General features: G+C 45.3%; 2 protein-coding genes and 2 non-coding genes across 23 annotated transcripts; 1 reads left to right on the top strand and 3 right to left on the bottom strand.

Moving 5' to 3' along the window:
• Positions 1–6040: 6040 nt before the first annotated feature.
• On the bottom strand, positions 6041–6150 carry LOC112441941 (U6 spliceosomal RNA). The gene has a single exon (XR_003029894.1). It is a non-coding gene; the product is annotated as a U6 spliceosomal RNA (small nuclear RNA).
• A 32916-nt stretch (positions 6151–39066) lies between these two features.
• Positions 39067–39134, bottom strand: TRNAY-GUA (transfer RNA tyrosine (anticodon GUA)). Its single transcript has one exon. It is a non-coding gene; the product is annotated as a tRNA-Tyr (tRNA).
• Positions 39135–62733: 23599 nt separating this feature from the next.
• MYOG (myogenin) lies at positions 62734–65574 on the top strand. Its single transcript, NM_001111325.1, is given in 3 exon segments — positions 62734–63222; positions 64014–64095; positions 64694–65574. Coding segments are annotated over 3 exon segments (675 nt in total). The 5' UTR covers positions 62734–62751; the 3' UTR covers positions 64816–65574.
• Positions 65575–71848: 6274 nt separating this feature from the next.
• On the bottom strand, positions 71849–124346 carry PPFIA4 (PTPRF interacting protein alpha 4). Of its 20 annotated transcripts, none has more exons than XM_010812983.4 (30): positions 124221–124309; positions 109020–109423; positions 105653–105754; positions 105105–105269; positions 104683–104757; positions 104407–104496; positions 103665–103856; positions 103224–103370; positions 102834–102968; positions 100914–100997; positions 100399–100530; positions 100014–100076; positions 99046–99137; positions 97346–97454; positions 95607–95815; positions 93918–94158; positions 93433–93468; positions 93080–93213; positions 92612–92778; positions 90735–90831; positions 90169–90250; positions 89421–89621; positions 88692–88754; positions 88081–88107; positions 86141–86316; positions 81522–81619; positions 80692–80867; positions 78485–78553; positions 74614–74791; positions 71849–73747 (listed from the first exon to the last, which is right to left on the bottom strand). In XM_010812983.4, the coding sequence occupies exons 2-30, from the start codon at positions 109251–109253 to the stop codon at positions 73539–73541; spliced, it is 3783 nt and encodes a 1260-aa protein (XP_010811285.1). In that variant the 5' UTR covers positions 109254–109423; positions 124221–124309; the 3' UTR covers positions 71849–73538. The 20 variants fall into 20 exon arrangements, 19 of the variants coding, with proteins under 19 accessions (XP_010811285.1, XP_010811284.1, XP_005216687.1 ...); XM_010812982.4 differs by having other exon boundaries at positions 109020–109633; positions 124221–124307; XM_005216630.5 differs by having other exon boundaries at positions 124207–124293.
• Positions 124347–124714: the final 368 nt, after the last annotated feature.

Here is a 124714-nt window from a genome sequence, read left to right as displayed (position 1 = left end):
ACATGACCATCGAAAAAACCATAGCTTTGACTATACAGACCTTTGCCAGCAAAGTGATATCTCTGCTTTTAATATGCTGTCCAGGTTTGCCATAGCTTTTCTTTGAAGGAGCAAGCATCTTTTAATTTCATGGCCGCAGTCACCATCTGCAGTGATTTTGGAGCCCAAGAAAATAAAGTCTGTCACTGTTTCCATTATATTCCATCAATTTCTATGAAGTGATGAGACCAGATGCCATGATCTTAGCTTTTTGAATATTGAGTTTTAAGTCAGCTTTTTCACTCTCCTCTTTCACTTTGATCAAGAGGCTTTCTAGTTCCTCTTCACTTTCTGCCATAAGGGTGGTGTCATCTGCATATCTGAGGTTATTGATATTTCTCCTGGCAATCTTGATCCCAGCTTGTGCTTCATCCAGCCTGCCATTTCACATGATATACTCTGCATATAAGTTAAATAATCAGGGTGACAATGTACAGCTTTAATGTACTACTTTCCCAATTTTGAACCCATCTGTTGTTCCATGTCTGGTTCTAACTGTTTTTTCTTGACCTGCACACAGGTTTCTCAGGAGGCAGATAAGGTGGTCTGGTATTTTCATCCCATTTATTTCTGCTCTGATCTTTATGATTTCTCTCCTGCTACTATTTTGTGTTTTATTTGTTCTTTTGTCTTTAGTTGCTTTAGGTGTAAGGATAGGTTGTTTGAGATTTTTATTGTTTCTTGAAGTAGTGTTGTATTGCTATAAAATTTCCTCTTAGAACTGCTTCTCCTTATCCAATAGGTTTTGGATTGCTGTATTTTGTTGTCATTTGTCTCTAGGTATTTTTTATTTTCTCTTTGATTTCTTCACTGATCCATTGATTAATTAGTAACATATTGTTTATCTTCCAAGTGTTTGTGTTATAAATAGATTGTATTGTGTTGAGACATATTCTCCCTATATGCACTTTAAGAGACTTTACCATGAATGGATGTTTAACTTCTTCAAGTGCTTTTTCTGCATTTATTGAGATGATCATGTGGTTTTTGTCTTCTTTTGTTGATGTGGCTTATCACATAGATTGATTTATGCATGTTGAACCATCCTTGTGAACTTGGGATGAATCCCACTTAATCATGCTGTATGATCTTTTTTATGTGTTGTTGGATTCATTTTGCTAATATTTTAGTGAGAATTTTTGCATTTATATTAATCAAGATATTGGCCTATAATTTTCTTTTTTCGATCAGATCTTTGGTTTTGGTGTCAAAATGATGATGGCTTCATAGAATGTCTTTGAAAGTGTTACCTTCTCTTCAATCTTTTGGAAGAGTTAGAGAATGATTAGTACAAGTTCTTTTCTGTATGTCTCCAATAATTCATCTGTAAAGTCATCTGGTCCTGGACTTTTGTTTATACAGAGTTTTTAAAATTACAGGTTTTAGTTCATTTCTAGTGATCAGTCTGTTCAAATTATCTACGTCTTGACTCAACTTGGATAAGTGTACGTTTCCATTGTCCATTTCTTCTAGGTAGTTGAATTTGTTAGCATATAACTGTTCATAATATTCTCATGTTTTTTTGTTTGTTTGCTTTTCTGCAGTACTGGTTGATATTTTTCACGTCTTATTTTATTTATTTGGATTCTCTCTCTTTTCTCATTGGTGATTCCATTGATGGGATTATCAATTTTGTCTACTCATTCAAAGAACCAGTTCTTGATTTTATTGATTTTTTCTATTTTTTAAAACCTATTTTACTTATCTCCACTCTGATCTTTATTATTTACATCCTTTTGCTAACTTTAGGTTTTAACTCTTTTTCTAGTATTTTCAGGTGGTTGTTTTGGTTGTTTGTTTGAAATTGTTCTTGTTTTGGAAGACAGCTTGTATTGCTATGAACGTCCCTCTAATAACTGCTTTGTTGTACCCCATAGGTTTTGTATGGTTGTGCTTTCATTGTCATTTGTCTTAGGGAATTTTTAAATCTCATTATTGATTTTCTTTGCTGTCCCATTAGTTTTTTAGTTGCATTATTAAAATGAAATAACAGCCATGTAATTTCTTCCCCACCCTTATTTCTTTTTTTGTAGTTGATTTTAAGTTTCATGCCATTGTGCTCAGAGCAAATGCTTAAAATAATTCCAAACTCTTGAATTTTTTGAATACTGAAATTATATTGATTACATTCTTTGAAGCCAAAGAGAGAGAAGCTCCATACAGTCAGCAAAAACAAGACCTGGAATTGACTGTGGCTCATATCTTATTGCAAGATGAGATTGCACTTATTGCACTACCTCCTTATTGCAAAATTCAGACTAAAATTGAAGAAAGTAAGAAAAAACCACTACGACATTCAGGTATGACCTAAATCAAATCCCTTATGATGATACAGTGGAAGTGAAAAATAGATTCAAGGGTTTAGATCTGATAGATAGAGTGCCTGAAGACCTATGGACAGAGGTTCGTAACATTGTACAGGAGGTAGTGACAAAAGCATCACAAAGAAAAAGAAATGTAAGAAGGCAAAATGATTGAAGAGGCCTTATAAATAGCTGAGAAGAGAAGTGAAAAGCAAAGGAGAAATGGAAAGATATACCCAACTGAATGCAGAGTTCCAGAGAAAAGCAAGGAGACATAATAAAGACTTCCTAAGTGAACAAAGCAAAGAAATAGAGGGAAAAAAATAGAATGGGAAAGACTAGGTATCTTTTCAATAAAATTGGAAATACCAAGGGAACATTTCATGCAAAATGGGCACAATAAAAGGCAGAAATGGCAAAAACCTAACAAAAGCAGAAGAGATTAAGAATAGTTGGCAAGAATACACAGAAGAACTGTATTAAAAAGATCTTAATGATGCAGTTAACCACAGTGGTGTGGTCACTTACCTAGAGCCAGACATCCTGGAGTGTGAAGTCAAATGGGCCTTAAGAAGCATTACTATGAACAAAGCTAGTGGAGTTGCTGGAATTCCACCTGAGCCATTTTGAAGCCTAAAAGATGCTGCTGTTAAAGTACTGCACTCAACATGCCAGCAAATTTGGAAAACTCAGCAGTGGCCACAAGGGCAGGAAAATGTCAGTTTTCATTCCAATCCCAAAGAAGGGCAAAAAGACTGTTCAAACTACTATACAATTGCTCTCATTTCACATGCCAGCAAGGTCATTTTCAAAATCCTTCAAACTTAGCTTCAACAGTATGTGAACATTTAGAAAAGGCAGAAGAACCAGAGATCAAGTTGCCAACATTTACTGGATCATACAGAAAGCAAGGGAATTCCAGAAAAACATCTACTACACTGACCACATCTACTCCATTGACTACATTAAAGGCTACATTAAAGGCTTTCCACACTCTGGAACTGTGAAATTCTTAAAGAGATGAGAATACCAGACCACCTTACCTGCCTCCTGAAAAACCTGTATGCAGGTCAAGAAGCAGCAGTTAGAATCAGACATGGAAAAATGGACTGGTTCAAAATTGGGAAAGGAATACATCAAGGTTGCATATTGTCACCCTATTAAATTCTATGCAGAACACATCATGTGAAATGCTGGGCTGGATGGATCACAAGCTGGAATCAAGATTGCTGGGAGAAATATCAGCAACCTCAGAAATGCAGATGATACCACCCTAATGGCAGCAAGTGAAGAGGAACTTCTTGAGGAACTTCTTGAGCTTCTTGATGAAAGTGAAAGAGGAGAGTGGAAAAGCTGGCTCAAAACTCAACAATCAAAGAACAAAGATCATGGCATCTGGCCCCATCACTTCATAGCAAATAGAAGAGGAAAAAGTGAAAACATAAAGAAGGCTGAGTGCTGAAGAATTGATGCTTTCAAACTGTGATGCTGGAGAAGACTCTTGATAGTCCCTTGGACAGCAAGGAGACCAAATCAGTCAATCCTAAAAGAAATCAACCCTGAATATTCATTGGAAGGACTGATGCTGAAACTGAAGCCCCAGTACTTTGGGCACATGATGAGAAAAGCCAACTCATTGGAAAAGAACCTGATGCTGGGAAAGATTGTGGGCAGGAGGAGAAGGGGTCAACAGAGAATGAGATGGTTGGATGGCATCACCAAATCAATGGACATGTGTTTGAGCAATCTCAGGGAGATAGTGATGGACAAGGAAGCCTGGCACGTTGCAGTCCACGGGGTTCCAAAGAGTTGGACAGGATTTAGCAACTGAACAACAAAATTTTTGAGATTTGTTTTGTGCCCTAGAATGTGGTTAATACTAGTAAACATTCCACGTACACCTGAAAAGTATGTGTGTTCTGTTCTTTTAATGTAAAGTGCTGCCAATATCAACTGTCTGTTTTATAGTATCATTTATGATCTCTGTTGCCTTATTTATTTTCTGCCTCAAAAATTTGTCCATTGATGTGAGTGGTATGTTAAAGTCTCCTACTATAATTGTATTTTTGTCAATTCTCCCTTTCTGTCTGTTAGTGTTTATGTATTTGGGTGCTCCTATAATAGTTGCACATATGTTGACAACTCAGCAGTGGCCACAAGGGCAGGAAAATGTCAGTTTTCATTCTTGCTGGAAAGTGTAAAATCCTCCTTTTGTATTGATCTTTTATCATTATATAGTACCTTTCTTTATGCCTTTTTAAAATTAATTATTCACCGGCCTCAGTTCTTAGTTACACCATGTGCAATCTTCATTATGTCATGCAGGAATCATTTGTTTTCACACTTAGAGTGTCTAGCTGTGGCATGCAGGCTCAGTAGTTGTGTCACATGGGCTCCAGACTGTGTGGGCTTCAGTAGTTGTGGCACACAGGCCCAGGAGTTTCACCCACAGCCTTGGTTTCTGTGTGACATGTGGGATCTGATATCTCACTTTGGTTTTATTTATTTATTTATTTATTTTTTTCAACTTTTTTTTAGTTTTTTTTTTTCTCTCTAATTTTATTTTATTTTTAAACTTTACATAATTGTATTAGTTTTGCCAAATATCAATAATTGAAGGATAATTGGTTTAGAATATTGAGTTGGTTTCCACCTGACCTGCCTCTTGAGAAACCTATATGCAGGTCAGGAAGCAACAGTTAGAACTGGACATAGAACAACAGACTGGTTCCAAATAGGAAAAGGAGTACGTCAAGGCTGTATATTGTCACCCTGCTTATTTAACTTATATGCAGAGAGAAACGCTGGGCTGGAAGAAGCTCAAGCTGGAATCAAGATTGCCGGGAGAAATATCAATAACCTCAGATATGCAGATGACACCACCCTTATGGCAGAAAGTGAAGAGGAACTAAAAAGCCTCTTGAAGTGAAAGAGGAGAGTGAAAAAGTTGGCTTAAAGCTCAACATTCAGAAAACGAAGATCATGGCATCTGGTCCCATCACTTCATGGAAAATAGATGGGGAAACAGGGAAAACAGTGTCAGACTTTACTTTTAGGGGCTCCAAAATCACTGCAGATGGTGATTGCAGCCATGAAGTTAAAAGATGCTTACTCCTTGGAAGGAAAGTTATGACCAACTTAGATAGCATATTCAAAAGCAGAGATGTTATTTTGCCAACAAAGTCTGTCTAGTCAAGGCTATGGTTTATCCAATGGTCATGTATGGATGTGAGAGTTGGACTGTGAAGAAAGTTGGGCACTGAAGAATTGATGCTTTTGAGCTGTGGTGTTGCAGAAGACTCTTGAGAGTCCCTTGGACTGCAAGGAGATCCAACCAGTCCATTCTGAAGATCAGCCCTGGGATTTCTCTGGAAGTAATGATGCTAAAGCTGAAACTCTAGTACTTTGGCCACCTCATGAGAAGAGTTGACTCATTGGAAAAGACTTTGATGCTGGGAGGGATTGAGGGCAGGAGGAGAAGGGGATGACAGAGGATGAGATGGCTGGATGACATCACCGATTTGATGGACAAGAGTTTGGGTGAACTCCGGGAGTTGGTGATGGACAGGGAGACCTGGCGTGCTGCAATTCATGGGGTCACAAAGAGTTGGACACAACTGAGCGACTGAACTGAACTGAACTTCTGCAATACATCAACATGAATCAGCTATAGGTATAGGTATAGGTCCTCTTGAACCAAAAACACAGAGCTCTTCAGAAACTCATAATTCATTGTCATCTTGTGCAGAGGCCATGCTAATTTTCGAATTCATTCCAATTTTAGTATATGTGATGCTGAAGCAAGCACCCATTTTGTTTTCAAGTTAATTTTGTCTGAATATTGTGACCTCTGCTTTTTTGTCATTTCCATTTGCATGAAATATCTTTTCCCATCCCCTCTCTTTCAATCTATGTGTTTCCTTTGCCCTAAAGTGGGTCTCTTAGAGGCAACCTATTGTAGACCCTTGTTTTTCTTTGCAATCTGCCACTCTATGTCTTTTGATTGGAGCAGTCTATTGACATGTAAGTTAAATATTGATAAATATGTATTTACTGCCATTTTAAACCTTTTTTTCCAGTTGATTCTATATTTCTCCACTCTTTCATCCTTTTGTTTTACTTTTTATGATTTGATGATGGTTTTATTGTATGCTTGTATTCTCTTCTTCTGTGTTTGTATGTGTGTGTGTGTGTGAATCTATTTTATGTTTTTGATTTCTGGTTACCCTGTTTCTCAAGTATATTAACCCCTTCATTGGAGAAGGCAATGGCAACCCACTCCAGTACTCTTGCCTGGAAAATCCCATGGGAGGAGCCTGGTAGGCTGCAGTCCATGTTATCACTTAGAGTCGGACACGACTGACCGGCTTCACTTTCACTTTTCACTTTCATGCATTGGAGAAGGAAATGGCAACCCACTCCAGTGTTCTTGCCTGGGGAATCCCAGGGACAGAGGAGCCTGGTGGGCTGCCATCTATGGGGTTGCACAGAGTCGGACATGACTAAAGCGACTTAGCAGCAGCAGCAGCCCCTTCCTATATCTGCTTGCTTTAGACTGATAGTCATGTAAGTTCAAAGGCATTCTAAAAAAAAAAAAAAAATTTACATTTTCTTACTCTCTTCCCCCACATTTTATGGTTTTGATGCCCTCTTTTACATCTTCATGTTTATCCCTTTGCTGTTCCATATGTGTATCATTGCTTTCACAAATAGTTTTTTTTTTCTTTTTTGATTTATATAATGGCTAAGTGATTTATTTTCTAATTGTGATTTCTTTTTTCCTATGTCTTCTTCTTTTCTATTTAGGGAAGTCACTGAAGTCACTCAGTCATGTCTGACTCATTGCGACCCCATGGACTGTAGCCTACCAGGTTCCATCATCCATGGGATTTTCCAGGCAAGAATACTGAAGTGGATTGCCATTTCCTTCTCCAGTTTTGGGAAGACCTTTCAATATTTCTTATAGGATAGGTTTCATATTGCTATATTCTTTTCATTTTTGCTTGTCTGATAAATCCTTTATCTCACCTTACATGCTAAATGATAATCATGCTGGGTAGAATATTCTATGTTGCAGATTACTCCCTTTCAAGACTTTGAATGTATTTTCCTCTCCCTTTTGCCCTGCAATGTTTCTGTAGAGAAATCAGCTATCACCTTATGGAGATTTCCTTTTAATTAACTCTTTATTTTCCTCTTTCTGCTTTTGAATTGTCTCTTTAACTTTTGTCATTTTATGTATAACATGTCTTGGTTTAGGTCTGTTTGTGTTCATCTTCTTTGGGAACCTTTGTGCTTCCTATATCTTTAGGTTTGGGAAGTTTCCAGACATAATTTTTTCAAATACATTTTCAATCCCCTTTTCTTTTTCTTCTTCTGGAATCACTATTATGTGTAGATTGGCATGCTTTATGTTACCCCATAGGCCTTGTATACGGCTTTCATTTTTCTTCATTTGTCTTTCTGGTTGCCATGCTGACTAGTTAATCTCCATTATTCTATCTTCCAGACTACTTCTTCATTCTTCTGCATTATTCTCTCCAGTATTCATTGCTTTTAGCTCAGCTTTAATCTTGGAAAATGAACTTTCTAAATTTTCTTGCCTCTTTATTATAGTATCTCATTATTTTAACAGTGATGTGCATTTCTGTCGATCAGATACGATCAGATCAGATCAGTCGCTCAGTTGTGTCTGACTCTTTGTGACTCCATGAATCGTAGCACACCAGGCCTCCCTGTCCATCACCAACTCCCGGAGTTCACTCAGACTAATGTATATTGAGTCAGTGATGCCATCCAGCCGTCTCATCCTCTGTCATCCCCTTCTCCTCTTGCATCCAATCCCTCCCAGCATCAGAGTCTTTTCCAATGAGTCAACACTTCGCATGAGGTGGCCAAAGTACTGGAGTTTCAGCTTTAGCATCATTCCTTCCAAAGAAATCCCAGGGTTGATCTCCTTCAGAATGGACTGGTTGGATCTCCTTGCAGTCCAAGGGACTCTCAAGAGTCTTCTCCAACACCACAGTTCAAAAGCATCAATTCTTCGGCACTCGGCCTTCTTCACAGTCCAACTCTCACATCCATACATGACCACTGGAAAAACCATAGCCTTGACTAGACAGACCTTTGTTGGCAAAGTAATGTCTCTGCTTATCAATATGCTATCTATGTTGGTCGTAACTTTTCTTCCAAGGAGTAAGCGTCTTTTAATTTCATGGCTGCAGTCACTATCTGCAGCGATTTTGGAGCCCCCCAAAATAAAAAGTTTGACACTGTTTCCACTGTTTCCCCAACCATTTCCCATGAAGTGATGGGACCAGATGCTATGATCTTCATTTTCTGAATGTTGAGCTTTAAGCCAAATTTTCACTCTCCACTTCACTTTCATCAAGAGGTTTTTTAGTTCCTCTTCACTTTCTGCCATAAGGGTGGTGTCATCTGTGTATCTGAGGTTATCCCAGAAATCTTGATTCCAGCTTGTCATTTTAGAACTAACACCCCAAAAAGATGTCCTTTTCATTATAGGGGACTGGAATCAAAAGTAGGAAGTCAAGAAACACCTGGAGTAACAGGCAAATTTGGCCTTGGAGTACAGAATGAAGCAGGGCAAAGGCTAATAGAGTTTTGCCAAGAGAACGCACTGGTCATAGCAAACACCTTCTTCCAAGAACACAATAGAAGACTCTATACATGGATATCACCAGATGGCCAACACCAAAATCAGATTGCTTGTATTCTTTGCAGCCAAAGATGGAGAAGCTCTATACAGTCAGCAAAAACATGACCAGGAGCTGTTTGTGGCTCAGATCATAAACTCCTTATTGCCAAATTCAGACTTAAATTGAAGAAAGTGGGGAAAACCACTAGACCATTCAGGTATGACCTAGATCAAATCCCTTATGATTATACAGTGGAAGTGAGAAATAGACTTAAAGGACTAGATATGATAGACAGAGTGCCTGATGAACTATGGACAGACGTTCATGACATTGTACAGGAGACCAGGATCAAGACCATAGCCAAGGAAAACAAATGCAAAAAAGCAAAGTGACTGTCTGAGGAGGCCTTACAAATAGCTATGAAAAGACGAGAAGTGAAAAGCAAAAGAGAAAAGGAAATATATAAGCATCTGAATACAGAGTTCCAAAGAATAGCAAGGAGAGATAAGAAAGCCTTCCTCGGTGATCAGTGCAAAGAAATAGAGGAAAACAATAGAATGGGAAAGACTAGAGATCTCTTCAAGAAAATTAGAGATACCAAGGGAACATTTCATACAAAGATGGGCTCGATAAAGGACAGAAATGGTATGGACCCGACAGAAGCAGAAGATATTAAGAAAGGTTGCAAGAATACACAGAACTGTACAAAAAAGATCTTGATGACCCAGTTAATCACGATGGTATGATCACTCATCTAGAGCCAGACATCCTGGAATGTGAAGTCAAGTGGGCCTTAGGAAGCATCACTATAAACAAAGCTAGTGGAGCTAACTAGCAGTTGAGCTATTTCAAATCCTAAAAGATGATGCTGTGAAAGTGTTGCAGTCAATATGCCAGCAAATTTGGAAAACTTAGCAATGGCCACAGGACTGGAAAATGTCAGCTTTCATTCCAATCCCAAAGAAAGTCAATGCCAAAGAATGTTCAAACTACTGCACAATTGCACTCATCTCACATGCTAGTAAAGTAATGCTCAAAATTCTCCAAGCCAGGCTTCAGCAATATGTGAACCGTGAACTTCCCGATGTTCAAGCTGGTTTTAGAAAAGGCAGAGGAACAAGAGATCAAATTGCCAACATCTGCTGAACCATTAAAAAAGCAAGAGAGTTCCAGAAAAACATCTATTTCTGCTTTATTGACTATGCCAAAGACTTTGACTGTGTGGATCACAATAAACTGTGGAAAATTCTGAAAGAGATGGCAATACCAGACCACCTGACCTGCCTCTTGAGAAACCTATATGCAGGTCAGGAAGCAACAGTTAGAACTGGACATGGAACAACAGATTGGTTCCAAATAGGGAAAGGAGAACATTAAGGCTGTATATTATCACCCTGCTTATTTAACTTATATGTAGTGTACATCATGAGAAACACTGGGCTGGATGAAGCACAAGCTGGAATCAAGATTGCCAGGAGAAGTATCAGTAACCTCAGATATGCAGATGACACCAGCCTTATGGCAAAAAATGAAGAACAGCTAAAGAGACTCTTGATCAAAGTGAAAGAGGAGAGTGAAAAAGTTGGCTTAAATCTCAACATTCAGAAAACTATGGTCATGGCATCCAGTCCTATCAGTTCGTGGCAAATAGATGGAAAAACAGTGGCAGGTTTTATTTGGGGGGGGGGCTCCAAAATCACTGTGGATGGTGACTGCAGCCATGAAATTAAAAGACACTTACCCCTTGGAAGGAAAGTTATAACCAACCTAGATAGCATATTGAAAAGCAGAGACATTACTTTGCCAACAAAGGTCCATCTAGTTAAGGCTACAGTTTTTCCAGTGGTCATGTAAGGATGTGAGAGTTGGACTATAAAGAAAGCTAAGCATTGAAGAATTGATGCTTTTGAACTGTGGTGTTGGAGAAGACTCTTGAGAGTCCCTTGGAGTGCAAGGAGATCCAACCAGTCCATCCTAAAGGAGATCAGTCCTGAGTGTTCATTGGAAGGACTGATGTTGAAGCTGAAACTTCAATACTTTATCCACCTGATGTGAAGAGCTGACTCATTTGAAAAGATCGTAATGCTGGGAAAGATTGAGGGTGGGAGGAGAAGGGGACGACTGAGATGAGTTGATTGGATGGCATCTCCAACTCAATGGACATGAGTTTGGGTAAACTCCGGGATTTGGTGATGGACAGGGAGGCCTGGCGTGCTGTGGTTCATGGGGTCACAAAGAGTCAGACACAACTGAGCAACTAAACTGTACTGAACACTGCCAAAGCCAGAAGAACTGCCCAAAGACATGCTGAACCCATAGACATCCCTGTGATATTCTCCTGGTTGGGGGAATTTGTGCCTTTTTTCTCATTGATAGAGCTGGATCTTGTCCATCTGAAAGGCAGTGTCTTGTCCTACTAGAGGACACTGTGTCCTACTACTGGACACTACACTGCCCTTCAGAGAAACGAGATCCAGTTCCATCAACCAGAACACAGGCACAAGTTCCCCCAACCAGGAAATTATCACAGGACACTATCCAACCCCATCGACGGGAGAAGACTCCACAACCAAGAAGAAGTATGACCTTGAGAACATTATTTTTTTCTTATAAATCACATTATTGATTCCCTCTACATATTTCTACCTTTACATTATCCTTTTGTGGTATTGTGGAGTTTTCATTTTTGTTTTTCTTGTTTAAAAAATACCCTCTTTTAAAGATTTTTTCACCTTTTTTGTTATTTTTCTAATTTTACTTTTGATATATTTCTTATATTATAGTTATTCCTGAATATATATAAATCTTTTTCACATATGTATATTTATCCTTGCTGTTCTAGTTTTTCCTTTCCTCTTTTTTCCCTTTCTTCCACCTCTTCCTTTTCCATTTTCTCTCCCTTCTCCTATTTTTTCGCTTCCTCTTTCTTCCTTCCTCCTTTTCCCCTCACTCTTTCTTTTTTCACCATGTAAGTTAAATTGTTGTGCTCTCTTTCTTATATTCCCCAATTGGCAATCTGCTGAGGCTCAGTTTTCCAGATTGAGCCTTAGTTAGCTCTGTTTTTAATTGGTCAATATTACTTTTGGTTTCCCTTGTTCACCAAGTCAATTTTCTGTACTCTATACTTTGGTTATAACTGTGTGTGTGGAAGTGTTGGTATACGTCTAATTATTTCTGTGATTATCTGCTTGATCTCCTCCCACTAGTACACAGGCACAAGTCATCCCTAACAAGAAATAAACACAAACTACTCAACCAACCTTTCCCTCTGAGGGCAAAAACAAAAGGAATAAGGACTACAACCCTAAAGTTTGGGTAAAGAGGACCTCAAGCAGAGTAAAGTAGAAAAAAAAAATTAAAAGACAGAGAATACAGCACAAATGAAAGAACAAGGTATAAACTCACAAGACCAAATAAATACGGAGAGGAAATAAACAGTCTATCTGAAACAGAATTCAGAATAATGATAAAGATATTCTGAAGACTTGAAAATAGAATGGAGATAATGCAAGAAACAATTAACACAGTTAATACAATCACCAAGGACATAGAAGATATATAGAAAAAGCAAACAGATGAATATCACAATTACTGAAATTAAAAGTACTCTAGAAGGGACAAATAGCAGCATAGCTGAGGCAGAAGAACAGATAAGTGTGCAGGAAGATAAAATGGTAGAAATAACTGCTGAAGAGCAGAATAAAGGAATAAGAATGAAAAGAATTGAGGACAGCCTCAGAGACTTTGGGGACAATATTAAATGCACCAACATTTGAGTTATAGGGATCGCAGAGGAAGAAGAAAAAAAAAAAAGAAATGCACTAAGAAAATTTTTGAAGAAATTATAGTTGAAAACTTTTCCAACAATAGTCAATTAATTTCAAGAAATGCAGAGTCCCTTACAGGATAAACCCAAGGAGAAACATGAAACAGATGTTAATCAAGCTAACAGAAAGAAAGCTAACAAACCAAGGGAAAAGCAACAAGTAACATACAAAGGAAAATCCATACAATTAAAAGAGGATCTTTCAGCAGAAACTCTGCAGGTCAGAAAGGAATGGCAGGATATATTTAAAATGCTGAAAGAAAAAAAAAAAAAATCTACAACCAAGATTAGTATACCCAGCAAAGATCTCATTCAAAATTGATGGAAAAATCAAAAACTTCACAGACAAGCAGAAGTTAAGAGAATTTAGCGCCATCAAACTGGTCTTACAAAATACTAAAAGGAATTAGATAGCCAGTAAACACAAGAGAAACGAAAGACCTAAAACACAAAGCCAAAACAATTAAGAAAACGCCAATAAGAACATTATCAATAATTACCTTAAATTTAAATGATAAAATATACCAACTAAAAGACTGATTGAATGGATACAAAAACAAAACCCACATATATGCTGCCTACAAGAGACCCAATTCAGACCTAGAGACACATAGAGATTGAAAGTAAAAGGATGGAAAACGATGTTTTGTGCAAATGGAAACCAAAAGAAAGCTGGAATGGCAATCCTATTTCAGACAAAATAGACTTTAAAATAAAGAATATTATAAGAGACAAAGAAGGACACTACATACTGATCAAAGCATGAATCCAAGAAGACATAACAATTTTAAATATTTATGCACCCAACATTGGAGCACCTCAGTACATAAGGCAAACACTAACAGGCATAAGAGGGGAAATCTACAGTATCACAATAATAGTAGGGGACTTTAACACCCCACTTACACCAGTGCACAAATCATCAAAACAGAGACTCAATCAGGAAACAGAAACCTTAAGTGAAACACGAGACCAAACAGACCTAATTGATATCTTCAGGACTTTCCATCCAAATGTAGAATACACTTCTTCTCTAGTGCACATGGTACATTCTCTAGGATAGACCTCATCTTGGGCCACATCAAGCCTCAGTAAATTTAAGAAATTGAAATTGTATTAAGTATCTTCTCCGACCACAGCACTATGAGACTTGATATCAACTAGAGGAAAGAGACTGCAAAAAACACAACCTCATGGAGATTAAACAATACATTACTAAATAATGAAAAGGTTACTGAAGAAATAAAAAAGGAAATCAAAGGATTTCTAGAAACAATTGACAGTGAAAACATGATGACCCAAAACCTATGGGATTCAGCAAAAGCAGTTCTAGGAGGGAAGTTTATAACAATGCAATCCTACATCAAGAAACAAGAAAAGCATCAAATTGACAACCTAACTCTGCATCTAAAGCAGTTGTAAAAAGAAGAACAACAACAAAAAATCAAAAGCCAACAGAAGGAAAGAAATCATAAAAATCAGAGCAGAAATGAACAAAAAAGAAATGAGGAAAACAATAGCAATGTTAATAAAATTAAAAGCTGATTCTTTGAGAAGATAAAATTAACTAACCACTAGCCAGACTCATCAAGAAAAAAAGGAAGAAAAATCAAATCAACAAAATTAGAAATGAAAAAGAAGATGTTACAGAAGACAACAAGAAACACAAAGGATCATAAGAGACTATTATGAAAAACTATGTTCTAACAAAATGGACAACCTAGGGAAATGGACAGGTTCTGAGAAAAGTTCAACCCTCCCAAGACTGAACCAGGAAGAAAAAAATCATGAACAAACCAATTACAAATACTGAAACTGAAACTGTGATAAAAAATCTCCCCCCAAAAACAAAAGTCCAGGGCCAGAAGACTTCACAGGGGAATTCTACCAAACATTTAGAGAAGAGCTAATGCCTATTTTTTGGAAACTCTTCCAAAAAGTTGCAGAGGAAGGAACATTTCCAAACTCATTCTACAAGGCCACAATCACCCTGACATGAAAATCAGGCAAAAGCAACACAAAAAAAGAAAATTATGGGCCAATATCACTGATGAACATATTCAAAAATCCTAAAGAAAATTCTAGTAAACAGAATTCAGTTTCAGTTCAGTTGCTCAGTCGTGTCTGACTCTTTGCTGCTGCTGCTAAGTCTGACTCTTTGCGACCACATGAATCGCAGCACGCCAGGCCTCCCTGTCCATCACCAACTCCCAGAGTTCACTCTGACTCATGTCCATCAAGTCAGTCATGCCATCCAGCCATCTCATCCTCTGTCGTCCCCTTCTCCTCTTGCCCTCAATCCCTCCCAGCATCAGAGTCTTTTCCAATGAGTCAACACTTTGCATGAGGTGGCCAAAGTAGTGGAGTTTCAGCTTTAGCATCAGTCCTTCCAAAGAAATCCCAGGCTGATCTCCTTCAGAATGGACTGGTTGGATCTCCTTGCAGTCCAAGGGACTCTCAAGAGTCTTCTCCAACACCACAGTTCAAAAGCATCAATTGTTCGGTGCTCAGCTTTCTTCACAGTCCAACTCTCACATCCATACATGACCACTGGAAAAACCATAGCCTTGACTAGATGGACCTTTGTTGGCAAAGTAATGTCTCTGTTTTTCAATATGCTGTCTAGGTTGGTCATAACTTTTCTTCCAAGGAGTAAGCGTCTTTTAATTTCATGACTGCAGTCACCATCTTCAGTGATTTTGGAGCCCCCCCAAAATAAAGCCTGACACTGTTTCCACTGTTTCCCCATCTATTTGCCATGAAGTGATGGGACCAGATGCCATGATCTTCGTTTTCTGAATGTTGAGCTTTAAGCCAACTTTTTCACTCTCCACTTTCACTTAATCAGCTTTATTTTCATGAACCAACAAAAATGGATGAAGAATCTAACCTTTAAAGCTTGTTGTTCAGTCAATAAGTTGTTTTCAACTCTTTGTGACCACATGAATTGCAGAATGCCAGGCTTCCCTGTCCTTCACTATCTCTCGGAGCTTGCTTAAACTTATGTCCATTGAGTCAGTGATGCCATTCAGCCATCTCATCTTCTGTAACCTCCTGCCCTCATCTTTCCCAGCATTAGGATCTTTTCCAATGAATCGGCTCTTTGCATCAGGTGGCCAAAGTATTGGAGCTTCAGCTTTAGCATCAGTCATCCCAACGAATATTCAGGGTTGATTTCCTTTAGGATTCACTAGTTTGATCTCCTTGCTGTCCAAGGGACTCTCAAGAGTCTTTTCCAATGCAATTCAAAAGCATCAATTCTCCAGCACTCATTCTTCTTTATGGTCCAACTCTCACATCCATACATGACTACTGGAAAAAACAAGCTTTGACTTTATGGACTGTTGTCAGCAAAGTGATGTCTCTGCTTTTTAATACTCTGTCTAGTCTTGTCATAGCTTTTCTTCCAAGGAGCAAATGTCTTTTAATTTTATGGCTGCAGTCATTGTCCACAGTGATTTTGGAGCCCAAGAAAATAAAGTCTGACACTGTTGCCACTCTTTCCCCATCTATTTTCCATGAAGTAAGCAAAAAGTTCCAGAAAAACATCTATTTCTGCTTTATTGACTATGCCAAAGCCTTTGACTGTGTGGATCACAGCAAACTATGGAAAATTCTTAAAGAGGTGTGAATACCAGACCACCTGACCTGCCTCTTGAGAAACCTATATGCAGATCAGGAAGCAACAGTTAGAACTGGACATAGAACAACAGACTGGTTCCAAACAGGGAAAGGAATATATTAAGGCTGTATATTGCCACCCTGCTCATTTAACTTCTATAGTGTAAATCATGAGAAACACTGGGCTGGATGAAGCACAAGGTGAAATCAAGATTGCCAGGAGAACTATCAATAACCTCAGATATGCAGGTGATACTGCCCTTATGGAAGAAAGTGAAGAAGAACTAAAGAGCTTCTTGATGAAAATGAGAGAGGAGAATGAAAAAGCTGGCTTAAAACTCAACATTCAGAAAACTAAGATCATGACATCTGGTTCCATCATTTCATGGCAAATAGATGGGGGAACAGTGGAAACGGTAGCAGACTTTATATTTTTGGGCTGCAAAATCACTGTGGATAGTGACTGCAGCCATGAAATTAAAAGATGCTTACTCTTTGGAAGAAAAGTTAGGCAGCACATTAAAAAGCAGAGACATTACTTTGCCAACAAAGGTCCATCTAGTCAAAGCTATGGTTTTTCCAGTAGTCATGTATGGATGTGAGAGTTGGACTATAAAGAAAGCAGAGTGCCGAAGAATTGATGCTTTTGAACTGTGGTGATGGAGACGACTCTTGAGAGTCCCTTGGACTGCAAGGAGATCCAACCAGTCCATCCTAAAGGAGATCAGTCTTAAATATTCATTGGAAGGACTGATGCTGAAGCTGAAACTCCAATACTTTGGCCACCTGATGCAAAGAACTGACTCACTGGAAAAGACCCTGATGCTGGGAAAGATTGAAGGCAGGAGGAGAAGGGGATAACAAGAGGATGAGATGGTTGGATGGCATCACTGACTCAGTGGACATGAGTTTGAGTAAACTCTGAGAGTTGGTGATGGACAGTGAGGCCTAGTACTGCAGTCTATGGGGTCACAAAGAGTCGGACACGATTGAGCAACTGAACTGAACTGAACTGAACTGAACTGATGGGACTGGATGCCACAATCTTAGTTCTTTGAATGTTATGTTTTAAGCCAGCTTTTTCACTCTCCTCTTTCACTCTCATCAAGAAGCTCTTTAGTTCCTTTTAAAACTAAAGCTACAGTCATTTGAAATAACATAAAAATATAAAGTAACTAGGAATAAATCTAACAAAAGATTGCAAGATTTTTATGAAGAAATATTTAAAACTTTATTATAAAACATTAAAGGAAAATTATTATTTCGTTTAACAAATACTTATGCAGAAGCCACTACTTGTTATGTAACTCTAATGTTTTACAGTTGTTAACCTGATAAATCCTCATAACCATTTCTGAGAAAGGTACTTTTATTATTAAAATAATCGCAGTCACAGTTAAGGAAACTAGAAACTATCACAAAGTTGGAAATCTACTGAGTGACAGAGCAGAGATTTGAACCAAAGCAACTTGGCTATGGAATCTCGTATTATGCTGCCTTTCTTGATGAATAAAATAAATGGAGAGAGACATTCTATTTACCATTTAGAATACACAGAATTATAAAAATGTCAGTTCTTAAAATTATAAAGGTATCAATTTCTCCCCCAAATTAAACTATAGTTGCAATGCAATTCCCATCAAAATTACAAGAGATGCCATTGTGGTTCAGCATGGATGGTGCAGCATCCAGCTGGGTTTTAAAGCTCACTAGAAATGTAGAGGACAAATCAGATAACTGCTGTGACCCATGTAGAAGCCAAGGACTGGGCCATCCATTTATTAAGCACCTACTATGTTCCAGTTGGGCTTCCCTGGTAGCTCAGATGGTAAAGAATCTACCTGCAATGCCAGAGACCTGGGTTGGGATGATCCCTGGAGGACAGCATGGCAACCCACTCCAGTATTCTTGCCTGGAGAATCCCATGGACAGAGGAGTCTGGTGGGCTATATGAGGGTTTCAAAAAGTCAGACACAAGTGAGTGACTAACACATACACACACACATATTCCAGTCACTGCTCTAGAAACTAGGGTACAGTAATGAACAAGATAGACAAGGTTCTTGCTCTCATCAAGTTTTTAATCTAAGAGGTGCTTTTATTTCTACTTCTGAAAAAAATAATTGGCATCAGATTACTCCTCACACTGAGAATTTTAAATTCTGGGTAAAAGTATTTGAAGGCACAAAGCTGGTAGCAAGGACTCAATGGGCCAAGATCCAAAGAAAAGGGAAATGTGCTCTGATAAGTGCAACATCCTAAAGCCAATTTCCAATGACGACCTTTGTTTAAATTTTGCACGTGTGAGGCAATGCTTCAAGAAAGAAAGTAGGTGACATGGAACTCTGATCAACGTTATGTGGCCCCCTGGATGGGAGGGGAATTTGGGGAAGAATGGGTACACACATATATATACGGCTGAGTCCCTTTCAGTCCCTTCACCTGAAACTATTACAACATTGTTAATCAGCCATATCCCAATACAAAATGAAAAGTTTAAAAAGTGAAAATAAAAGAAAACAAGTAGAAATTTTGGCAATGTTTATGGATTAGGAGAGACAAAATTAGAGTGGGCCCCAGTTTAGCCACCAGATATTCTAGAAATAAGGGTAACAGAAACAGGTCTTAATTGGACCAAGTTATTCTGTTCATGGGGCTTCCCTAGTGGCTCAGACGGTAAAGCATCTGTCTGCAATGCAGGAGACCCGGGTTTGATCCCTGGGTTGGAAAGATCCCCTGGAGAAGGAAGTGGCAGCCCACTCCAGTAATCTTGCCTGGAAAATCCCATGGACTGCGGAGCCTGGTAGGCTACAGTTCATTGGGTCGCAGAGAGTTGGACACGACTGAGCGACTTCACTTTCACTTTTCATTCTGTTCATAACCTATCTGCCTACCACAAGACAATTAAAGCCTTATTTGGAGGAAGTTGCCATCAAGAGCTTCTAAAATTTCTGAGAAAAAAAAATATCCAGCAAGTAATTGAAAATTAACAACAGAAGAAAGATTAAAAGCCAAGAAAAAAGGCTCCTCCCCTCAAAAGGAAACCCCAGAACCATAGGTGATTCAGATTTTTTTTTTATTTACCAGATACACACTTTAAAATAACAATGATTAATGTATTTTAAAATAATTGGAATTGAATGGAAATCCTAGGACTGAAAAATACAATAGCATAAATTAAGAATTCATTTGATGAGTTTAACAGTAGATTAGACAAAGCAAAGGAGAGTATTGGTAAATCGGAAAAAGGAAACAATAGAAAATATTCAGGCTAAAATATGTACCCCTCCTGTCCTGTGTGCTCAGTCATGTCCAACTTTGTAACCCCATGGACTGTAGCCTTCCAGGCTCCTCTGTCCATGGAATTTTCCAAGCAGGAATACTGGAGTAGGTTGCCATTTCCTTCTCCAATGAGTGTGAACTCAGTGCAGAGTATGGAATTTTGCAGGCAAGAATACTGGAGCGGGTTGCCATTTCCTACTCCAGGGGATCTTCCCAACACAGGGATTGAACCAGAGTCTCCTGCATTGGCAGGCAGATTCCTTACCACTTGCACCACCTTAGAAGCTCCCACATGCCCCCCAAAAGAGTGGAAAATGTGTGAGACATATAGTACATAGTTAAAATCCCAACGTACACGTAATTGTAGTGCCAGAGGAGAGGGAGACGAATAAGACAGATTCAGTATTTGAAGAAATACTTCACATAGAAATATTCTAAATCAGAGTATTTCAAAATGAAGCCACAGACTGAGGAATATCCACAAAACAACCCTCTTCCCCCAAATCTAAATACATCACAGTAATCTAGAGAAAATAAAGACAAAGAGAATACCTTACAAGTGAAATCATTTACCTCAGATTGGGACTTGAATCCTTGTGCTGGGACTCGAACCCAGCCAAAACCCAGTTTGGGACTCAAACCCATGTGGCTGGGACTCGAATTCAGCCAAAACCCTATTTGGTACTTGAACCCATGTAGCTGGGACTCAAACCCAGCCAAAATCTTGTGTGGGACTCGAACCCACATGGCTGGGACTCAAACTGAGCCAAAACCCATGGTACCTGGTTTAAGAACCTAATGAAGCTCAGGTTCTTGATGTCTATTCACAGAAAGAACTCAGTGAGAGACAAAGCGATAGGTGAGAAGTGGACTTACTCAGATTCAGAGAGAAGCACACTCCACAGACAGAGTGTGGGCCATCACAGATGTCAGTGTGCCACAAAATGTGGCACAGTTAGCTGTTACTGACTGGGTAATTTATATGTTAATGAGTGGGAGGATTATTCCAACTATTTTGGGGAAGGGGTGGAGATTTCCAGGATTTGGGCCACCACCCACTCCTTGGTCTTTTGACAGTGCCTTGAAACTGTCATGGCACCTCTGAGTATGTCATTTCACTTGCTGATTGAAGATCAAGATCTAGCCTTGTCTGCCACCTTGGTCTCATTTGATTCTAATTGGTTTATGTTGTGTCCAGGGCTATGTCATTCTTTGAAAAGTTGTGCCCTGCCCCTTTCCCTCCTGTTACAAAAGGAGGCAAGGTAAAAACAAACTTTGTTGCAATTAGTGAACTTTTGAACAGAAACAATGAAAGCCAGAAGACAAATGGAATAATGTTTTTAAAGTGTGGAAAACAACCACATGTAGCATTTTATAAACAGCAAAAATAGCCTTGGAGTGACATTAGCAAGATGGTAGAGTAAGAGGTAGGAGTACTTTTCTGTCAACGAACAACAGATGGCTATCTACAAACAAAAAATAGCTCTGGTATGCCCAAGAGTTTAGAACTTCAGCAACATAGTGGAAGAGAAAACAAAGAAGAACCACAGGAAGATTATTAGGGAGATTGGCTTAGCTGAGATGTCTAGAGATGGATAGGGATGAAGAAGGAGGGAAGGAGCCGTCAGTATCAATATCATCACAGTTCCCAGTGGCCCTCTCCATGGAGATCTCTGGAAGACTTTGCCACTAAGGACCTCGATAGCTTCCATGACAACTATGGGCTCCCCACAACTTTCACAGCAGAGGACCCTATAGTGTTCCTTGGCACAGACATCCACAGGTCTTCTGAGGTCTGTTCCACAGAAGACCTGGACAGCTTTCACCACTGAGGTAACCAACAGCTTCCCATTACATACAAAACTCAGTTCCAGACAAAGAGAACTAATGTAGAGATAAAACAAGAAAATTTCTGGAAGAAAATATAAAAGAGTAACTTAATGACCTTGAAGTAGGCAATATTTCTTTAATAGGAACTAAAAGCTTCAGGTCTAAAGCAAAAGAGGTGGAAAGACATCTTAAGAGAGTGAAAGGGCATACTGGAATGGGAAGAGACTCGTAATACTTATATCTGACAAAGGACTCCTATTGATAATATATGAGAAGCCTTTACAATCAATAAGAAAATGACAAACAATCCAATAGAAACATTGGCAAAATACTTTAAGAGGAACTTCAAAAATAAATCTGAATGGCCAAAAAATATCTTAAAAAATAGCCATCAGGGATATGTAAATTTGAAACACAAAAGATATCAGTTTGTTCCCTCCAGATAAACAAAGAAAAATTAAGTCTGACAAATCATCATTAATGGAAGTATAAATTGGTACAATTACCTTGGAAAACAGTTTTTATGTTATCTAGCAAGGTTTAAGATGCATATACTCTGTAACCCACCAATTCCATTTATATATATATCAGATCAGATCAGTCGCTCAGTCGTGTCCGACTCTTTGCGACCCCATAAATCGCAGCACGCCAGGCCTCCCTGTCCATCACCAACTCCCAGAGTTCACTGAGACTCACGTCCATCGAGTCAGTGATGCCATCCAGCCATCTCATCCTCTGTCGTCCCCTTCTCCTCCTGCCCCCAATCCCTCTCTATATATAGCCTAGAGCAACTCTTCAGCACATACATCAAGAGACATGAAGAAGAATATTCATTGTAGCATGGTATTCAGTACTCTCAAACTGGGAAAGAAATACTTTTCATCAGCAATAGAATTGAGAAGTAAGTTGTGATATACTCACACAATGGAATTCTGTACTACAAACAAAAGAAAATGATTTGCAATACACAGATGAAAGAAGTTAGTCACAAAATAAGATATTTACTTTGACTCCATTGATAAAATATTCAAAAACACATAAAATCAAACATTATGCCATTTAGAGATTTAAAATGTGATAAAACTGTAAAGAAAAGCCAAGGAATTGTAAGCACAAAATTAATGATGAGGATTAGCTTAGGTTGAGGAGGGAATGGATGAGATCAGGAAGGCATACAAAGGTAATGCTATCATATTCTCTTTGTTAAATTGGATGGCGGGAATACAAGTGTTTGTTAAATTGTTATTTTTATACTGCATGACTTATAAATAAATATTACTTTATAATCAATAAAATTTGGTACAATTAAAATTTTGTGTCTTTTACATAAATATATTTACATGTAAATATATGTAAAATATAAATCTTAAATAAAGATTTATGGTCATGTTGCTTATGATGGAAAAAACATGGCTGCCTCTGTACTAGGTTTCACTAAAGAGTAGACTACAGTCATTGACCTTGTCTCCAGGAATTACCCTGTTGAAATGCTCTTCCTGAGCAGAGGGAATGTCCTAACCATTCTGTTTATATAGAGTATAACAATGACTTAGGCTGCCATAAGAAAATACATTGGACTGGGTGGCTCAAATAGCAGAAATTTACTTTCTTGCAGTTGTGAAAGCTGGAAGTCCAAGATTAGGTGCCAGCATGGTCAGATTCTGGTGAAGACACTTCCTGGCTTGCAGACAGCTGCCTTTTTGCTCTGTTTATATGGCCTTTCTTTGATGCATGTAAATAAAGAGTAAGCCCTCTGATGCCTCTTCCTAGAAGGGGCACTAATCCAGTCATGAGGGCCCCACCCTCATGACCTCATCTAATGCTTATTTCCTCTCCAAATATCATCACATTATCATATTCACATATGAACTTGGGGGGTGCGAGACAAACATTCAGTCTGTAACATATAGTCACCCAGATTAGCTAATTACCACTTTGGCAGGTTGAGAGAGACTGAGGCACACAAGTCTTATACAGAATATATGGTTTTAGGGGTTGAGAATGAGTATGAAAAAAGAACCCAAGGACTTTCACTTTATTCCCTACATCAAGGTGAGGGCTTGCTTAGCTCTGGGGACTTAGCCACTGCTTCAGAACCCCTTTGCCATGGATGGTACCTATCTCACAGTCCCCTCGCATTTTCTGTGCACATTCCATCTGCCTTGCATCTGCTTGCCCAAGGGTTGAGGGGGGAGCACATTATGTCTATGCAATGTCCTTAAATGAGCACTTCCCTCTTAAGAGAACTTTTCCCCAGAGATTTCCTCAACATGTGCAATGACAGAGATTCTACACAAGGATTGGGGTTGGGGAAGAAGGCACTAAAGGGAAAAGATTTAAATTCTAAAACAGAGAAAATTAAAATCCTGCCAGAAGCAGAATAACATGGGGAAGCACAGGGAAGTTTTGTTTTTGGTCTCAGTATGGGAGTTTCAGAGAACAGATGGCTGGGGGTTATTTATAACTTATAACAGGCAGAACTGAGATCTGTGAAATGCCAGGTGGCTTGGCTGAAAATGAATAAGGCCAGGGTAAGTACTGAGACCTCCACATGGACTCCTAGAATGTGGGTATTTGCGGGGAGGGACGGTTCCGCCATAGAAAGGTTATGGAGCTGATCTCCATCCTCCAGGCTAGGTGAGAAACCCTCCAGAGAATCTCTGCTCTTAGGAATAATAACAGTTTCACTAATAATCATAGTTAACATGTTATTAGCTGACTAGATGTCGGGCACTAAGCTAATTATATATTTGTAAAATGAGAAAGCTGAGTCTTGGTGAAGGCAGGTAACCATCCTAAGACCCCATAGCTATGTGAAGCTCTCTGCATGGCACCCTGGCCTGTGTGGGAGTGGGAAGAGTGCCAAGTGTCTAGACAACTTCCCCTATCACTTCAGCCCTAAGTGACTTAAAGAAGCAAGATCACAGGGCTTGAAATATGGACCAGAAACTTTGATAGGGGTTGGGAAGGGGACAGGGAACTGGCACATTAAGGAGGAGTGCTGAAGGGCAGCTCTGAGCAGCGCATGTGTGTGTGAATATTCAGGTGATCACCCAGATAAAGGCAGTGTGATTATATGTAGAAGAGATTAGTTATTTATTAAATGCTTATTTAATAAATCTGGCTCTAGAGGACAAGGCAGGCAGGCACTGAAGTCCGATCTGGCTGATTCTACTCTGCCAAAGGGCTTATTCTACACACCTCTTAGGAAGGAAGGCAAGCCACTTCCTCTTCTCTAGTTCTCAGTCTCTCCTCTTTAAAACAAGACAGTTGTTCTAAGATTCTTCACAGCTCTGATCATCTATGCATCTATGATTTCACTGTAGTTAGCAAACGTGGAGAAGAGGATGGTTGGGGATGTCAAAAGTCAAGCTCTTGGCTATCAACTCCAAGGCCAAGAGCCAAACCTTGGCAAGAACAGTCAGCGAGGCAAAGCAAAAGGAAGAAAAGTCAGGAGGTGCCACCTGTGCCATGTGGCAGGGAGTGAGATGCTATAAGCACCACTGATCATGCCAACACCCACTCCCAGGGCTAGGTGCTGGTGCCAGCCATGCCTGCCAATGGGTGGATAGAATGCTTCCAGGAGCAAGGTTGTCTATCTCAGAATAAGTAAAGCCCTAGGCAACTTGATGCCTTCTTGAGGAATTCCCTTCTGGGAACTAGAGGACTTCCCTTGTGGCTCAGCTGATAAAGAATCCCCCTGCAATGTGGGAGACCTGGGTCCAATGCCTGGGTTGGGAAGATCCCCTGGAGAGGGGAAAGGCTACCCACTCCAGTATTCTGGCCTGGAGAATTCCATGGACTGTATAGTCTATGAGGTCACAAAGAGGCAGACACGACTGAGTGACTTTCACTTTCAGGCAACTTGATGCAGTTTATTTACTTTTCAGGCTGCAACAATCCTTTTGAAGGCCAAATGTTCGGCTTCCTACCTCTATTAGTCTACAATTCTATGTCCCTCTGAAGCACAACTTCATTTTTTCCCAGTGGGCATCATTATCGTCCAAAGATCAAGCATTGACCCCAGGTCACAAAGCATATAGGCTATGATGTTCAGGTCAACCTAGGGAAGAAATGACTCTGAACTCTTACACTCTGTGCCATAGAAGCGACTTGCATTGATGATATGGGCTCCATTGTTTAGCTCAGCTAATTAGTAAGCATTTAGTTAACAGCTATTATGTGCACTTGCTGGGTACCTACAATATACCTAATCTGAAGAGGAGCTGGTTACCAAAGTCATCCAAGGCCTGAGTCTGAGATAGTAGACTTAAATGAAGATGATTGTCCACTGACATTGAGGTTGGTCAGGCTGGGTTCTAATCTTGCATCTGTCTTCAATTAGTACCATTAGAAAATTTCTTAACCAGAACTCCCAGTCTGAAAATTGTAGTAATGATGCATACCTCCAATTATTGAGGGCAGGTAACCATCCTAAGACCTCATTGTAGAGACAAAATAGTTATTGAGACATTGTAGAGACAAAATACTGTCTGGAAGACAGGAAAGTCCTAAATGCTGATGTAGCTGTTGATGATGACATGGTGATAATTGCCCTTCCCTGAGTCAATCCTACTTTAGGCCTAGAGTACTTCCCTATCTAACACCCACTGGCTGATATTAGATAGAGAATGCAGCTGGTTATGGATTCAGAAATCCAAGAAAACATTGCCCTTCACTCCTGGACCAGGAAGCATGAGAGCCTCACTAGCAAACAAAAGAAACCGTTATTTTCAGAAATCTGGATTCAGTCAAGAAAGATGAAAAACAAGTAACTGGAGACTTGGGAAGCCAGACATAGGGTTGTGAAAGTAGCCTTATGAAGAGACCAGGGAGGAAGGAACGGGTTAGGTGAAGGGCAGGTGCCTGAGATCCTATCCTGCTCTGGCCCCCTGACCCAAGGCCTTAACTTCCCCAGACATAAATGCAGAAAAGCAAACTATAGGCCGAGGTGAACTATGGCTAGAAATTTGAAGTCAGGGCTATGTCTCCACTGTTAAGGAGCTGAAATGAGGTAAGGACATGGAACATATGATTTGGTGAATGTTTGGGTGTGTGAACTCCATGGGTGGTCTGGGAGTGTGAGGACTGGAACTCTGGGGATGGAAACAGCCTACTGAGGAGAAGTCTCTGGACCCAGGAAGCAAGTTCACTCAGTTACACATTAATCACCAGGAGACTACCTGCTTTCAGAGGCAGAAGAGCTCACACAAAGAAGGGAATGCAGAGAGGCAATATGGCTCAGGGAAAATATTCCAGGCAACAGGATCTGGAGAGTGGAATGCAGTGTTCCCACAGCTCACTACGCAGGGAACGCAGCAGATGCCCTGATTCAGGGGAACATTTGGTTTCTGTCTCACATCGACTCACTGGAGAGGATTGTGAGGAGGGCCTGGAGACAGAGAAACAAAAGAAAAGGTCAGGAAAGGGAAAGCCAGGAAGCTGTCCATAAGTTTCCTAAGATCCTTCCAGAGGCCTTGAACAGGTGGTGACAAAAGGTCAAACTGAATGAGACCTTCCACAACACAGAATCCAATTCTTTTATTTTATAGCTCAGGAACCTAAGGCCCTTGGAGAAGTTGGCATAGCACAATAGAAAGAGGCTGTGGAGTCAGGGAGACATGAAATCACCACTTAATAGCTGTGTGATTTAGTGCAAGTTTCTTAACTTCTCTGAGCCTTAGACTTCTTTGTAAAGGGATTATATCACTTTTAAGAAGTGAGTGAGGTAATTTATATAGACCACTTATTATAGTGGCCAGTAGACAGAAGAGACTCAGTAAATATTAGCTTCGATTTCTCAGGGTCACACAGGGGTTAACAACAGACCTAGGACTAGAGACCAGGTGCCCTGACTTTTAAGCCAATGAGTCGGACATTCTACCACCCAGCTACAGAAAAGTGTCAAAGACAAAACATGCCTATGATGTGCCATTAGACGTGGGGTAGGGAGGGGTTGAAGCAATGTTAGAAGGGATTTTCTCATGACCAAAGAACGGGAATGTATTACCAAAGGTTCCATTTTGGGAACTTATTTAATTGTGTGCTTGGAATGGATTAAAGGCTGGGAGTGAACTAAATGTCATCTCGATGAACTGTTAGGCTCACCGATGCAGGAATTCAATTTACCAGAGGCAGGGTTGGTTATACCATTCTCTAAAACTCCCAAAAGAAAGAAAATAAACATGCAATCATTTATTCAACTAACATTTATTAGGTACATGATATGCCCAAAGAAATAGGGTTTCTAATTACCATTTTGCTTATGAGGAAATGAACATTCCGAGATATTAAATGAAAAAAATGTCATACAACCAGCAAGTGTCACAGCTAGGATTTGATGCCATCTTGATTTATCTTTGTCTTGCACCACACTGCATTTCCTGTTTTCTGATAGAGAGAAAGGAGTAAAATTGGCTCTAGGGCTGATACCCTCAGAATGGTGTGCATGGAAAGAAGGTCTAAGGAGAATATTTGGCTTGCCCTTTACTAAGAGTAGAAGTAGTCCTTGGAGGCTGCCTTTTACATTGCCCCTGGAGTTTCCCAGCTTGTTCTGGGGGGCACTCTGCCCCTGGTAGGAATCTCTATCTAGGATCCCATGGCTGTCTCACCAGGACCAGACAATCTCCCAGGATCACTCCCCAAAATAGTCTCACTGCCCAGAAGCTTCACAGGGACTATCATATTCACATCCTGAGTAATTAGAGGCAGAAGTATTCAGGCACAGACACATTTCCTGTGTGATGGGGGAGACATGAGGGAGCCCTGACTCTTTATGGGAGATGCAGCCCCTTTCCCCAGAGAGTTCCCAGGGTGATAAAGTGATAGAACAAATACCACTTTTGCTCTTAAAGAGCTTCCAGCCTGATGGGGGACATGTAGACAAAGATTGCTATTGTTTTTCAGTCACTCATTGATGTCCGACCCTTTGCAAACCCATGGATTGCAGCATGACAGACTTCCCTGTCCTTTACCATCTCCCAGAGCTTGCTCAAATTCATGTCCATTGAGTCGGTGATGTCATCCAACCATCTCGTCCTGTGTCATCCCCTCCTGCTCCTGCCTTCAATCTTTCCCAGCATCAGGATCTTTTCCAATGAGTCGCCTCTTTCTATCAGGTGGCCCAAGTATTGGAGCTTCAGCTTCAGCATCAGTCCTTCCAATGAATATTCAGGACTCATTTCCTTTGGGATGGACTGGTTTGGTCTCCTAGCAGTCCAAGGGACTCTCAACTTCTCCATACCACAGTTCAAAAGCATCAATTCTATGGCTCTCAGCCTTCTTTATGCTCAAACATACTCATCCATACCTGTCTACTGGAAAAACCATTGCTTTGACTATACAGACCTTTGTCAGCAAAGTGATGTCTCTGCTTTTTGATATGCTGCCTAGGTTTGTCATAGCTTACTCAAGGAGTAAGCATCTTTTAATTTCATGGCTGCAGTCACCATCCGTAGTGATTTTGCAGCCCCAAAATATAAAATCTGTCACTGTTTCCACTGTTTCCCCATCTATTTGCCATGAGGTGATGGGACCAGATGCCATGACCTTAGTTTTTTGAAAGTTGAGTTTTAAGTTCACTTTCATCAAGAGTTTCTTTACTTCCTCTTCACTTTCTGCCATAAGGGTGGTGTCCTCTGCATATCTGAGGTTATTGATATTTCTTCCAGCAATCTTGATTCCAGCTTATGCTTCATCCAGCCTGGCATTTCACATGATGTACTCTGCACAGAAGTTAAATAAGCAGGGTGACAATATACAGCCTTCAGTTCAGTTCAGTTCAGTTGCTCAGTTGTGTCTGACTCTTTGTGACCCCATGAATCACAGCATGCCAGGCCTCCCTGTCCATCACCAACTCCCGGAGTTTACTCAAACTCACATCCATCGAGTTGGTGATGCCATCCAGCCATCTCATCCTCCCCTTTTCCTCCTGCCCCCAATCCCTCCCAGCATCAGAGTCTTTTCCAATGAGTCAACTCTTTGCATGAGGTGGCCAAAGTACTGGAGTTTCAGCTTTGGCATCAGTCCTTCCAAAGAAATCCCAGGGCTGATCTCCTTCAGAATGGACTGGTTGGATCTCCTTGCAGTCCAAGGAACTCTCAAGAGTCTTCTCCAACATCACATTTCAAAAGCACAATTCTTCAGTGCTCAGCTTTCTTCACGGTCCAACTCTCACATCCATACATGACCACTGGAAAAACCATAGCCTTGACTAGATGGACCTTTGTTGGCAAGGTAATGTTTCTGCTTTCGAATATGCTGTCTAGGTTGGTCATAACTTTCCTTCCAAGGAGTAAGCGTCTTTTAATTTCATGGCTGCAGTCACCATCTACAGTGATTTTGGAGCCCCCCAAAATAAAGTTTGACACTGTTTCCACTGTTTCCCCATCTATTTTCCATGAAGTGATGGGACCAGATGCCATGAATCTTCGTTTTCTGAATGTTGAGCTTTAAGCCAACTTTTTCACTCTCCTCTTTCACTTTCATCAAGAGGCTTTTTAGTTATGGCCTTGACCTACTCCTTTCCCAATTTTGAACCAGTCCGTTGTTCCATGTCTGGTTCTAACTTGCTTCTTGACCTGCATACAGATTTCTCAGGAGGCAGGTCAGGAGGTCTGGTATTCCCATCTCTTTAAGAGTTTTCCACAGTTTGTTGTGATCCATACAGTCAAAGGCTTTAGTGTAGTCAATGAAGCAGAAGAGGTTACTTTTCTGGAATTCTCTTGGTTTTTTGATGATCAATCAGATGTTGGCAATTTGATCTCTGGTTCCTCTGCCTTTTCTAAATCCAGCTTGTACATCTGGAAGTTCTTGGTCCATGTACTGTTGAAGCCTAGCTTTAAGGATTTTGAGCATAATTTTGCTAAAATGTGACCAGTGTTTGTCGCTCAGTCCTGCCTGACACTTTACGACTGATGGATTGCAGCCTACCAGACTCCTCTGTCCATGTGATTTTCCAGGCAAGGATCCCGGAGTGGTTTTCCATTTACTTCTTCAGGGGATCTTCCTGACCCAGGGATCAAACCCGGGTCTCCTGCACTGAAGGCAGATTCTTTACCAACTATGTGAAATAAGCACAGTTGTATGGTAGTTTGAATATTCTTTGGTATTGCCCTTCTTTGGGACTGGAATGAAAACACCTTTCCAGTCCTGTGGCCACTGCTGAGTATTCCATATTTGCTGGGTAACTGAATGCAGTACTTTCACAGAATGATCTTTTAGGATTTGAAATAGCTCAACTGGAATTCCATCACCTCCACTAGCTTTGTTCATGGTGATGCTTCTTAAGGCCCACTTGACTTTACATTCCAGCATGTCTGGCTCTAGGTAAGTGATCACACCATCATGATTATTTTGGTCATGAAGATCTTTTTTTGTATAGTTCTTCTGTGTATTCTTGCCTCCTCTTCTTAATATCTTCTACTTTTTAAAAGTCCATACCATTTCTGTCCTTTATTGTGTTCATCTTTGCATGAAATGTTCCCTTGGTATCTCTAATTTTCTTAAAGAGATTTCTAGTCTTTCCCATTCTATTGTTTTCATCTATTTCTTTGCATTGATCACTGAGGAAGGCTTTCTTATCTCTCCTTGCTATTCTTTGAAATCCTGCATTCAAATGGGTGTATCTTTCCTTTTCTCCTTTGTTTTATCTTCTCTTCTTTTCTCAGCTATTTGTAAGGCCTCCTCAGATAATCATTTTACCTTTTTGCATTTATTTTTCTTGGGGATGATGTTAATCACTCCCTCCTCATGAACCTCCATCCATAGTTCTTCAGGCACTCTATCAGATCTAATCCCCTGAATTTATTTGTCACTTCCAATGTATAATTGTAAGTGATTTGATTTAGGTCATACCTGTATGGTCTAGTGGTTTTCCCTACTTTCTTCAATTTAAGTCTGCATTTGGCAATAAGGAGTTCATGATCTGAGCCACAGTCAGCTCCCAGTCTTGTTTTTGCTGATAGTATAGAGTTTCCCCATCTTTGGCTGCAAAGAATATCATCAATCTGACTTTGGTATTGACCATCTGGTGACGTCTCTGTGCAGAATTGTCTCGGGTTGTTGGATGAGGGTGTTTGCTATGACCAATGCATTCTCTTGGTAAAACTGTTATGCTTTGCCCTGCTTCATTTTGTACTCCAGGACCAGACTTGCCTTTTACTCTAGGTATTTCTTGACTTCCTACTTTTGCATTCCAGTCCCCTATAATGAAAAGGACATCTTTTTTGGGTGTTCTAAAAAGCCTTGTAGGTCATCATAGAGCCATTCAACTTCAGCTTCTTTGGCATTAGTAAGTGGGGTTTAGACATGGATTACTGTGATATTGAATGATTTGCCTTGAAAATGAATCAAGATCATTCTGTCATTTTTGAGATTGCACCCAAGTACTGCATTTCAGACTCTTTTGTTTACTATGAGGGCTACTCCATTTCTTCTAAGGGATTCTTGCCCACAGTAGTAGATATAATGGTCATCTGAATTAAATTCACCCATTCCAGTCCATTTTAGTTCACTGATTCCTAAAATTTCAATGTTCACTCTTGCCATCTCCTGTTTGACCACTTCTAATTTACCTTGAGATTCATGGGCCTAACATTCCAGGTTCCTATGCAATATTGTTCTATACACTATCAGACTTTACTTCCATCACCAGTCACATCCACAACTGGGCACTGTTTTCGCTTTGGCTTCATCTCTTCATCCTTTATGGAGTTATTTCTCCACTCTTCTCCAGTATATTGGGCACCTACTGACCTGGGGAATTCATCTTTCAGTGTCCTATCTTTTTGCCTTTTCTAGGACTCACAACAGATTTCCCAGCCTGGAGATCTGGCAAAGGGAGAACCCCCAAGGAATTTGACTTTGGAGGCCAGTGGAATTTGATTACAGAACTTACACAGGACTAGGGAAACAGACTTTTGGAGGGCACAAACAAAACCTTGTGTGCACCAGGACCCAGGAGAAAGGAGCAGTGACCCCACAAGAGACAGACCCAGACTTCCTTGTGAGTGTCCAGGAGTCTCTGGCAGAGGCATGGGTCAATGGTGGCCTGCTGCAGGGTTGGGGGCACTGAGTGACCCCATGGGACCTTTTGAAGGAGGTTGCCATTATCTTCATTATTTCCACCATGGTTTGGTCTCAGGTCAAAGAAAAGGGAGGGAACACAGCCCCACCCATCAACAGAAAATTGGATTAAAGATTTACTGAGCATGGCCCTGCCCATCAGAACAAGACCCAGTTTCCTCCAGTCAGTTTCTCCCATCAGGAAGTTTCCATAAGCTTCTTATCCTTATCCATCAGAGGGCAGACAGAACTAAAACCTCAACCACAGAAAACTAATCAAACTGATCACATGGGCCACAGACCAGATCAGTCGCTCAGTTGTGTCCAACTCTTTGCGACCCCATGAATCACAGCACACCAGGCCTCCCTGTCAATCACCAACTCCCGGAGTTCACTCAGACTCACGTCCATCGAGTCAGTGGTGCCATCCAGCCATCTCATCCTCTGTCATCCCCTTCTCCTCCTGCCCTCAATCCCTCCCAGCATCAGAGTCTTTTCCAGTGAGTCAACTCTTTGCATGAGGTGGCCAAAGTACTGGAGTTTCAGCTTTAGCATCAGTCCTTCCAAAGAAATCCCAGGGCTGATCTCCTTTAGAATGGACTGGTTGGATCTCCTTGCAGTCCAAGGGACTCTCAAGAGTCTTCTCCAACACCACAGTTCAAAAGCATCAATTCTTTGGTGCTCAGCCTTCTTCACAGTCCAACTCTTACCCCTCTTCTCGCTCCAGGCCCATGAACCATGGGGGTTGCTATTTAATGAACTTTATCAGACATCTGGTTCTTTCTTCAGGGCCATCTCACCTAAAATCACCCACTCTTCCCTCTTAAATAAGACATCTCGATGGACTAATGACTAATCAGCCCATGCTCACACATAACTGTGGTATCATACATTTGGTATTTTTTTATTTTTGGGGATGCTTGGACTCAGCTATGGCCATCTGAGGCCCTGACCCAGAGCATCTATTGTAGCTGGACTTAACTGCATCTTGAGCACCACCATAATGGTAGGCATGGGCATTATAGTCAATGGTCACAGGACATAAATTATATTACACGTTCCCCCCTCCTATCAACCTTCCCCTTAAATATTTACCACCATTTTCAACATGGTTCCCCCTAGTTACTTATTTAAATTTATCACGCTTCCAGTACTCAAATTAGCACTCCGACTAAAGTAAGTATATAAGCACCTAGTCCTTCTCCCCATTACCATAGTTGACGTAGCTTAAAATCAAAGCAAGGCACTGAAAATGCCTAGATGAGTTCCCTAACTCCATAAACACACAGGTTTGGTCCCAGCCTTCCTGTTAACTCTTAATAAACTTACATATGCAAGCATCCACATCCCGGTGAGAATGCCCTCTAGGTTAACAAAACTAAGGAGCTGGCATCAAGCACACGCCCATAGCTCACCACGCCTTGCTTAACCACACCCCCACGGGAAACAGCAGTGACAAAAATTAAGCCATAAACGAAAGTTTGACTAAGTTATATTAATTAGGGTTGGTAAATCTCGTGCCAGCCACCGCGGTCATACGATTAACCCAAGCTAACAGGAATACGGCGTAAAATGTGTTAAAGCACCATACCAAATAGGGTTAAACTCTAATTAAGCTGTAAAAAGCCATAATTACAATAAAAATAAATGACAAATGTGACTCTATAGTAGCTGACACACTATAGCTAAGACCCAAACTGGGATTAGATACCCCACTATGCTTAGCCCTAAACACAGATAATTATAAAAACAAAATTATTCGCCAGAGTACTACCGGCAACAGCTTAAAACTCAAAGGACTTGGTGGTGCTTTATGTCCCTTTAGAGGAGCCTGTTCTATAATCCATAAACCCCGATAAACCTCACCAAGTCTTGCTAATACAGTCTATATACCGCCATCTTCAGCAAACCCTAAAAAGGAACAAAAGTAAGCACAACCATAATACATAAAAACGTTAGGTCAAGGTGTAACCTATGAAATGGGAAGAAATGGGCTACATTTTCTACATTAAGAAAACCCAGTACGAAAGTTATTATGAAACTAATAACCAAAGGAGGATTTAGCAGTAAACTAAGAATAGAGTGCTTAGTTGAACTAGGCCATGAAGCACGCACACATCGCCCGTCACCCTCCTCAAATAAGCATAATGCACCCAATCTTATTTAAATGCACTAACCATATGAGAGGAGACAAGTCGTAACAAGGTAAGCATACTGGAAAGTGTGCTTGGATAAATCAAGATATAGCTTAAATAAAGCATCCAGTTTACACCTAGAAGATTTCATACATCATGAATATCTTGAACTAAACCTAGCCCAAAGACCCTACTCCAACTAAATAACCAAAGTAAAATAAAACAAAACATTTACTCCCAATTTAAAGTATAGGAGATAGAAATCTTAGATATGGCGCTATAGAGAAAGTACCGCAAGGGAACGATGAAAGAAAAAATCAAAGTACAAAAAAGCAAAGATTACCCCTTGTACCTTTTGCATAATGAATTAACTAGTACAAAACTTAACAAAATGAGTTTTAGCTAAGCAACCCGAAACCAGACGAGCTACTCACAAACAGTTTACCAAGAACTAACTCATCTATGTGGCAAAATAGTGAGAAGATTTGTAAGTAGAGGTGACACGCCTAACGAGCCTGGTGATAGCTGGTTGTCCAGAAAATGAATCTTAGTTCAGCTTTAAAGATACCAAAAATTCAAATAAATCTCACTGTATCTTTAAAAGTTAATCTAAAAGGGTACAGCCTTTTAGAAACGGATACAACCTTGACTAGAGAGTAAGATCTAACAGTACCATAGTAGGCCTAAAAGCAGCCACCAATTAAGAAAGCGTTAAAGCTCAACAACAAAGATTGTACAAATCCCAAAAACAAACAACCAACTCCTAGCCCTAATACTGGACTAATCTATTATAAAATAGAAGTAATAATGTTAATATGAGTAACAAGAAACATTTTCTCCCTGCATGACTTTAAGTCAGTATCTGATAATATTCTATTAACAGTTAATAAAAATAACCCAACAATAAATAATTTAGTAATTACACTGTTAATCCAAGACAGGAGTGCACTTAAGGAAAGATTAAAAGGAGTAAAAGGAACTCAGCAAACATAAACCCCGCCTGTTTACCAAAAACATCACCTCCAGCATCTCTAGTATTGGAGGCACTGCCTGCCCAGTGACAATCGTTAAACGGCCGCGGTATCCTGACCGTGCAAAAGTAGCATAATCATTTGTTTTCTAAATAAGGACTTGTATGAATGGCCACACGAGGGTTTTACTGTCTCTTACTTCCAATCAGTGAAATTGACCTTCCCGTGAAGAGGCAGGAATATACCAATAAGACGAGAAGACCCTATGGAGCTTTAACTAACCAGCCCAAAGAAGACAAATCAAACCACCAAGGAACAACAACACTCTCCATGAGCTGGCAGTTTCGGTTGGGGTGACCTCGGAGAATAAAAAATCCTCCGAACGATTTTAAAGACTAGACCTACAAGTCAAACCACTCTATCGCTTATTGATCCAAAAATTTGATCAACGGAACAAGTTACCCCAGGGATAATAGCGCAATCCTATTCAAGAGTCCATATCGACAATAGGGTTTACGACCTCGATGTTGGATCGGGACATCCTGATGGTGCAACCGCTATCAAAGGTTCGTTTGTTCAACGATTAAAGTCCTACGTGATCTGAGTTCAGACCGGAGTAATCCAGGTCGGTTTCTATCTATTAGGTATTTCTCCCAGTACGAAAGGACAAGAGAAATAAGGCCAACTTAAAATAAGCACCTTAAGACAATTAATGACCGCATCTCAATTAACAACACGAAACCCCGCCCTAGAAAAGGGCCTAGTTAAGGTGGCAGAGCCCGGTAATTGTGTAAAACTTAAGCTTTTATATCCAGAGATTCAAATCCTCTCCTTAACAAAATGTTCATAATTAATATCCTAATACTAATTATTCCCATCCTATTAGCCGTAGCATTTCTCACATTAGTGAAACGAAAGGTATTAGGCTACATACAATTCCGAAAAGGCCCAAATGTTGTAGGCTCATACGGTCTACTCCAATCCATCGCCGATGCGATCAAACTTTTCATTAAAGAACCACTATGACCCGCCACATCCTCAGTCTCAATATTTATCCTAGCACCTATTCTAGCCCTAAGCCTAGCCCTGACCATGTGAATTCCCCTACCCCTACCCTATCCCCTCATTAACATAAACCTAGGAGTCCTATTTACACTAGCCATATCAAGCTTAGCCGTATACTCCGTCCTCTGATCAGGCTGAGCCTCCAACTCAAAATACCCACTAATTGGAGCCCTACGAGCAGTAGCACAAACAATTTCATATGAAGTAACACTAGCAATTATCCTACTATCAGTGCTCCTAATAAGTGGGTCCTTCACCCTCTCTACATTAATTATCACACAAGAACAAGTATGACTAATCCTTCCAGCATGACCCCTAGCAATAATATGATTCGTCTCAACATTAGCAGAAACAAACCGAGCTCCATTTGATCTTACCGAAGGAGAATCAGAACTAGTCTCAGGCTTTAACGCAGAATATGCAGCAGGACCATTCGCCCTATTCTTCATAGCAGAATACTCAAATATCATCATAGTAAACATTTTTACAGCAATTTTATTCCTAGGAACATCTCACAATCCATATATACCAGAACTTTACACAATCAATTTTACCATTAAATCCCTACTACTCACAATCTCCTATGAATCCGTGCATCCTATCCTCGATTCCATTATGACCAATTAATACATTTATTATGAAAAAACTTCTTACCCCTGACACTAGCTTTATGCATATGACACATATCACTACCTATTCTTCTATCAAGCATCCCCCCACAAACATAAGAAATATGTCTGACAAAAGAGTTACTTTGATAGAGTAAATAATAGAGGTTTAAAACCTCGTATTTCTAGAACTATAGGAATTGAACCTACTCCTAAGAACCCAAAATTCTTCGTGCTCCCAATTACACCAAATTCTAACAGTAAGGTCAGCTAATTAAGCTATCGGGCCCATACCCCAAAAATGTGGTTCATATTCTTCCCGTACTAATAAACCCAATCATCTTTATTATTATTCTATCAACTATCATATTAGGAACCATTATCGTTATAATGAGTTCCCACTGACTACTCATCTGAATCGGGTTTGAAATAAACATACTTGCCATTATTCCTGTTATAATAAAAAACCATAACCCACGAGCCACAGAAGCATCAACTAAATACTTCTTAACCCAATCAACAGCCTCAATACTATTAATAATAGCTGTCATCATCAACCTGATATTCTCAGGCCAATGAACTGTAATAAAACTATTCAACCCAGTAGCCTCAATACTCATAACAATAGCCCTCACCATAAAACTGGGAATAGCCCCATTCCACTTTTGAGTCCCAGAAGTAACACAAGGTATTCCCCTATCCTCTGGCCTAATCTTACTGACATGACAAAAATTATCACCCATATCTGTACTCTACCAAATCTCCCCATCAATCAACCTAAATCTAATCCTAATCTTATCAATCCTATCAATTATAATCGGAGGCTGAGGAGGACTAAATCAGACCCAACTTCGAAAAATTATAGCCTACTCATCAATCGCTCACATAGGCTGAACAACAGCAGTACTACCATACAACCCCACTATAACATTACTAAACTTAACCATCTACATTATCATAACTTCCACCATATTTACACTATTCATAGCCAACTCTGCCACCACCACCTTATCACTATCACACACATGAAATAAAACACCCGTTATAACCGTTCTAGTTCTTGTCACCGTCTTATCAATAGGAGGACTCCCTCCCCTATCACAATGAATAATCATCCAAGAGATAACAAAAAACGACAAGGTTATTCTACCTACCCTCATAGCAATTACAGCACTATTAAACTTATACTTCTATATACGACTCACATACTCCACTACACTAACAATATTCCCCTCCACAAACAACATAAAAATAAAATGACAATTTTCCCCCACAAAACAAATAACCCTCCTACCAACAACAGTTGTACTATCCACCATACTACTACCACTCACACCAATACTATCAGTGCTAGAGTAGGAATTTAGGTTAAACAGACCAAGAGCCTTTAAAGCCCTAAGCAAGTATAATTTAATTCCTGATGAGGATTGCAAGAGTATATCTTACATCAATTGAAGGCAAATCAACCACTTTAATTAAGCTAAATCCTCACTAGACTGGTGGGCTCTACCCCCACGAAATTTTAGTTAACAGCTAAATACCCTAATCAACTGGCTTCAATCTACTTCTCCCGCCGCGAGAAAAAAAAGGCGGGAGAAGCCCCGGCAGAATTGAAGCTGCTTCTCTGAATTTGCAATTCAACGTGTAAATTCACCACAGGGCCTGGTAAAAAGAGGAATCGAACCTCTGTCTTTAGATTTACAGTCTAATGCTTTACTCAGCCATTTTACCCATGTTCATCAACCGCTGATTATTCTCAACCAATCATAAAGATATCGGTACCCTATACTTCCTATTTGGTGCCTGAGCCGGCATAGTAGGAACAGCCCTAAGCCTGCTCATTCGCGCTGAATTGGGTCAATACCCGGAACCCTACTCGGAGATGACCAAATCTACAACATAGTTGTAACTGCACACGCATTTGTAATAATCTTCTTTATAGTAATGCCAATTATAATTGGAGGGTTCGGTAATTGACTTGTCCCTCTAATAATTGGCGCCCCCGACATAGCATTCCCCCGGATAAATAATATAAGCTTCTGACTCCTTCCCCCCTCCTTCCTGCTACTACTTCTAGCATCATCTGTAGTTGAGGCTGGGGCAGGAACAGGTTGAACCGTGTATCCCCCTTTAGCAGGTAACCTGGCCCACGCAGGAGCCTCAGTAGACCTAACCATTCTCTCTTTACACTTGGCAGGTGTCTCCTCAATTTTAGGAGCTATTAATTTTATTACAACAATTATTAATATAAACCCCCCTGCAATGTCACAATACCAAACCCCTCTATTCGTGTGATCCGTAATAATCACTGCCGTACTACTACTCCTTTCACCTCCTGTACTAGCAGCTGGCATTACAATGCTACTAACAGATCGAAATCTAAATACAACCTTCTTTGACCTGGCAGGAGGAGGGGACCCTATCCTATACCAACACTTATTTTGATTCTTTGGACACCCCGAAGTCTATATTCTTATTCTACCTGGGTTTGGAATAATCTCTCATATTGTAACTTACCTCTCAGGGAAAAAAGAACCATTCGGATATATAGGAATAGTTTGAGCTATGATATCAATCGGATTTTTAGGGTTCATCGTATGAGCTCACCACATATTCACAGTCGGAATAGACATCGATACACGAGCCTACTTCACATCAGCCACTATGATTATTGCTATCCCAACCGGAGAGAAAGTCTTTAGTTGACTAGCAACACTTCACGGAGGTAATATCAAATGATCTCCCGCTATAATGTGAGCCCTGGGCTTCATCTTCCTCTTTACAGTAGGAGGCTTAACCAGAATTGTCCTAGCCAACTCTTCCCTTGACATTGTTCTCCATGACACATATTATGTTGTCGCACACTTCCACTATGTTCTGTCAATAGGAGCTGTATTTGCTGTTATAGGAGGGTTTGTGCATTGATTCCCACTATTCTAAGGCTATACTCTTAATGATACATGAGCCAAAATTGACTTTGCAATTATATTCGTGGGTGTTAATATGACTTTCTTTCCACAACACTTCTTAGGACTATCTGGCATGCCACGATGATACTCCGATTACCCAGACACATACACAATATGAAATACTGTCTCATTAATAGGCTCATTTATCTCTCTAACAGCAGTCATGCTAATGGTTTTCATTATCTGAGAGGCATTCGCATCTAAGCGAGAAGTCTTAATTGTGGATTTAACCACAACAAACCTAGAATGATTAAACGGGTGCCCTCCGCCATACCATACATTTGAAGAACCCATATATGTTAACCTAAAATAAGAAAGGAAGGAATTGAACCCCCTGCTATTGGTTTCAAGCCAACATCATAACCACTATGTCTCTCTCAATTAATGAGATGTTAGTAAAATATTATATAACTTTGTCGAAGTTAAGTTACAAGTGAAAACCCTGTACATCTCATATGGCATACCCTATACAACTAGGTTTTCAAGATGCAACATCACCAATCATAGAAGAACTACTTCACTTTCATGACCACATGCTAATAATCGTCTTCTTAATTAGCTCATCAGTGCTTTATATTATCTCACTAATACTAACAACAAAGTTAACCCCTACCAGTACAATAGATGCACAAGAAGTGGAGACAATCTGAACTATTTTACCCGCTATCATTTTAATTTTAATTGCCCTCCCATCCCTACAAATTCTATACATAATAGATGAAATCAACAACCCATTTCTTACAGTAAAAACCATAGGATATCAGTGATACTGAAGCTATGAATATACGGATTATGAAGACCTAAGCTTTGACTCCTATATAATTCTAACATCAGAATTAAAGCCAGGAGAATTACGACTATTAGAAGTTGACAACCGAGTTGTATTGCCCATAGAAATAACAATCCGAATACTAGTTTCCTCCGAAGATGTACTACACTCATGGGCCGTGCCTTCCCTGGGATTGAAAACAGATGCAATTCCAGGCCGTCTGAATCAAACAACCCTTATGTCAACCTGACCGGGTCTGTACTACGGCCAATGCTCGGAGATCTGCGGATCAAATCATAGCTTTATACCTATTGTCCTTGAATTAGTTCCACTAAAGTACTTTGAAAAATGATCTGCATCAATACTATAAAATCACCAAGAAGCTATACCAGCACTAACCTTTTAAGTTAGAGATTGAGAGCATCATACTCTCCTTGGTGATATGCCACAACTAGACATGTCAACATGACTAACAATAATCTTATCAATATTCTTAGTTCTCTTTATTATTTTTCAACTAAAAATTTCAAAACACAACTTCTATCACAACCCAGAATTAACACCAGCAAAAACACCAAAACAAAACGCCCCTTGAGAAACAAAATGAACGAAAATTTATTTGCCTCTTTCATTACCCCTATAATCCTAGGCCTCCTCCTCATAACCCTTATCGTATTATTTCCTAGCTTACTATTCCCAACATCAAATCGACTAGTAAGCAATCGTTTTGTCTCCCTCCAACGATGAATACTTCAACTTGTATCAAAACAAATAATGGGTATCCACAACACCAAAGAACAAACATGAACATTAATACTAATATCCTTAATCCTATTTATTGGGTCAACAAACCTACTAGGCCTGTTACCCCACTCATTCACACCAACCACACAACTATCAATAAACCTAGGCATAGCCATCCCCCTATGAGCAGGGGCAGTAATTACAGGTTTCTGCAATAAAACTAAAGCATCACTTGCCCATTTCTTGCCACAAGGAACACCAACCCCATTAATCCCAATACTAGTTATTATTGAAACTATCAGCCTTTTCATTCAACCAGTAGCCCTTGCCGTGCGACTAACAGCTAATATTACTGCAGGGCACCTGCTAATTCACCTAATCGGAGGAGCTACACTTGCACTAATAAGCATTAGCACTACAACAGCTCTCATTACATTTATCATTTTAATCCTACTAACAATTCTCGAATTCGCAGTGGCTATAATTCAAGCCTATGTATTTACCCTCTTAGTTAGCCTATACCTGCACAACAACACATAATGACACACCAAACCCATGCTTACCACATAGTAAATCCAAGCCCTTGACCCCTTACAGGAGCCCTATCCGCCCTATTAATAACATCCGGTTTAATTATATGAATCCATTTCAACTCAACGACCCTGATAATACTTGGCTTAACAACTAACATACTTACGATATATCAATGATGATGAGATATCATCCGAGAGAGTACTTTCCAAGGACACCACACCCAACTGTCCAAAAAGGCCTCCTCTACGGAATGATTCTTTTCATTATCTATGAAGTCCTATTCTTTACCGGGTTTTTCTGAGCATTCTACCACTCAAGCCTTGCCCCCACACCTGAACTAGGCGGCTGCTGACCTCCAACAGGCATTCATCCACTCAACCCCTTGCAAGTTCCACTACTCAATACCTCCGTCCTACTAGCTTCAGGAGTCTCTATTACCTGAGCCCACCATAGCCTCATAAAAGGAAACCGAAATCACATGTTACAAGCCCTGTTCATTACCATCGCATTAGGAGTATACTTTACACTACTACAAGCCTCAGAGTACTATGAAGCACCCTTCACTATTTCAGACGGAGTGTATGGCTCAACTTTCTTCATAGCCACAGGCTTCCACGGCCTCCACGTCATCATTGGATCTACCTTCCTAATTGTCTGCTTCTTCCGCCAACTAAAATTCCATTTTACTTCTAATCACCACTTCGGCTTTGAGGCCCCTGCCTGATATTGACACTTTGTAGATGTAGTATGACTCTTCCTCTATGTATCTATCTATTGATGAGGCTCATATTCTTTTAGTATCAATCAGTACAACTGACTTCCAATCAGTTAGTTTCGGTCTAACCCGGAAAAGAATAATAAACCTAATATTAGCCCTCCTGACTAATTTTACATTAGCCACCTTACTTGTTATCATTACATTCTGACTCCCCCAACTAAACGCATACTCAGAAAAAACAAGCCCATATGAGTGCGGATTTGATCCTATAGGATCAGCCCACCTTCTGTTCTCCATAAAATTTTTTCTAGTAGCCATCACATTTCTTCTATTTGACCTAGAAATTGCACTCCTCCTACCACTACCATGAGCCTCACAAACAACTAACCTAAACACAATACTTATCATAGCTCTCTTCCTAATTCTTCTACTAGCTGTAAGCCTAGCCTACGAATGAACTCAAAAAGGACTAGAATGAACTGAATATGGTACTTAGTTTAAAATAAAATAAATGATTTCGACTCACTAGATGATGATTAAATTCATAATTACCAAATGTCCCTAGTATATATAAATATCATGATAGCATTTACAGTATCTCTTGCAGGACTACTAATATACCGGTTCCACCTAATGGCCTCTCTCTTATGCCTAGAAGGAATAATACTATCCCTATTCGTTATAGCTGCCCTAACAATTCTCAATTCGCACTTTACACTAGCTAGTATAATACCCATTATCTTACTAGTCTTTGCAGCCTGTGAAGCAGCACTAGGTCTATCTCTACTAGTAATGGTATCAAATACATACGGTACTGATTACGTACAAAATCTTAACCTATTTCAATGCTAAAATATATTATCCCAACAATAATACTTATACCCCTAACCTGATTATCAAAAAACAACATAATCTGGATTAACTCCACAATACATAGCCTACTAATTAGCCTTACAAGCCTGCTCCTTATAAACCAGTTTGGTGACAACAGCCTTAACTTTTCATTAGCAGTTTTCTCTGATTCTCTATCCACCCCACTATTAATTTTAACCATATGACTCCTTCCCCTAATACTAATAGCTAGCCAGCACCACCTATCAAAAAAAAACCTGACCTGAAAAAAACTATTTATTACCATACTAATTCTACTACAATCATTCCTAATTATGACCTTCACTGCCATAGAACTAATCTTTTATATTCTATTCGAAGCAACACTAGTCCCAACACTTATCATTATCACCCGATGAGGGAACCAAACAGAGCGCCCAAACGCCAGACTTTATTTCCTATTTTACACACTAGTGGGTTCCCTACCCCTATTGGTTGCACTAGTTTACATCCAAAACACAGTAGGATCCCTAAACTTCCTAATACTCCAATTATGAGTACAACCTATGTCTAACTCTTGATCTAACATCTTCATATGACTAGCATGTATGATAGCTTTCATAGTAAAAATACCACTATACGGCCTCCACCTCTGACTACCTAAAGCCCACGTAGAAGCCCCAGTCGTGGGTTCCATAGTCCTTGCAGCAATCCTGCTAAAACTAGGAGGGTACAGCATGCTACGAATCACATTACTTCTAAACCCAGTAACCGACTTTATAGCATATCCATTTATCATACTATCCTTATGAGGTATAATTATGACCAGCTCAATCTGCCTCTGTCAAGCGGACCTAAAGTCACTTATTGCATACTCTTCTGGAAGCCATATAGCACTTGTCATTGCAGCTATCCTTATCCAAACTCCTTGAAGCTACATAGGGGCCACCGCCCTGATAATCGCTCATGGCCTTACATCCTCTATACTTTTCTGTCTAGCAAACTCCAACTGTGAGCGAATTCATAGCCGAACTATAATCCTAGCCATAGCTCCTCCCACTAATAGCCACCTGATGACTATTAGCAAGCCTAACTAACTTAGCCCTACCCCCAACAATGAACCTGATCAGAGAATTATTCATAGTAATATCAACCTTCTCATGATCTCACATGACCACAGGAAAACCCATAGCCTTGACTAGATGAACCTTTGTTGGCAAAATAATGTCTCTGCTTTTGACTATGCTATCTAGGTTGGTCATAACTTTCCTTCCAAGGAGTAAGCGTCTTTTAATTTCATGGCTGCAGTCACCATCTGTAGTGATTTTGGAGCCCAGAAAAATAAAGTCTGACACTGTTCCCACTGTTTCTCCATCTATTTCCCATGAAGTGATGGGACCACATGCCATGATCTTCATTTTCTGAATGTTGAGTTTTAAGCCAACTTTTTCACCCTCCACTTTCACCTTCATCAAGAGGCTTTTTAGTTCCTCTTCACTTTCTGCCATAAGGGTGGTGTCATCTGCATATCTGAGGTTATTGATATTTCTCCCAGCGATCTTGATTCCAGCTTGTGTTTCTTCCAGTCCAGCGTTTCTCATGATGTACTCTGCATAGAAGTTAAATAAACAGGGTGACCATATACAGCCTTGACGTACTCCTTTTCCTATTTGGAACCAGTCTGTTGTTCCATGTCCAGTTCTAACTGTTGCTTCCTGACCTGCATACAAATTTCTCAAGAGGCAGATCAGGTGGTCTGGTATTCCCATCTCTTTCAGAATTTTCCACAGTTTATTGTGATCCACACAGTCAAAGGCTTTGGCATAGTCAATAAAGTAGAAATAGATGTTTTTCTGGAACTCTCTTGCCTTTTCCATGATCCAGCGGATGTTGGCAATTTGATCCCTGGTTCCTCTGCCTTTTCTAAAACCAGCTTGAACATCTGGAAGTTCATGGTTACATATTGCTGAAGCCTGGCTTGGAGAATTTTAAGAATTACTTTACTAGCGTGTGAGATGAGTGCAATTGTGTGGTAGTTTGAGCATTCTTTGGCATTGCCTTTGTTTGGGATTGGAATGCAAACTGACCTTTTCCAGTCCTGTGGCCACTGCTGAGTTTCCCAAATTTGCTGGCATATTGAGTGCAGCACTTCCACAGCATCAACTTTCAGGTTTGGAATAGCTCAACTAGAATTCTATCACCTCCACTAGCTTTGTTCATAGTGATGCTTTCTAAGGCCCACTTGACTTCACATTCCATGATGTCTGGCTCTAGGTCAGTGATCACACCATCAGGATTATCTGGGTCATGAACATCTTTTTTGTACAGTTCTTCTGTGTATTCTTGCCATCTCTTCTTAATATCTTCTGCTTCTGTTAAGTCCATACCATTTCTGTCCTTTATTGAGCTCATCTTTGCATGAAATGTTCCTTTAGTATCTCTAATTTTCTTGAAGAGATCTCTAGTCTTTCCCATTCTGTTGTTTTCCTCTATTTCTTTGCATTGATCACTGAAGAAGGCTTTCTTATCTCTTCTTGCTATTCTTTGGAACTCCATATTCAGATGTTTATATCTTTCCTTTTTTCCTTTGCTTTTCTCTTCTCTTCTTTTCACAGCTATTTGTAAGGCCTCCACAGACAGCCATTTTGCTTTTTTGCATTTCTTTTCCATGGGGATGGTCTTGATCCCTGTCTCCTGTACAGTGTCACAAACCTCCTTCCATAGTTCATCAGGCACTCTATCTATCAGATCTAGGCCCTTAAATCTAGTTCTCACTTCCATTGTATAATCATAAGGGATTTGATTTAGGTCATACCTGAATGGTCTAGTGGTTTTCCCTACTTTCTTCAATTTCAGTCTGAATTTGGCAATAAGGAGTTCATGGTCTGAGCCACAGTCAGCTCCTGGTCTTGTTTTTGCTGACTGTATAGAGCTTCTCCATCTTTGGCTGCAAAGAATATAATCAATCTGATTTCGGTGTTGATCATCTGGTGATGTCCATGTATAGAGTCTTCTCTTGTGTTGTTGGAAAAGGGTGTTTGTTATGACCAGTGCATTTTCTTGGCAAAACGCTATTAGTCTTTGCCCTGCTTCATTCTGTATTCCAAGGCCAAATTTGCCTGTTACTCCAGGTGTTTCTTGACTTCCTACTTTTGCATTCCAGTCCCCTATAATGAAAAGGACATCTTTTTTTGGGTGTTAGTTCTAAAAGGTCTTGTAGGTCTGCATAGAACCGTTCAACTTCAGCTTCATGAGCGTTACTGGTTGGGGCATAGACTTGGATTACTGTGGTATTGAATGGTTTGCCTTGGAAACGAACAGAGATCATTCTGTCGTTTTTGAGATTGCATCCAAGTACTGCATTTCGGATTCTTTTGTTGACCATGATGGCCACTCCATTTCTTCTGAGGGATTCCTGCCCGCAGTAGTAGATATAATGGTCATCTGACTTAAATTCACCCATTCCAGTCCATTTCAGTTCACTGATTCCTAGAATGTCGACATTCACTCTTGCCATCTCCTGTTTGACCACTTCCAATTTGCCTTGATTCATGGACCTGACATTCCAGGTTCCTATGCAATATTGCTCTTTACAGCATCGGACCTTGCTTCTATCACAAGTTACATCCACAACTGGGTATTTTTTTGCTTTGGCTCCATCCCTTCATTCTTTCTGGAGTTATTTCTCCACTGATCTCCAGTAGCATATTGGGCACCTACTGACCTGGGGAGTTTCTCTTTCAGTATCCTATCATTTTGCCTTTTCACACTGTTCATGAGGTTCTCAAGGCAAAAATACTAAAATGGTTTGCCATTCCGTTCTCCAGTGGACCACATTCTGTCAGATCTTGCCACCATGACCCGCCCATCTTGGGTTGCCCCACGGGCATGGCTTAGTTTCATTGAGTTAGACAAGGCTGTGGTCCTAGTGTGATTAGACTGACTAGTTTTCTGTGAGTATGGTTTCAGTGTGTCTGCCCTCTGATGCCCTCTTGCAAGACCTACCGTCTTACTTGGGTTTCTCTTACCTTGGGTGTGGGGTCTCTCTTCATGGCTGCTCCAAAGTGCAGCCAATGCTCCTTACCTTGGACGAGGGGTATCTCCTCACCACCGCCCTTCCTGACCTTCAACATGGGATAGTTCCTCTAGGCCCTCCTGTGCCCGTGGGGTTGGTCCTCCGGGGTTGCTCCTCCTGCCCGCCGCCCCTGGCCTCGGATGCAGGGTAATTCCTCTCGTCACTACCCTGACCTCGGACGCTGGGTATCTCCTCTCGGCCGCCCCCCCTGACCTCGGACGCGGGGTAGCTCCTCTCGGGTGTTCCTGCGCCCTTGCACTCTGGCACTCTCAGCCACTGCCCCTGACCTCGGACGTGGGGTGACTCCTCTTGGCCGCCGCCCTTCGGGCATGGGGTCCTCCCGGCTTCTGCCCCTGAGCTCTGACGTGGGGTAGCTCCTCTCAGCTGCGCTTAGCGCGCCGTTGCAGCCACCTGTGCTTTGGACCACAGCCTTATCTAACTCGATGAAACTGTGAGCCATGTCCCGTGTACGGTCACCCAAGATGGATGGGTCATGGTGGAGAGTCCTGACACAACGTGGTCCACTGGAGAAGGGAATGGCAAGCCACTTCAGTATTCTTGCCTTGAGAACCCCGTAAACAGTATAAAGGGAGGGACTGGTGGTGGGGAAAAGTGGGTCTTGCTCTGGTGGACAGGGTCTTGCTCAGTAAGGCTTTAATCCAATTATCTGCTGATGGGTGGGGTTGCACTCCCTCCCTGGTAGTTTTTTTTTGGCCTGTAGCCCTGGGGCTACAGGCTCTATGGTCAGGTTAATGGTGACCTCCAAGAGTGTTTATGCCAAAGGGGACCTTCCCAGACAACTGCTGCCCATCTGCCCATCCCTGTGGTGAACCCCTGCTGACCCACACCTCCACAGGACCCCTCCAACACTAACAGGTAGCTTTGCTTCAGTTTCCTATGGAGTCACTGCTCCTTTCCTCTGAGGCTTGGGGCATGCAAGGTTTTGTTTGTGCCTTTGTAGCCTGAAGTCTCTCTTTCCCCCAGTCCTGTGGAAGTCTTGTAATCAAATCCCACTGGGCTTCAAGGTCAGATTTCCTGGGATTCCTAATCCTTTTGTTGGGTCCTCAGCCTGGGAAGCCAAAGTGGGGTTCCAAACCTTCACAACAGTGGGAGATCTTTTTTGGTATTATTGTTCTCCAGTTTGTGGGTCACCCACCTGGCAGGTGTGGGATTTGCCTTTATCGTAATTGTGCCCCTGCTACCATCTCACTGAGGCTTCTTCTTTGTCTTGGGGCATGGGGTATCTTTTTTTGGTAGGTTCCATGGGGTCACACAGAGTTGGACACGACTGAGGCCACGCAGCAGCAGCAGCAGCAGCATCCTGTCAATGGTTGTTTAATAGCTAGTTATGATTTTGGTGCTGTTGCAGAAGGAGATTAGCGCAGGTCCTTCTACACTGCCATCTTGAACTGGAAGTCCCTCTCAGCTATTTGTAAGGGCCTTCAGACAACCATTTTACCTTTTTGCATTTCTTTTTGTTGGGAATGCTTTTGATCACTGCCTGCTATACAACGTTACAAACCTCCTTCCATAGTTCTTCAGGCACTCATCTATCAGATCTAACCCCTTAAATCTATTTATCACTTCTACTGTATAATCATAAGGAATTTAATTTAGGTCATACCTGAATGGCCTAGTGGTTTTCCCTACTTTCTTCAATTTAAGTCTGAATTTGGCAATAAGGAGTCCATAATCTGAGCCACAGTCAGCTCCAAGTCTTGTTTCTGCTGACTGTATGAAGTTTCTCCATCTTCAACTGCAAATAATATAATCAATCAGATTTCACTATTGACCATCTGTTGATGTCCATGTGTAGAGTCATCTCTTGTGTTGTTGGTAGAGGGCGTTTGCTATGACCAATGTGTTCTCTAAGAAAAATTCTGTTAGGCTTTGTCCTGCTTCATTTTGTACTCCAAAGCCAAACTTGCCTTTTACTTCAGGTATCTCTTGACTTCCTACTTTCGCATTCCAGACACCTATGATGAAAAGGATGTCTTTTCTTGGTGCTAGTTCTAGAAGGTCTTTAGGTCTTCATAGAACCATTCAACTTCACGTTCTTTGGCATTAGTGGTTGGGGCGTAGACATGGATTACTGTGATATTGAATGATTTGCCTTGAAAACGAACCAAGATCATTCTGTCATTTTTGAGATTACACCCAAGTACTGCATTTTGGACTCTTGTATGAGTAGTATGAGGGCTACTCCATTTCATCTAAGAGATTCCTGCCCACAGTAGTAGATACAATGGTCAACTGAATTAAATTCACCCATTCCCTTCCATTTTAGTTCACTGATTCCTAAAACGTTGATGTTCACTCTTGCCATCTCCTGTTGACCACTTCCAATTTACCTTGATTCATGGACCTAACATTCCATCCTATGCAACATTGTTCTAACAGCGTTGGACTTTACTTTCACCACCAGACACATCCATAACTTGGCACTGTTTCTGCTTTGACTCAGGCTCTTCATTCCTTCTTGAGGTATTTCTCTGCTCTTCTCCAGCAGCATATTGGGCACCTACTGACCTAGGGAGTTCATCTTTCAGTGCCATATATTTTTGCCTTTTCATATTGTTCATGGGGTTCTCAAGGTAAGAATGCTGAAGTGGTTTACCATTCCCTTCTCCAGTGGACCACGTTTTGTCAAAACTCTCCACCATTGACCCATCCGTCTTGGGTGGCCCTATGTGTCATGGCTTGGCTCAGTAATAATCATGTAGATAAAGCTTATTGAGTACATACTACATAAGAAGCATTCATATAAATATGAACTCATTTAATCCAAAAAAATAACTTTATGAGACAGGTCTTATTTTTATCCTTGTTAAACAGATGAAGAAATGGAAGCACAGTGAGGTCAAGCCACTTACACAGCTAGAAAGTGACGATGCTAACATTAAAATCCAGGCAGTCTGGCTAGTCTGGCTAGTTTGGGGATACTCTAACTCCTCAAGGGTCTAGGTGACCAGAAATGGTGGGTCTGGTCTGAGAAGGCTGTCTCAGGAACATGGGTAGTCTCAAGGCTTGTTTGGAGCTCAGGGCCTAGAGAAAAGGATCCAGAAAGCCCTGGGGCAGAAAGCAGGCCTGCTAAGATTAGGAAGTCATAAGTGAGAGCAGAGAAGGTGGACTCCTAGAGGAGGAAGACCAGGAAGACTTGTGAAGAGTTTATTTATCTATTTGTTTACCATCACAGTATATGGAATGTGGTATCTTAGTTCTGTGACAAGGGATCATACCTCCTGCATTGGAAGTGCAGAGTCTTAACCACTGGACCACCAGGGAAGTTGAGTCTAGATAGACCACATGAGAAAGGCCTGTGAGCCTGCCATGGAGAAAGCTGGCTAGGGACAGAGGAACCCTAAAACAGAGAGGAATTGGGGTGGGGAAAAACACAAGGAAACATCCAATGGGAGACTTTCCATAGGGAAGGGGCTTGAGCACCAAGTATGAGGGTAATACTGAGGGTGGGGAGTTGGTAAGGAGGCAAGTGGGAACTCAACAACCGAGGCACACACTCCCCTACCCATACACCCAACAGGGCTCTCTTTGGGACACCTGTCTCAAATGTGCTAACTAGTTGATTATTAAATAACATACTGATCATGACCTGGGCTTTGGCTTTAGATAGATAAGAGTTTCTGGTCCTAGCTGTACAACTCACCAGCTTTCTGAAAGTGAAAGTGAAGTCGCTCAGTCGTGTCCGACTCTTTGCGACTGCATGGACACCAGGCTCCTCTGTCCATGGGATTTTCTAGGCAAGAGTACTGGAGTGGGTTGCCATTTCCTTTTCCAGGGAATATTCCCAACCCAGGGATCGAACCCAGGTCTCCCGCATTGTAGACAGACGCTTTACCATCTGAGCCACCAGGGAAGTCCTACCCTCTCTGAATTCCGGGTCCTCATCTGTAAAATGGTGATAATAGTAGTTACCTTATGGAATGATTGTAAGGATTAAATGAATTACAGGTTATCCAGCACTTAGCATAGGGCCTAGAAGAAAGGGTTCAATAAATAATGACCCTTGGACAGCAAGGACATCAAACCAGTCAATCATAAAGGAAATCAGTCCTGAATATTCATTGGAAGGACTGATGCTGAAGCTGAGGCTCCAATACTTTGGGCACCTGATGAGAACTGATTCATTAGAAAAGACCCTGATGTTGGGAAAGATTGAAAGCAGGAGGAGAAAGGGATGACAGAGGATGAGATGGTTGGATGTCATCACTGGCTCAATGGACATGAGTTTGAGCAAGCTCCAGGAGTTGGTGATGGACAGGGAAGCCTGGCGTCCATGCGGTTGCAAAGAGGTGGACATGACTGAGTGACTGAACTGAACTGAGTCATTTAAAAGTTTAATTTCAAAGTATTTTGGGATTTTCTAGAAATTTGTTATTGATTTCTAATTTAATCTCATTGCTTTCAGAGCACATGCTCTTTATTATCAGTATTTTTAAATGTATTTAGACTTGTTTTGTGGTACAGAATATCTTAACCATGTGCAGCTACTGTTGCGTGGAATATACTACAAATGTCCATAGGCAAAATTGATTGATAAATTTTTCCGTATGTGATTTTTTTTTTTACTTTACAATATTGTATTGGTTTTGCCATACATCAACATGCATCTGCCACGGGCACCAGGATGATTGATAAATTTAAGTCTTCTATTTCCAAGTTGATTTTACCTACTGTTCTATGAATTACTGAAAGATGATTTTTAAAATCTCTAGCTAAAATTTTGCATTTGTCTATTTCTCCCTTCAGTTTGACTTTTGTGTATGTTGCTTTATGTATTTTTTTTTTTTTACTTTATGTAATTTAAAGGGGTTGTTATTAGGTACATATATATTTAAGATGATTACTTTTTGATAAATTGAGCCCTTTATCATTGTATAATGTATCTCTTTATCCCAAGTAACAGTTTTTGTTCAAATCTACTTTTCTGATATGAATATAGCCACTCCAGGTTTCTTATGATTAGTGTTCTCATTGTATATATTTTCCCATCATTTTACTCTCAACTTATCTGCGTATTTGTGCCAAAGTCTACTTATATTTAATGACGTTATAGATATGGTTGGATATAAGTCTCCCATCTTGGTAGTTGTTTTCAATTTATCCTATTACTCTTTATTCTTTTTTGTTTCTTTTCCTATCTTCTAGATTAACTGAGTATTTTTTAATATTCTAATTTATCTCCAGTGATGATGCATTAGCTATAGTTCTATGTTTTATGTTTTAGTAGTTGCTCTAGATTTAACAGTATTCATCTTTAACTTATCACAGTATACTTTCAGATAATACTGTACCGCGCTTATGTATAAGTAAGAACCCTGCAACAGTATACTTCTTTTCTCACCTCCCATTCTCTGTGCTATTGGCATCTTACATTTCATCTTTGTGTTATAAACTCTAAAATACATTCTTATTATTTTTGTTTTAAATAGATAATTATCGTTTAAAGAAATTTTACAGTGAGGGGTCTTTTTATATTTACCCACGTTTACCACTTCTGATGCTCTTCATTCCTTTATGCAAATCCGAGTTTCAATTTTGTATCATTTTCCATCTGCCTGAAGAACTTCCTTTACCATTTATTATAGTAAATATGTCCTGGTGATAAATTCTGCCAGCTTATTTTTGTTTGAAAAATGTCTTTATTTTACTTAATTCTTAAAAGATATGTTTTGTTGAGTACAGAATCTTGTTTGATAGGTTTTTTTTTTTCTTTCAGCACTTTCAAGAGGTTCTACTGTTTTCTGTCCTTCATGCTGCTGCTGCTGCTGCTAAGTCGCTTCAGTCGTGTCCGACTCTGTGCCATCCCATAGACGGCAGCCCACCAGGCTTTCCCGTCCCTGGGATTCTCCAGGCAAGAACACTGGAGTGGGTTGCCATTTCCTTCTCCAATGCATGAAAGTGAAAAGTGAAAGGGAAGTCGCTCAGTCATGTCCGACTCTAGCGACCCCATGGACTGCAGCCTACCAGGCTCCTCTGTCCATGGGATTTTCTAGGCAAAAGTACTGGAGTGGGGTGCCACTACCTTCTCTGCTGTCCTTCATAGTATCCCTCATAATACTTAGCAGCTTTTAACAATCTTCATTCCTCTATACACAATAGGCCTCTTTTACTCTGACTGCTTTAAAATGTTGTTATCACTGATTTTCAGAACTTTGATTATGATGCTCTTGGTGTGGTTCTCTTTGTGTTTATCCTTCATTAAGTGACTTAGACTTGTGAGTTCATAGTTTCTACCCAACTTGTAGAAATTTAGCCATTATTTCTTCTAATATTTTTCTGCCCCTCTCTGGAACTTTAATTACATGCATATTAATCCACTTGATACTGTCCCACATGTCACTGAAGCTCTTTTAAAAAATTTTTTTTGTTTCATTTTTCCTATTACTTTGTATTCAGATTCAATGAAATTTTTCTCTGCAATGTCTAATCTGTTATGAACTGAATGTATCCCCATCTTCATATGTTGAAACCCTAATCCCTCAATGTAATCAATGTAACTGTATTTGAAGATGGGGCTGTGGAGTTGGTAGGTATTAAGGGTGGGGGCCTGGTCTGATGGGATTATTACCCTTATAAGAAGAAATACAAGAGAGAGTGATTTCTCTTTCAAGGAAAAGCCATGTGAGCACCCAGCATGAGGGCAGCAACCTGTAAGCCAGAAAGAGGGCTCCCACTAGAATCCAACCATGCTGGTACTCTGATTTCAGACTTCTGGCCTCCAGAACTGTGAGAAAATAAAATGCTGTTGTTTAAGCCATCCAGCCTATGGTATCTTGTTATGGCAGCCAAAGCAGACTAATACATAATTCTACAAGTGAAATTTTGATTTATTTTTATAGCTTCTATTTTTTTCTTCATTATGCTCACATTTTCCTTTAAATCCTTAAGCATATTGAGCATATTTAAAAGCCCTTCTAATGGTCTTGTCTGTTAATTATATCACCTCTATCATTTCTGGGTCTATTCCAATTGACTGATTTTTCTCCTGATTATAGGAGAAATTTTTCTCCTGATTTTAGGTCACTTTTTTTTTTTTTTCTGCTTCTTTGCTGCCTACTAACTTTTAATTGAATAACTGATATGAATTTTATATAATTGAGTGTTGAATTTTATCATATTCCTTTGATGAGTGTTAGACTTTGTTCTGGTAGGAAGTTAGTTTGACTCTTTGCTTGAGGCTTGTTTTTAAACTTTTAAAAAGCATATTTAGAGTACTCTTTATTTTACTGCTAAAGTGTGACTCTTTTGTGAGGCTCTTGCTATAACTAGTGGAAATTTAAATAATTTCTGGCTTTGTGTGAAGCTAGGAATTGTTAAGATACAGAGGGGAGCAGAGATTGAGGGGTTTTTGATGAATTGGGTTTGGAAGGATAAGAGGTAGAGAGGAACTACTGAATAGTGGTGTCAGTCACCTACAGTTAATAGATGGCAAACTATTTACAGCTGGTGGGGAAGATATTACTCATCTTCCCCATTTTAAAGATAGAAAAGTGAATCCCAAAGGAGGAAAAAATTTGCCTCAAACCATAACAGCCTGGGACTTGGCAGAAGAGATCCTGTTCTGTAAGAGATCCCTACACCTGGCCACCTGACTTCCTATCCTACAAAGCTCCCTCCATATCAGCCTACAGCCCTGGCCATGCCTGCAGGAACCTAGGAAAAGCTGGCGGACTGAGTTCCAGGGAGAGGAATGCAGGGAGGGTCTTATAGCAAATTCTGGGAAGTGGTGGCTATTGAAAGAGATATTGGGGAGGAGAAGATAGAGCTGAGAGAAAAGCAAAAGCACTTCCACCCAGGCAGCAGCTGCTCCCAAATATGTCACAACTCGTCAAAGAGGCAGAAATAGAAGCTGTCCAGGGAGTAGGAGGGGGTGGGGTGGCATGCTAGGACTCTTAGCCCACAGGGAGGAGAGAATTGAGTGGCTGGAAGAGAAGGGGGACAGGTGGGGTGTGCTGTTAGAGATGAGTATGACACACACATGCTAGGCAGTTAGGTAGGCTGAAGTGGGTCCACAGAACATCCCAGTTGTCCTTCAGTGAGCTTGAGTATGGGAACAGAGCGGAGACGGGAACAGGACAGACTAGCCAAGGAAACCTGCCTGCTCTGACCCTATGAATCGATCTTTAGAGCTGCATCTGATTTAAACACTCAAAACAGTCCTTCTACCCCGACCCCAGGAGTATTTCCTCCAGCCCCACATGCTGTGTCAGAAAAAGAATGTCACCTCTCAAAGGGCCACTGGAATCATTCAATCCAGCATCTTGATTTACAAACAGGAGAGTTCGGAAATGGGGACAGTAACGTGCCCTGACTCCGTATCTAGGGTTCCCTCTTCCTTTTTCCCTGAACTGTCTCAACTGGGAGCTGAAGGTCAAGCCCTCACAGAAGCATGAACTACTCCTAAGAAATCCTCACCTATATTTTCCCCAAGTTCCTCAGGTTTACACTGCCACATACTCTGCTAAGCCCTGTTCTGCTTATTTTAAAAAGTAGCTCTGCACTTTGTATCTACCAACCACCTCTCCATGACCCTCACTTCCTGAGGACCCTACCACCTCCAGACCTGCACTTCCCCACCCCAACCCCAGAGATTCTTGATGAATGAGCCTGACCCTGAGCTCCAGATTCCAGGCAGGGACGGATTTCCCAGTGGTAATTTGATGCTCTGTTCTCAGTGGAAACAATGTGCTGTCTCCGGAGGCCTGTAGCCCTCCCCTCCCCTCATTTCTCCACCATGACTCCCATCTGCGTCCAAACCTCTCCTTCTTTCTCAAGACTTCAGGATTCCCTCTGGTTTCTCCAGCCAATTGTCTCACCCTTCTCTTGTGTCTTCCATTCATTTCTCCATCACTACCTCTCCCAATAGCTCTCTAAACACTCTATTTGAAACCTAGAGCACCTCCCATTCCCTGGCTGCCTCCCACCTATAGCCTCAGGCTTACCTGGAAAACATGTATTCACAACACACTTCTTCACCTGTCAGCCTCAGAGAGGGAGAGGAGGCACCTTCATTCAGCTCCGAGGCCTAACTAAACTCAGGCTAAGAGCCGACACCTTTCACACTTCTGACACTAGTGCTCTGTGCACCCGATATATAAAAAGAATAAATAAGGTGCACTAGCTGATTTTTAGACTACCTCACCATTTGGACATTCTATGATTCTGTGATCTTTTCTCACCCTGCTGCAAAGTCCTAAAAATAATGCTGATTTGCATGCCATGTTCTTGCATCTAAGTCCTATTGAAATGCACATGTATTCTGCCGCCCAGCTCCCACCTGGTCCTCATTCATAATACCACAGAACTAGCCTAGGCAAACAAAATGTGGGGCCTGTCTGGAGAAACCAGAGGCTCCCACCCTTCCAGAACCTCCTCCTTGATCCTTTATACCTACGCATGTGAGACTCTGGGATAGGAAACTTGCTTTGATGTAAGTCAAGCAAATTAGCAACCTAGGTCAGCCCCGCTGCGAGGTCAGTAGGGACTGGAAGATCCTGGGTATCAGACAGCTGGGACTGGGTATGCAGCAGATGCAGAAACAAAGAGTCAGGAGCAGGTGAAAGGGATCTCTGAGCATTTTGAAATTCAACCAGTACCATGCAAATGAGATGAGCCCAGCATGCAAATAGACAGAATCAAGTTGAGACAGTCAGGGTAGAGGCACAAACAGCCTGGCTCTGGAGCCTTGGACAGGGACAAGGACTTCCTCTGGAGGAAGCAGGACTGCTAGAGGAGGCTACAGTCAGAGCAGGGGGCCCAGAGTGCACACGCCAGCAGGGGTAGGGATTAAGACCTGACGCCCTGCTGTCAGGTTAGAGCTGATGGATCACCACTGGTGGCAGAGCACAAAGGCTGTTCTGTGCTTGGCACCAATGTGTTCCCATCCATCAGAGGGCGGTCAGCATGGAGCAGAGGAATATGCACGGGGGGGCCTCTAGGGGCAACTTTTCCACAGTTCAGCTCTGAGAGAGGAACAAGGTGAGAAAAGGGCCAGTCTCTCCATTAGGGTTCTGAGGTCAGAGACACTTGGGCCACCCTAATCTCTCAGTCCTGGAAGGGTCTGTGCCCCACAGCTGGGATTTAACATAGTCCACAAGCCACTTACTTGGACAGACATACACAAATACAGCCACAGACAGGGATTCATTGAAACCCAGACACAAGGTCACCCTCATCTCCCAGTCCTGTCCTCACATTTGGACAGAAGCGAGTGATACACAGACATAAGCCTAAACTCACACCCAGACTGAGGGCAGGAACTGACTTTATTTCCCACTCTTGCCAATGTCCAGTCTTGCCCAGGGAATGATAGAGAGTAGGCTCTCAGGAAACTGAGTTGAGCAGAGAAAGGGATAACTGAATAAATTCCTTCTCTGGATTATATTAAGCACTGTTTCTAGCCTACTCTATTATCACCGACTTTGTATAATCATCTTCCCATGGGTGAAGTGAAGATGGCAGAAAGACCACGTCTTATTCACATTAGTGACTCTGACACCCAGCACAAGGTACACGTTATGTAATCTTTGAATGAAAAAGTGAATGAATAACTGTATACACACATGGCGTGGGGTCATGTTTTCCCTCTCTCATTCCTGTTGTTCTGGTCCTCTGGGGACAACGAAGACAACCAGAGAAATAGCCTGAGAGAGAGGCCAGGAGTGGAGGAGGGGATACAACAAGGAAGGGAATGAACATCTTAGGGGTGTTTCCACGTGCCAGGTGCCCTTTCATTAATACAGCAACGATTCCTCTAGCATGCACACGTACCATCTCTTTACCAGCTGAAACTTGCATCCTCTCCCAGTCGAACCCACCCTCTGATCTCTGAGTGGCTTCTGCAGGTCTTCAGCACTTGGCACTGCGTCATTGTCATGGTCTTGTATGTGGTCGCCTTGCCTCAAGTCCTTCCCTGCTGCCAGGTGGGCCTCCTCTCATCTTTGCAGCCTTGTCCAGTCATCCACTTACCTGAACCCTGAGCTCCATATACGCTCATCTACCCAATGATCTCCCTGCCTTCTTCTCCTCATCCAAATCCTACCATTTCTCCAAGATCCAATCCAGGGATCTCCTCCCCTTCCACAGAGACTCCAGCCTTTGGTGGTTTTGATTTTCTATAAACTGAAACATTCATTTGATGAACCCACTCATTTGCAATAGGTCATAACCCCATGTTTACTGCTGAATTAAAACATCTCTCTCTCTTTCACTGTAATTTAACATTTGCACAGTATCCACACTCACCAACTAGATAGTTCAGTTCAATTGCTCAGTCGTGTCCAACCCTTTGCAACCCCACGGACTGCAGCATGCCAGACCTCCCTGTCCATCACCAACTCCCAGAGTTTACCCAAGCTCATGTCCATTGAGTCGGTGATACCATCCAACCATCTCATCCTCTGTCATCCCCTTCTCCTGCCCTCAATCTTTCCCAGGATCATCTTTTCCATTGAGTCAGCTCTTCGAATCAGGTGGCCAAAGTATTGGAGTTTCAGCTTCAACATTAGTCCTTCCAATGAAAACTCAAGACTGATCTCCTTTAGGATGGACTGGCTGGATCTCCTTGCAGTCCACGGGACTCTCAAGAGTCTTCTCCAGCACCACAGTTCAAAGACATCAATTCTTCGGCACTCAGCTTTCTTTATGGTCCAACTCTCACATCCATACATGACTACTGGAAAAACCACAGCCTTGACTAGATGGACTTTTGTTGGCAATGTAATGTCTCTGCTTTTTAATATGCTGTCTAGGTTGGTCATAGCTTTTCTTCCAAGGAGCAAGCATCTTTTAATTTCATGGCTGCAGTCACCATCTGCAGTGATTTTGCAGCCCCCCAAAATAAAGTCTGCCACTGTTTCCACTGTTTCTGCATTTATTTGCCATGAAGTGATGGGACCAGGTGCCATGATCTTAGTTTTCTGAATGTTGAGCTTTAAGCCAACTTTTTCATTCTCCGCTTTAACTTTTGTTAAGAGGCTCTTTAGTCCTTCTTCACTTTCTGCCATAAGGGTGGTGTCAACAGCAGATCTGAAGTTATTGATATTTCTCCCGGCAATCTTGATTCCAGCTTATGCTTCATCCAGCCCTGCATTTTCATGAGGTACTCTTCATATAAGTTATATAAGCAGGGTGATGATATACAGCCTTGATGTACTCCTTTTCCCAGTTGGAACCAGTCTATTAAGATCCTAGAAATAATCACAGAACAAGCTCAATTCTCCTGCTTCCATTTTTAGAGGATGAGGTCACATTGTTTAAGAGTGTGGCAGACCAGATCGAAAAAGGACAAAACAGTGCAATTTCTGGGTTTCTATAGTAACTTCAACATCACTCTTTTTCTCAGCACTCAGAATTTGAGTGTAAACTGAGGCAAGGGTTTTCTTTTTTCTTTTCTTGGTGGGGTGTTAGAAATATTAATAGATTCTTCTTCAGCCTATCTGAAAGTGAAAGTCGCTCAGTCGTGTCTGACTCTATGTGATCCCGTGGACTATAGAGTCTATGGAATTCTTCAGGCCAGAATACTGGAGTGGGTAGCCATTCCCTTTTTCAGGGGATCTTCCCAATATAGGGATCGAACTCAGGTCTCCCACACTGGAGATGGATTCTTTACCAACTGAGCCATGAGGGAAGCCCAAGAATACTGAAGAGGGTAGATTCTCTCTTTTCCAGTGGATCTTCTAGACCTAGCAATCAAACCAGGGCCTCCTGCATTGCAGGCGGATTCTTTACCAACTGAGCTATCAGGAACCCCTCAGCTATCAGCCTATCTGGTCAGGATCAAAGCAAAGTTTACAACCCATAGCTCCTATACTGCCACTTTTTATCACACTAGTAAAACCAAAACCCAAATTAAGGCCTTGTTGCTTCCCCTCAACATGCTTGGGTTAAAAAAAAAAAAATGTCTAGCTATGTACCCTCCTCATCTCTGTTCCTTATCTCAAAGGACACATTTTTGGGATAGCAAAATTTTTCTACTCCTCACCATAGACAAAGAGAGGGTGGAATGCTGCATTTTTCAAGCTCTATTCAGATCTCACCTCCCCTGTGAAGTCTTCCCCAAGACTCCAGCACAGTTCCTCTTCCTCTTATTATCCTTGCCACCAGCTGGAACTTGTAATATCAGTCTCATCTGTCATTTGAGAAGAAATGGGGCTAAGTCCAGAGTATTTTAGGGGACAAAAAAACTGGGATCAAAGGATAGAAGATTCAGGGTGCAGGCTGCAGTTTAAAACCCAGAAGGGCTTCCTGCTCATCAGTGGAATGCGCTGCCTTAAGAAGTCAGCAGATGTTGGACAATGGCTACCTGGGAAGGGGATTCAGGCATCAGGGGTTGAGCAGAACTAGGTGGCCAGCAGGGTCTACTAGATGGGAAGGTCCTCAAGGGTAGAGACACTGCCTTGGGCATCCCTGTGATTCTTCAGTCCTAAGACTGAGACTTGTTCGCTGCTGATCTCTGAGGCCTGCCTACTGTACTGGGATCATTGTTCCCTCAGACCCCAAAGCCTCAGCTGAGAGGTGATCACAGACTGAGAAGCCCAAAGATTAAGCAGTCCCTCCTCCACCTGACATTTGAGATCTGTGTGGTATATATAAAGCTGATGGCTCAGATGGGAAGACCAGAGCAACCCAGCCAAGTGGTCAAGGAGAGGGTATATTTAAACTGCATTTGAAGGTCTCTGCTTTCTCTCCTTCCCTCCTCACCCACATTAAGGAGCCAGGAAAATCCTGGTGTCTAAATTGGGTAGGAAACAAGTTGAAAAGATGACATGGGAAGACAGATAAATGATTCAGAGTCAGAAAGGGAGGAGACAGAGGACTGATCTTGACCTTGCCACAGTGGGGAAGATGGTGATGTGTAGACTGTAAATTCCAATCTCTGCTCTGACGCTGGTCAGCTGTATTAAAAAGAAAACTTCCACTGACTCCTACCAAAAAGGAGAAAACAAGACCGAAAAATTCCCTTTGCCTCATTTTATCCACAATCACATGAGACCTAAGAAATATATGATGTCAAAATTGCTTTGAAAACCTAAAAGTTGAATCCATCTGCCAATCCTTCTTACCCTGGACACTGAGTATCCATACATGTTCACAAACTGAAGTGCTGTCACCCTCTGGAAAGGGAATCTTTTGAAGATTTTGATCTCACCAATACAGTCTGGGTAAGGCGCTATGAGGAAGCAGGGAGATGAATAGACTGACTTCCCACGGCCCCTTCCAGCCTAAACCTGCTCCTTCCTTGGCCTTCCCCCACCCCACCCCTCTTCTTTGAGGCTAGCAGCAGGCAGGCCGCCCAGCTAGGAGTAATTGAAAGGAGCAGATGAGGGGAGAATGTGTGTCCTCCCCCAGCTTCCCGGCCCCCACGGGGGCTGTCGAGAAATGAAAACTAGTCAGATTACACCCGTGGCCTCCCTCCCAGTGCATGGGAGCCAGCTAGGGGTAGGCCGGCTGGGGCGGGGGCCGGGGTGGTGTGTGCAGGGGGAGAGGGAAGGGGAATCACGTCTAATCCACTGTAAACGTCTTGATGTGCAGCAACAGCTTAGAGGGGGGCTCAGGTTTCTGTGGCGTTGGCTATATTTATCTCTGGTTCCATGCCAGCGGGGAGGGTTTAAATGGCACCCAGCAGTTGGCGTGAGGGGCCGCAGGAGCTTGGGGGCTGGTGGCAGGAACAAGTCTCTTCTGACCCCATGGAGCTGTATGAGACCTCTCCCTACTTCTATCAGGAACCTCACTTCTATGACGGGGAGAACTACCTGCCTGTCCACCTCCAGGGCTTTGAGCCGCCAGGCTACGAGCGGGCTGAGCTCAGCCTGAGCCCTGAGGCTCGAGTGCCCCTTGAAGACAAGGGTCTGGGGCCTGCGGAGCACTGCCCGGGCCAGTGCCTGCCGTGGGCGTGTAAGGTGTGTAAGAGGAAGTCGGTGTCTGTGGACCGGCGGCGCGCCGCCACGCTGAGAGAGAAGCGCAGACTCAAGAAGGTGAATGAAGCCTTCGAGGCCCTCAAGAGGAGCACCCTGCTCAACCCCAACCAGAGGCTGCCCAAAGTGGAGATCCTGCGCAGCGCCATCCAGTACATAGAGCGCCTGCAGGCCCTGCTCAGCTCCCTCAACCAGGAGGAGCGCGACCTGCGCTACCGAGGCGGGGGCGGACCCCAGGCGGCGGTAAGTGGCCACCTCACCCGCCTGCCCGGGCAGGGGGCACAGGGGGCATCTGGACAGCCTCGGGGGACCCCATCGTGGGCTCAGTCAGATGGCTGGAGCAGGAGCCAGGCAGGGTCTTAGGAGGCTGCAGGATGCCTTTCCTTTGTTACAGCTGGACCGCCCAGCTGACCTCCGGTGTCCCCGTGTCCTTTCCAGATAAGACAAAGGCAACCGGGAGGAGAGGCATGTGGAGGGGGTGGCACAGGCCTTTAGGAGGGGTCCAGAAGCAAGTCCAGAGTCAGCTGGATGGGGAGGAAGGTTAACCCCAGCGTCTGGTGTTAGGGCCTCAAAGGCAAGGTCAAGTGTACCTCAGAAGACTGCTTCGCCCCTTAGCCAACCCCATCCTGGGTATGGCCAGTAGAGAGGAAACCCACTCGGCCTCCCTCACGGAACCCCAACAGGCCTGCGCAGAAGTCGGTCTAGTTGAGCCAGACACTCTGCCTCCTTCACCCCGATCCCAGAGTCAGGAAACCACAGAGCCCTCCTTAACCTGGGTGCCCTATAGGGGCAGAATCACCCCCCACCCCAGGATGGGTGCTGGGAAAGGCCTTGAATCAGGGGTTCTGTGGCCAAATTAAAAGAGGTAATTTTGAAGATTCTGAAATAGGGGGTGGGCTAGGCTGGAGGGCTGCAGCTTGTGACCCTCCCTCCAACCCCACCACAGGCACTTCTTCTGTCCACTGGGACTGGACAAAAGAGACACTACCAAGAATGGTGGTGCCCTAACCCTGGGCCTCCATTCTGTCTTGCAGGTGCCCAGTGAATGCAGCTCCCATAGCGCCTCCTGCAGTCCACAGTGGGGCAGCGCACTGGAGTTTGGCCCCAACCCAGGGGGTAAGTGAGACCAGGACTCTGCTTACTTTGACTCAAATCACACAGTCTGTCTCTAGGTGCAGTTCTTCCCTCTTCCCTTATTCCCTGCTCCAGTACTTTTCCCTCAGCCTCTCTAGGAGTTTTTTGAAACTAGGGCCCCAAATAGTGGGCTAGAATGCCCTGTGCCTCTCTGAAGCTTTGACCTGCTAAGGAGTTTTCTAGGCCTCCTGCAACAGCCCAGCTGGGGCCTGGTGGCTGACCTTCCCCACAGAGAGGACAGTGTCCCTGCTCTGGGAATTGCTGAGTCAACGCTGCAAAACTGGGCCAGCAAAGGGCAGTTCCAGTCTCCCAGGATACACTATTCTGGCTCCACCTCAGAATAGCTGCTTCCAAATTCTAACTACATCGGGGATTTCAGAGGACACACTGGTGTTCAAACACACATACACACATGTGCGCACCTAGCATTAGGAAAGGCATGGACTGTGGAGTAGAACCCCAAGCTTTTCTCACCCATCTGTCCTGGAAAACCTGTGCTACTCCAAAGAGTTCAGCCCCTGACTCTGGTCATACGATCCTTTCATCAACCAGGTAACATCTTCTTACCTTCTCCTTATAGATCATCTGCTCCCAGCGGACCCTACAGACGCCCACAATCTGCACTCCCTCACCTCCATCGTGGACAGCATCACAGTGGAGGATGTCGCTGCGGCCTTCCCAGATGAAACCATACCAAACTGAGATTGTCTGCCGGGATGGGCATCCATGAGAGCCCCCCAAGCTGGCCACAGATGCCACCACTTCTGCAGCAGGGCTCTTCTAAGCCAGGCTTTCCTGATGCCAGGAAACCAGCTCTGGGGCTGACAAATGCCAGACTATCCCCTCCTCATCCACTTAAGGTTAACCTGCCACCCAGAGAGGGAAAGAATGCTCTCACTTAGCTGACTCCTTAGAGCAAGAGGGCAGTTCTGTTTCCAGGGAGATAAAGCAAGGGACCAGAGTGCCCCCTTGTGTAAGCCCTCTGGTCAGGGGGCAACTCAGGAGCTGCCCTTTGATCATTATGCAGCCTCCAAATCCACTCCCTGAAAAGATAGCTTGAGATATGAAGACAGTGTCTTGACCTGGACAAACCATGCACATCTCCTGTTCATCTCTTCCTATGCCAGTGGCTGGGCTGGGCCTGCCCTGAATTGAGATGAGGGAGAGGAATAATCCAGTTCCCAAGTCACTGGGGGGGCCAAGCTTTTACAGTGAATCCTGGGAACCTTCCAGTAGTTTTATGTTTTGTTTTGTTTTGTGTGTTGTTTGTAAAGCTGCCATCTGACCAAGGTCTCTGTGCTGAAGTTGCCAGGGATAGGTGCGGGGCGGGGGGCAGGGGCTCCTGGGGTGATTAATTTTGTTAACTAAGCATTGTGTGGTTTTGCCATTGTTTTGTATATTTTTTTGCTAACTTATTTGGATTTCTTTTTTTAAAAAATAAATAAAGACTGGGTGCTAGAAGAGTGTCTGTGATATAGAGGGAGGAGATGACTGATGCTCTAGCCTCTTCCACCTCGGTGGTCCAGACATGTTGCAGGGCCAGGGCTTGTGAAGCAGATGGGGCTCCCAAAGCATCCGACGCACCACACTGCTGGTGGTCACGAGGTGCCTGAACCCCTATTTCACCATTACAAAGGAAGCCATGTCTGGTTCATTGGCTGGGCAAAGACAAGATTTTATGGAAATCCTTGGGGGACACGCAGGAAATTTCATTCAACATTCTGTTGCGCTCTAGTTCATAGGTGCTATTCACAGTCTCCTGCACTCCATCCCAATAGGTTCATTCCCTTTCAATTAACTGAGAATGCTCATTTTCCTAGCACTCAGAACACAGCCAGCAGACAGGGGTATAGAGCTGGAATCTGTGGGTTTCCCCTCTCTAATTCCTGCCTCTCCTCTAGTGCAACATTAGGAGTCCTGTGAGGAAGTGGGAGGTGATCAAATCAGGGTGATTGGGGTCAGACACTATCCCTTTATTCCAAGCCAAATAGCATGCCCCCTCACCACACTCTTCTGATACTCCAGGCTGCAGGAGATTCTGGTCCCTGTCTACAGCTCAGAGGATGAAGCCAATTTCATTGGGGGTGGGGGGCAAGGGGTTTATAAAGAAGAATCAAAGGAAATGAAGCTAGGACTCTCTTCATATGGGATGCCATTTTCCAAAGACTAGCTTCCTGAAGGGAAGAAGGTGAGTGGAGAATTGAGATGAAGGATTTGGATAGAGATCACATAACGTTAACTGATAAAGCATCAGGAGCTAGAATTTAGTCCATTCAGACTAGAAACCTTATTAATTCTGACTGCTTCAGGCTGTGTCTGGTTTATTGCAAATGATAAGTTTCAGAATCATTACAGAAGTCAGGGGATTCAGAGTTCAGTACATTCTGGCCTCAGTTCTTCCGGGCCCTTCACAACAGGCTTGACCCAGTTTTATCAGCCAGGTCCAGGCCCCGATGCCCCTTCTGCACTAGCTCTGGGCCCAGCTGCACCATCTCTACCACACCTATCTTCCTGACTTGTTCCTGGAGAGGGAAGACAACACGCTGCTCCTGGAGGTTTCTCCAGGTTTCTCCTGTGTAAGCAACAGAAGCAAGTCTCAGAGCAGGCTCACAGAACCCAGGTGAGGGCACAGAAGGTTGGGGGGAGGGTAGGCGGGTTCCCCCAGAGCTCGCTCATCCCAAACCACCAGGCAGGGCTGGGTCTACTGGAAAGCATAAACTGGCCTAATCTTTCCCCATTTGTGAGATTTTCTTTTTGGGTTTATGTCACTGCGTTTATGCTGTGGACAGGGGTGTTGTTCCGTTTGCTGTTCCATTCACTGGAATGTTTGCCATTCCAGTAAACAAAAAATGCTGCCTGCCATCAAGTCATCAGACACTGCAGTGGCAAGGTGCACCCATTTCCTGGATGGAGAAAATAACAGAAAGCATTATGTGGTTCAGATACTGGCCCTAGACTGATAAAATGCTTATGTAAAGAGTAATGCCAATAAGCCCGGACTTTTGCATATTCCCATATATAGAAAGGCACTAAAACCATTAATTTGATATGCCTGTTTTTTGTGATTATCAGTAGTCTTTGACATTTGACTACATTTTTATTTTTAGCATATGTCCTGGCAGAACAGTTCCTCAGAGCTATTTGAGAGGTTCTCCCCTGGGCTATAGTCCTCAGTAAGTTCCCCCAAGTAAAACATACTTTTGAATTGTTAGGTTGTGCAATTTTCTTCAGTTGGACAGTCTTACCTCCTTGGAAAGACTGGAGAGGAATACTTAGGTCACTGCCACAACTCTTAGCTCTCCGTGGCTCACTGCCCTTGGAGATGAGGAGGGTAACACGTGTGGGTATTGAGTCAATATTCATTCTCTTATTATCCACTGCAAATATCAAACTACCCATTCAAGGAGTATCTTCTCCCATCAGATACATTTCCTCTGGCCCTGGCACCTTCGAAGCTCCTAGGGGGATACAATCCCACCACCTTCAGTTGCCCAGTAAGTGGTAATGGTCTGACCAAGAGAAAGGCACTCATCGCTACTAAGGAACTGATAGGTTCTCGGGTTGCTGGATAAGTTAATTTCTTCTCAATTATCATTTCAATTGGAATTTGAGGTTGATATTCATAATCTTACAAATGAACAGTTCTCAGCAATGGCTATTAGGGTTGATTGTCAAGTATGGTCATTGTATATTTATTTCTTTTTCAGTCTTTAAGTCCTTAAGCCTCCCACTTGGAAGAAACAATTTGCTGGAATTTCACATGTGTGAGCATAACTTTACTTTGAGCATTCTTTGGCATTTCCTTTCTTTGGGGTTGGAATGAAAACTGACCTTTTCCAGTCCTATGGCCTCTGCGGAGTTTTCCAAATTTGCTGGCATATTGAGTGCAGCACTTTCACAGCATCATCTTTCAGGGTTTGAAAGAGCTCAACTGGAATTCCATCACCTCCACTAGTTTTGTTTGTAGTGATGCTTCCTAAGGCCCACTTGACTTCACATTCCAGGATGTCTGGCTCTAGGTGAGTGATCACACCATCGTGATTATCTGGGTTGTGAAGATCTTTTTTGTACAGTTCTTCTGTGTATTCTTGCCATCTCTTCTTAATATCTTCTGCTTCTGTTAGGTCCATACCATTTCTGTCCTTTATCGAGCCCATCTTTGCATGAAATGTTCCCTTGGTATCTCTAATTTTCTCGAAGAGATCTCTACTCTTTCTCATTCTGTTGTTTTCCTCTATTTCTTTGCAGTGATTGCTGAGGAAGGCTTTCTTATCTCTCCTTGCTATTCTTTGGAATTCTGTATTCAGATGTTTATATCTTTCCTTTCTCCTTTGCTTTTCACTTCTCTCCTTTTCACAGGCTTTGTAAAGCCTCCCCAGACAGCCATTTTACTTTTTTGCATTTCTTTTCCATGGGGATGGTCTTGATCCCTGTCTCCTGTACAATGTCACAAACCTCCTTCCATAGTTCATCAGGCACTCTACTTCCACTATAAAATCACTGCAGATGGTGATTGCAGCCATGAAATTAAAATATGCTTACTCCGCAGAAGGAAAGTTATGACCAACCTAGATGGCATATTAAAAAGCAGAGACATTACTTTGCCAACAAAGGTCTGTCTAGTCAAGGCTGTGGTGTTTCCAGTGGTCATGTATGGATGTGAAAGTTGGACTGTGAAGAAAGCTGAGCACCGAAGAATTGATGCTTTTGAACTGTGGTGTTGGAGAAGACTCTTGAGAGTCCCTTGGACTGCAAGGAGATCCAACCAGTCCATTCTAAAGGAGATCAGTCCTGGGTGTTCTTTGGAAGGACTGATGCTAAAGCTGAAACTCCACTACTTTGGCCACCTCATGCGAAGAGCTGACTCATTGGAAAAGACTCTGATGCTTGGAGGGATTGGGGGCAGGAGGAGAAGGGGATGACAGAGGATGAGATGGCTGGATGGCATCACTGACTCGATGGACATGAGTTTGGGTGAACTCTGGGAGTTGGTGATGAACAGGGAGGCCTGATGTGCTGCAATTCATGGGGTCGCAAAGAGTTGGACACGACTGAGTGACTGAACTGAACTGGACACGTGTGAATGGCAAAGTTTTGTCAAACTGGAGCCTAGACTCACTTATTATTTTCACAGGATAAACATTTGTCATCAAAGCATAGAGACTTTCTTAAATTAACAAACACTTAACTTTCACACTGAATTACAGATAAAACTCCAATTAATGAGTAATGAATGATAGTTCTTTAGGGAAATTAGCTTAAATTTGGTCTTCAGTGGAAGCACCTGCAATAAATCAAACAGGCTTAATCAAATGCTGCCTAATAATGAACTTTAGGGAATCTGCTAGAATATAAAGATAAGAATTATTTGAAGTCGATATACCAATTGACAGTGTGTAGAGAGGAACTTCTTGGAGTGTTTAGATAATTGGTGTGAACTGCGAAACACTTAGAGTACTATTTGCTGCACTTTAATAAACATCCTTGGGTATCTAACTTCTTAGAGTAACCTAGTTGGCAGTGAAACCCTTTAAAGTGCTGCAGGTGGTTGGACCAGCTGGAGAGGGAGGTAAAGGAGGTACAATGGAGTGTGAGAGCAGAGAAGCCCCCTCAGTTCAGTTTTACTATTTCATGGGTAAGAGCTAACATGTCATTTCCCCTGGCCTTGTCTGAATTCCTGGCTTCTGGGCTCCAGGCTAAGGCTGAGACACCTGGAGGTGAGCTAAGCTCAGGAAGAACTGAAGGGGTTGGGCTAGGGTCATGGCTAGGGGCGTACCACCTGGACCCAGATGGGAATCCCAAATGCCACAGTGATTATGGCTGTGCCTCACCCCTCAGCCACATGCAACCACCAAATCCAGATTCTCTGCCTCTCACTATGCTGGGTACATTCCTAAGAGGAGCAAAGAAAAGTGTCCAAGGGAAGAAATCTAGAGTCTTCTTTTTCACAAATGCTGAGAGAAACACGATGTCAGGGTCTCATCTCAAACGCAGCCTGTCCAATGTCAAGTTCACACTTCCACATAAGCCTATTTCATCTACATTTCCCACCCCAGTGGCTGGCAATGTTGGGAAACAGCAGTTTTCCTGAAATCCTTCAGATCTCACCCCTTTAGCCAGCTGGTCACCAAAGCTGGTCAAGTCTGCTGCTGCTGCTGCTAAGTTGCTTCAGTCGTGTCCAACTCTGTGCGACCCCACAGACGGCAGCCCACTAGGCTCCCCTGTCCTTGGGATTCTCCAGGAAAGAACACTGGAGTGGGTTGCCATTTCCTTCTCCAATGCATGAAGGTGAAAAGTGAAAGTGAAGTTGCTCAGTCCTGTCCGACTCTGAGCGACCCCATGGATTGCAGCCTACCGGGCTCCTCTGTCCATGGGATTTTCCAGGCAAGAGTACTGGAGTGGGGTGCCATTGCCTTCTCCGTGGTCAAGTCTACCTTTCATCATTAAGAGGGTAGTAGGCTTTGTCTTGCTCTCATCCTGCCATCTGTGCCCACAGACTCTGCCATCCCATATCATTGGTGGAATGGTTCCCCTTGAAGATTCAAGGCTGTATTATGCTGCCATCAGGGACTGCACCATTCCAGTGAACAAAGAAAGAAGTCTCCGTGAAGAGCAGAGGAACCGAGTGCCTTAGGAGTGGCAGAGATGAGAGTCTGAGAAAGGCAGCTGAAGGGGGTGGGGGGGGGGCGCTTAGCCTCAAGGTAGGGGCTCAAGCTCACTCAAAAAAAGCATAATACTGGTAGTGGGTCAGAACTTTTAACAAATAGCTATATCATACTGGTTACATGGTCTCAGCTTTACAATTTTCTGTTCTATAAAATGGTGATGATGATACATCATAGGGTTGTGAAGATTTAATGAGCTAATACATTTATCATGCTTAGAACAGTGTCTGGCACAGAAAAGTTCTCAATTTTTAGATTTAATAATAATCCTCATAAAAACCCTCTGAGATAATGTTGGCTCACTTATTCATTCAAGTATATTCATCTAGGGACACATGAGATCAACTGGATTCACTTAAAGGAGCTTCCTCACAGCCCTGTGGGAAAGACTAGAGAGGACAATGACGAGGCAGCATCGTGGTGCGCACAGAGCGCCCGGGTCAAAAAGGGTTGTTGGTTACCTAATTCTGCTGAGAGGCAGGCAGTGCCCCCCAGGTGACGCTTGAAGTGGGTGTGGAGCGTTCACAGTTGCAAAGGCAAGAAACGTATTTGTGCTGCCTTCTGGTGACGGGGCTGGACAGACACATTTCTGAGTTAGGCTGACTCAAGACTGGTGAGAAGGGGAGAGGGTATGGGAAAAAGTCACGATAGCCTCTTGTCCTGCCCCAAGGACTTGGATCTCAGATCTAGAGGTGCGGGGGAGTCGCTACATAAGTGCACAGCAGAGTGATATGACTGAAGGGTGTTTAGGATAGACTTACTTATCCTCTGGCATCAGTGTGAAAGGCTATGAGGATAGTGAAGCAGGTGGGTACAGAGGAAGTGAAAGAAAGAAATCAATCTCAGCAGTTAGGACTCCTCACTCCTTTTCCTATACTCCCTTGGCACAAGTAACCCAAACATTAACCTATCAATTCCATGGTTATATAAGTAAACAGAAGGTTACTAACTACAAGTTTGAAAAACTCTGATATTTACATTCCAGCATACAACAGCCTTAGGACTGTGGAATAAGCTAGATGCATCAGGTAAGTTTGAAGTTTAAAAAAAAAAAAGACCAGAGCCATGTGTATGTTGTCTCAAGACCAGTTTATTTATTGGTATATACACACCCACACTCAACACCCACACACACCCATCCACCCATTCTTGATGCACTGAGCCAGTACAGTGCTGAGAAGGGACCTGATAAGACACAGAAAGCTGATGGTGGGGGCGGGAAGGGTATGGGTCACTGGTGACTCTCCAGATAAAAAGTATATTGATGGTGAGGCAGAAGATACACCAAGACAAGAATCTTCCATCAAATACCTCCCAAGAAACCCTGAACAGACCTGGATCCTGCTAGTTGCTGCCTTATAACATAACCAATTAAGATAGGGTTAAGTTGCAGAGGAGAAGCTGGAACTGAATTTCCCATTTAGCTAGCCCATCAGAGTTCCCTGAAGGAATCAGATGGCCTTATGGTCTCTGATTGTGAGTTCATCAATCACAGGAATCTGGGGCTCCTCCATAATCTTAACATCCATTACCCAGGGACAGGGGCTCTTTCTCTCCAATCGACTCATTTTCTGCTCAAGAACTCCTCCGGCTCCATTGCCAGTGGCCGACAGCTAGGAAGGGCAGGTGAATACCTTGTCCAGATGCATGGAAGCCCACCCAGCCCCACCACTCTGCAGCAGAAGGCTGTAAGTGTGGCACTGCCCCAGGCTCCATCACTCCTTCTAGACAGGATTCTCTGACCCTTCATCTGACCTGCTAGCCTAGCCCCTACTCAGACCCAAATCAGCTTGCAAACTAGCTGCTCAGCCACCTGAAGGTTGGCACTGCACTGGCCCCTCTCCAGGTAATATGCCCCAGGTAACATGCCCCAGGTACTTTTCCTCTCCTTTCACTAGGAAAAGCTCTGGGTTCCATCAACTCACCCTAAACTTGGGTTCCAAACACTTCCAAGCACCTTGGCAGGAGAAGTATGTGGATGAAGAAGGAGAATTTATTGGAAATGACATTCCTACCAAAGCAGGATCTATATCCCTCAGGCCTAGATGCAACCACGCTGTTGGGGAAAGCAACGGAAACTGGGAAGGTCTCAGGAATTTCTGGAGGCAGCCCCTAAACACCAAAAGCACCTTGAACAAAGAATGACAGTTTGGGGACAAGCAGGTGAATGACAGTCTTCAACAACACTGGATTTCCTGGACCTAGGACATGATTCACTAAAGGGGAAGCTTTATTTTCTTGCTAGGAGATCAGGGGAAGGAAGCCTCAGATTACCTTTTTCCCAAACCAGATTTGAAGGTCAGTGTGTTAATATATACTCAATCCACTCATTAGGTACATTTTTGTAGGGCTGGGGTTATCAAAGAAGTGGGACAAAGGGGGACAGCAAGGCAAGAAATACTGGGAGCACAGCTGGCAGTGCATGGTTAGCTCTGTTCTACCCCAGAGCCAAGATCCTTCTCCTTCCAGCCCAGCAGCAGCTCTACCCTACAGCTGGGGCAGGAGGTAATTCCCACTGCCACATGGGCTTAGAGCTACCGCAGGACATCGGCTCTCCCTCTAGCTGACCTGCCTGCAACCTCTCACTGGGCAGGAGGGCTGAATTTCCCCATGCTTATGCTTGACGTTTGGGATTCAACTTAAACCAGGGCCTAGAATCTCCACCTGAGCCTTCCTTCTTCCCAGGTTCATCATCCTGAGAAAGAATGGGGCCGTCTACATCTCCCAGCCCTCAAAGAGGTCCTGAAGGTGTGGCAGCAGCTACAAGGTGCGGATGAGTCGGGGGAGGGAAAATGGCGGGAGGGGGGATGCCAAAAGCAGACGTAGCCCATCTAGTGCAACCAAGACACGGACAGAAACCAGAAGGCCAAATAACCCAAGCAAGGAAGTCTGAAGCGCCCTTTCCTTGGAAGGGCCACCCCAGCCCTTGGTTCTGCATCCTGGTCTCCGGTGGAGTGAGCGGTCCAGACCTGTTAGATGCAGAAGACGGAAGGCGGAGTCCATGTATCTCCGTCTGCTTTCCTCTCCCTGCCGCAGACCCACAAGCATGGACGACCTGGCTGCCTCACACAAGGAGACCCAGACACATCCCAGAGAGCCTTACAAGGGACACACAGTGGACTTGGGGTAGCGGGATCCTGAGGGGTAGACGAGTATATTCTGAGAGAGGAGACTAGGAGCCCTGGGAGTAAGGGGAACCAGCAGGACGGTAAGGGCTATCCGAGCCTGTGAAACCAAGCAGGAGGAAGCTGGCCTTGCGGGGCTGTGGCTAGTCCCGGAAGGCGGAGAGCATGTGTCCGTAGAGATAGTGGGAGCGAGCTGAGAGAGAGAGAGAGAAAGGCATTTGCGCAGTGAGTTGGGAGCGACCCCCCGAGAGACGGGTTGCAAGGTATCTGCGGCGTGCCTGTAAGCTCGAAGCGCCCAAAGCCTGAGAAAGCAGTAAGGGCAAGCGGAACAGGGGGTGCGATCAGCGCTGGAGCAGCAGGGCCGGCCCGCCAACCACGGGCGCGGGGAGGCCTTGAGCCGGCGGACGGCGGGCGCGGAGCGCCTGTGCCCCGGGCCCGGCCCCTCACCCCGAGCCGCGGGCACAGCCGCGAAGGACCCGGGGTGGGAGGCGGGCTCAGCAGGAGTAGGTCCGCACTGCTGGGGTCTCCAGTCTCCGCGCCCCTGCCGTCTGGACTAGGAGTCGACAGCCGCCGGGGAACACAGAGCAACGGGTTAGTGAGCGTGAAGCTCGCAGGTGGGGCCCTCCCGCCCGCGGCCGCGTTAGCAGAGCCAGCCCCGCCCCGCCCCGCCCCGCCTCGCCTCGTCTCGTCTCGCCTCGCCTGCCGCTCACCTTCAGGCGTGATCTTCTTCCGCGGGGACGGTGGAGGCGGCACGGGCCCCACGGTGGACGCGCGGAAGGTTGCCGGGAGCGTGTCGGCCGCGGTGCTGAGCGAGGCGCGGCCGTGGGGGTCCCGCGGACGGAAGCGTTTCCTCCAGGAGGGCGCGCGGCGGAGCGCCTTGTCTTCCCCCTGCACGGGGGGCACGCAGAAGCCCGGGGCTAGGGCGCTACGGCCGCCCTTCGTCCCTGCCTGGGAGGGCAGGTAGTGCCTGTTCTAGGGGAACTTTTCCCTTCAGAAACAACGGAGCAAGGTCACGTCCCATTTCCGGCCCTCAGCCTTTCCCTGTGGAAAATGACTGGACGAAGCGGATGGCTCCGGAGAGCCCTTGCGACTCTTAAGTCCCCTGTGTCTAGGCGAGGTGCGGTCCCCTCTGTTCGAATCTGACATCCTGCCGTTTAACTCAGTTTCCCTGTCGCCTCAATCATCTCAAAGTGGGCTTGGGATGCCCACTGACCTTTAAAATATCCCTTCTCTCAGCCTCATGCATGGGAAGTGGTCACCAGCCAGCCTCCATGCGCTCCTTCCTGCCCTTCTGGAGACTCAATATGGCTTTAGGCCCAGTGTCCTGGAGAAGTGCTGGGTCGGGAGCCAGGAGACTTGGCTTCCATTTTACTAGCTGTGTGACCCTCAAAGGTGATCTCTCTGAGCTTCAGTTTCATTATCTATAAATGTACAGGCTGCCTATCTGCTGGATCTGGGGAGAGCAGTGACAGGGCAGGCAGATGGCCAATCTGAATAGGCTCCGCCAAAGGCAGTGGACAGCCCCCTGCTATCTGCCTGCTGTATTGCCAGCCAGGCCTCCAAAATAACTATCTCTGCCAAAGGGCACCCAGAGCCATAACCCTACAGGATGTCCCTCTGCACAAGCCTCCCAACCCACCCTTCAGAGCCCACATCCACCCTCCTTGGCGGCCATGCCTAAAACCCCTCAACCCTTGTGTTGGCAGAACTGTCGCAGGTAGAGGGCTACCAGCGGGACTGAGAGACACCAACCCACCAATTCTCACCTCAACAACCTCTACCAGCCCCATTAGGGTTTGCTGCTCCTGCTCCGAGTAGGCAAATGTTCCCATCAGTTCTTAGCACCATGTATCTCTGTCATAGCATTTTTTAATGTACTGATGAGATTATCTCATCAATTTATTTCTCTTCTCGTCTTCCTTCTCTCCCCCACCTCCACTTTCAAATTCTAATCTTCATGGGGCAGAGATTTTGTTCTTTTTGTTTCAACCAATATATTCCCCAGCCTCTGAGTAGTGCCTGGGAACACTGTAGGTACTCAATAAATAATTGTTAAATGGCAGCTGGCCTCCTATGCACACATCCCATCCCTGAGTTTATGAGGAACTTTCCTCATCAGTTCTGTCTTCCCCATGACCCTATCCTTATCCTAGTTCTGAGACCCTTCTTTTCTGCATGCTTTCTCTCCATTTCCACCTTCAGCCAACACTAAGGTCTTCTTTCTGTTTTTCTCCCCTGTCCTCTAAGTCAGGTGTTCTTTCTGTTCAGCATCTCCTCATTTCCCTTGAGTCCTGCTATCCCTGTACAGGAGAACTGGATCTAGCCCTCCAGGGCCTTAAAGCTTGAGAAGGGAGACCGAGAACCAGAACTGTCAGAGAACATAGTTCCAAGAGACAACCCAAGATTGCTTATGATGTGCTTGATGGCTGGACAGGAGGCAGGCTCTTGGATCTCCAACCTCCCCCCTGCTACTGCCCCATAGCCCCAAATCTCATATTATTCATGGGACCTGGCCTTCTATTTTAAGCTTCCTTTTAAAAAATCAGTTCTCTCCAGCCCTGCACCCAACTGCATCCCAGAAAGACCACTACATTGCCAAGATAATATCACCTACTCAATAACTCCGCCTCAATGTCTGACGCCTGGTATCTCCACTTTTAGGAGGCAATGGAATGTAGGAAAAAGAATACAGGAATCAGATACACTTTTGCTCCAGTCTTGCTCTGCCACATACCAGCCTATGACTGTAGATAAGTTACCTGTGACAGCAAGTTACCTCTTTGATCTTCAGTTTCATCTGTAAGATGGGATAATAGCCTGTCTCGTGTGATTATTACTAGCATAAAATAAGATGTCTGCCATCACTTCACTACCATGCCTTGCCCCATGCCTGGCCCAGAATAGGCATTCAAAGACTATTTTTGTCAGGACTGAAGGAGTAAAGACCTTTCTAAATTAGAAAGCACCATTCAAAGATTTATGAGAAAGCTCTATCAAAGAAAGCTTAGATCCTAGTGTATGGGAAATAAAGGAATGTCCTCCTTGTAGGGGCATTGGGAAGATTCAGATCTCAGAACGGGGACACCTAGTGGGGTTTGGCAGTTTATCTCCTTGACTGAAATACACACACACACACACACACACACACACACACACACGTGTGTGTATGGTAAATAACATACTCCAAATTTCAAGGTACCTCTGTGAAGAAAACACCCCTTTACAAATTCTGTGTGTTTCTGAGTGTGTCCTATCTACCAAGGCAGAGTAGTCATTCCACAAACAGGTTTTATTCCTGTTAAACCCAACCAAGAAAAGATTAACTGATAAGTAGGTAACACTAATGGTGTCCCATAAGGAGGCCCAGAAGTCTAAAGAGAGGCACTGATGGGGTGGGGGTGCAAACAAAGGGAAGCTGCACAGAAAATGGGGATCAGCAGATCTGATTGAAGATGGAGAAACTAAAAATAAATAGTCTGGGCTCTTTTTTAACTCGTTTGGAACCAAGGCAGCTAAGGTGGACCTGACAGGGAGGGCAGGCAAGGCTGATGATAGGAAAGTGAGTAGGGAGGTGGAAGGGGAGAGAAGGCAGGCACTGAGGGGACTGTGTCCTCAGGAAACCCATGTGTTAGTAGGCATCTCTTACAGAAGTATTATGGCCAGAACTTAGGAGTCTTCCCAGAAACAGTCCAGCCTAAACTTGAGAGGAAGGCCAGACAAAATCTAGTTGGAAGGGACTGTTTCTTCAGTGACCAGGGCACATGAGTAAAACTAGAGGGGAAGCTGGGATGATAGCAGCCTGAGCCATGTGTGTAACTATGTCACACTGAACTGAGGAACATGTGAGCAAACCTGTCATTGAATGACCTCAGCGTAACTTCCACCTCCAAACAATCACACTGCTGGGCGGGATGGAAACTTTTGAACAGGTTGGAGATGTGCTTTGCTGACAACACTGAAAAGAGGAGGTCTAAGAGATACAGTCGGAGAAGGCAATGGCACCCCACTCCAGTACTCTTGCCTGGAAAATCCCATGGATGGAGGAGCCTGGTGGGCTGCAGTCCATGGGGTTGCTAAGAGTCGGACACGACTGAGTGATTTCACTTTCACTTTTCACTTTCTTGCATTGGAGAAGGAAATGGCAACCCACTCCAGTGTTCTTGCCTGGAGACTCCCAGGGACGGAGGAGCCTGGTGGGCTGCCATCTATGAGGTCACACAGAGTCAGACATGACTGAAGTGACTTAGCAGCAGCAGCAGCAAGAGATACAGTAACAGGTATGATCCCAAAGAGATTGCCTTTGGGGGAAACCTCTGAGCTTCTGTAGTTAGGGGGTTTGGGGCACAGAGTTCGAAAATGCTAGAGGTTCAAGGAAGAAGCTTCATAGAGACTTCTCTAGGCCTATTGCTAGGCCTGTTTCTGCCTCCTCAACCCCCTGACATCATCCCCATCCTCTATGGCTCTCCTCTTTTAGGTTACTCCACCAATCATCAACCCAAGGAAAGAAGAACTCATGAACTTCAATGAACCAGCAGTGACCACCAAATCTTCAAGGTCCCCAGTTAACAGCTAGGTACTCACATCATCCAGCTTCCGGTCTGTGCCCAAAGCCAACAGGTTGTTGAACTCTCTCTCCAACACTTGGCGTGCCTAGAGTGCACAAGGTGAGACAGGGAGAGTAGGGAGGGGCTATGGTTACTGACTTCTAATACCATCTTTCACCTGTTTTGTAGGGAGTACAAGGGTGGAGATGGGGTTTTCAGTTCATTTAACCCATTGGCCTTTGATACTGTTCCTTTAGGCCTGACCTTGGTGTCCGCCTACAGGTCAAACTGTAAAGCTTAGGATTTTTCCATATGGAGCTAATTAGAAAACTATAATTTAAAAAAAAACAACTATAGAACACATGGATGGACAGGCTTCACTAACTGGGGGCAAAAACCAACAGTTTGTCTATAAGGGAATATCGTGGCATACTACCTCTCTGAAGGGATAAATATGCATGGAGAACATGTATAATAAAGATTTATTTAGATTATATAAATGTATTTTATGAGCTTCCAAATAAAAATTTTAACTTAGGAGACTGCTCAGTCATGGATATTGGTAGCCCTTAGGCTGTGTGGGGCATAAAGGCCTTCTGTAGGCCTCCTAGTACTTTAACTCACTAGATTTGAGAAATGCCAGAAACAAGGAAATTTTCAAAATTGCCACCAGATATTTTTAACCATTTTTAGTGAAGGATTCCATATTGGATCAGATCCTACTTCCCTTAATAGCTAAGCTAAATGAATGGGTCAGAAAAACAAGAATGGTTAGAGAGCAACAGAGGGGTAGCCCTGCTACTGTTTACAGATGTATTGCTATCCACAAAAACTGGATGTATGTAGAGACAGGAAACAAGACAAAACAAGCCCATTTCTGAGTAGAAAATACTAACCATAGAATTCTGTGAGGACGGTCTTTGTTGGTAATGGGTAATATTTTTATAAATGATCAAAAGAGAGACGCACAGTTAATTTTCAAGTATCCAGATGACACTGTTCCCCTGGGTAGTGAAAAATGATTATGAAGCTGTGTAAGTGGGCAAGAAGGCGACCAATGAGGCTGGAGGTGGACAATCATAGAGATATTGCATTTTGTGGGGAAATCTCAGCTCTTCCTAGAGAACAAGGGGAATCTGTGCGATCCATTCTGACTGGTGGGGATGGGTCACTGTAAAGACACTACAGGACACCCTGGGCTTGTGTGCTGCTATCACCCCTAAAAGGCCAATACACCACCAAAATTACGAGACAATTCAACACTACCTTGCACAAGCAAAAACTTGTCTGTTCCCAGAATAGCTTGTGCAGCTCTGGTGGTTGAATTTCAGAAGATATATGACAGCTGCAAACAGTCCAGACAAGGGTAGCTAAAATGATCAGGGCATGGAAACAACTCTATATGAGAAAGGCTAAAAGAATTAAGACCACTCTGTCTGGAAAGACAAAGCCTCAGACCCAGAGGTAGCACAATCAGGGTTTATGAAATGACAGAAAGTAGAACTAGTCAAAAACAAACATCTGTACCAAATCACAGACAATTAGGATGAGGCAGTTGTCCTCCCCAGGGGGAGCCCAATGTGAATTACATTTAGGAGAAATAAAATCAGGAAGTATTTTATACAACAGGTAGTAATTCTCGAGTCCATTATCCACAGGAAGTTAAAAAGGTCAAACATAAATAAGTTCAAGAGAATTTAGTTATATTCTTAGATGATAGCTCCATAATAAATATGAAATGTAATGGAAGGAGATGTCTAATCTTTTGAGCTGTTGACAGGGAGACAAAGCTTTGGCATGGAGCATCTCTGGGCTGTGTTATTTGGTATATTTAGCTTTCTTAAACCTAGGGACCCAGGAGCAGATCCCTAAGATGGGAAACAAAGGAGATACAGGTTCTCTGGTCCTTTTGGGCCCTAGGGCTAGGGCTATTCATTTTTCTCAATGAATAGTCAGGTCAGAAAAGCAAGTTGAGGCAAAGTCTCAACTGCAGTGATGTGGCTGGGAGGAGATGGAGGTGCCCACTGCAGGGGCACCAGGCCTGTGCTGAGCATGTTCTGTTTGTGAGGAACACTTGTTTCCTAGGGAACTTGGTTATGCACAAGGACCACTTGGAGGTTTGAGGACATTTGTGATCCCCTCTAGGACAGGCCTCCCACCAATCCATAAACCTATGCATATCAGAGGGAAAGAAAGCAAGAGGAAAGGGAGACCGAGATTGAGACTGATGACAAGTATGCCCACCTGGGTATTTTGTGTGGGTATCTGGAGAACCAGGGCCAGTGTGTTGTGGTCAAAGTTCTCATCCAGGGCCAGCAAAGCGCCATGCACACCACTCTCATGGAGGTTTCCTGCGTAGTCTCGGAGCCCAATAGATTGGACCCAATGAACTACCTGGTCATTGGTCCAGACCAGCACATCTGGAGGGTGGGGGCAGAAAAGCAGCAGAGACAGGTGTGGCCAAAGCCTCTCCAGGGAAAGAAATGGAGGTCCCTGGACCCAGAGCTCCAGTCTACCCTGTTTGTCTTGGCTCCTACCCACTCCCACCCCCCTTAACTTTCCACATCTTCTTTCTGTCCTCCCTGGGACCTGAGCTCTTGGAGAACCAGCCCATACTACTCCATTCTTGCCAGCCTGCAGGTTCAGGCCAATAGGCTTTCTCCCCAGACCCCCTGTATCAGGGATCCCCTGTCCCTAGGCAGGAATGGCCCTTTTCTTAGTCTTTCTACGTTCAAGGTCTCTCCTAAGACTTGCCTTTCTTTCTGGTCAAACCCCACCCACAGCACCAAGTTCTCTGAGCACTGTCTCACACCCTTGCATTTGTCTGGTTGGTGGCCCTGTCTTGTGTGTGGGGCGGGGGCTGCTTCTTCTCCAACAGGTGGCAGCATCCTCTGGGCGGAGCCTGTGTCTCCCTGCAGGCTCTGCCTTCCCTCTCAGATTTGGATCTCTGCTGTGGCACGGGACACCTCTCCTGTCTTCCCTCAGCCGGAGGCAGGTCTGTGTGGCAGGCCCTCGTCCCCCCAGGCTGCTTCCACAACCCTCAGAGGAGGCTCCATCGAGCCTGATAGGCTTACCCTTGATCTCATGCTGGCTCTCCTCCCGCCGCTTCTCCAGCTCCTTCCGGTCATAATTCAGCCTCTTCAGGCACATGATGCCATACTGAAGACTGGTTCTGCAGGCACACAGCCCCCCTGAGCCAGAGCCTCAGTGGGGATGCATTTCAACCTCATCTGCCCCATATCCAGCACCAGTCACAGCACATCAAGACCTACATCCTCCAGTACAAAGAGCGTCCCAGCCTGCTCCTTCTCCACCTTCCCCAGGGCTTAGATATGATCCATTCAAGGGTTACTACCCTACCCATCTTCCCTCTAAGCCAGGGTGTGGGCTTGACTGATGAAGGAAACTTCTTTGAATGATAGCAACATGTCCTTCCCTCTCCAGGGTCTGAAATGACAAAGACCCGTACAGATACTCTTTTGTGTGCCCATTTCATTGAGTCCCTAAAATGGCCTATGGTATGACCTGCCCCTATACTGACAGCTCCGCTGTTCCTCAGACACGGCAGGCATGCTTGGGCTCTGTGCCTTGGGGCCTCTGCAGTGGCTGCTCCTTCCGACTGTGACATCCCTCCCCCTTAGACTGCTACGTGGCTCATCCTCCTGTCTCCTTTAAGTTTTTGCTCAAATGTATTTCAAGTTGAGTAGTTACCTTGTCCACCTGATTTAAAACTGCAACATCACCAGCATCACCCCCAGCCCATACTCCCAATCCACCTTACTCTGGTCTAATTTTTTTCCTACCACCTTTTATCTATTAACATTCTGTATATTTATAATTCCTTGCTATGTCTCCCAGTTACAATGTAACTGCAAGCTTTGTTTTGTTCACTGATGTATCTTAAATCCCTAGAATGGTGCTTGACACAGTCCATAAATGTAAACATCATAAATCCTAAATGGATTACATGAAATAATTCACATAAACTATTAAAGTACTTTAAACTGTACCAGGTACATAGTATGTACTCAGTAAAAAATGACTAAGCCAGGCCAAAACCCAAGGACTGCAGAAGGGACCCCACAGGCTATCAGTCCAAGTTCTGACCTAATGCAAGAGTCACCTCTTTGACAACCTTCTGAGTAGTATGAACACCTGTGCCTGAACACTTCTGGTGACAGGGAACTCACTACCTCTCAATGCAGCTCATTCCACCTTGAGCAGCTTTCCTTGTAGTGTTCTTTAAACTTGAACACTACTGTGCCATTCAGCCTCTCTGGATTTTATCATCTATAAAGTGGAGGAATAGAATAGAAGGTCTCTCCCAACTCCAGCTGCTTTTGACTACCATTGAGCTCATTGCTTTGTGAGATTAAATCATGCTGGATTGCTCCCTACTTTTCTTACCTCAGTTCTACCCAGGTAGCCCATCTGCCTAGAAAAGAATCCCATATAGCTCAGAGACACCATTTCTAGGAACTGTTTTCTGGCTCACGACCTTTAAGCCTTTTGGTCCCTGGAAGGAGGGCAGATGCACACATACCTCCTAACTGGAAATGCTTCTAACTGCGATCCTACTATAATTTCAGTTCAGTTCCTATGACTTTCAAAAAGCTGTTGTATGGTATAGCAGAAATATAAAGCCCTTAACGTCAGATCAGTCTGGGTCTGAATGCCAGCTGTGCCACTCTCCAGCTGAGTGGCACTCGGCATATGTGAAACGGGGGTAGTGCCTCTCCTGCAGAATCACCATGAGCATTAAAGGTGATCCTGTATGACAGGGTTTAGTCCAGCCCCTGAAATATAAGAGGCACTCAGTAATGGTGCCACTCTTAGGAGGACATTGCTGATTATTGTGTGTGTGTGTTCTCATATCAAAATCGGAGATGCTCATGGAAACCTGCTCAATAGAATACTATGGTCTAAGGAAAAGAGCTCTCAGTGAGGTGTCAAGAACGAATGTTGGCCCCATTCTGCAGCCACTTGACTTGAGACCTGGTGACACTCAGTCTCTATTGGACTTGTTTTCTCCATCTGTGAAAGATGTTTTTAAATATCTCCTCCTCATCGTTAAAAAATTATAACTTAAAAAACATTTTTTAAAGATGAGAATATGCTTATGAAATACTGAGTGGAATGAAAGCTGTTATAGACATAACTGAGGTAATAAGGAATGCAGAAATGCTTCATTAACACTGAAGTGCTGACGATTTGGGGCTGCAGATGTGTATAGTCTGAGTCTCTCTCCTGGGACCTGGGCAAAGGGTCAGAGGAAGACTTCTATAACGCTGGGCAGGGCTGGGCTGCCAGATCCTGAAGCAGCCGAGGCACATCTCAGCTTGGTGGGCAGTGGCCCTTCTCTCTCCAGCCCCATCAATCACTCAGCAAGGACAGGTGCAGCTAGGTCTGGCAGCCTCCCAGACTGACAGAGACAAAAGAGTGCCTTTCAGCCCTAGCGGTGAGGGGGGAGGGCAGACACAGCTAACGGTTCCGGCACAGGAGGTTCTCCGGCATGGTGGTAAGAGAACTGGGTTTGTGTCAGGAAACTTGCATTCTGATAGTATCCTTGAGTGACCTTGGGCTGCTGCTCCTTCCTATCCCTCAGTTTCCTCAGCCATAAAAATATAGAGGCTAACTAATCTATTCCAAATACAATTTGCTCTTTATGAGTTGGAGAGACCAAGGGACACCTGCAGATTCCAAATAGAACCTTGAAAAGCCACACACTCTCAGTTGTAACCTTTGACACATTAACCACTCAAGGCAAAAGAGCTGGCTCAGATAGTTGGTATGATGTGAAGCTGAATGTTAAAAAGGACTTCCTAAAACCTATAAACTCCTGGAACTATTACCACCCACTTTACTCTCCCACCCAAACGCCAGCTGGGGTCAAGCACATATTTCAAATGAGTGAAGCAGTCTGGAGGGGGTAGGAGGACCTGGGGAATACCTATGTTTTAGGAGGGCTGCCTCCCTAGCTCCAGCTGGTTGTTTCCATGATCCTGTTTTTCAAGAGAAGCCAGACATCCAGAATTCTGTGTAATATTTCCTAGTGTTTAAATGTTGGCAACTAAAGTCATAATTTTAAAAATACAATGTAGGCCAAACAAAATACATTAGTGAGCCAAATTCTACCCTCAGGCTACCAGTTGGTGACCTCCACTGCAGACACTTTTGCACAGAAGATCTGTCAACAAAGAGAAGAACACTGGATGACTTTCTGTACAAAAAGGATGTATGTTTAAAGCTGAGAGGCTCAGATCTAGGATGTTAGCAGAGCAAGAATCCAGATAGAACTTTCCTCTGATCTTGTAAGGAATCAGGTACCTAAAATAGATGCTGGGTTCAGTATGAGTCTTCTCCGGATACATGTAGGGAATTCAGCAAGCCCCGTGACAAGAAATAAAATTCATATCTATGAGGACATTTTTCCAAGTGAAGCTAAAAAGAAATGACTGTGTCTTAAGAGTTGGAGGTGAGAGGATTGAGAGGGTAACAGGCAGGAAGGCCAGGGGTCTCCAAATGGAGGAAATAGGTTGCCAGTGTCAGACATTTTTCTGTCTCTTAAGCGGCAGGAGGAAACAAACTAGCGATTTTTTTCCTTCTCTGCTGCTGCTGCTGCTAAGTTGCTTCAGTCGTGTCCGACTCTGTGCAACCCCATAGATGGCAGCCCACCAGGCTCCCCCGTTCCTGGGATTCTCCAGGCAAGAACACTGGAGTGGGTTGCCATTTCCTTTTCCAGTGCATGAAAGTGGGAAGTGAAAGTGAAGTCTCTCAGTCATGTCCGACTCTTCACGACCCCATAGACTGCAGCCCACCAGGCTCCTCCATCCATGGGATTTTCCAGGCAAAAGTACTGGAGTGGGGTGCCATCGCCTTCTCCATACAAATTTAAAAGGAGGTTTCTCTTAAAATACTGTGTTGCCATCATGACACCTGGTTTCACCTGAAGTTAACTATTCTCAAACCTTGAGTTAACCAATGCATTTTTCTTATGGAAATATTTGTCTTAAACTATGTTAATGTACTATGCATTTACCCCAGATTCTGTCTTCAAGTCGGTTCCGCCTAATGGCTCAGAACGGACTTGACAAACCAGTATGTTATACTCAGACATTGTTCCCCTAATCTATGTAAATGAAACTATTTGTATGGCAATCTGCCCTTCTATAAGATTCAAGTCAATCGTTTTATGGCCCGGGATGAATCATCTGGTGCCAAGATTATCCCAAAATGCATCTTATGGATGAGGGGCCTGGTGCCATTCTGAGTTTTAAGACATTCCTTTCTTTCATTAACAGACTGCTAGTGACTATATAACATCCAGCTGAAGACTAACAGGGGGGTACTCTTTTTGCCCCCTTCTGATGCCTATGTCAGAAGCTTTCTCTATCTCCGTTATACTTTAATAAAACTTTATTACACAAAAGCTCTGAGCGATCAAGCCTCGTCTCTGGCCCTGGATTGAATTCTCCTCTGGAGGCCAAGAATCCCAGCGTCTTTTCATTCAGCAACAACCTTTCAGGACTAAACCCTCAAATTGCAGTGGAGACAAAGATTTGACTTTCCCTAAATGGAGATCTGTCACTATCCCAAACTGGTAAAGAAAAAGCACCTCTATTCCTGGAGACAGACCCCCAGAACGGGGGCAGACCTGTGCTGGGAGGTGGCCGTGGGCTCCAGCCTGGCTCACCGGTGGGAGCTGTCCACCATCTTCAGGTGGACCCGCAGGTCCTTCTTGGTGAGGTGATCCAGCATGCGAGCGTCCACGAGGCACTCCATGAAGTAGCTGCGGTACTGGGGGAGCCCCAGGCTGGGGAGCCACTGGTTCCCAATCCACTCGTGGTTCATATCCCCATAGACCAGGGTCTGAGGAACAAGATGGAGGAGGATGGGGGCAAAGGCAGTGTCAGCAGGTTGCAGCTAGCATATTGTTGAAGAGAGAAATCTTACTCCAACATCCATGGCAATTCAATAAAATCGCAGCTTACTTTCACTGAGAGGCTGGGGAACAATGTCTGAGTATAACATAGTGGTTTGTCAAGTGGGAGGTGGGGATTTTTAATGGAATGTTTTAAATCCTGTAATGATGTATTTCTACTCACTTATCAATTATCTACAGTAATGAAAAGAAGCATCTATCTAGGCAGCAGATAATAGGAACTCCTTCCCATCAACTTGAAAGGCATTTGTGGTGCTGTAAGGCAGACTTGCCTTCCTGATTTCCAGTCAGCCACAAGCCTGCTGAGTCCAAGGGTCAGGCTGCTTTATAGAGGACCTGCAGAGTGGCTAAGAAAGCCAGTCTTTCTTGGGAAACTGTCTTCATATGGTCCACAAGGGATTGTGTTTGACTAAAGATGTAAAAAAAAAATGAAGTAAGGTGACCTGTGCCTGAATAGCCAGTGCTCTTCTCTAAGGCTTGGTGGTCTCTCCAGAAATCCTCTAGGTCCTTTGTATGCTGTCTCCCCACCCCCAACACAGCATGTGCACAACCCCCTACCCAGTCTGGTTCTGAGAGGCCTGCTCCAGTTAATCACTGCCTCCTATCTTGCAGGCAGGGACATCTCTGACCATCTATCCTTAAAAAGAATTTTAATGGCAACCCTCCATCACTCTCTTTCTTTACCTAATCTGATTTTTTTAGAACTGAATATTTTATCTTATCTTTTAAAAAATAGTTCATACATATAAAATATATGCAGCGTATGTTCATTGTGAAGCATAAAGATGAAGTTAACATCTCTGGATGTCATCCACTGTGGCCTCCATCCCTGTGTCTTCCCCAGCTTGTGCCCTGCTCCCTCGAGAGGAAAAACCTCTCCTGAGTTTTCTATCATTCCCCTTCTTGAGAAAATGTTTTATTGGTTCTTATGGTCACTGATGCGTACTTCTTTAAATAATATAATTACATTTGCTTGGTTGAGAGTTTTAATAGAAAATCTTTTGGGACTTATAGCTTTCACGTTACATTATATGTGCGAGTCATTTATTTCCTCTGCTGAATAGTATTTTACTATGACAATATACTGTACCTGATCAGTCCAGTCTACTATTGCTGCTGTTGCCCAGTAAGTATAAACAGTGCTGCTCTGTGCTTCATTTTAATTCATGGCACTCATATCTATCTGCCATACTGTCCATTTATTTGTTTACTGTCTATCTCTCCACTAGAATATAAACCTCAGGAGGGCTAAGATTGCTTACTTCTGTAGAGCAAGGTCTAATACCTAGTAGCTGCTCAATAAATCCTTGTTAAGTGAATGAATGAAAGCCCTTTGCTAAGCTCGCCAGGGGTACCCCCGAGAGGGTCAGGAAGAGGAAGAGGAAGAGGATTCATACAAATGATCTCAATACTCCTGGGAAGAGTGTCAAACTGAGGGGAAGAGGCAGGCATGCTGGGAGCACAGCCATCCAAGGGTCCTCACCTGCCATGGTAAAAACCAGAGGTAATGAAAGGGGACTGAGGAAGGAATGAGGCAGGGCTTCAGCAGAGGAGAAACCTGTGCCCAGGGCTCTTCGTGTGAAGAGGGACCTAAAAGACCAGGGCTCAGAGTCCTCCAGGAGCAAACCTGCTGGGAGAACACCACCCCAAACTGCTGCGAGTTGGTTCTGAACAAGGGGACAGGGTCTTACCTGAGCCCAGCTGCCCTCCTCACTGTCCTGGGAACAAGTGCAGCATGTCAGGGGGAAAGAGGCAAAATCAAGAAACCTGGCAGCCTCCACCCAAGGCCCCATCAGGAGGAAAGAGCAGACACCCCAGCAGCGGGATGGGTGACTAGGGAAAGCTTGCTGGGATGGTTTCAGCACAGAAGGTGGTGCACATGCCTGGGTTTGCAGTAAACGGGGATCAAATGTGTGTGTGGCAGAATCACAGGCAGCCAAGTTCCCAGGTCCTCATCACCCTCCCTGTTCCTTCCCCAAGGATCCAGCACAAGGGCAAAGACTGGCTTCATGTCTGTAGCTGGGCAAGATGTTCCCAAGCCCTCCTCTTCTCTGCAGTACATTAGGAGCCTAGCGTGAGCCTGTGAGCCCCCTGGGATGCACCCCCACCCCCACGAACTGTTTCCATTCTCACTTCTCTCCCACCAACCCACCACTCTGAGAGCAGAACTCCATCAAACAGCAGGGATCCCAAGCTTATACTGTATCAGCTGCAACCCCCTTTGCCTTCCTATAACCTTCCCCTCATCCTCATGCAAGTCATCAGTCCTAACCCCAGACCCAGGACCCAGGGCCTGACTCACTGTTTTAGTGGACGTTGCCAGAGTTTCCATCTCTTCGTGGGTGACCCAGACATTCCCAGAAGACTGCAGGCAGAGAAGAAACCTAGCTGGTCCTGTGTTGGGGTGCCTAGGCTCCCTATCAGGCTGAGAGCCTCCAGGACAAGGACAGAGCTGCCTTCCCCAAGTCCCATCACAGGCCCAGCCCAGAATTCTGCAGTCTAGCTCTGAGCAGCTCTCTTTTATTACCGTGTCTGCACTGCTTAGCACGGTGTCTGGCACACAGAAGTACTCAGCAAATTTTTCTGAATGAATATGAATAAATGGCATGAATCTGGTATACGGACTAACCCAATCACAGAGATGGACTACAGTGAAAGATTTCCTCTGGGCCTCTATGGACAGGTTTACATTCTTCTGGAGAGGTTCGAGGGCCAGAATTTACAAATGCCCTATTTCCTCTGCTTCCCACAAAGGCCCTGTTTGCAAACTCTGCCCAAAGATCTAGAATTCCTGGAAGAGGGAGAACTGGGGAGATGGAGCTCATGGGCAGTATGTGGGAGGCAGGGAATTACACCTGCTGAGATCCTGCTGAATCAGTGCTACCACCTCTTGGAGGCCAGGTGGAACCCTCTGTGGGGACAGGAAGGGACAGGACTCAATGCTACCCTCTTCCCAATGACCCATGGGAAACTTTGCAGACACTATTCTGGGGCTTCTGAAAATATTCTAGGTGAGGGAGAGGCCACTCACAGTCCTGGAGGTGGGCGGGGCAGAGGGGCTGGTCAGCGACACCATCTCCTGGATGGCCAGCCGGAGCTTGAGCCGGTGCAGGGCATTGCTGATGCCAATTTCTCGCTGGATCTCTGTGTCCGATAGGGCTGACATGATGGCGCCACTCTTGACGTTAGCCCGGCAGGCTGCCACGTACCAAGCAGGCATCCCCACCCAGAGCTGCAGATACGAGGCACAGAGGGTAAATTCAGCCCCTTCCCCAAGATCTGGGCTTCACTCAATACTGAGAGGCAATGGTCAGGCCTCATCCATGGTCCCAGAATAGCAAATGCAGAGCAGAGGAATTTAGACATGTGGAAATGACCATCACCAAATGCTTTTTCTCATTTAACAGGAAACTCTGAGGCCTGGGAAGGTGAAGGGATTTTACCAACACAGCATGGGTGATCAGCTCCTGGGGATAGCTATAGGAAAAGTGAAACCACCTGTGAAAGTCTTATGGCTCAATGATGATTAATTCCCAGACTTAGCCACCTGAGAGACATCAGAATATAACATCCATTATGTCCCAAAGTAACAGGTGTGTATGTTTGGGAAAAGGGGGTGTTGGCTAAGTGCTAGATATGGCACTGTGCACTTCGCAGGGGAGAAACATGCGGGGAAAATGTTAGAAATGCCACCCCTGTGCCTAAGGAGTCCTTATCCTTTCTCACTCATCCTTCCCACCAGACCCGAGTAGACTTGGACTCCCTTTGCCCAGGTTTACCTCTAGCCAGGAGACCACAGTAGGGCCGTCCCACTGGGCAAAGGGCATTCCTTTTCTCCGGGCATCTTCAAGCAGCTGGTGTCTTTCAGGAAGAACAACAACAGATTTACCAGTCCTTTTTTCTTTGTCAACCATGCTTACTCTCAGGGACCATGGGCTCTGCCAAGATGTGGGCTCCCACTACCCCAGCTCCTCACCACAGGACTGCGACCTTTGCTCTATGCCTGAAACAGTGTAACACGAAGCCATGGGGAGCAACACCTCTCCATTCCCAGAGGTGAGGGCTTTCAGTTTGTTTGCACAGACATTTTCGTCTGCTCTGTCAGAGATCCCAGGTGCTGGGTCATAGCACACTTGTCTCCTTCTCCCAAAGCGCCCTTGTCTCCTTCTTGCTCAGGTCATCCTAAGAACAATCTCCCAGCCCCCACTTAGACCAGGCCAACTCAGTTCAGAAAGGGCCTTGCTGGGCTCTGACTGCCTGAGCTCAGCCCCATGGCAGTCCTGGGGCACAACAGTGAGTGAAGGGCTGGACCCCACCTTGGCAGAGCCTAGCCTGTGGTTCTTACTTCTTCTTCAGCCTTCGGTCCTTTTCTGCCTGGGTTCCCAGCTTGCCAGGCACCATGGGCTCCTGCAGACCGAGCTCAGAGTCTGTTAGTAGTACAACTAGAATGGAAGAGACAGCGTATCAGCTAGGTCCTCTGCTTCTCCTCCCAAGGCCTGGGTCAGGACTGGAGAGCAGACCAGCAGGACGCGCCTCAGCACAGGAGAGCCTGCAGGCCTGAGGGGACCACCCATTCTTCCTGGAGCCTCCACACAACATCCCTACAACCCGGCGGTCCCACAGTGGCATCAAGTGGGTCACCCCCAAGCCCAAAGAGCCTTCCCCTGGGGGCCCCAGCTCTGTAAATGTTTTCCAGCCAGATGGCTAGAAGTTGTTCCACCCTAACAGCAGCAGAATCCTAGCAGAACTTGTCCCTCTTCCAGACCAAGCTGTGAAGGAAACTTGGAAAGCCAGACTGGGCTTTGGGCTCAGCCAGGATTAGCGTGGCCTGGGCTGGGGTGGGGAAACAGGCATGCTCAGAGATGTGTGTCTGGGCCCCTTTCTCAGGGCCACTCATTTGCACAAATCACAAAATGGAACATGCATGGCTCTGTCATCTTAAGGATCTCCTGAACTGATGCCAGAGTTCATGGCAGGGGCAGCATTGTAGAATTCATTTAAGTCCCAGTCACTCCTCACAAGTATACAGGGGGCAGAGGGTAATCCAGAAATCAATCTGCAATGCTGTTTTAGGTTTAGGTGCCAACATGGTGTGGGGAACATAGGAAATCATAAGGCTCCAACACAAGATGCCTCTTGCACTGCCAGACCTCCTCAGCCCTGGCCCCTCCCGTCTGTGGCTGGCTCCACAACGTATTTTGCAAGGCCTCTGTGAGCTCACCCCAGCCTAGGATCTAAACCCACCTCTTCCATTTCTCCCACACCCTTCCCTATGCACCAAACTCTCATACCCACCCCGTCCCCCTTTCACACACAAATGCTTCTTCTTGGCTAATTCCCACTTAGCCTTCAAGCTTCTGCCCTGGTGTTGCCCAGCAGAGAAAGTCACTCCTGTCATTCCCAATGCTCCATAACTGACCTCTGAGTTCCAGAAGCACCCAGAGCATATTGCTATTTTAATGTTGTTTTGGAATCATCTCTTTTTCTTTTTCATTAGAAACTGAACTCCTTGAAGGAATGACTACTGCTCTGATACCTATTACGAAGCCTTGCTTTACTACAGTACTTAATAAATGTCTGTTGAGCCAATAACTGGATAGATGAGGGCAACGAAAGGAGGAAGGGAGGGAAAGGAAGAAAGGAAAGAAGGAACAGGGGAAGGACAGGAAGACAGCTCACATTTACGGTGTGCCTACCACATGCCAAGCACACACTGGCACTTTGTATTATCATAGAGCTGTTAGTAATGCTACCCTTGCCCAAGCACTTACTTGACTACAGTGTCTACCAAGTTATGATTAGGCAGTAGGGTATTTTGAGTCTTGGAGGCAAGGTATACTAGGAATTAACAAGTGACTCTCCTAGGAGAAAAAAACATCCAAGAAATTTCTCCTGAAGGTCCTGAGCACAGTACACTAGAAAACCTCCAAACGGGAAGAAACCTCAGAGGTCCAACCTCACACTTGATACAGGAAGCCCTTCTACAGCATACCAAATAAACAGCCATTCATCTGATGCCTGACACTTCTCACGGCAGGAACTACCACCTCATGAAGCAGCCCTTCCAGCTGTGAAACAGCTCTGACAGAAAAGTGCTTCTCTGGAGCGGAATCTCGGTGTCTGTGGCTTCTGCCCCCTGGTCCCTGGCAGACAAGGCTGGATCCAAGGACACCCTCCTGCTTCTCCCCTACTCACACCCATTTACTAGGGTTAGACAGAGACCATGGCCTGTGGGTCCATCCCGGCTCGGCTGGATCAGCCTGCCTTTCTCCTTCTTCCCAAACAGGCGGCCGATGGATGATTTGATGCCCTTGCGCTTGGCACCCTTGTGCAAGGAGTCCTGGCTGCTGTTGCTGCTGCTGGGGTTGCTCCCTGGATCCTCCAAAGCACTACAGGATGACAGCCAGGACGGGGTGGGATGAAAAGAAATATACTTAAATTACAGCATGAGAGATGGGAGCTAGACTTCAGGAAGAACTTACAGTAAATGTCAGGATTGAAAGGATAAGGGGGGTATGATCAGAGCACGGGACCAAAAGACACGGAAATGTCCTTCTCTCATGGTGTTTCAAAGAGAAGTGAGATGTTCAGACACCTGGGCCAGGTAAGGTTCAGCCTGTTCAGAGGCAGAGAGAGGGACGAGGTAAACTTGGGGACGGAGAGGCTTGAGATGGGGTCTGCTCCATTTACCTCTTGCCTTCTTCCTGGCTCAGGGCAGGGAGGCCAAGCTTTTCTAGCTGCAGTGTCCTGGGTGAGGAAGGAGGAGAAGTCTCACATTTTATGGTGGCTTTATCCTCTCGGTTCTCTTCCCAAGACACTGGTGACTGAACAGACAGTGGAGCCGTCAGGGGGTAGAGGGAGAGAGCGGGGGCTTGCTGACCCAGCCCAGATAGGCGGAGGGGCATAGAGAGCGGCAGAGGGGAGGCCCTGCCGGGGCTTCTCAGAGTTCAGACTCAGACTCAAGGGCCCACGGGGGAGAAATTGAAAGGGAAAGGCGGGGGAAAATTAACCTGTTAGTACCTGGGTCATCAGGCAGCACTCACCAGCAGCTTCCTCCTATGCTTTCTTAAGTCACTGGGCTGGAAGAGAGAGTGGAGGGTGAGCTTGGACTCACCTTTTGGATGCTTGAACGTCTACCCTAAGGGGAACCCAGTGGTCTTAGGATGAGAAGATAGGACTCAGCACCTTATACAGACCTGAAGAGAATATCACAGCAAAACAAACCAACAAAAAACTGGCTTGAAAAAAAATAAATCAGGGCTTCCTCTGAAAGAGAGAAAGACGTGTGGGGGCTGGGTGAGTTTCTTAAGCATTATCCAAGGGGACAGGGCAAGAAAGTAACCACGTAGCTCTTTCCAAACCCAGAACGATGTGCTGGTAACCTGGCGTGCCAAGGTTTATACACATCATAAGAAGAAAATGCTGTGACCCAACTGAGAGTGAGCCCTGCAGTCAATTCCCCTCGGTCAACCCTGAAGCAGAGCCTAGTGATGACAAGGTTGTTCATCAACTGCCCCAAGTCTCTCACCAAGGTCATGACCCCCATCCGATCCAGGTCCTGGGCAGCACTGCGGGAGGTAAGCTTAGGTGTGGCACGGCCGCTGAGTGGAGGGGACGCGCTGGCCAGGGACAGGGCGGTCAGAGAGGTGGGGATGGAACCGCGTTTGTGCAGCTGGGTCAGGTCTAGGGCCTCCATGCTGCCACTAGTCACTCGCGTTTCCAGCTCCTCAGCACGGAGCTCTGTGGACTCCTTCTCTTCCTGGATCATCCTGGGAGGTAGGCAAAATCGGGCCTCACTGTTAGCCCAGAGAGGACTGGCAGGAGGCACGTGTGGGCACTGCCTGAGTCACCACCCAGTGACCCAGGGTACAAGGTGATGCTCAGGTGTATCCCAGTGTTCGGGGGCATTGCAGGGACATACAAGGCCTTGTGGGCACAGCTGGTTCTATCCCACTACAACTTAGCAATTTTCTGTCTAGTTAACTGGCCTAATGTAACAAAACTCCCTAGTTTAACAAAAGCAGTTGCTAGGAAAGGAGGCAAGTCAGTCAGTGGAATATAAACCTTCCCGGAAGTTAGAATGCTTGACCTACCACTATCTACAGGGCCTCAGTTTCCCAATATACCCAATGTCAGGAGTGGTCTAAGTCAGTAGTTCTCAAACACAGAACCTTTAATTGATGCTGATCCCTGATGGAATGTTCCCTGTTCCACAGAAAAATTAGAGTAGTAGTGATAATGTTATGTGTATGGGGGAGGCACTCAGAGAGAAATGTGTGTATGCACACACACACACACACACACACACACACAAATGTAACGACGTCAACTATCCTTTAGAAGTAGGACCTATCTTTATTCTCAGAGCATATCTTTCCAACTTCAGGGATATTAAAATATTCTTTCTTTGATAGAATGGTTATGATAGGAGACGGTAATTTCTTTACTGTTTCATTTTGCAGAATGAAAGTTGGCAGTACTATGTTAGTACCCTTCTCTGTGTGTGTGTGTGTGTCTGTGTAGTATTTTCTTTTTAGCTTGTCTGTGAAATCCAAAAGTGTGGGAACCACTGAACCAGATGACCCCTACAGCCCTGTAAAGCACTAACGTTCTTTGCTTTGGACTTTCCTTTTCCATTTGTCACAAACGTTAATAAACTCTCTATAAAAATGGAGTAAAGTGTGGATTTTGATAACATTCCCTGCCAGTGGTTTCTGTCTGATGCTTCATGAAGGATGGAAGGCATGACACAGTGCACGGAGTTTAGAAAATTTTGAATCCTGGCTCTGCCACTTACTGCACTGCTTTGGGCAAATCATTTAATCTATCTTATTTGTTTCCTTGTCTGTAAAATGGAAATAATGCTGTCTCCTCCAGTGACTGTGATAAGACTGACAAAAGCTCTCACCCTGAGTTGGCCTCAGTATGTGGGAACTACACAAAAGTGATTGTGTTTAGCTGTAGGAGGTCAGGAACACAGCCTCCGAAGACCTGGGAGGAAAAATGAAGCCTGAGAAGTCAATCTGAAGTCCTGCCCCTCTCCATCAGCGTTGTGCCAGAACCTTGCCTGATCCCCACACAGGGTCCCTAGACGATGGCACTCAAGGTGCAGCTGTAAGAGACAAGCAAACACATATAGAATCTCTCCTGCAGTGTTCAAACACAAAGAGCCTCTGTCCTTCAAGGAACCTCCCAGGCCCTCCACCCCTGCCCTAACCTGATCTCCTCGTTGATAGCATCCAGCTGCTCCTGCAGCATCATGGCCAGGGTCTGGGCATCTGAGTGGCTGCTGGGGGAGACAACGTCCATGGAGCCCACCAGACCCCCTGGTTCATCCTCATCCACATCAGAGATCTCACGGTCACTGTCAAAGGCAGGGGTGGCTGTCGGGACCAGCAGCGCAGGCAGTGGAGATGGCTCCCAGTCCTTAGCAGGGAAGGATAGAGAGGTGGGTGAGACGCACACGATGGCTGAGGAGCAGGACCCTCCCCACCTACAGCAGCAGCACTCACATTTCCCAGGAGGTTGTTAGAAACGCTAAATCTCAGGTACCACCCCAGACCAGTAATTCAGAATCTGCCTTCTAACAAAATTCCTGGATAACTTACTTGTATGTTAAAGTCTAAGAAACACTACCCAAACTCAAGGAGGCAGAGAGCAGAATAGTTAGGAAAAGATTCCAGAAACTGCCTTGCTTTGAATGCTGGCTCCACCAAGTCCCAGCTATGAAAGAGCTGTTTAACCTCTCTGTGCCTTAGTTCCTTCATCTGTAAAGTGGGAACAGTAACAGTATCTACCTCATAGTTAGCTCTGAGGATTAAATTAGGAAATGCATGTAAGGCACTTAGCACAGTGTCTGGCACCAAGTAAGTATTATGTAAAGTCTATCCATTTCTATGCACACAAAAGGTAAAGTGAACAAGAGAAAACCAAGCAGGCCTAACTGTCTTGTGTCTCACAGACTTTTAGCACATTACAGAACCCTCTGGTCAACCGTCAGAGGAGGCAGCTTCTCAGAAATCGTCCTACAAACCTCTTTGGTAGACAAAGGCCTAGAAGTGCAAAGAGCACAGAACTGGGCTGGGAGAGTGAGATCGGGGAAGAAAAGGGAAGAGCCCATCTCTAACCCTATCTTCTGTGTCCCAAACCCCCCAGGGCTCTTTTCTCATTCCTGCAGCCTTTAGATTGAGCTCCTGGGCAGCCGCTGTGTTGTTATAAACAGAAGGAGGACAAGGAGAGAGGGGAGAGAGAAAAAGAGATGATTTCAGATGATTTCAGAACCCCCTTAGGGGTTCCCCTAAGGGCGGAGATGAATCCTTCCCCATCAGATAGGAGTTCCCTCCTTTTCTCTACCTCTATCTTCTAGCGCCCTAGAGCATGTAGGGAACCTGCGTTCAAGACAGAGCATGGTTAACAATTATGAGCCTAGGAAGGAATCAGACTTCCCCAAAAGACTGAAGTCAGTCCTTTTCTGCCCCTAATCTTTCCTGTTTCCTCTCAGCTTCCTAGGCAGACCCCACAGAAACTACATGCTTCTCAGGAAACTACAGGAGCCATCCCAAGGGTCAGTTAACCTGTTATCCCGCCCTCACCTCCCCCATAAACCACAGCTTTTGTTTCAGAGAGCTTGCCAATTCCATCTTGGCCCTACTTCCCCCACCCCCACCACTAAAACACCCAGGCACACGTGCACAGGCTTCAGCGGGGCCTCAGGGAGTGGCTGGCCACCCACCAGCCCCTACCTCTTGCCCATCAGGAGGTCAAGGCGAAACACAGCTGTTGTAGCTGATGACGGCCTTAACCCCGAGGCTGCAGCTGTCACTGACATGGGGGAGGGTAGGGGGAGGATGTGCCCCGCACACCAGCTGTCTGTGAAACCAGAGCCAGACACGTGGCTGAACTGACCCCAGATTCCCCTGGGGAGACCCATCCACACCCACCCCTCCACCCCCTTACCTCGGCAGGCGGTTCCCGCCGTGCTGAGTGACAACGGCGCAGACCTTGAGATGCGTGGGCAGTGGTGCTCAGGGAGAACCGCACCTCCGCTGCACTGCTCGGGTACGCCCTGGAGTGGTGGATGGAGGAGAAAAGGTGAGCCCTGAGGTCTGACAGCCCCAGCTCACACCCACTGGCCCCAAAGAGTTAAGGGCTCTTCAGCTTGGAGAAGAGAAGGACATGACTTTTGTAAATGATTTAAAGGTTTCCATGTAAGCAAGAGATTAGGTTTATTCTCTGGTGCTTCAGGAATGAGAATGATTCAGGTGAGTAAGTTCTAGGCAGGTAGCTTTTCACTTAATACAAGAAGAACCTTCAAACAGTACACAAGGTATCTGGAGGGAGAGGGGAGTTCCTGCTTATCCTCACTGCCACTTTTCTCCGCAACTCAGTTCCAGCTCTATGATGGGGTCAGTACTTCTATAGTCAAAGCCAAGAATCCTCAGTCACTAAGGAAAGCAATGCCACATAGCTCGGTGTGCTCAGGGCTGTCTTTTTGATTGGGGTAGGGGGTTGGTCTCTTCTTAGCATTCTACAGGAACGGAGGAGTAGGAGGAATTCCAACTACAATTTCCTGTCTCTATTCTCTGCTTCTCTCCATATGTGCTCTGTAGCTCAGTCGTGTCCAACTCTTTGTGACTCCATGGACTGTAGCCTACCAGGCTCCACTGTCCATAGAATTTTCCAGGCAAGAACATTGGATTGGGTTGCCATTTCTTTCTCCAGGGGATCTTCTAGACCCAGGAATTGAACTTGCATCTCCTGCATTGGCAGGCTGATTCTTTACCCACTGTGCCACCTGGGAAGATGCTTCCCTCCACACTCCTATACAATAATTCCTAATAAACTTGAAATTGGTACCCAAGTGTCTACCACTCTAGAAACCTACAGACTTCTCTTCAACATCTCTTTTCCTAATTTATGTCCTATGCTACCTCTCTGCACATATACATACACACATTTACTTTTATCTCTCTTCAAAAAAACTGATCCCTATTCCCCTGATACAACAAGAGCTTGACTATAGGGAACCTAATGAGTTCTGATCTAAGACATTTTGCTTTGTACAGAATATATCCAGAAGCCATGAACCTTGAGTAGCATCATCCACTTCAGTCTCCTCAATCATCACCCTGCCTCTCTGGGCAAAGAATTGAGTGCAGGCTTGATGTCTGAGTTCAATACCAAATGCTTCAGAAAATATGAAGAAAAACCCAGGAGTTCTCTAAAACATGGGCCTAATTCTAGCATTATGTTCAGAGCCCTAAGTAAGTTATCTCAAAAGAACTAGAGTGAACCAGATACTCCCCATGAGCAGGCCCTGTGGGACACAGGTGGGCATGTAATTCAGTAGACCCCTCTCAACAACATGCCCTCTGTCAAGGAAGCAGGAATCATGCCCTGTGTTTCATGACAGTGGGGAAGGATCATGCTGTGGTCTACTGGCTCTCAGCATCCTTCAGAGGACAGGTGCTCCCTTTTAAACTGCCCGAGTAAGCTGGATGACTTTACCAAGTTTTCTAAACCTCAGTGTTCCACCCTGAATAGGAGGAGGGCCCTGAGGTCCTGAGCAGTCTTTTGTTGGGAGGAAGTCTCCTCCCCCAGGGTCCATCCAGGGCCATCCAGGACCCCGTCCCAGCGTGCCTGCCTCCTGAGCATACCTGGAGTGGATGCCATCCACAAATGGTCCTCCTCGACCCTTCAGTTGGTCCACCTCTTGGCGCAGTTTCTCAATCTCTTCCGACAGGCGGCCCTGTGCCAGGCAGACCCATAGTAGGGATAGCAGCAAGGGTAGGAAGAAAGGGGATAAAAGGACAAGAGAACAGCAGAGTTGGGGAGAAGCAGAAGAATGCACTGCAAAGTCCAAACCCAGGGGCCCAAGGCCAAGACCACAGATGACACCAGAAGAGAAGAGGTCCAGCTGGAAAGTGAGTAGAAGAGTTGGCAGGGCAGGGCCAGAAGAGGGCTCTGTCTGGAAGGACTCGAGCAGAACAGGTCTGCTGAGCCCTCCCTGCCGACAAAGGCATGGCACATAAGGCCGGGTAGCAGAGGGGCCCGCACGAACTCCCAGGCCTCACAGACATTGCCGGGGCACACACAGTGGCAATCCTCCCCAGATCTCCAGAAAGCAAGAGCTTCACCAGGTTCGTGTGCTTGCATGCCCAGTTGCTTCAGTCATGTCCAACTCTTTGCAGCCTAGCAGGCTCCTCTGTCCATAGGGTTCTCCAGAGAAGAATCCTGGAGTGGGATGCCCTCCTCCAGGGGATCTTCACCCAGGGACTGAACCCGTGTCTTATGTCCCCTGCATTGGCAGGTGGGTTCTTTACCACGAGCGCCACCTGGGAAGCCCCACCAAATCATTTTGTCAAGTCCTTCATTGGGCCCTGTCTCTCTGCTACCCACTCTCTGCCCTAAGCTTATGGCTCAGTTTCTTCTTTATAGGTGGGTGGTGATACATCCACTGTGACAGGCTTTAGTGAGGATTAGTGGGGTAACATGTGAACATGGACTAACGAACTGGCTAGCACAGTGCTGGGTTTGAGAGCAGCTACGTGAAACACAGGTGTGTTCTTTTCACACAGCAAGCTCAGCCCTCCCAGGCTGGCAGGGCTGGCCAGCAACTGGGTACCTTGTGATGGTGCTGCTCTTCAATCTGCCGCTGGGAGGTCTCCAGCTCTTGGATCAACGTGTTCTGGGGGAGATCAGCTGTGAGCCAAGAAGCCTCCCTCTCCCTGCCCTGACTCCAACTCCAGCTCTGGCCACGCCGTCCCCTCCCAGGACCATCTGCGCTCGGCCTGCTCTCCAGTTCAGCCGCTCCTTGCCCACCTGACCTCCGAACCACCACCCCCCATCCCCTAGCTGCTCTTTCCCCTCTCTCCGGTCCACAGCCCACTGCTGCAGCCCCATCCCACCTGCTCGCGGGGCTCTCCCCACACCTTTGCCCTCCCCACCCCCCCATTTCCACCAGCTCTGTTCCTCCCAGTAACCTGACCACCAACAGCGGTCCGCAGCACCTTCTCCTCCAGGGCCACCATGCGCTCCCTGAGGTGGAGCTGCAGGCGCTCCTTCGCCTCAATAAGCAGCCGGTCCACCGTGTCTGACAGGCGCTTGTTGTGGGCTTCATTCATCCTCTCCCGCTGGCGCACCTGCAAATGCAGCCTGCCTCACAGCAGGTCCCCACGGCCCTCCCTCCACAGCCCTGGCGTCACAGGCCCCCGTGGCCCTCCCTCCACAGCCCCACGGCCCTCCGTCTACAACCCCAGCCTCACTGGTCCCCTGGGCCCTCCCTCTACAACCGCAGGGAAGCACCGTTCCTACTGTGGTTCTGCGCCCACCTGGCCACTTGCATCCTCTGGGGCCCTCTCTGCAGTGCTCCTGCCCACGCCCCCAGCTCCTCCATGTGTCTGTCTCTGTCCTAGTTAGGTCCTTGTCCAGCTCCCAGTGTCCTCCTTTCCCTGTTCACAGACCATCCTGCGGTACCACCCTGGGGCAGAGAGGGGCGCCAAAGAGTCCTGTCTGGTGTTCTCACCCGCGCCAGCTCTTGGTTCTTCTCCTCCAGCTGTCCCTCCAGCTGCCGGAGGTGCTCCTCAGTGTTGCCATGTCGCTCTTCAGCCTGGAGGTAGGAATGGGTCGGTGTAGCTTGTACATCATCCTTCCTCCTGCTCAGACCTTGCATCCCATGCTTCCCGGTGCCACCGGAGTCTTTGGGAATTAGGGCCTCAGGGAAAAGTGAAGCCAAGCTCTCCACTTACCATAGCGGAGCATTGTGTCCCCACCACTGCCATTCTTCCCACGTACCCCAACCCCTGCCGGATTCGCCCACCCACACCTCCTCCTTCCTGCTCAGGGCTAACCTTGCACTATCTCAGAGCTGGCAGCTCAAGAGACTGTAAATTCTCATGCCTCCAGAAAGAATGCCACTTGAAAGTATGAGCTACCATAAATCTCTGTGCCTCTAGATAGGAGCACGGACTCCAGCCAGAGTTCAAATCCTGGCTGCCTCCCGTCCCAGCTGTGTGATGTTGGGCAAGTTACTGAACCTCTATGAGCCTTTGTCTCCTCCACTGTGATAACAGTATCTATGCCTTTTGCAAGGACCAAAGGTCATAATCCATGGTAAACACTTAGGACTCAATGAGCACTCAACAAATACTAGCCACGGTGATTACTTTTGCTGTTAAACCAGCCCTGGTAGAGTGGTCTCCCCTTCTGTTCATGCATCGTCAAAGATGGGGACCTCACTGTCTCTTTTGACAAGGTATTCAATATTATTACACATCTTATAGTCAGGAAATCCCTTCTAAAAGTCCTTCTACAATGACTTCCTGAACACATTAATCACTTCGGTCTAGCCCTTGTGGTCAGTTTTTGGAGTGATGAAACCTGACTACTCAGCATCGCACACACAATATCTTCTGCTGGACTTTAAACTCTGTTCTTCATTCCTAGGGGATATTTCCTGAAAAGCTTACAGATCACCAAGTTCAACCCCATCATTATAGAGATGATGACTTCATCACAGAGATAATGACAGAGACACCCAATTATGGAGGGAGTGACTTTTCCCAGGTCACAGAGCCAGTCAGTGGCAGAAGTAAATCTGGTCCTGCGTGTATGAGGCACAGCCAGGCTGGAGGCTCCATCTGCAGAGCTCCCAAGCTGCCACACTGGCACAATGGCCAGCCTCTCACCTCCAGAGGTCTAGGGTCTGATGCTTACTAAATATTGGTTTCCTTCTCTTCACTGCTTGAGGGGGTAGCTATGGTGATCCCACATGGGGCACCCCTGAAAAGTCTTTCCCACTGTAAACACTCCTAAATTCTCCTGATTAAGCCACCACACATCCATGCATTTACACAGCTCTTCCAGACCTAGGATGTTTTTAGCCATACACCTCCATAAAGTTAATTATCCTTTGGGTAAAATTATATTCCCTTTCATTTGTGCAAAAGTTGCAGCCTTCAAACAGCCAGAGGTGGTCCCAAGATCTAGAATGCTTCAATCTGACAAAAAATGAAATGCTTAGCCTAAACTCCCAGCCCCTTCAGAGATGTATAAACTCTGATCATATCTCCTCTCAAATTTCACTTTTCCAGAAATCAAAGTCCTATTTTTTTCCACTTCAGATTCCCCCAAAAGGAAGTATTACTATTAATCACAATGGTATAAATAATAATAAAAATACTTTGCATTGACACAGTTTTTTCTACTTCTTAAAGTACTCTTACATTCACCCTCATGAGGCTCACATCCCTGTGGAGTGATAAGGGCAGGGGTTACTCTTCCATCTGACAGAGACAAGAAAGTGTGCTTCTTGGAGCCATGCAATGAGCAGCAGCTTCCTGGCCCCAGCCGATCACACCTCCCACTGTCTCCACCCACTGCCTGGCTCCAGGAGAGCTCAAGCAGCAGCAGTCAGAGGCAGATTCCCAGGCCGGTGTCCACTTGCCTTAGTGAGGGCCGCAACTCTTTGGGCCAGCTCAGCCTCCACCTCTGGCAGCGTCTCGGCTTTGCGCATCGTCTGCTGAAGTTTCTGCTCGGCTACCTCCAGTAGCTCCTGCAGATATCGGGCTTTCTCCTCACACTAGCAGAGTGAGGGGTGGGAAGGAGAGTCAAGAAGGAGCACTGAAGGGTCCCCTACCCCTAGCTTCAAGAGAGAGCAGGTGACAGGCCAGGGATCATCTTCATTCCAGGATACCCAAAGACACCTGACTTCCCTCTCCCAAGGTGGCCTGCTGTACTTCAGTGGCTCTTGGGCCACCAAGGGGAGGGTCAAGCAAGATCATCAGGACCTCCAGGTTCGAGTACAATGCCCCCAAACCCCAAATGCAGGAGTTACCTGGCGATGCAAGGATTCCCTATTGGCCAGCTCGTTCTCCAGTTTGTCATTGAGGTCATGGATTGATGTAGCCTCACGCTGAGCAGCCAGGTAGCGCTTCTCCAGGGTGGTGATCCGCTCCTCCATGTCCTCCTTCTGGGCTAGAGCCTGAGCAGGAGAGGACAGGGTGCCGGAGAAGGGCATCAGCTTCTTCCTGCCCCCACTCTGTCTGTGCCTACGCACTAGAATGGCTGTGTCTCCGCCACACTCCCCTACCAGTTTCTGATCCTGACCCATCCCTTCCACCACTCCTCCCCACACCGGACCCCCTGAGCATTCAGTCTTACACTCCTCAGCCCTCACTTGGCCCTCCCTCAATACCCAGGACATCCAACAGCTGCCTTCCTAAGTGCCAAAGGCCCGCACCCAGAAAGACAGTGTCAGGCCCAGGCCCCTGCTCACTTCCCGGAGGTCCCTCTGGTGTTTGCTGCTCAGTTCCTCAGACTTGATGAGGTCCCGGCGGGCTGTGCCCAGGTCCTCCTCCAGTTCAGCCACAGTTGCTGTCAGGGTGACCAGTCGCTCCCGGGCCTGGCTCAACTCAAAGTTCTGCTTCTCCAGAAGCTCCTGCAGCTCCTCAACCTGGCCTGCGTCCTCCTCCAGAGACATGGAGCTCTCAGTTAGCTGTCAGGCACCCCCTCCCTGCCCTGCCCCGGGGAGAGGGGCAGAAGGACAGCACATCCAGAGCAGGCCACAGCTCTGCCCCAGCTCCAGAGCACATGTCCCAGGAACACCCTTCGTCCTCTGAGCTCTAGGACCTCACGCCAAACAACAATCAAACACCCTCACTCTCCTGTGTCTCTCTTGAAAAGCAATCATTTCTAGTTTTACCTGCTATTTCAGTCTCTTGTAACCTAGAGAGGGCCATGACTAGGGGAACAGAGGCTCAGAAAGAGAAGTGATCTCTTAGATAGATGGCTCCTAACAATTCAGTTACATGCTTACCAGTGTACATACTGGGCACTAAAAGAAAAACCTGCAGATTTCTTTGCAGATGGGGTAAGGGGAAGAAGGAAAGAGAGATGATAACCTTGGAGAAAGCTCCAAATTTAATTCAAGCAGTCGCTCTACTGCATGAAAGCTGGGCAGGGCCCACACCCCATCTGGGGTAAGACGTGCCCCCTCTGTGCAGCTCCCCGTGACCCACCTTCCACAGGCCTTTTGGTCCCAGCTCCACAGTCCCCTCCTCTTCGGCCACTCCATCCCGAACCCCTGACCCCTGCTGTAGGGAAGACACCTTCAGGGAGTCAAAGAGAAGAGAACCTTCTAGACCTTCCAAATCCCCCACCTCCCAGAGAGAGATGCCTCATGTTAGCTAACAATCTCCAGCTAAGACAGGAGGGAAAAGTCTGATGAGGACCAGAGTTGGGAACAGGTGTAACCCAGCCATGGCTTCCAGATGAAAAGAGGGAAAGTAGCTTACCTGCTGGTGGGCACACGCCAGCTGTTCCTCCAAAGTGGTCACTCTCTCGAGGGCCGCCCGGAGCCGCTCTCGCACCTGCCCAAGGAAAGGGGAGATGGAGAAAGAAACAGGGATCCTCTGGACTTGAGCTGGAGAAGCCTGGGCTTGGTCTATCATCACTGAGCATGAGGCAAAGAGAAAGACCTACCAAAAGGCAAATTTCTGAGAGGGCACCTAATTGAAGGACCTGGAAATTGGACTAACGGTAGGAGTAAGCCAGTTAGGAAGCTAGAAGGCAGTTTTCCCTAAACAGAGGATACACAAATCTCAGAGAAGGGATGCATGGAGGCTCCAGGGAAGAGACTGGGGGTGGACTGGACTGTATTGTATTGTATCCATGGTTGCACTGGGGGTGGATGCAGGCTGTCGGCTAGCCTAGGTACCTTCTCATCCAGGGCCTTGTGGTGCTCAAACAGTGACTTGAGAGCCTTCAGCACCTCCACCTCACTGGAAACTCCTGATGGTGACTGAGCCTGACGCTTCACCACAGTCATCCTCAGTGACCGCTCATGGCGGGACACCAGGCACTCCAGATGTTCCAGAAGCAACTGGCAGAGAGAAGGCGAGGGTGCAAGGAAGGATTGTGAGCCTACGCCTCAGGGGCTATAAGTACGGTCCACACAAACACCCAGCAAGCCCAAGTCCTGCCGTGTGTACCACTGTTGGAATGCGGAGATACTCCCATGTGGGTAAATGGGCACTGCCCCAACTTCAGACCTGTCCCAGCCTCTCTCTCAAGACCCTGACTTCCCCATGATCCCCCAGCTAGAGGTGAAACACCTAGGACTGATGGTTGAACACACTGACTATCATCCCAGAAGACAAGGCAAGAGGAGGTGAGGATGGGGCTGGATGTGCTGGCCATGCCTGCTCCCTCGGTCATACTCCCCACCCCCCAAAGCACAAACACACACCAGGTCACCCCACTTACCCTCGTGTTATTCCGCTCTGCTTTCAGCTCTGATATCTCTTCCTCCCTCTCTAGAAGCTGCTCTCGACACATACTCAGCTCCCGGGTTAAGGTGGTAAATTCCTGTAAATCCCCAAGGCCCCTCAGTGCTTAAGGATCCACCACTTACACAGTATCCTGCATGCCCAAGTCCGTGAGTGGTGGGATCCTGTCACTTGTCCCTTACTTCCACCAACTGTCCCCAGAAAAATCCCTACCCATCTACATGTGCTTAGTCTCTCAGTTGTGTTTGACTCTGCGACCCCATGGACTGTAGCCCGCCAGGCTCCTCTGTCTATGGGGATTTTCCAGGCAGGAAAACTGGAGAGGGTTGCCATGCCCTCCTCCAGGGGATCTTCCCAAACCAGGGATCAAAACCAGGTCTCCCACATTGCAGGTGGATTCTTTCCTGCCTGAGCCACCAGGGAAGCCCAAGAATACTAGAGTGGGTAGCCTAGCCCTTCTCCAGGGCATCTTCCTGACCCAGGAATCGAACTGGGGTCTCCTGCATTGCCAGTGAATTCTTCACCAGCTGAGCCACAGGGAAGCCCTACCCATCCATACTATTAGCATATGTTTCTCCAGAGGGGAGAAGCATTCCACGTACATGCAAGGGAACACAGTTGGATATGACAGTGAGAAAGTCACCAAGTGTGCTCTGTGATTCCTTCCTCCTGCAGCCACCAATATAATCTGATTATGCTCCCCCCTCCCATTTTGCATTTGTTTCTCCAACAATCCAGTGACATTTCCCTGTAGAAGCGGGTGGAGGTGAGTTTCACTTCTGGTTTGCTGTTAGTAAGGTCCAAACAGAGATTGATGGATATTAAAGAAGGAAGAGAAGGGGGCTTTGAAGTGAGTGTTCTGGAGAGCTCTTTTCTACTCCCTTCCCAGAGTTTTGCAAGTTTCAGGTAGCAAAAAAAATGAGATGACTGAAGGGCCACCCTGCATAGAAACAAGAGTGTACAGATCTGCTGAATCAGCCATGTGGCTTCAGCTCTGGCTTCTAGGATCCCAGCTCACGCCATCCTGGGGCCTGATGCCAGGGCATTTGTCCTGGCTTTGCCGAATGCCCATGTATAAAGTATCCCTTTGAGGGGTCTTTTCCCACAATGATAGGCCCAGACACTCTGAGAGACATTTCCAGCCCACTCTCCTCCATGAGGCCAAGAACAGAGGGTGAGAGGCTGGCCCCAAAGACCCAGGCCTATCATATCTGTTTATACTTAGACATCAACTAATTCCAGAAAGGTGTTTAGTTAAGGGGTCCAAACTCTGTGGATGCTCAGGGTCTGGGAGTGACTGAATAGTGGCTACAGTCCCATCCCAACCTGCAGTCTCTCTCACACAGCACAGAATCACTACTGAAGGAAGAAATTCAAAGCAATCACCTTTCATCATTCCATATCAGGCCAAGGGGACAAGAGACACAGGGAAGAGACAAGGGACACAGAGAGATGCCAGAGCCTAAGAAGCCTCGGACGCGGACCCTGCTCATGATTCCTGCCTTTCTCTCAAAGCCACGGGCAACAGCAGTCAAGCAGCTCCCATCCCGGAGGCCAGGCCTGGCCTCATGCAGCTTCGCTATCCAGCTCACACACGTGTGCATGCACACATTCTCCCCCACACACACACACCTGAACACTTGACAGCATGCCCCCAGCCCCTAACTTGGCACTATCAGGTCTCCTACTTTATCCAGGCTCAGTCACTGCCTAGTCTTCCCACCGCAGTGTGCCTCCTACTTCCCTCCCCAGCTCTTACCATCTGACACACTGTTGCCAGGGTAATCTCCCAAAGCAATGTTGTCTTCACCATTAAATACCAACTTCTTACGCTGGTTCCAGCTTCTCTCTCACAGTTCCTTTCCAAACACCCTAAGACCCAGTTAACCTGAGTAACCTGCTGTTCTCAATCACTAGTAAAGTCCACACCTTTGCTCAGTGGGCTCCCTCTCCCTCCCTCCCAATCCTCTGTCAACACCTGATTTTTCAAAGTCCATCGCAAAGGACACAGTTCCTTGGGGTCTTCCTAGTGGAAGGCTTTTTCCTTCCACTGAAAACTGGAACAAAATTCTGGGAGTGCTGACCATGTACCAGCTCCTGTGTTGGTCACTGGAGACACAGTAACAAGATAGACATAATCCCTGCCTTTGTGAAGCTCCCAGAGCAGAATTAAGATCAGTTCTCAGCTCTGCCCATTTGTGATCTTGGGCAAAATGCCGAACCTCTTTAAACGTCTAATCCGAAAGATACAGTCGTCCCTCAAGGGCTGCCATGAGGATCAATGATCTGGCCCCTATTTTAATCATTGATATGATTTTAACAGTCCTCTGGGGCCCCTCTTCTATTCCTCCACACTCTTCCTGTCGTTTGGGTTCTTGTCTATTTCCTTTTTAGTGTATGAGCTCCCTAGAGGCAGGTGGTTCCTTCATCCCAGGGCTTGCTCAGGGCTCCAAACACAGTGGGCGTAGGATGGGCCCATCTCTCACCCCAGTTCCTCACCAGGGCTCCATATTCTCATCTAGAAAGCATCATAATACTCTGCCCTGCGGACACTTCTGAAGCCTGGGCAGGAACCTTGCCCGCTCTGGCCCTTCTCCCCACATGCAAGGGGCAGAGGAGCACTCCAGCTCCTCAGGGCTGCCTCCTCCTCCACCCCGGCAGCTCCTCTACCGGCAGGGCGGTCAGAAGCAATTCACCAGTCTCCTCAAGGTTGAATTTCATCCTTTGTATAATAGAGGTGATGGTGATAATAGCACCAAATTCACAGTTGTGAGAATTCTGTTAGGGAAACCCCATGCAAAGTGCTCAGCATACAGAAGATGCCATAAAGGGTGACTATAATCGCTACTAGTTGTGTTGACGGAGGAGAATAAGAGAGGTGTCACAATTCTGTCTATAATTGTCCACCGGATGCCTCTTGTTTCTCTCATCCATGCAAAGAGAGATGAACTAGATTGTCTCTAAAGCTTCTCCCATCTTCGCACTCTGTGGTTCCCACCCACCGCTTCCAAGAACAGACCCTGGTGAAGAGCAGCCAAGGGGAAGCGTCCTGCCCAGTACCGGCTGCCACCTGCTGGCTGCCTGGGCTCACTGCAGCTGGCCACTAAGGCGGGGCTTTCCTGCATCAAAGGCCATCCTTTTCTCCAGGTGAAGCCAGTTTCAGCCTGAGGCGCTTGGGAGAAACAGGGAAAGGTTTTATGAAACAAGGCAAAGGAGAGGAAATGCTCTGTGAGTTCCATCTGTTGAGATGCTCACAGATGCAGAGCTGAGGGCTCAGAAGGTGTGGCTCTGCTGGGCTGGGTGAGGGGAAGGGGAGGAGAGAGATGCTGACGGGCAGGCCTTACCTGGGGGAGGGCAGAGTTAAGGTGGCGCTGGAGCTGGTCTCGCTCATGCAGGGCATCCTGGAGCCGGCTCTGTGTCGCCAGCAAAGTCTCCTGACTCTCCCGAAGGGACTCTAGCAACTTCTCCCGCTCATCCAGCATGTTCACCATCAGCTGCTCAAAGTTGGCGTCAGCATCGGCTCCATGGGGAGGCCCCAGGGGGTCTCCCTCGTTGATTGTGGGCATCACTTCACACATGGTGGGGGTGGGCAGGGGACAGGGGAGTGGCTCACAGGGTTGGCACCTCCGGGGGTCTCAGTGAAAAGGTCTCACAGTGGGCAGTACCAGGTGAGTGAAGAGGTGGGCAGGGGCTTCTCCATGGCATCAGTTGGTCTCAGTCTGAAAGGGGCCTGGTGCCCAGAGTGCCCCTGTGAAACGGAGTGAGAGGGCCTGGTTTAAGCTCTCTGGGCTGGGGCTGGGTACCCTGTGTCCCCAGACAAGGAGGAAGCAGCCGAGTGTGGCCATGACAGGCGGAGCAAGTAGGGCTCAGAGAGGACCCTTCTCTTAGACTGAGCACTGCAGCCTGGCAGAGTCCCAGCTGGGTCCACTGACAACCATCGTTTCTGGAGGGCCGTGGTCTGTTGGAGAAGAGACTACTGTGAGAAGCAGCTGAGCAGAGAAGGGCAGAGGAGGAGGCATGGGTGAGGGCAGAGAACGCAGGAACCTGGAGCAGAATGTGGGGGCGTGGGGGAGGAGCTGGGCAGGCCCCTCCTCCGGGTTTTCTCACTCAGATGGTGTCTTCCTTAGTTCTCCCTAGAAATGCACATGCCTGCTGCTGCAGCTTCTGCTGCCAGCTTTCTCCACCCCCAGCTGTCAGAAGGGCAGCCGCAGTGGAGTGGCTCCCCGACCCACATGGCTTGCTGGCCAAATATAGAAATGATTCAGTAAGTGGCAAGGGAGCAGCCAGAAAGCCGCCAGAGTCCTCCCAAGTGGGGCGGTGCAAGTGGGAGGGGGAGAAACAGGGTCCCTACCCCACCATAGGTTTCTTCTCCACATTCAGGCCAGGGTGAGTACAGAAGGGGTTAAAGAGTTCTTAGTGGATATGAGTCCCATACAGAATAGACTGCTGGGGTCACAGGAAACAGGGACAGAGTAGCTTTTACCCTGACCCCTGGTACAACATGGCTACCTGGCAAGGCCCAGGCTGGACACTGGGGCAGGCAGAGAACCCTGATCTGCTCCATGCCCATCATTCAGGGAAGTCTCTGGATCAAGTCATCCCCTACTCCTGAACCCTGGCAGACAGCAGGCTTCCACTCTGAACTCATGAACTGCCTCCTATGGGCTGGAGCAGGGACTGAATGAAGTGAAGGATCGGTGACGGGGAGTGGGGAGGGTTACCCTCCTAGGGCAGAGCTTCCAAGGGGGGCTTCTGCTCATGTCTGGGAATCTTTTCCCTCCAAGTCATTGACCAATGCTAGCACTGTCAGAAGCCACTGGCTAGGGTGGTTAACACGTGCACAGCCTGGCAGGAACACCTTGAGTTTTGCACAGGGATGGCCAGCGGTCAGAGCAAAGGAAAGGGAACTGAGGAAGGCGGCCAACAGCTGGGGATTTCCACCTACCATCAGCTTTTGGTCTCCCTGCTCACTGCTGGAAGGCTACCACCTAATCAGTTTTCAGAGGAAGCTGTCTTCAAAGCTCCTGTTCTAGGACAGATGGGATGTGAAACAGCCAGCGCGGTGATAAGGACTCAGAGAAACCTCATAAATGGTGCTTTCCTTCCTTCCTTACCCCTTCTACATCTGGGAAACTCAGAGACAGCTTCTTGTCTACCCCTCTGGTGGCAGACTGGGAGAGTCAGGGAGAGGACAGGCAGCATCTGGACCCAGTGTGAAGTGAAAAGGCAGACACAGGAAGTCAGACCCCCTGTGGCAGGGCTGAACCTAGCAGGAGAACCAAAAAAGGGCCAAGCCTCTACCTGAATTCACCCTTACCCTCCCCAGCCCCCAGGAATGGGGGACAGAAAAAGTGATGCAGGGGAGAGACATGGGCCCGGATGAGACAAAAGTCAGAGCACTAACTAGAGAACTCCCAAGTCCACAGCCACGGCCATTCCCAGAGGACCCAATAGTTCAGGCAGCATGTGGGTGTGCCCATATATGCACACAGATGCCCACATATGTATGTACACTGGCAGACAAAGGATTTGGAGCCTTAGGACATACACGTTCCCAGACACAGAAAATGGAAACAAAATCTGACCCAGGGAGCCCTTCTCCAAACTGGATAGCCACTGTAAAAGGTGGGATCCCACGAGGTGAAAAGTAGCACCCTGGTCTGCACCCTACGTTACCCCAATATCCCTGCTCCACAGAGTAGCTGGGAGCAGAGCAGACAGGAGGAGCTACTGCCCCAGTCCTGCCAGAGCAGTGGTCTCACTAATGCTAATGACAGCAATCGCTCGGACTCACTCACCCTCCTCACCTGAAACACTCCACTCTGAGATTTAAAGGCCACTGGCTTCCCTGGTGGCTCAGAGGGTAAAGCGTCTGTGTATAATGCAGGAGACCTGGGTTCGATCCCTGGGTTGGGAAGATCCCCTGGAGAAGGAAATGGCAACGCACTCCAGTACTCTTGCCTGGAAAATCCCATGGACTGAGAAGCCTGGTAGGCTATAGTCCATGGGGTCACAAAGAGTCGGACACGGCTGAGCATCTAGTGGTTAGTGGCCCCACCATATCTCTCTAAGCTCATCAACAGCCAAGCCCAATCTCTTCCCACTCTCCTGCCCCCACCCGAAGAAGAAGTGTGAAGCCAAAGAGAAGGTCAGTCTGGGGAAGGGGCCCCTGTGGCAAAGGCTGTGCTTCGGAAAAGAGCACTGTGCTCAGGAGCACAGGGACTGAGTCCAGCAGAGCTCAGGCAGCCCACAGCATAACGCACAGGAAGGAGCCCAGAGCTAGGACTCTGGAGCCCTGAGCCGCAGTTCTGTCACAGACTAGCTGAGTGATCCTGGGTTTGTCTTGACTTACTGAGACCTCTGCTGTAAGACAGAACCCACGACCCTTATTCAGTCCATCTCAGGGGGATGACACCATAGATAAAGAGCCTGGGAAAGCAGAAAGCATCCCATGATTGTAGGGGAATTTGAATTATGTTAGTAGTGGGCAAAGGTGGGCCTGTGGGTGGAGTTTTTAATGGTTCCTTCTAGGAAAGGGGTTGAGAAGTTCTCAGGAAGGGAACATAGGATCTCAGGCTGCCCACAGTGACGTGCTGGACATTTGGTCTGATTTGGCCTACCGAAATCCTCCCAGTCATCCTGGCAACTGAGAAGCTGACTTTGGTACCATCATCGCTTCCCCAGGCTCCTTCCAATCCAAGAGCCAGGTAGCCACTCCACTCCCCCTAGTGAAATGGCATCCCACAGAGCAGGCTGAAGATGCGCCCAGAGGTGCATGGCAGGCGGATGCCTCTGAGATGACTGTCCAGGACTTCCTACGGCTGTCCCCATAAACTTCACTAGTGTGGTGAGCAGACGGGGGCTCGAGAACAGCCCTATCAGGACAACTGGCTCTTTCTGGTTCCATGGCCACCTTTAAATAGTGCAGTTATCATCTCAACCTAGCAGAAGCCTCAACTCCTGCACAATTTCTAAGTAACACTCACAGATCAAAAGCCACCAGCCTCTAAAGCAGACATATATGAGGAGCTGTGGTGGTGAGGAGTGTCAGCAGGCTGTGACACAACAGAGGAGTGCCCCCAACCAAGCTGATGTGTGTGTGTGAAGAGGGAGGGTCAGATGAAAACCAGGCCTCTGCGCTTATGAATACAGGAGAGGCAGACTCTGAAACCTCTCTGGCTCCCTAATAATCACCCCCATCTTTTCCTAACAAACAGGAGGGATGGGCGCTTGGATGTGATGCTCTGGGTGACCACACACACATACACAGACTGGCTTCCCACCGCCCTACCAGATGGCAGGCCCCACCATGGTGAGACAGCTCAGCAAGGACAAAGCTGTTGGCTTCCATAGAGGCCCAAGGGCCAGGGCAAAGCTTCCAGGAGCTGTGCCCAAGTGTAAGTGGGCCAAGAGCCAGGCAAAAGGGGAGCTTCAAGGTGAGAGCCCCTTTACCTCAGAGTAAAGAGCTAAAAAAGGAAGGTCAGATACCACCCAACTGGAGGAAGAGTGAAGACCTGAGGAAATGGGGGAGAGTCATCTAGGAAAACAGTAACAATTATGAAAGCAGCTATGATTTATTCAGAATTTACCATGTGCTAGACATTGTGGCATCAGTTGACACATAGTAACTTTAATTCTCCAGTTCCTTGCAAAGAAGACACAATTCTTCTCATTTCACAGATTTGAGAATTGAGACAAGTCATGCAATCAAGTCTATGTGGCTAGTAATAAAAAGAGCTAGGATTCAATTCCAGTCTGTCTGACTCCAAAGAGGAGTAGAGGATGGAGGAGAGGGGAGTGGACACGACTCCTTCAGGCATCCTGTTTCTTCCAAGAAGCCAAGGCACTTGGGCCCCAGCCCCTTTCACCCTTATCCAGGAGACGGCAGCCTAAGGGTTCACTTGCCTCAGCCCTCCTCCACCAACCCTCCTCTAGCCTGAGCGAAGGCCTCTGCACAGCGGGCACCATGGTCACGAGGCAGCCACGTCCCCACTGGAAGTGACCTGTCTACAGAGCCTCACCCACCACCTAAGCAAACCTCTCCCCCTACCTCTGGCTGGCTCTATACTGAGCTGTAAGGAGACTGCCTGAGTTTCCCACACCACTCCATATTCCCTATTCCTACAGGAACTACAAAAGCAGACATTCTTCCGAGCCCTCAGCTTCCTCCCTCTGGGGCTTTCAGACACCATCCTCTCAGTGGAACGTAGTCCAGCTCCCCACCTCTCTTTCCCTCTCATGCAGAAGTCAATCCTCTCCCCTTGTTCCTCTTCTGATCCAGCTCAAAACCCCAAGAAGACTTGCCCCCACTCAGCCCCCTCTCCAAAGCCCCACCAAGCCCCCTTTCCCTGCTACTCCTTGTCTCTGCTCACCATCAAGCTCCCAGAATCCACCTATTGTTCACGAGCTTCTAGCACCTTATCCAGCCTGCCTTAGTCTCCTTTCCATATTAGTCTAAGGAACTTCTGATCACCCTTAAGCTCTTCTTAAGCACCACTTCCCCCACGGAACCTTTCTGATTCCCTCCACACATAAGATTGCCCCTTCTACTGACCCAGAACAGCTTTTTCTTCTATTTGTGGCACACCAACTCAACTGAAGACTCTTGAGTGAGAACCATGACCTAATTATCTTTGGACTCTCCAACACTTACCATGGGCCTGACATACACAGAGTTGAGTGGATACATGTGACAGAGTCATTCTAGGAAGTCCATCCCTGACCCACTTTAAAGAAGGGGAGTTCAAAATAGAAAAAACTTATCTTGCCCTCTAAAAAATTAAAACTTCTTTACAGCAAGATGGGGGCCATTCCTGCCTTAAAAGGCAGACTCTGGAGCAAGTTGATGGACTGGCTCCTCCACTAACCACTCATGTGACTCTGGAAAGATACCTAATCTCTCTGAGCCTTGGTTCTCCATCTGTGAAATGGGGATGATAATAATATTCACTTCAGATAGCAGATGTGAGAATTACTAGAGTTCAATAACATACACAAAGTGCTGACATCAGTGTCCATCAAACACGCAGTAAGTATTAATTCCTAGCATTTCAGGCTCCTGAAGCATCTTGAGGCTGAGCCCGCTCCAAATACAGTAAGAAAACTAAAAATCTGTATTAGCTAGAGGAAGCGTTCCCAGAGGAAAAAACTTTTGGAAAAGCTTTATTGATACTTTCTCACTGCTGGCCACAAATCCCTTCAAAAGCATCCAGTTCTCTGGGTCTCTAAAGGGCCAGCAATGAGACTTCCTCTCTCTGAGCTTCAGGTTCCCAAATCTGGGAAATAAAAGTCATAACATGTAACATGATCTAGTGATCTCACAGGTTGTCATGAGGGTCTAAGGAGTTAAGAGACATGAAACTGTTCTGAGAAGTATAAAATGCTACTCAAGCACAGGTTAGCACTGACTGCCAGCTTAAGACACTCAACTTCTGAATGCTGGCATAGTCAGCTGACACAGGAAGAGGCTGCTCTATCTGACAGGTTCCCCTGGGCCCATACCTGTGAAGCCCATCTCTCCAGCTGCTCCACAGGAATGAATTATAAGCCACCTCTTACTAAGACATGGCCTATCATTTGGGTAAGCAAAGAACTTACTGTCCAAATCAGGACAGTGAATTCAGGCACCAGGACTCAGATATAAAATGCCACTGCCCCAGGCATGTCGAACCACTTGGTCACTCTCACTGTCACCACCCAGGGGGGACTAACGGCAGAGGCTGGGGCGGAAAGGAGGCCTGCAGGTCTCTGTACATCTCCAAACTTCTAAAGTAACCACAGTTACAGCCACCACAGCTATCCATTTAAATTAAGCCAGGTGTTTGCAAACTGGGCTTTTTCATAGAGTATCTTCAGGGCAGCCTGGCATGAAAAAAAAAAAAAAAAAAGAGGAAAGAGGTAAGACAAATGCAAAGGGCTCTGAACTCTCTTTTCTTTTTTTAATCTCATCAACTCCAAATCTGTGAATTTTACTGGATTTCGGATTAAGGTTTCATTTGTATCAAAGGGTTCCGAGTCTAACAAGAGGTTAGAAGATCTCTGGTAAGTATTGTCTACAGAGACCTCTGCTAAAACACACATTCTCTCAAAGAGGCAGCACATCAGTGCAATAGAACAGGACCTGGGAAGGCTACACAGGACACACTGGGGGCCGCACCCTAAACGTCTAACGGTGGTGCTTTAGTTGCTCAATCATGTCTGACTCTTTGCGACCCCAAGGACAATAGCCCACCACACTTCTCTGTCCATGGGATTTCCCATGCAAGAATACTAGAGTGGGTTGCCATTTTCTTCTCCAGCAGATCTTCCTGACCCAGGGATTGAACTGGCATTCAATTCTTTGCACTGCAGTTGGATTCTTTACCGACTGGGTCACCAGGGAAACCCCAAATGTCTAATAGAGATAATTTATTTACAAAAGTTAAGATAGGCTGCACCACTGAACATAGCACCTGGCTTCGGCTGAATTTACATCATAAGTACAGCAACCCCAACCATCTTCTGCTAATCAGAGCCACTGATTAACGCATATATGTCCTCAGTCCACCCTGGTGGCTCAGTCAGTAAAGAAGTAGGGAGCTACCACATAGCAGAAAACAACTGTCCAGGGGTAACAAGGAACATCAGAAGGGAGTACTGTCAGATGCTGGGGTGTGAAAGATCCAGAGCACACAGAACTGCCCAGAGAAATGTAGGCACAATAAAAAGTGTGCATTGCACGTGGTCACGAAAGTGTGTGTGGGGTTGGGGGTATGTGCAGATACAAAATAGAATATGGTGGGGGGAGGCATGTGTATTCACACAACAGAGTGTGTAAGTGTAGTCATGAGAATTTGTGGTGTCCATGTATAATATTGAAAGAGATATGTGCTTGTGTGTATGTGTGTGTATATGAGTATGGTCGTGAGAATGGGGTCCTGAGTTCATGTGCATGAGAGAAGATGAGTGGGCATGTAAAATGGTGAGACTGTGTGGATGTGTGTGATCACGAGTATATGTCAGGGCTCATGACTGGTCATGAAAATACATGTGTGTGCAATCATGAGAATGCATCTGGGAGTCATGAAAGTGTGTATGTTCATAAGAGCATACAGCTGCCGTGAGAGTTTTGCATGCATGCATGATCGTGAAAGCATATCGCTGATCATGAGAGAGTATAAGTATATATGTGGTCTTGAACTTCAGTGAGAATGTATGAGAGGGAAAGGAGGGAAGGATGAGAATAATAATGAAGGAATAAAAATTGTACTTGTTCGTGTGCTCTGCCCCAAACAAGGACCAAAATTTTAGGGTACTCCACAACTGGCCTAGTTTGAGTTCAAGGCAAGGAACTAGGCTCAGCCCATCTTTCTACTTACCACGAACCATCAGAGCTTCACTGCCTAGCCTCCCAAGCCCAGGGCATCAGATATGGCAGCAGTCACCCACTAAGTCTTCCAGAATGCTCACTCCTGAAGGAAGAGCCCAGGCCAGACTCCTTGTCTGACCTTCCTCTTAGCAGCTATCCTCGAAGCCAAACATAGGAAAATCCTCTTCCACAGAGTGGTGAGCGAGGCTGCGTGGTGGTGGAGTGGGAAACGGCTGAGAGGTGATACCCCACGTCTGAGGTATGAGAAACCCCAGTAAGATGGTAGACACTGAGAGAGGGCATCAGAGGGCAGACAGACTGAAACCACAACCACAGACAACTAGCCAATCTAATCACATGGACCACATCCTTGTCTAACTCACTGAAACTAAACCATGCCATATAGGGCCACCCAAGACAGGCAGGTCATGGTGGAGAGTTCTGACAAAATGCGGTCCGCTGGAGAAGGGAATTGCAAACCACTTCAGGATTCTTGCCTTAAGAACCCCATGAACAGTATGAAAAGGCAAAATGATAGAATACTGAAAGAAGAACTCCCCAGGTCGGTAGGTGCCCAATATGCTACTGGAGATCAGTGGTGAAATAACTCCAGAAAGAATGAAGGGATAGAGCCAAAGCAAAAACAATACCCAGTTGTGGATGTGACTGGTGATAGAAGCAAGGTCCAATGCTATAAAGAGCAACATTGCATAGGAACCTGGAATGCTAGGTCCACGAATCAAAGCAAATTGGAAGTGGTCAAACAGGAGATGGCAAGAGTGGATGTCGACATTTTAGGAATCAAAGAACTAAAATGGACTGGAATGGCTGAATTTAACTCAGATGATCATTATATCTACTACTGTGGGCAAGACTCCCTTAGAAGAAATGGAGTAGCCATCATAGTCAACAGAAGAGTCCGAAAAGCAGTACTTGGATGCAATCTCTAAAACGACAGAATGATCTCTGTTCATTTCCAAGGCAAACCATTCAATATCATGGTAATCCAAGTCTATGCCCCAACCAGTAAGGCTGAAAGAGCTGAAGTCGAATGGTTCTATGAAGACCTACAAGACCTTTTAAAACTAACACCCCGAAAAGATGTCCTTTTCATTACAGGGGACTGGAATGCAAAAGTAGGAAGTCAAGAAACACCTGGAGTAACAGGCATATTTGGCCTTGGAGTATAGAATGAAGCAGGGCAAAGGCTAATAGAGTTTTGCCAAGAGAACGCGCTGGTCATAGCAAACACCCTCTTCTAACAACACAAGAGAAGACTCTACACATGGACATCACCAGATGGCCAACACTGAAATCAGACTGATTATATTCTTTGAAGCCAAAGATGAAGTCAGCAAAAACAAGACCGGGAGCTGACTGTGGCTCAGATCATGAACTCCTTATTGCCAAATTCAGACTTAAATTGAAGAAAGTAGGGAAAACCACTAGACCATTCAGGATGATCCAAACCAAATATGACCTAAATCAAATCCCTTACAATTATACAGTGGAAGTGAGAAATAGATTTAAGGGACTAGATCTAATAGAGTGCCTGATGAACTATGGACAGAGGTTCGTGACATTGTACAGGAGACAGGGATCAAGACCATCCCCATAGAAAAGAAATGCAAAAAAGCAAAATGGCTGTCTGAGGAGGCCTTACAAATAGCTGTGAGAAGAAGAGAAGTGAAAAGCAAAGGAGAAAAGGAAAGATACCCATTTGAATGCAGAGTTCCAAAGAATTGCAAGAAGAGACAAGAAAGCCTTCCTCAGTGATCAGTGCAAAGAAATAGATAAAAACAATAGAATGAGAAAGACTAGAGATCTTTTCATGAAAATTAGAGATACCAAGGGAATATTTCATGCAAAGACGGGCTCATTAAAGGATAGAAATGGTATGGACCTAAAGGAAGCAGAAGATATTAAGAAGAGGTGGCAAGAATACACAGAAGAACTGTACAAAAAAGATCTTCATGACCCAGATAATCATGATGGTGTGATCACTCACCTAGAGACAGACATCCTGGAATATGATATCAAGTGGGCCTTAGGAAGCATCACTATGAACAAAGCTAGTGGAGGTGATGGAATTCCAGTTGAGTTATTTCAAATCTTTAAAGATGATTCTGTGAAAATGCTGCTCTCAATATGTCAGCAAATTTGGAAAACTCAGCAGTGGCCACAGGACTGGAAAAGGTCAGTTTTCATTCCAATCCCAAACAAAGGCAATGCCAAAGAATGCTCAAACTACAGCACAATTGCACTCATCTCACACGCTAGTAAAGTAATGCTCAAAATTCTCCAAGCCAGGCTTCAGCAATACATGAACCATGAACTTCCAGATGTTCAAGCTGGTTTTAGAAAAGGCAGAGGAACCAGAGATCAAATTGCCAACATTCACTGGATCATCAAAAAAGCAAGAGAGTTCCAGAAAAACATCTATTTCTGCTTTACTGACTATGTCAAAACCTTTGACTGTGTGGATCACAACAAACTGTGGAAAATTCTTAAAGAGATGGGAATACCAGGCACCTGACTTGCCTCTTGAGAAATCTGTATGCAGATCAGGAAGCAACAGTTAGAACTGGACATGGAACAACAGATTGGTTCCAAATAGGAAATGGAGTATGTCAAGGCTGTATATTGTCACCCTGCTTATTTAACTTATATGCAGAGTACATCATGAGAAACGTTGCGCTGGATGAAGCACAAGCTGGAATCAAGATTGCCGGGAGAAATATCAATAACCTCAGATATGCAGATGACAACACCCTATGGCAGAAAGTGAGGAAGAACTAAAGAGCCTCTTGATGAAGGTGAAAGAAGAGTGAAGAAGTTGGCTTAAAGCTCAACATTCAGAACTAAGATTATGGCATCTGGTCCCATCACATCATATCAAATAGATGTGGAAATAATGAGAGACTTTATTTTCTTGGGCTCCAAAATCACTGCAGATAGTGACTTCAGCCATGAAACTAAGACACTTGCTCCTTGGAAGGAAAGTTATGACCAACTTAGACAGCATATTAAAAAGCAGAGACACTACTTTGCCAACAAAGGTCCGTCTAGTCAAGGCTATGGTTTTTCCAGCGGATGTATGGATGTGAGAGTTGGACTGTGAAGAAAGCTGAGCACCGAAGAATTGATGCTTTTGAACTGTGGTGTTGGAGAAGACTCTTGAGAGTCTCTTGGACTGCAAGGAGATCCAACCAGTCCATCCTAAAGGAGATCAGTCCTGAGTGTTCATTGGAAGTACTGATGTTGAAGCTGAAACTCCGATACTTTGGCCACCTAATGCAAAGAGCTGACACATTGGAAAAGACCCTGATGCTGACTGAAGGCAGGAGGAGGAGGGGATGACAGAAGTTGAGATGGTTGGATGGCATCACTGACTCAGTGGATATGAGTTTGGGTAACTCCGGGATTTGGTGATGGACAGGGAGGCCTGGTGTGCTTCGGTCCATGGGGTCGCAAAGAGTCGGACACAACTGAGCGACTGAACTGAACCGAACTGAAGACTCTCTATCATCCAGTGCCCATGCCTACCTCCACTCCTGCCCCCACTTGGAATTGTAGGTTCTTATTTGAAAGGTTCTCTCAGGCCATGCAGGTCAATCTCCCATGCTGGAAGTGAGTTCCTCCCAAAATATCCCTGACAGGTCAGTCTTTCTTTGATTATCCTTCAGGAATACAGAGCTCACTACTAAATGAGGAAGCCCTCATTGTCTTAAGGAAGTTTTTTCTTAAACTGAATGGAAACCTATCTCTCCTTTAAAATGAAAGTTATCTATCAAAGGACAGTGGCTATGAAGTCACATCAGACATGCATTTATGAGAATAAATTTATCAGAATAAATAAAACTACACTGGCTGGGCAAAGTGAGCAATTGTTGTTTAGCTGCTAAGTCATGTCATACTTTTGCAACCCCATGGACTGTAGCCTTCTAGGCTCCTTTGTCCATGGGATTTCACAGAAAAGACTACTGAGCCACCAGGGAAGCCCAAGTGAGTGACAGAGGTCTCTTTGCAAACCAGCTATTTTCATCAGAGACTTAGCAACAAAATTATACTTGTAACTAAGTATTCTTTTAAATCACTGTATACATTATACATTTTTATAATTACTATATAATGTATACTGTATCTGTATATTAGTATTATTATTCAGAGATATAAACCTAAACCACCTACCATGCTTTATGGGAGATTTAGGAATTTTCCCTTTACTGACTATAGAATCTAATTCCTCCACTAATGTAACACCACTGTATTGGGTGCCCAGAGAATCTTCTGCTCCTGGTTAAAAATATCTAGTTGCAAGGCTTCACTGAACCCAGGGGATCTGCAGATAGACCTCTTTAATTCAATCCAATGATTACTATGAGTAGATTTCTTATTCTGCAGTAGATTACTTTTTGTTATGGATACAAAAGGCAAATAAGATACAATCTAAACCCTTAAGAAATTCACAGCCTACTTGGAAGAAAGGAAAACATATGGAGTAGCATGTAATCAAGTATTCAGTCTCCAGCACATCCTGGGCTTCAGCACTGAGCACCACCTGCAGTGACCGAGTTCACCAGTGATGGTTTCTCCCTCAGCTCTTTGGGCAGGAGACAACCCCAGCCAAGGCCTCTAGACCCCTGACTGACATGCAAGATGCTTCTCTGGACTAGAACTGACTTCACCTGGGGGAACAGAAGGTGCTTGAGGGAGGTGGGGCCACAGCTCCCAACGCTCTCTGAAAGCAGAGCCACAAGCTGGGCAGCCATCATGCTTCTTGTGTGAGTGGTGAACCAGCAGCCCAGATCCTCAGGCTCTGCCAGCCCTGGAGTTTCATACGAAGCTGGCTTAGAGCTCCTTCCCTCAATGCTATTTCCCCATGACATTCTCAGTTTCCACAGGCCCCTCCCAGTTCAGCAAATTCCTCTAGAAGGACCCCTTCTCAGAGTCCACCCAGCATCAGCACCCCTCTGAGTACTCTTTACTCTGGTGGCCATCTCAAGTGCAACGCTTCTGGGAGCCAGCACCGCATGTCCCCCAGAGCTAATTATACTTAGTGAGCTAGCAGCCAGAGGGGGACACATGGTGACTTCATGCGGCTGCAATATATATTTGTCCCTCCCTCTGACCCCACTCCCTTTCCTCTATTTCTCCCAATTCCCTACCCAGAACCTAAACTCTGAGGCAGCTCCCTGCTCCCTACCAACTCCTCCTCTCCAGCACACACACACACACACACACACACACGCACACCACACATAACTTCATACCACTTAGAAACCACACCTTGTTTCTATATCAACTCATCCAAGGGCATATAGCCACAGAGTACAGTATCCCTGGCACAGAAAGACTTCAGTTGTCTCCCCCATATCCTAAAGCCCCATTGACCTCCACCTCCCTGGCCCTGCTGAGTTTTCACCATGCTTCACTACCCCCAAAGCTGACTACTCTCCCTCTTCCCTAGCTCTCACCCTGCTGTCCTCAGTGGCTCTGAAAGGACCCATAAGCAATCCCTGACAACTATTTCCAGCTCTAAGATTTCAGCAATCAACCTAGAGAGGAGATCCAGTGTCCTGGCTGCCTGCCCTTCCCTGCCTATCCAATCCCTCCTTATCATCCAGCTGCAAGACCTTCCTTATACATGCCACAGTTCTAGCATCATGACAAGCTCAGCAGCACATGCCCTGATACCACTGGATGAGATTTCCTTTTCACATCCCCACCCTCATCCCACACCCATTCTTCTATCTTTCAGAGATGGTGTCTCTCATTGTGGAGGGTGTCTAGTGCATTCTTGGCCTTCAATAACCATTGTGCCATTCATTGTCTCATCTCCCGGTACCTCTTAATCCAGGCAGCCTCCTCACATCTCAGGGCAAAGTCCTAGAAAACAGCCAAAGGAAATCATTCAAACACTTTTTTAAGGTAGCTTTCCTTGGGACTGCCTGGCTAATTATTAGTGGCAGAGAGTGGACAGGTTGGAATCCAGGTAGGACAGTTATTTAAAAGGATGTGGACCCAGATATGTTCATAATCCAATAGCAGTGTAACAAAATTGGTGCTGGTGGTGGGGGAGGAGGAATGGATCTGTTAACAGGGTGTCTGCTGTGTGTACCTTTCAGGTGCTCCATGGCCCTAAATTGCCTTCAGAAGACTTAGCACCTAGCATGGTGTCTGGCATTACAGTAGATGCCCAATTAATATTTGTTGGATGTTGAACAAAGTACTAGATGCCAGTTCCAACTGGGAAGATTGAGGGAAGAACCCAAAAGGGGCTACTGGAGGCGTCCCTTAAGATCCCACCAGGAGAGGATCTCCATGCTAAGGACAGCCTCATTAACCACTTGCTCACCAGAGGACAGCAGTCTCAATACCCCTACCCCTCTACCAGCATACCTCTCCTTAAAGGTGACATTGGCACCCCCTTCTCAAAACAAAACAAAAACCCAGCCACATCACGTTTCCAAGTCCTTCAATCAGACCTCTCTTTTCCCACTCACAACCAAACTGTACTGGAAAACAGCTCAACTGCGTAGTGGAAAGTCAATTCCCCACTCCTACTCTCCCCGCTCAGGAATCTCTACCCAGGCCTATTTTATGGTTGCTCCCATCCTGAACCCCACCTTCAATAGACCTCCAATTGGCTGCTCCTTCCACTCCACCGCCCCTGGCACTGCAGAAATGTGGGCATCTCTGGCACAACCTGAGACTGGCAGTTCGAGGAATGGAGAGTGAGCAATATTAAGAACGGCTGTTATGAGCAATGTGTGAGGGGATAAGAACCCCTGGAAGAACGAAGACCGTGCCAAAGCAGCGGAGCTGGCCCCGGCGCTTCTTCTCTGACTCTTCTGCATGGGAAACGGGGGCGCGGTCCACCCAGCTCCCCCTGGGAGACTTGCCAACTCAGACTCCCCGCCCCGAGCTGATGGAGCTGAGGGCGAACTCCAAGCACTCCCCACAAATCGGGCATCGTCCTCTCATTCTCATCCTCAAGGGCACAGGGCGCTGCAAAGGCTGGTGAGGGGCGGCAGGAAAAGTATCTACCGGAGAGACACGTTTGAGTAAAAGGTGCTGTTTCCCAAGAACCGCTAGACTGAGACCTCCTTCCCAAACTGTGAGGGGAGCTGGAGGTGGGAAAAACAGAAATCCCTCCCGCACCCCGGGCTCTGGAGGCTCACCTGCCTGCACTCACCGAAGGCCGGGCAGCTTGGTTCTGCGCAGGAAGCCGCCCCGGCCTGGAGGCGCCGGACTTGTCCTCGCGAGCCGAGCAGGCGCCTAGGCAGCCGCAGCCTTCTCGAGCCGAAGCGCCCCGCCCTCGCCTTCTCCGGACGGCCCCCAGCCCCACCTCAAGGGCGGGGCTAGCCGGCCCCCTCGAGGCCACGCCCCTGCCCCGGCGCTCCCTCCCTCGTGACGTGGAGCCGCTTGGGGCTGCGCGCCATCTTGGCTCGGCCGGGAGAGTATCTCGTGAGGTGGCGGGGAGCCAGATTTTTACCCAACGCCAGTCATGTTTTAGGGCCCAAGGGAGCCCTGCCTCCATCCCAGTGAGGTGCAGCACGTACCCTTTGAACCTACGTTTGTCTCTAACCACCTCCTCCCTAAATTGGTCTCAGTACTGGCCTTGTAATTGTTTGCCAATGATTTGTTGCCTTTCACACTCTGTTGCCCATTTATTATTCGTCCTTTGGT

This window comes from Bos taurus, chromosome 16 (genome assembly GCF_002263795.3).
Source record: "Bos taurus isolate L1 Dominette 01449 registration number 42190680 breed Hereford chromosome 16, ARS-UCD2.0, whole genome shotgun sequence".
NCBI classification, from domain to species: Eukaryota; Metazoa; Chordata; class Mammalia; order Artiodactyla; family Bovidae; genus Bos; species Bos taurus.
This window is presented reverse-complemented; position numbering and strand designations above follow the sequence as displayed.

Coding starts and splice junctions, on each gene's coding strand:
- PPFIA4 (XM_010812983.4), bottom strand. CDS start 109,253: ATGTGTGAAGTGATGCCCACAATCAACGAGGGAGACCCCCTGGGGCCT. Junction 92,779..93,079: donor AGCCAGGAAGAAGGCAAGAG/GTAAATGGAGCA, acceptor GTCATCCTGTAG/TGCTTTGGAGGATCCAGGGA. Junction 80,868..81,521: donor GAGCCAGCATGAGATCAAGG/GTAAGCCTATCA, acceptor CCCACCCTCCAG/ATGTGCTGGTCTGGACCAAT.